Consider the following 144,179-nt stretch of genomic DNA (forward strand, 5'->3'; position numbering starts at 1 on the left):
GGGAGGGGGCACAACATAAACCATTACAATTATGGACTGCAGCAAATTGCCTTCTGAAAACGGGTTATTTGACTGTTAATCCAGGTATGGAGGAACTTTAAAATTCCTGAAGGCATTTTCCTCCATACAGTGCATTTTTGGTACAAAATAAATTCAGAATTTAAATAAAATATGTATTTTTTTTTCATCTCAGTAAGTTATAGAGTGCTAAATATTACATGGTTAAATTTGTATTAGAAATGCATTATTAAGTCTCCAGACTCTTCAGCAGAAATTATTTTGTTTTTGAGATTTACACATTTCTCTGCTTAGTTCAAGAGGAAAATTGTTCCTTCCACCTAGAAATACTGTAGATGACTAAAGAATTTCAAAAGAAATAATTATTTCAGCTTAATTTAGTAAAGATCAGCTTGTTTATTCAGCTTAAAATTGCGAAATATATTGAATAGTAACTTCCCTTCAAGTTTTGATCCCTATCAAGTTTTCAATGTTAAAGTTTTGGCAGGGAGGCCAGTGACAAATAGCTTTTTGTTTTGCTTCCTGCTTTCACATTGTGTCTTTCTACTTTCTCAGTCTAGTAGTCATTAAAAATACAAGTTGTCTATAACTAAATGCTGAGGATAAAATCCTTCTTGTATGATACCAGAAATCTTTCTGTTTTCCTGCTCTTACGTTTGTGTTTCAAAAGTATGCACATCAGGGTTTTTTTCTCTCTTCAAATGATTCTGCCGAATTCACTTTGGTGATCAATACTTTGCTCAGGGTGTTTAAGATGGATGTTAAAGGTAATGGAAAAATTTTGCTATAAATGTCTCTTAATAATACTTCCCAGTCTCTAGTAGGATAACAAAAGGACTCATTTTTTTATCAGTACAATGCAAAAGTAAGACACACACTCACCGTTCCATTTTTACAAATGATAAATTTTTCAGTAATTGTGGATCAAAATTATACAGCCCAATAAAGAAATGTGGATGCTTATCTTGAGCTACCTGAAAATTTTGATTATTTTTTAGAATTTAGTATAGCAAGTTTTTTAAAATGCTTCATGGAGTCTTATAGGAGGAAGCTTCTTTCTTCTGCATTGACAGTTCAGCTCTTCTAAAATAATTCTAATAAAATTTGCATTACCTGATTTATTTTCCATTGGGAAACTTATTCAGTCAAAGTCTTCAGGGAGAGGATATTGTAGTGAGCAAGCCATAAAGTTCCTCTCCACAAAACAGAAAACCCTGCCTGAAGAGGTAATGACAAAGGAAGTAGAAGAATTCATTTTTAGTAAATCAAAGAAGGTGAGTGTCTTATTTCAGTACAAACTTTAAACGGTGCCTTATCACTGGTGCTGCTTTAGAGGTCTGTTTGTTTAAACCACAGGTAGAGTTAAGCATTATACAGACATGGTATTCTAGTTACCCTAATTCTGTTCCACTCCAAACTTTACAGCATTTTTTCTGTAGGAACACTAGAATAATACTAGGCTCTTTTCATTTTGTAAGAGCAACTTTTATTAGAATCATAGAATCATTCACATTGAAAAGGGACTTTGGGAGATTGATCACCTCAGTGAATCATGCTCAGCTGAGTTCAGATCAGATTTCTTGGTGCTTTGTCCAGCTGGGTTTTGAAAACCTCTAGGGATGGAGATTTCCCATACTGTCTGGGCAATGAGCTCCAATGTTTAATTGTCCTCAACATGATTTTTCTTTATCCTGTTGAGCCTCCTATTTCAGTTTTATGTCATTGTCTCATTTCCACCCTGTCCACCTCAGTAAAGAACCTGGCTCCTGCTCTTGATGACTTACTTTTCACTGCTGGAAAATTAGTGTTGGGTTGCCTCACCCCCTTAATGACTTTTTTCCTTTAGGCTGACAAACCCCAGTTTCTTTATGTTCTCCTCACAGGTCATGTCCTCTAGACACTGATCACCTGTTTGTCTGGGCTTTCTACAGCTTATCAACAACTTCCTCATACAAGAGGGCCTGACAGTTGGTGCAGTACTACAGATTTGGTCTAGTGAGGGCATAGCAAGGAACAATCCTCAATCCCTCAGTCTTCTAGTGTGCTATTGTCGCAGCCCAGGACATCTATTCATCATCCAAGGAGTGTTGCGGACTTGTTTAACCTGCTGTCCCACAGAACCCTCAGGGTCTTCTCAGAAGAACAGTTCCCCAGCCAGTTAGTCCCCACCATGCGCTAATACAGGGAATTTAATTCATCCCCGTTGTAAGACTTTGCAGTTTTCTTTGCTGAATTTCATGAGTTGGATTTCCCCAAGCTAAGAAAGATACAATAAGTATTAATTAATAATGAGTAGGTACTTTTTCAACCTTTATTCTGCCTGAAGCACATGATTTTGTTAGATAGGAAATTTGTTCTTAAGGTTAGAGTCCAAGAAAAATAATGTTTCCTATGCACAACTTGATGGTAGTTACTTTGATTTGGAGGTGCCTACACTTACACTGCATGTTTTCATGTATCGCTTTAAACTTATGTCTTTAAATAACAAGAAGCTAAATTTAAATGCTAAATATTTGCATACTTTACCTTTTCAAATCAACTTGGAGATTTGCAAATTCCTGCCATAGAAATATGTTTTCTGGTGTTCTGTTAAGGTGCTTGAAGATGCGACAGTTGAGGAATTTGTTCTCTTTATGAAAATATTGTCTGGATTAAAAAACTTACAGAAAATAAGTGGGAGGGAGGCAGTGGAGCTGGTAGCTGAACAAGCTGGCCTGAGGCAAATGTTCAATCCATCTGATTCAGATTGTGTGGACAGACTTTTACAGCGTACTCAGCAGGCAGTGCCACTCTTCTCAGAGTTATTTGCTTTCCATGAGGAATATTGTGGAAAGTTACTGGCTGTAGCTTCTCTTCAGTGTTTTCAGTCATTGTGTTAGAATGACAGCATACGAGTACTTCTCCACCTTCATCTTCTCATGTATTAAAATGGTGGAAAACATCCTTAAATCCTCTGAATGCAAAGATCTTTTGTATTATTCTCTGCTCTTCGACATGTTCTTTCAAATTTAAGATGTTACAGTGAATGAATGACAAAATTCTCACGCTGGGTTCATGAATGTGTGAGTTTGATTATTTCAAGTCTAGTGCCAGGCACTTGCAACATTTAAAGGCCTATTCTTGACTTATAGGCAATCTTTTTAGCCCCTGTTGCAGACAGCCTCTGAGTTTAAACTACCTGGAAGGGTCTCTGTGTTTTAGGAGTTAGAGGGAATTAGCAAAGCTTTAAGGTAGCTGTGTGGTAGGCATTTATTGATAAGGGTGGCAGAGTGATGGGGGAAAACATTCAACTCCTTCAAACTCAAAGAGTAGCCTGAATAACATGTTTTCTTCTGCAGAAAAATGTTCATTCCACAAAATTTGTTAATTACTTCTGTGAGCAGGTTCTGCCAAACCTCAGTTCTTTGGCTACTGTGGTAGAGCATCTTGATATCCAGTTAGAGCTAAGCCAAAGCTAAAATGTCTTTGAAATTGTAAAAAATAAACACCTCAAGTGAAAAAAGCTATTTTAAAAATTGCAAGCTCCTTTCTGAAGGGTTTTTCAGTTCTTGGCTTGGAGACAAAAGATGTTTGCTGTATTGAGGCATGACTGAGCATTGCCTTTTAAAGCATGTGTCATTTGTCCCAAGCTTTTGAGGCAAGGCTGGAATAAATAAATGGGTGTAATAATTTTTATATTACTGTCAATTTAACTTCTTTTAAGCATATATCATTTACTGAAATGATTGATGGCATGGCTTGTGCTAATTTAGCCTCCTAAGGGAGTGCCTTAATGCCTGTAATTTTGTCTATGTTAATCAGTGCTGCAGGTTCAGTTAGATCTGTCTGAATCTCACTTTGAAGATGGGCTGTGATGCAGACATTTGAGGTGAAGTTTTGTCTACCTATTAACTATTGATGCTTGTTGGGATTAGACACACAAACCTGTGTTTTTCTGTTTGAGGACATGAAAAACAGACTAGGTATGCTCCTCTTTGCAATTTATCCTGATATTTGGGAGGGGTTTAATTGTAGTAGCTGACCAGCCTTCTGTGCCAGCCAGAAGACTCTTCATCAGGGACTGCAGCAATAGAGGAAGGAGTGATGGGTTCAAACTCAAACAGTGGAGATTTAGGTTAGATATAAAGAAGTTCTTTACTGTGAGGGTGGTGAGGCCCTGGCACAGGTTGTCCAGAGAAGCTGTGTCTGCCCCATACCTGGCAGTGTTCAAGGCCACATTGGACAGGGCCTTGGGCAACATGGTCTACTGGAAGGTGTCTCTGCCCATGGCAGGGGGTTGGAACTTAAGATGATCTTAAGTTCCTTTCTAGCCCAAACCATCCTGTGATTCTGTGATTCTATGATTCTGTGATGCATTAATCACTTTTAGGTTTAAAGTTAAGCCTTCGTCCTTTTCAGTTAACACACAAAACCCTGGCTATCCTTACACACAGGTTTTGAAGCTTCTTGCTGAAATGAGTTCATGGAAAAGCTTGAATCAAATTTGAAGAAGCTGTTGGATAAATTACTGGTACACTCGTTCAACTTTTACTTATGTAAAGCACTTTAAAATAAGTTTTCATCAAAACTTATGATGAAAGTTTTGATAATTAATAGTTTAAAAAAAACATTAATAATGGTTTTATCCATTAATTATTTATTCTTTTTCTTATGTGGCTATATCAAAGATAGCTCTGTCTACAATAGAAAATCAAACATCATTTTGCAATTCAAAGCCTTTATAGGCTAGAGAGCTGCTACTGTATAATGTTTTTAATCCAGTAAACCCATGTGGGTTTGTTCTCATTTTAATTTTACAGTCATGAGAGTCTCATGTTGATCTCATTAAAGGCTATATCTGCACTAACAATTCTAAGCACTGAATTCAGTTCCGTTTCGGAAGCACTGGCAGTACATTATTGCTCCCTGTGGTATCAGGGCTACCCTAATGTCTTCTCTGAGTCAGAGGTGTCAAGATGGTAGGCAAACCATCTGCACCAGGTCTTCATGCAGCAGTTCATCATGTTAGTATAGGCATGAGGGATACTTCTCAAATTGTGCTAAAGAAGCACAAATCAGATAGGTAGTAAAGTTTATTAACAGATTGCTTTTACATTTTTTAGGTTCCAGTATTTTGCTTGAGGGTTGCAGGTGTATATTTGACAGCTTTGTCTAGCACTGCAAGGCAAAACGGGAGGAAAACTCCTCTTTTCCTCTCCTTGAAAGGAGAGGAGGTAAGTATTGTTCAGGAATTCTGATTTTTCTACTTGAACCTACCAAAATAATCATTGCCACACATGAATGGGCTGCAGTCTGTTGTAAGTATGCAAACAGATTAAGGGTGCTAATACACTGCTATACACTGCTAATATTGCAAATGGATCTTATCTGATGCTGCATTTTGCCATCTAAGATCATAGAATCCCAGATTGGTTTGGGTTAAAAGGGACCTTAAAGCTCATCCAGTCCCAAACCCCTGCCATAGGCAGGGATACCTCACACTAGACCAGGTTGCTTCAAGCCCCATCCAAACTGGCCTTAAACACTTCCATCTTTTATTTTCTACTGCTAGCTCCTCACTGCATCCCCATGTATTTGGCTTTTAACTCGGCTCTGGTTTTGTTATGAAGGGGAAATTTTCATATATTGGGGAGAGGGGATTTAGTGGGAAGTACATTGGAACATTAAAAGCAACTAGTGTAAAACTGCCAGAAGCCTAAAAATAGTTGTAATGAAAATTCAGAAGTGCACACACCTTTCATTATTGCTGTAGTGATTTACTGGGAAAAGCAGTCAGCTTAATGTTACAACTTCAACAAATGTAGTTGGCATAATTTAAAGCTACTGGAATAGGTGTTCAGTGGTGTTTCTTCTTTTACAGAACAAGATCGAAGTGGCTGCATCAAAAATAACTGATAACACTAATGTTCTAATCAAGGTAAGTCCTCACATTGGGTAGGAGTAAAATAACACAGTAGAATAACCTGTGCAGAGGAAAGGAACAGATTAATAGATTTTAACAAGGTTGTGCTGCGGTATTAAGTTAGTCGGGATTAGCCAGCTCAGAGTTGCTGCTGCTTTCCTGTTTCTGAAGGGACATGGATTTCCTGTTCATGTAAGCTGCTTAGCCTTTGCTGCTACTGCTCTTGGGAAGGTGTCACGGCCTTGTTTTGCAGTACTAGTTGAATGTCTCTGGAGAAGGACACTCCACAGCCCTCAAGGGCAGCCTGTTCCAGTGCCACCCTCAACGTAAAAAGTTCTTTCTCATGTTGAGGTGAAACTTCTTGTGTTTTAGTTTATGTCCACTTCTCCTCATCCTGTCGCTGGGCACCACTGAAAAGAGTCTGGCGCCATCCTCCTGCCTTTGACATACTGATCTGCACTGATTAGATCCCCTCTCAGCTCCTGCAATCTCTCCTCATAAGAGAGATAGATGCTCCAGACCCCTGATCATCCCTGTGACCCTCACTGGAACCTCTCCGGTAGCTCCTTGTCTGTCTTGTACTGAGAAGCCCAGCAGATGTGGCCTCACCAGGATCGAGTAGAGGCGGAGGAATTACCTCCCTCTGCCTACTGCCACACTCCTCCCAGTGCACTTCTGGATGCTCTTGTCCCTCCTGGCAGCAAGGGCACACAAAGGCCATATCGGAGCCATGCTACCAAAAAGGCAGGATTCCTGTGATGTCCCTCACTGGCAGCCACCCATGAAAACAGCTTCTCCCCTCCCCCTGCAGCTTCTGCTTCCTCTGGAAACAAGGGCTTGCAGCTTGGCCTTTGTTCCTTTTGTTCATGACATGAAATAACTCCTGACCTTTAAAAAAGAATAAATGGGGCAAACATTCAGTGCTTGTGTTCTAAAGGCACTTTTTATGCAAGGTGAAAGCTTTGAACTTTATCTTAAATGGGACAGTTTGAATTCATCCCATTGTTTTGTAGGTCCCCAAAGGTCAGAAAATCTATAATTCTTTTTCCTCACAGCAAGTGTAGGTAGTTCAGTGATTTCCTTGTTCCTCTGTGACCACTGGCATGTTGATTTCCCCAAGCTACCCCATTTCTAAATTGTTTCCAGTACAGCCTTTAGTTTATTATTATTGCAACACACAAATACACCTATGGTCCTGATCATTAAATATTGCCATGTCAGATACACGAGCTTAAGTCTCCTGCATCTCCTTCTCCAGGCTCTCATTCCAACTTGAGGAACAACTCCTACTTCCAAAACATCCGTAAAACTCCTACAGGCAGAAGCATTAGCAAAAGGGAGAAGGGGTGGAGGGGTGGCCCTTTATATTAGGGAGGTCTTAGATGTTATAGGTATTGAAATTAATGATGATGAAGTTGAATGTTTATGGGTAAGAATCAAGGGGAAGGCTGGTAAGGCTGATATCCTATTGGGGGTCTGTTATCGTCCACCCAACCAGAAAGAAGAAGTAGACAACTTGTTTTATAAGGAACTGGAGAATGTTTCTGGATCTTCAGCCCTTGCTCTTGTAGGTGACTTCAACCTACCAGATATATGTTGGGAATTTCATATAGTTCAAAAAAGGCAGTCCAGAAAGTTTTTAGAGTGTGTGGAGGATAACTTTCTGTCACAGCTGGTGAGCGAGACTACCAGGGGAGGGTCTATGTTAGACCTGTTGTTCACTAATAGAGATGGACTGGTGGGTGAGGTGGAGGTTGGAGGTTGCCTGTGGCACAGTGATCATGAAATTGTAGAATTCTCAATACTCAGGGAAATCAGGAGGAACATCAATAAGACCTATACCTTGGACTTCCGGAGGGCAGATTTTGGCCTGTTTAAGAGACTCATTTGGAGAGTTCCTTGGGAAACTGCCCTTGAAAACAAAGGAGTTCAGGAAAGATGGGTGTGCCTCAAAACAGAGATCCTGAGGGCACAGGAAAAGTCTGTTCCTGTGTGCCGAAAGATGAGCCGACGAGGCAAGCGTCCAGCCTGGATGGGTACTGAGGTTATGAAGGAACTTAGAAATAAAAAGAAGGTGTATCATCTTTGGAAGGAGGGTAGGGTTTCTCAGGGAGTGTTTAAGGAGGCTGCTGGGGCATGTAGAAAGAAAATTAGGGAGGCCAAAGCTCAGTTTGAACTTAAATTGGCAACTTCCGTAAAGAATAATAAAAAAAGTGTTTATAAATATATCAATGGTAAAAGGAAGGGTAAGACTGATCTTTGCTACTTATTGGATGAGGCAGGAAACTTAGTAACTAAAGATGAGGAGAAAGCAGAAGTGCTTAATGCCTTTTTTGCCTCAGTTTTCAGTAGGAAGAAACCTTGCCCTCAAGATAACTGTACTTTGGGGTTGGTAGGTGGTGTTAGGGAGCAGAATGGTCCTCTTGTTATTCAAGATGAGGAAGTTAGAGAATTGTTGAGGCACCTGAACTTTTACAAATCAATGGGACCAGATGGGATCCATCCCAGGGTGATGAGGGAGATGGCGGATGAGCTTGCAAAGCCGCTCTCCATCATTTACCAACAGTCATGGCTCACTGGCAAGGCTCCAGATGATTGGAAGCTGGCCAATGTGACGCCCATTTATAAAAAGGGTAGGAGGGAGGATCCTGGTAATTACAGGCCAGTTAGTCTGACCTCAGTGCGAGGAAAGTTAATGGAAAAGTTCATACTGAGTGCTATTAAGCAGCACTTAAGAAATGGCCAGGGTATTAGACCCAGCCAGCATGGGTTTATGAAGGGCAGGTCATGCTTGACCAACCTGATTTCCTGTTATGATCAGGTGACCCGCCTGGTGGATGTGGGAAGGGCTGTAGATGTTGTCTATTTGGATTTCAGCAAGGCTTTTGATACTGTCCCCCATAACATACTCCTGGAAAAGCTAGCAGCTCACGGCTTGGACAGGAGCACTCTTTGCTGGGTCAGTAAGTGGCTGGATGGCCGGGCCCAGAGAGTGATGGTGAACGGTGTTGCATCCAGCTGGCAACCAGTCACCAGTGGTGTCCCTCAGGGGTCTGTGCTGGCACCGGTGTTGTTCAATATTTTTATTGATGACATGGATGAGGGTATTGAGTCCTTCATCAGTAAGTTTGCAGATGACACTAAGCTGGGGGCTTGTGTCGATCTTTTGGAAGGAAGGAGGGCTCTGCAGAGAGACCTGGATAGGTTGGATAGATGGGCAGAATCCAATAAGATGAAATTTAATAAGTCTAAGTGCCGAGTCCTACATTTTGGCCATGAAAACCCTTTGCAATGTTACAAGTTGGGGACATTGTGGCTGGATAGTGTCCAGGCAGAAAGGGATCTGGGGGTATTGGTGGATGGCCAGCTGAATATGAGCCGGCAGTGTGCCCTGGTGGCCAAGAAGGCCAATGGCATCCTAGCCTGCATTAGGAATGGTGTGGCCAGCAGAAACAGGGAGGTTATTCTTCCCCTGTACTCAGCACTGGTGAGGCCGCACCTTGAGTACTGTGTCCAGTTCTGGGCTCCTCAGTTTAAGAGGGACGTGGAAATGATTGAGCGCATCCAAAGGAGGGCAACGAGGCTGGTGAGGGGCTTGGACCACAAGCCCTACAAGGAGCGATTGAGAGAGTTGGAGTTGTTTAGCCTGGAGAAAAGGAGACTCAGAGGTGACTTTATCACTCTCTACAACCTCCTGAAAGGAGGTTGTATACAGGTGGGGGTTGGTCTCTTTCACCAGGCAGCAACTGACAGAACGAGAGGACACAGTCTCAAACTGCGCCAAGGAAGGTACAGGTTGGATATTAGGAAGAAATTTTTCACAGAAAGAATAATAAAATATTGGAACGGTCTGCCCAGGGTGGTGGTGGAGTCACCATCCCTGGATGTGTTTAAAAAGAGATTGGATGTGGCACTTGGTGACATGGTTTAGTCGAGGTGTAGGGCATGGGTTGGACTCGATGATCTTGAAGGTCCCTTCCAACCTGGTAATTCTGATTCTGATTCTGATTCAGTATTTTCTTAGATTTTTAACCAGATAATCCCCAAATTGACAATAAATTCCACCAGCCTCCTTTCTCCTCTTTATGTTGCTCATCCAGGAAAGATGACAGAGCACCTAATCATGCCAACCTGAAAAAGCAGCCAGCATGCATATTAACTTGCAGTCTCTTAGGTAAAATATTAAATCTGTTTAAAAGAGAGAGTGTTGTTTAGTCTATAAATGCTGCAGATTGGAGGGAATTCACCTATTGCAGGGTAAAATGTGAGAGGAGTTGGCACTAAACTTGAGCTGGGGTGAGATGTACCTGAGTTGAAAATTGTGTTTTCTTTCTGAATATACTTTAAAGTGAAGTGTTAAGCACATTAATAAAAAGGGTAGTGTGATGCCAAAGAGAAATATATTTGCAGTTTGTAGATTAATTTAGAAAGCAAATGTAAGCCTTAGTAACAACGTAAGAAGGACAAATAAATCCAGTTAAATAAAATTTCATTTTAATTTGGCCAAGGAAGGTGACTCTACAAAACAGGAGGAGCCAGATCACTTAGCACATAGCTTGTGACTGGGGCTGGCAGCCGAATTCAGAAACAAATCTACATGAAGGAAGTATAAATCAGTGTAATTTATAGCTTTATTCTCTATCCCTTAACATGCAATTGAAAGCAACATCAACTGAAATTTTAATAGGTCCATACGACTTCAGTGGTCAGATTCAGCGCTGAAGTATGATGAAGAGTAAAAGCAATTCCATATATTGGTGTAATTCTAATGGTGTCAGAATTAGTAACAAGCGTGGAGATAAAATATGCAAATCATCGTTTAAATAAGATATAAATCATCACTTACATGCTTTTAAAGTCACTCTTAATGCCTGGCATCGTGATTTAGTAGTCCCTTTTATTATGTCTGAATTGGACCTGTTAACTCTACTTTGAAACATTGATAGCTGAAAATATCCAAGTAACTTGCTTTCCTCCAGTTATTTCCTTTGAAAGCAGTTTGAGAGGCTTTAACAAAGCAAGTATTTGCCAAGGTCAACAGATCATAACTTCTGCACATCAGAATCAAACTAGATAGAAATGATTTATTAGACCAGCTCAGATTTCAGTGGAGATTTCCCAGAAACTTAAGTGCTGTGAGTGATCCAGTTCCTAACCAAATTGAAGGTTTCTTGAAGAAGATGATTTCTTGCAAAATACTGCAGAGGGAGCTCGAAGCCTTGGAGTGTTTCATGGCGAGCCTTTTGACTTCGTGTTCTCCTGTGAAAGAAACAGGGCAAAGAGGGCAAAGAACAGCTCAATTTCTGCAAAGCTCTTGGTGAGGTCATCAGGACATTCAGGCCACAAACACCTATTTGGAGACCGTGGACAGGAAACAGTGAAACTGCCCATAGCAGGGCCTATGCATTGTCAGTGTACATAAATATATGTGGGGTGGCTGAAAGGTTGCTTGGGAGGGTTCAAGACTGCTTTAGAAAGCTGTATATTAATCCATGTGCCTTGAATAGTCAATATTTTGGTAAAATGTATATGGCTGTATTAAACCACAGGTGACCACGATAACAGCTGACAACAGGCTGAGAGAGCTGTGCTTGTTCAGCCTGGAGAAGAGAAGGCTCTGGGGAGACCTTAGAGCAGCTTCCAGTGCCTAAAGGGGCTACAAGAAACCTGGAGAGGGGCTTTGATCAAGGGCCTGTAGGGACAGGAAAAGGGGGAATGGCTTTAACCTGACAGAGGGCAGATTGAGATGAGCTCTTAGGCAGAAGCTCTTCCCTGTGAGGGTGCTGAGGCGCTGGCACAGGTTGCCCAGAGAAGCTGTGGCTGTCCCATCCCTGGCAGTGTTCAAGGCCAGGTTGGACGGGGCTTGGAGCAACCTGGTCTAGTGGAAGCTGTCCCTGCCCATGGCAGGGGGTTGGAACTGGTTGAGCTTTAAGGTCCCTTCCAACCCAAACCAGTCTGGGATTCTATGATTCTGTGATAAGTTTGCATGGAAACTTCAGCAGATGCTTTGTGTTTTCCACCCCAGGCAGCCTGCATTTCTGGCTGGCCCTTCTTTGCTCTAGCATCATACTCTGTTCTGCTGTGGGGCTGTGGAGATGTCTTAATTTCTGCAAGTGCTGCAATCCCTTTGATGTAGTTTGATTTGCTATTAAGGCTCATTAACAAGTATACGAGTTGATAAATCTACCTTTGATTACTGTTTTTCTCTATTTCTCTCAAACAACTTACTCATAATATTTTTCTGTAAATATTAATAGCTTGCTTTCTTTTTTCAGCCAGCCCCTCTTCTCCAACTTGAGATATGCTTGCAGCCCACTGTTCACACACCACAACTAGTTGTAATTGAGCAATTTCAGACGCTGATTGCAACAGAGCTACTTCAGCACAGTACATGATGTGCTCAAATCAGAGATGGTAACACAGATACTCAAAGTAATCTCTTTTCTGGGGCACACAGCAAGGTTAGAGTAAGTTTCCAGTGTTAATACCTATATTTTTCTTGTTTGCTTTTGTTCTGAGCTACATACCTACTACTTCATACCTACTTTGCTTATCTTTGATATGTTTAAAGCTTAAATTTGTTGTGTTTGTAAATTTGATATGTTTAAAGCTTAAATTGAACTGTTCTTAATTCACTCCAGTTGCATGAGGTTAAAGCTCTGCTCTGGGTTTGTCAAGTGCAAAGGATGTGCTTCTGTAGGATCTCCTGTCTAGTTTCACATAGCAGAGAGAGGTGAAAGACTCAATGGATATTCAGGTATTATATCAGGTTGGACAGAGCCTTGGGTGACATGGTCTAGTGGAAGGCATCCCTGTCCATGGACAGGGGTTGGAACTAGGTGACCTTAAGGTCCTTTCCAACCCAAACCATTCTGTGATTCTGTGATTGTCTCTTGACAGTCTTGACAGTGTAGTTTCTTTAACTAATATGTCGGAAGAAGAGGTAAGTCAATAGGTGTCTTCAGAGGGGGAAGCTGGAATCAAGTCAAGGAGAGCTTGCTGATCTACTGCTCTTTCTTTACAAGCTGCTTAGTGATACTTAATAGGTCCCCCGGGCTGATTAAGGGTGAGGTCAGACTGTCAAAGGGGTACTTGCTGCTTCTTTTAGTAAGTGGAAGGAAAGGAGGAAACATCCATACAATGGACATGGCATCAAAATCCAAGGCATTTCATTATAATAAGAACAATCTGATACAAGCTCTGTGGATGGATAGCATGTTGGTTTCCAAAGCCCTGCAGCTAGACAGGGGGGTACTCTTGTCCTTTTGAGTAATGAAAAACATGATGGGGTGCAGTTTCTAGTCACCCAAGTCCATAGAAACTGGAGTATTTGAAGCTACAGTGTTTTTAAATGAAGCCACTTGGATAACATTTCTAACTTCATCAGACTATCATCTATACTGAAGAACCCAGGAAGGATTTAAAACTCCCATCCCTGACAGTTCTGTGACACAGGTTGGACAAGCTCCTTGGCATAGACTAGACCTCTTTTATCCTGTCTCAGTGCTGAGAAATTGTTTCTCTTTTGAGGTCCAATCAATTGTACACTTCTTTGATTATAACTGACATTTTCCTCTCAAGGAAATTAGGAAGCTTGCTTTCTTTTTTACTCATCCAGTGAATAAACTGATTTCCATAAAATTGTTTGATGCACTTATCCAGTGCCTCTCATTGATTGTTTGCAAACTCCTAAAATGCATGTTTTCAGCAAAGACAGCTTTTTTGTTGTGGATTAACTGATCTATCCATGTTTCTTTTATCAGATATTACCTCTCTGTTGCTATAGCACAGAAGGAACTGCTCTAGCAAAGAAGTTAAAGTTGTGAAGAGACTTAGTATTCCAGGAGAAAACTGTCTGTGACAAAAGAGCCTATAAGAAATGTCAAATTATTGTGGGTTGAAAGGGAGGAAATTAGAAGCAGAGTGTGGGAAAAGCAAATAAGTATTGAAAAGAAAGTGAACTCCTGCGTGAATAGGTTGTATACAGAGAAAAGATCTGGCCAAGTAACAACAACTAGCAATAAGTTGTTAACAGATGCTTGAACTTAATATTGAAACAGAAGAAATGTTGATATAATTCTGTTGATACAGATCTGTTGTATTATTGTTGGCAGAAGAAATCAGTTTAACCATAGGGGAAGGGTGAAAATTGTGGACTTTTATTTTCTCCAGTTAAAACCTCTGACTTGACTTCTTACTTATTTTCGTACTGAATTTTTATCATACCATGTAAGTATGAAATCATTCAGGCAAACATTTCACATGTCAGTAAAGCTGTGTGTATACGTTAGACCAGCACATTTCATTCTTCTAAACCATATTTATTACTGAAGCTCTGCAACATCAATATAGCACTTGGAAAACCGGAAGAACAGAGAAAACAGAAAACAACAGTTGTCTGCACAGGAATGTTGTTGTGAAATAAGCCTCCGCAAACAGCAGTGAATGGTCATTAGATCTCTTTTGAGTCATAGAATCATAAAACAGTTTGGATTGGAAGGAATGAACCAGTTCCATCCAGTTGCAATCCCCTGCCACAGGCAGGGACACCTTCCACTAGACCAGGTTGCTCCAAGCCCCGTCCAACCTGGCCTTGAACACTGCCAGAGATGGGGCAGCCACAGCTTCTCTGGGCAACCTGTGCCAGGGCCTCACCACACTCACAGGGAAGAACCTTTTCAGGCCCTTTCTATCTCTGTTCTATTCAGTCCTTGCTGAAACTAGTCTAAGCTGACATGGGAAGAGCATTGAAAGTATCCATTCTCTGAGGGTTACCTTAGAATCACCATGTGAGGCAGGTGTTCTGAGCAATTTCCTCCTGAAGATAAACCTATGGCAGAGTATGATCCAGGGATATGAAGTCTTCTGTTAACTTATGCCGAGGCATGTCCACGTGCCTGTCTTCTGCTGTGCCATAACAGAACCCCGTAGAGATACTAGCATGGGTCTGAAGGCAAAATACCTCCCTTAGGGTGAGGAAGAGACACTGGACTTAGGTCATTTGTGTGTCCAACACTCCCTCCGGCCCATTGACTCTCAAACTCATTGTTGGGATCGTGCCCCATGGTGCAGTGGTGGGCTCTGTGACTGGCTGAGAATGAAGCCAATGAAGATAGAGCTGAAAGTTTCTATTCACCTAGGCAAAGAATCCAGTGGTTCTGATGCCAGGCTTGAAAGGTTCCTTATTTGTTCTTTATTTTCCTGAGCTGTTGTATTGCTAGTTCCCAAGCCCAATAAAAACATGAAAAGGTAAATACTTACCATGTTAAGATTGATTTTCTTGGTTAGAAAATAAATGGAGGTGTTTTTCTTCACTCTTCTTTGCATTGGAAAATACAATATTCAGAGCAGCTATACAAAAGTTTAGAATAACTTAATATTAATTACATGACATGGTCATGACATGGTGAGATGTCCCTGCCTATGGCAGGGGGATTGGAATTAGATGATCTTAATGTCCTTTCCAACCCAAACCAGTCTGGGATTCTATGATTTTGCAGAACATGAGTCCTTTTTGCACTAGTTTGCACCATTTGGAAGTGTTTCTTCCAAGCATGCAAATATTCCTATACTGTGGTATAGGGAGGACTCGATCCTCCCAAATAAGGCAAGAGGTTTTTCACCTTTCCTCACTGAGTGCAGCAACACTTGCAGTTAGAAAAGGAAAGGCAGGGATTTATTTTTTATGTCTGTGAATATTCCAGCATTAATCGCTTCTGTATTAACAGACTCTGCTTTGGACCTGGTCATTGTCATGAAAGTGGTGTGAAAAATGTAATCTTTCCCCAGGTATGTCTCTGCAGCCAGCCTTTTTTCAGACCAGAGAATATCCTGGCCTCTAAATGTCTTCCAGAGTTACTAAATTTTTGCTTTAATAAATATAAAGGAATAAGCGTGGTCATACTTGCTTGATTTTATAGAATCATGGAATGGTTTGGGTTGGAAGGGACCTTAAGTCTCATCCAGTTCCAATCCCCTGCTATTAGACCAGGTTGCTCCAAGTCCTGTCCAACTTGGCCTTGAACACTACCAGAGATGGCATTTCTGAATTAAAATTAGCTCATTACAGTGACTGGAGATAATGACAAACCAAGAGGGTAAGGGATACATTTCCTTAGAACAAGTATTACTCTAGATATCTGTGATTGGCAGTGAAATCACCCGAGGAAAGATCAGTGGTTATCTATTCTTCCCCTCAAGTATGTGCCAATGCAGTATTTTCCATGTGTCACTATCTCTCTATCATCGAAGTTGGAAGGTGTAAGGGTTTCTTTCCAATTCAATTAGGCAGGGAGTGCCTTGTCTGCTTGAACACAGTACCTTTATTATCCAGAGCCCTCATTTCCTTTTGAAACATAGTTTTGTGCAAGCAGTCAGTGACACAGGATATGAGTAGGTTAGTTACTCATAGGGGATTTAGGTATAATAAATAAGAAAGCAAATCTGATTTCGTCATCCCTTTTCCTTGATTCTTCAGGGGGGAAATACTGTTTTCCACTCTCTAAAGACACACTTTCATTTGAGCTAGTGTTGTAGTCAGAACCAGATGCGAGTTAGTCTTAAGCCACCATTTGGAATTAATTTTCATACACAAACATAAGGGAAACTTGTTCCAGAGATTAAAAGTCTAGGAAGGAGCATGACTTACAGAGAGAAGATTGGATTAATACAATACGACATATAGCACTAATGTGTTTTCCTTCCGGTCTGTATACTTGACAAGTAACAAAGTAAGGCCAGATTAGATTACCTGGTCTAGTGTGAGGTGTCCTTGCCTGTGGCAGAGGTTTGGAACTGGATGAGCTTTAAGGTCCTTTCCAACCCAAACCATTCTGTGATTCTATGATTCTTTAAGTTACAAACACAACAGCTTTATTTGCCTGCCCTCAAAAGAATCACATCCTGCAATTTCTTTTTTCTTGAAAAGCTCTTGTTAAGAGATACCACCTACATCGAGTGACTTGCAACAAGAGGTCAGACACAGGCTCACCCTCTCTTGTCTCTCAAATATACATACAGACATATGGCTTTGCTGTTACTCACCAATTTTGGAGTGAGGCTTTTCAAAGCACAAGTAGCCTGCACAACATCTTTGCCAAGCACCTGAACCTGGAAGTGATTACCTGCCATTTCTTATCCACAAGACCACCCCAAGATGATTACCAGATTAGCTCTACTGCTCTCTCTGGTCAGAGCTAAAAACTAAGCATCATAAAGAGGCAGAGAAATTTGGTTTCTGAAGTAAAATTCAAAAAGACAAGGGAAGAGAATCAGTAGAATTTCAGAACTGAATCTCGGTTTTACTTCTTTTCCTCTTTGAAGACATGAAGATGATGTAACTGACCACATTTACTCTCAGGACTTCCACTGTTCCTTCCCTGCTCCCAACTCTCTCCCACTCCTAAAGGTGCCTGACTGGAGTAAGATCCTTCAATAGATCTAGGAGTGTGGCCCAGAACCCACCAGACTGCAGAGCTGCTGACCTGGGAGGTCATGCAGGAGACTTGGTATAGTCTTAGCCTGCAAAGATTTAGTACTTTCCCACTTGATGGCTGATTACTTGCAATTACCTACCTTCTTTACCTACAGATGTCTTTTGAAGATTAACATTAAGAAATGTGAGCTGCTCATCCAATTACATGCTCCTACCAGGACAGATGGGAATTCCATGCTTGTGAGCGCTGTGCCACAATGATGGTTTAAAGCAAGCAGCACAGGCAGATCAACCACTTGCCTGCACATCACCTTTGGGGCTTAAGAGACTTACCTACTACAGAACCAAAAGCCTTGTGCCAACTGGGAACCAACTTCAATGTTGGAAGCTGCATGAGAACTTGTAAGTTGTTCCGATCAATGTTTAAAAGAAGTGTGTCCTAGAGGAACCATTGATTGCCTAGGATCTTATTATTTGCAGTTCAGTACATCACTGGGGAAGGCGCAGTCACCAAGCCCTCACTAATGTCAGAGTCTTCTCACTTTTACTCTTCATCCATTTCCTTCCAAAGGAAGTGTTTCTCATGGTTTAAGCCCTGTCGGCAAGTCAGCCAAGCAATTTCTACTCCCCCCCACTCTCCTCCCGGAGGGATAGGGAGGAGAATCGAAAGAATGCAACTCCCACGGGTTGAGATAAGAACAGTCCAGTAACTAAGGTATAACACAAATCACTACTGCTGCCACCAATAATAATAATGATAAGGGAAATAACAAGGGAAGAGAATACAACACCACCCGCCGAAACGAGCCCGACCGAGCAGAGTGCCCTCCCAGGTAACTCCCAGTTACATCCCGGGCATGACGTGCTGTGGTATGGAATACCTCTTTGGCTAGTTTGGATCAGGTGTCCTGTCCCTGCTTCCTCCCAGCTTCTCCTCCTCCCTGGCAAAGCGTGAGACTCACTAAGTCCTTGGTCAGACCAAACATCAGTGTTATCAGCTCTGTTCCCAGGCCGAAAGTCAAAAACACAGCGCTGCACCAGCTACTAAGAAGGAGAAAAAATGACTGCTACTGCTAAACCAGGACAGTATCCACCCCTTATTCCATACCATTCACGTCATGCTCAGATCCCACATTTTCAATATAACATTGCTCTTGCATATATATACATCCACATACACAGACAGGTAGAAAGAGATCATTTCTTAGTGCATGGACCAATCTCTATAATGCTGCTGAGTCCATTCAGTCCATGATGTCAGGTTCCATCTCTTGTAACAGTCTTTCGGGGCAGGAGAGGCCATGTGCAGTGTTGGATCTTTGTCGGCTGATGCTGATCATTCCTTTACCACAGAACTCATCTGGTTCTATCAAAGTTCATTCTCTGCTGGGATGATGGTCGGAGGGAAGTCAGGACCAGTCGCTGGTGACCTGAAGACATCTAGTTGATGGGCTATAAAAATATTACACAGCAGGCAACAGCATACAATTGAGTTCATTGGCTGTTTTCCCCTAAAATCAAATCCCTTTGAGGTATACATCAGACTTCCCCATCTTCCCGCATTACCCACCAAGTATATCCAGGTCCCTGAGCAAAAGCAATCCCACGAGTGGGTTTGCCTTTACCTGAAGCAGGAATAACCCAGACAGTCTTCCCCAGCAAATTCTTCATGTGCACCACAAGAACTTTGTCCCCCTCTACAATATGTAAAAGTTCCAACTGGGCTGGACCAGCCCTGTTGGCAGATCCTCTGGTGTTGACCAACCAAGGGGCCTTTGGTAAGTGTGTATCCCAATGCTTGAAAGTTCCCCCACCTGTTGCTCTCAGTGTAGTTTTTAACAGCCCATTGTACTGTTCGATTTTCCCAGAGGCTGGTGCATGGTAGGGGATGTGATATACCCACTCAATGCCACGCTCTTTGGCCCAAGTGTCTATAAAGTTATTCGGGACATGTGTCCCACTGTCTGACTCAGTTCTCTCTGGGGTGCCATGTCGCCACAAAATCTCTTTCTCAAGGCCCAGGATAGTGTTCTGGGCAGTGGCGTGGGGCACAGCGTATATTTCCAGCCATCCGGTGGTTGCTTCCACCACGGTAAGCACATGGCGCTTGCCTTGGCAGGTTGGTGGGAGTGTGATATAAGCAATCTGCCAGGCCTCCCCATATTTATACTTCAGCCATCGTCCTCCATACCAAAGAGGCTTTAACCGTTTGGCTTGTTTAATTGCAGCACATGTTTCACACTCATGAATAACCTGGGCAATAGTGTCCATTGTTAAGTCCACCCCTCGATCACGGGCCCATCTATATGTTGCATCTCTGCCCTGATGGCCTGCAGTGTCATGGGCCCACCGGGCCAAAAATAACTCACCTTTATGTTGCCAATCTAAGTCCATCTGAGCCACTTCAATCTGAGCAGCTTTATCCACTTGTTGGTTGTTCTGGTGTTCTTCAGTGGCCCGACTCTTGGGTACATGGGCATCTACATGGCTTACCTTCATCACCACATTCTGCACCCGGGCAGCGATATCTTGCCACAGTGCCGCAGCCCAGATGGGTTTAGCTCTGCGTTGCCAGTTGCTCTGCTTCCATTGCTGCAACCACCCCCACAGGGCATTTGCCACCATCCATGAGTCAGTATAGAGATAAAGTACTGGCCACTCTTCTCGTTCAGCAATGTCCAGGGCCAGCTGGATGGCTTTCACTTCGGCAAACTGACTCGATTCACCCTCTCCTTCACCAGTTTCTGCAACTTGTTGCTGAGGACTCCATACGGCTGCCTTCCATCTCCAATGCTTTCCCACGATACGGCAGGACCCATCAGTAAACAAGGCATACTGCTTTTCACTTTCTGACAGTTTATTATATGGTGGGGCCTCTTCAGCACGCATCACCTCCTCCTCTGGTGACATTCCAAAATCTTTGCCCTCTGGCCAGTCCATGATGACTTCTAGAATGCCTGGACGACTGCGGTTTCCTATTCGAGCTCGTTGTGTAATTAGTGCAGCCCATTTACTCCATGTCGCATCGGTTGCATGATGTGTAGAGGAGACCCTGCCTTTGAACATCCAGCCCAGAACGGGCAACCGGGGTGCCAGGAGGAGCTGTGCTTCAGTGCCAATCACCTCCGGAGCAGCTCGAACTCCTTCATAGGCTGCCAGTATCTCTTTCTCAGTTGGGGTATAGCTGGCCTCAGATCCTCTGAATCCCTGACTCCAAAAGCCAAGGGGTCGACCTCGAGTCTCCCCTGGAGCTTTCTGCCAGAGGCTTCAGGTAGGACCATTCTCCCCAGCTGCTGTGTACAGTGCATTTTTTCACATCTGGCCCAGTCCGGACTGGTCCAAGGGCCACTGCATGAACTATCTCACATTTAATTTGCTCAAAGGCTTCTTGCTGCTCAGGGCCCCATTTAAAATCATTCTTCTTCCAGGTCACATGATAGAGAGGGCTTACAATCACACCGTAATTTGGGATGTGCATTCTCCAGAACCCCACAGCACCCAAGAAAGCTTGTGTTTCTTTCTTATTAGTTGGTGGAGACATTGCTGTTATCTTGTTGATCACATCTGTGGGGATCTGGCGACGTCCATCTTGCCAGTCTTTTATTCTAGCAGTCTGGGTCTTTTATTCCCCAGAATTGAATCTCCTGTGCAGGTCCCTTGACCTTACTCCGTTTTATGGCAAAACCGGCTTTCAGCAGGATTTGGATTATTTTCCTCCCTTTCTCAAAGACTTCTTCCACTGTATCGCCCCACACTATAATGTCATCAATGTATTGCAGGTGTTCTGGAGCTTGCCCCTGTTCCAGTGCAGTCTGGATCAGTCCATGGCAGATGGTAGGGCTGTGTTTCCACCCCTGGGGCAGTCGGTTCCAAGTGAACTGGACACCCCTCCAAGTAAAAGCAAACTGTGGCCTGCATTCTGCTGCCAAAGGAATTGAGAAGAATGCATTGGCAATATCAATCGTGGCATACCACTTGGCTGCCTTTGACTCCAGTTCATACTGAAGGTCTAGCATGTCCGGTATGGCAGCACTCAATGGTGGTGTGACTTCATTCAGGCCACGATAGTCTACTGTTAGTTTCCACTCTCTGTTAGACTTTCGCACTGGCCATATGGGGCTATTAAAGGGTGAGCGGGTCCTGCTGATCACTCCCTGACTCTCCAGTCTACGGATCAGCTTATGGATGGGAATCAGGGAGTCTCGGTTGGTGCAATACTGCCACCGGTGCACCGTTGTGGTTGCGATTGGCACTTGTTGTTCTTCAACCTTCAGCAACCCCACAACAGAAGGATCCTCTGAGAGACCAGGCAAGGTGGACAGCTGCTCAATTTCTTCAGTCTTCAAAGCAGCAATACCAAAAGCCCATCGGTACCCTTTTGGGTCTTTGAAGTACCCTCTCCTGAGGTAGTCTATGCCGAGGATGCATGGAGCCGCTGGACCAGCCACAATATGATGCTTTTGCCATTTCCTCCCAGTCAGGCTGACCTCAGCCTCCAGTACAGTCAACTCTTGGGATCCTCCTGTCACTCCAGAAATAAAGATGGGTTCCACCCCTTGACAACTTGATGGCATCAGGGTACACTGTGCACTGGTATCTACTAGAGCCTTACACTTCTGTGGGACTGATGTGCCAGGCCATCTGACCCACACAGTCCAGTAAATCCGATTGTCCCCTACCTCCACCTGGCTGGAGGCAGGGCCCCTCTAACAGTCATCACAACGTTGGACACCTAAGTCGTGTTGAAAGGGATTATTCTTCGTTATCACAGGAGCTGGAGTAAAATCAGCTCTTCCGCTCCATCTGGGAACCTGCTCACCAGAGACTGAAGCCGCAGCTCTCATGGCATGATCAGCCTTGACCCTTGTTCCTATTTTCAATTCATGCACCCATTCCTCCAAAGCTGAAGTAGGTTTTCCATCCCACTTCGTCATGTCTTCTCCATGATCCCACAGGTAAAACCATAGGGTGGCCCATGGTGTATGCCTCCTATATCTTCTCTCTCGAACAATAGGACGTCTTTTGTTAACAGCTGAGACGTGTGTCGGTACACGTGAGGAGCTGGATAAATCAGATAGATCGTCCCTCAATTGTTTGACATCCTGGGACAGTTTTTCCACAGATGAAATGATGGAAGGGGTGAGATTGTCTTCAAACTCTCGGAGTTTATGAATCATTTCATCCACTGTTAGTGGTACTATGTCATTCCAGGTTACTGTTGCCAATGAATGGGCATATGATGACGGTGCATTCCGTGTAAGTTTTCGCCACATGGGTCGTGTACATTCGACTTCATCTGGGTCTATGGGCATATCTCCGTTATTTGGCTTGATGCGATAGATCATCTCTACGATGGCTGATTCCCTCAGAGACTGGATGCCTGTGTCTAAAGTAGTCCACTGGGCTGAATGACTCATAACATCGTCCTTGTATGGAAACCTTTCTTTCACAGCTGCCAAGAGCCGCCTCCAAAGACTGAGGGACTTTTTCTCTCTTGCAATTGCTTTGTCAATTCCCTCTTCTCCAGCAAATGATCCCAGCTGCTTGGCTTCTGTACCTTCTAGTTTGTGACCATCGGCCCCATTGTCCCAGCATCGGAGCAACCAGGTGATGATGTGCTCCCCTGGTTGATGGATAAAATCTTTTCGCACATTCCATGGCTCGGTTGAGATCCGAGGTCGAGAAGTCCCCTCTTCTTCTTCTTCGTCATGTGATGATGATTCCTGATCAAATGCTGGACTGGGTGGTGAATACATTGTTTCTTCATCTTGCTTCACCCTTCTTGCCGCCTCCTTGCTTTTCCTCTTACAGGGGCAACCGATATTGGTACGAATTGGTCCTCTGGTTTAGCTGCAGTGATTATCACTGTGGTTTGAGTAGCAACTGTACTTGTTGCTGGGGGTGGTGTAGCTACTGTGCTTGGAGCTGGGGTAGCTACGCTGTCTGTTGCAGTCAAAGTCTGAGTAGCTACTGTACTTGTCGCTGAGGCTGGTGTAGCTGCTGTACTTGTCACTGGTGTAGCTGCGCTGTCCGTTGCAGTCAAAGTTTGAGTAGCGGCTGTACTTGTCGCTGGGGGTGGTGTAGCTGCTGTGCTCGCAGCTGGAGTAGCTGCGCTGTCTGTTGCTTTGCCCTCAGATCCAGGGACATTTTTTTTCCTTTTGAAGGTGCTGGATAGTGCTGAACAAGGCCCTGTAAGCATAGGCCAAGCCCCAGCACATTGCCATGATTTGTCCCTCTCTGGTATGACCAGGATGACAACACACCTCATTTAAGTGTTTTACTAATTCTTCTGGATTTTGCATTTGTTCGGTGGTGAAATTCCAAAGCACTGGAGGGGCCCACTGACCTAGATACTTGCCCATACTGTCCCATACACCCTGCCACTCATGGCTGTCCAGCCTCGGGGAAAATCCCCCGGTCCCCCCATATTGTCGTCCAACCCCAGACAAGACCTAAACCTGACTCTGCTTAACTCTCGAGATCAGACGTAATGGTCGTGGACAAAACACCCTCTGTATGCTTGCCAACATGGTGATCCCCATCACAATCAGCAAACAGGTCTCAACAGTATTAAAAGGCCATTCAAAAACTTCAAAACTCTCAAACGATGCTGTAAACAGTTGGGGGGGGTGGCACTGGGAGGGTAAGAGAATGTCTTCTTCACAGATTGACCACCCAAGAAGGAGAAAAAAGATGTGTAATTGCTAAACACTTCTATTATATACGTCCCAAAGTATAAAGGTGGTGACCACACTGGGAACATAAGCTAGATCAGTTTCATGATCAATGACTCTATTATATTACAAGTCATTACCATAAAGTACAATGAGACAAAAACCTTAGCCCAAGCCCCACACCTGAAAAACACTAACACAGCAAACACTAGCTGTAAGTAAAGTACGATATACTGAAACTGTGAAATCAAGAGAAACAACTTTGAGAGCCAATAAATCAGCATTGTGGCAAGTGACTATTAATCCAAAACGATGAATGCTTATCACAAAACGATTAGACACACTCTGGTCAGATCTGCCGTTATCTCAACCCCTTGGGCCCCACATTGAGTGCCAAAAGGAATTGTTGTGGTTTAAGCCCTGTCGGCAAGTCAGCCAAGCCATTTCTACTCCCCCCCACCCCCTCCCGGAGGGATGGGGAGGAGAATCGAAAGAATGTAACTCCCACGGGTTGAGATAAGAACAGTCCAGTAACAAGGTATAACACAAATCACTACTGCTGCCACCAATAACAATAATGATAAGGGAAATAACAAGGGAAGAGAATACAACACCACCCGCCGAAACGAGCCCGACCGAGCAGAGTGCCCTCCCGGGTAACTCCCAGTTACATCCCGGGCATGACGTGCTGTGGTATGGAATACCTCTTTGGCTAGTTTGGATCAGGTGTCCTGTCCCTGCTTCCTCCCAGCTTCCCCTCCTCCCTGGCAGAGCGTGAGACTCACTAAGTCCTTGGTCAGACCAAACATCAGTGTTATCAGCTCTGTTCCCAGACAAGTTACACTGTTAAGCTTGTTCAGCACAAAAATTTCTCTAAATATTTTGATTCTTTTTTCTCATGAGCATTTATATGGATACATTTCCCATTTGGGCATGACTTTTTTCCCACAGAAAAATGAAAGCCATGACCTCAAAACTTTCAAACTTGTGGAATGAAGTTCATGTGACTGTATCATGCCTTTGACTTTCTGAGTCTTTTACCTCATTGAAAACAGCACAACTTCCTTGCTGCTTGCACAACTCAGCTGAATGAATGTATTTTGGCTTTACCTGACACTCTGGCTTATAAAAGTACCAAGCGTCACAAATTCTTATTGTAACTTATCAAGAAGCAATGCTTAGTCTCATGTAAGGTGCACTGCAGTCAATGGGAATCAAAAGAAATACTTTCTTTGGCTTCAGGTGGCCTTGACTCATGGTATTATTAAGGTAGGTATTATTAAGGAAGGTATTATTAAGGAAGGAGCTTAAAATTATAATACTTATTGGTATTATTAAGGAAGGAGCTTAAAATTACAAAGAAGCTACATTAGTAGCTTCTTCTTCACAAAAGGCCTGCTGGGCTAAAAAAAGAAGGAAGTTAAAAAAAGAATGTTGGTTTTTCTGTGCTGTACTAAAAATGGCATATTGTGTTTGGTCATGGAATAAATAGTACTCAAATGTGCAAAGAATTGAAGCAGAGTTTGAATGGAATCCATATAAATTTTAAGGCACAGTTTCTTCAGTGGCAAAAGGGGGAAAAAAATGTTGCTTGCTCTGAAAACTTCATAGGAAAATTTAAATGCACTCGAGTGATCGACAGAACTTCAGGAGAGTTCAGACTCCTGGGGTGGTAAGATGAAAAGTATATAATTTTATTATTGCTTATTGGAAATCACAGCAGCCAAAAAGATCGCTAACAGCTCAGGACCAGAGAGCATGAAGGGTTTAAAAATAGAATAAATAGTGTCTGTGCCTTGACGTGAGACTTATTCACCCTTAAGCTATTTAAGACTGCAAAATATTTGTAAGACAGTATCTTAGAAACACAATGACATGGAAATCCAGAAGTTTCAGATTCGTACCCACCCTATTGTGCTGACAGGATGATTTCCTAATACCTAATGAACCCCTAGCTACTATTTTGTCTTCAAGAACTGACAAAACGAAACCAGTTACCAACTAGGCAGAGATTTACCTGCTTCTGGTTTTCATATCCACTACCTTGGAATAGAATTCTCACTTCTAACTAAATTTTGTTAGTTAGAGCATTAATATTTTTCTGGTTAAAAGAGGAGAATTGGCATGAAGCCACATTAAATGGGAGAAGGAGAGAAAATTGGAAAGGACAGGCCAGGTTCTGAGCCCAGCTTTACTTGTACAGGTCCCACAAGGCAATAAAGGTGTGACATACACAGTGGAGCCCTTCTGCTTCCTCAGTCACTTCCCTTCAGAGCTGAATTCAGCAAGACACAGTGGAAGGAATCCTCAAGTTTCATTCCTTCAGTTTTACCATTTCATTCTTAAGAGTGAATGCATTTTTTCAGTTTAAATGAGCAAACCAATCAGCATTCCTCCTTGTTGCAAGCCCATTTCAAATGCCTTACTGAAAGTTCTTACAGGTTACATCCTGCTTAGTGCCTAAGACTAAAATCAGAAGCAAGTTAAAGATCCCAGGGTAAAATCCATCAGCTAATATTCAGTGTTAAGGTCAGTGTTGGCAGCTCTCCCATTTTAGGTGGGATTCACTTCATCCCAAAGTGAGGACCTAAAGCAGCCCAAACACAAGATTTATCTTCGAAGCTGATGTTGTGGGGAAGATGTCTGGAAATGAAGTAGTTGGTACCTGCAAATCTCAGTTATGGCCTCTGCCTTCCGAGTACATAAAGGGCATCATAGATCCAGTTTGGAGAAAACTGCAACATGAATTCCTGCATTTCTCAAATCAAACAGTACTCAGTTGCATGTTCAGAGCCCAAGGAGGATTGGGAACAGAACCTGTCCCACAGGAGAAACTCTTGCATATTTATTTCAAATAAGCATTCAAAGAAAAAAAACCAAAAACCAAAAACCAAAAAAACACCCAAAGCAAACAAATAACAAAAACCCCAAAACGAACTAAACCATATTTTATATATATTTGCTTTTCTTAAAAAATGATTCCATGAAAGTTTTATAGTTCTCCAAGTAGTAATACAGGGGGTTTATATTTACAAAATTCCATTTCAAACAATTTACTGTACAAAAGAAAGTATAAGCAACTGTTACTATTTCATGATTTCAGCAAATAAGGAACAATTCTGATAAGTATGTGTTCAGGATATAGTTCTACCATTTACAGGAATGTCAGTATTAAGTCGGGAATACTTTTGGATAAGTATTTACAGATAAAATCCCCTTTGAGGTGGTTCCCCAAAGATTTCTCTTCTGAATAGGTAGTTCACATTTGGCTTTCTTCTGGATCATTTGGGTTCCAAGGAATGAGAGGAAGAACATGGATGTACAGACAGAATTCTGCTTGATCTATTCCCACTCACAGTCCTGTTGCAGTCAGTGGGCCTGATCCAGTAAATACTACCAGGAGTAATGCTTGTGTGAATAGACCAGGCAGGATTTGTCCCTACAGTTGTAAGCTATCAAATTTACAAATCAAAGTTATAAATTTTTAAAATAGTGGCATTCCTGCAAGTCAAAATATAACAGAAACAATAGTTAACAAAATATAAGCCCTTTATTAATAAAAATCTTTGGTTGGATCAATATCTTAAATAAGCTTCAAGAATATTTGGTTAATACCATTTTCTTTCTTCCACATAATTACTTTTCTGGTACCTTCTTTGGACAGACTATAGAAATATATCAAGTTTATCACATACTTTAAAACAAATAAATAGATCAAAAGCTAAATATGGCATTTTTCTTTTTTAAAGTTCTAGCATTTATCTTTAAATTAGTTTGGCAAAGAAAAAAAGGAAAGGAAAAAGGAAACAACTAACTTCTCTTGAAAACAGTCTTTTGATGTTTGGTTTTGTAACAAACCATACAGTAGTTAGACTTTAAGGAATCTTTCATTTTTCTTTTATTTTTCAGTTTGATATTTGTAATGTAAGTGCCATGGACAAGACAAAGCAATAAAAGAAAGGAGGTTAATTGCACCAATATTATTTGGAAGTGCAGTTTTGTCATTTGACAAAGCAGAACTAAAATGTCCTATGCTTCAAAAGAGGTGTATTGATGGGATTTAGCTAGGCATTGTAAGTAAGGACTTTAGACTTCTACTTTAAGGAAGCTCCTTGTACAAAAGATAAGAGTATTTTAAGACAAAAGAAAAGTCCTGTGACTAACTGACGGTCTGGTCCTGTAGCCCTAGTGCAGGCAAAACTTCCGTTGAGGACAGTAAATGGGACGTGGCTTGGATTTACCCCTCCGGCACAGCCTCCTTGAAGTGCCATTCAACAGCAGAATGTCTGCAGGAACAACTGGCTGTGAAAACCTCTTCTGCAGAGGATAGAGGGCTACAGACAAAAGCCTGGCTGAGAAAGGGATGTGCTAAACTAATAGGAAAAGGGGATTTCCTCAGCAACACCAGTGTCTGAGTACTAGGCAGGGCTCTACATGTGCTCATTAATTCACGGCATTTAACCAAATGCTCTGTGATCATCTACCTGCTGGGAGGATCTCCAGGGTTGTGATGCTGCTGTCTGGCTGTAAGCAAAGAGCTGCTGGGGCTCTGCGCACACACAGCTGGGGCAACTTCATATCCACATCAGCCCTGCACTGGTAAGAAAGAACTTTTCCAGGTTCATTTTTCTGATGTTTCTGAAGAGAGCAGTACCCTGGTGCTTGTTTCACACCTCCAGGGTCACACTCAGATGTCTGCCAGCAGAGCTAAAGCCTGACATGGAAAGCATGTCAGTCTGATAGGCTTTACGTGGTATCTGTCCTGCCAAAAGGAGTACTAGGGCACACTCTAAAGCTGATTTTGCATACACTTTATGGAGTTATCCCATAGACCTTCAAGCCTGGGGTTTCAAAAATATTTTAAATTACTAGTATTATCACTTAAATTACTAGTATTATCACTTAAAAGTTACCTTTAATTAGTTAATTAGTAGGCTAAGGTCAGATTCTCAGAGAATATTTCTATCAAGACATACTAAGTACCTGCATTTCTTAACACACACCACCATCAACAGTGTTATTAAAAATTCCCTGCATTGCTGCTTGTGCAAAAGAAAAAAACACATTATCAGAAATAGACTGTGGTCCTGCATGTTTGTAAGAGGAGCATTTCTCACAAAGATGGGAGTAAAATGGCAGCACATCCTTCAACATGCACCAGGTTGTCCATTAATAGAGTCCTGCCCCATATGCGATGGCTTGTGTACCAGTGGAATGCCTCGACATACTCAATTCCCTCCTCTTTTAGACATCAAGAGGGTATGAATGGCAGGAGGACAAGCTCCCACTGTGGCTCCTGGAGAGTCTGGGGCTGTGATTGTTACAGTTTTCACCTGTTTTCTTGTCCTTGTCTTTCCAGGTTTCTAGCATCTGCAGCTTCCCTTGCTCTTCTCTCATGAAGACCTCCACCATGAGAACTTTCTCTTTATGAATCTGCTGACTAATGTCCTTAGGAATGTCTGGGATAATCCAGTCAACAAATTCACTCATAAACATGACCAAGTTCTGAAAATGAAATTGTGAGAACATGTCAGTAAGATCAAATGAAAGGATGACTGTAGGGGAAGCGGCCATTCTCAGTGTACTTAGGAAGGAAGAATAAAGAAAGGACAGTATTTGAGTTGGGCTCAACTGCATGTCACAAGCCTGATACCAAGGCAAATTCACCTCAACTCCTTGCTAGAAGTAGAGAAAAATGGCAGGCACAGATCTCTTGTTTTATGTACAAATACTGTCACAATCACTTAGAAATCCAAGAGAATACTGCCATTGATACATGGCCTAAAGTTTCACATCAGAAGGCCAGAAGCAAACAGCAAGAAGTAAAATGATGCAAGTTGGTAAAATACATTCCAATGAAATGTTCCCTATTTAAAAACTCTAACTTTGGAAATTTTAGACATTTAATTTCTTGGCTAGGATTAGAAATTATTTGGGATGAGACTGATGTTGCTTCAGTGAATTTGTTGTTGTTTCCCTGGAGAAATTGGTGGGACCTGATTAGTATTAGCCTTGTGCTTTGCTGCTCACTAAGGTTATTCTGTTGCTTCTGCATCAAACCTGTTCAGGGATTCTCGGGGGATTATTTTTTCCACTCAGGATATACCTGGCTCTGCATGGGTGAAGAGGGTGAATAAGGGTGGGCAGCTGAGAAAGAAGATCATTATTTTTTTTACCTAATAGCTTATTTCCAAAGGTGGCTTGCCTTACATAGCTAAAGAAATAGTATAACTCTTTTTCCTTCTCAGATAGAAAGTACCTGCAGTACAACCTACCTGGAAAACTATCACAAATGCTAATCTTGCTGCTAGGACAGCCCAGAAATCCTTTGAAATGTCATACTTGTTTTCAGACCAGGGGGGTTCTCGATAATCTTTGTATCTGCAAAACAAGACTCAGTAAATCAGTGATGTCATTCAGAAATTTTAGCACCATGAGGAATTAATACCAAAGGGTTGAACAGGAAACCAAACCTTCTAAAAACAAGTTCACTGTTACAGTATGAGACATTATTAACCTCTTAACAACTGAAAGCCTCCCACAAGCTTTACTCCAAATTAAAGGTCTTCCATCTTAATACCATCTGATTAGTACAAATAATACCAATTCTGCATAAAGATGAAGTAAATTACACAGTTAGATAATTTATTTTAAGATCGTTAAAACCCAACCCAACATATATTTATGAGACTAATTTTAAAGACACAAATACTGATCTCAGATCCATGGGGTGCGTTATACTATGTAGTGTTCTCCTTGCTCATGATCAGCTCATGTTTGCCATATAGACAGAGGATGAATATTTTGCCTTAGCTGTTGCTTACAGAAAATCTATGAGCTCATCAACAATAACTTCTTAGAAATGGGACCAAGAAAAAAACACTAAACTTAAATCACAGCATGATTCCTATGTTGAAGCAATGAGGGTTCCATGATTTCAAATTATTTAAAAATCCATGGAATATAAAAGGAATGAAGAGATGGGAAAAAGAAAGAGGCTAAGAGTAGAAAGCAAATAAAACTGGCATTTTTGTATTGGACTTCTATTCTGTAAGTTCTGTGCTAAAATAGGTTTGCAACCTTATTTATCCTGTGCCTGACATCACCAGGAGAAAGTAAAAGGAAGCAAGGCTAGTCAGTTTTCTCTTTTTTCCTCCTTGGAATGTGTCTTCCCTCCTTGTTTTCCTCTTCTTCACCTCCTTTATTCCCCTTTCAGTTTTGCTGGCCTAAGTGCTTTCACTGTTATATTACAAGGGCCTGTAGGGACAGGAAAAGGAGGAATGGCTTTAAGCTGAAAATGAGAAGATTGAGATGAGCTCTTAGGCAGATGTTCTTCCCTGTGAGGGTGGTGAGGCACTGGCACAGGTTGCCCAGAGAAGCAGTGTTCAAGGCCAGGCTGGACAGGGCTGAGAGCAACCTGCTCTAGTGGAAGGCGTCCCTGCCTGTGGCAGGGGGTTGGAACTAGATGAGCTTTAAGGTCCCTTCCAACACAAACCAGTCTGGTATTCTATTATTTGGCTTTGGTCCCCAATTCTAAATGTTAAAACAAATGTTTTGAAGGTGATGCATATGCAAGGGAGCTTAGACGAAGTGTGTGTTTCAGCACTGACCTAGATTGCTTCCTAAGCCAAACTACGTGATAATAAGTTCCTTTAAAAATGAAAAGAATATGTAGATATTGTTACAGGCATGCAGATTTCCTGTACAACAACAATTTAAATAGGTCTTAAGTTCCAGTGCAGAAAAGGACGCTATTAATCTCATCAGGGATTGCTACAGAAACATCGTTATCAACAGCATGTGATATGACAACATGACATCAGAGTAACATCATTTTCTTCCCTTAAGCATCACTGTACTCTTTATCATATCTCTTTTCCTGAAAAAAGGAATACATAATAAGAAAAATCATTGCATCGACAAACACTGACTTGAACAACGCTAAGCTCTGTTTCCCAAAATAAGCAGGTTTTGTGGTTGCTTAATATGTAAGCGAAAATGTTTAAGGCAATGGGTCCATCTCATAGGAAAGGCTACCAAAGTGCTAAAAAGGTCTTGAAAATACAAGGGACCTGCCCCAGGAATGTAGAAATTTGTCTCATTCTTAGTCAACTGTGAAAATACTTAAAATTAGTTATTATTCAAGAGAGTACCTGCATATCTGAACCTCGTAGCCAAGATCCATGGGGTCATTGGGAGCTGTTCCTGCTTGAAAATCGCTGACATTAAAAGAAGACAGTGTATGGTTCACGAAGCCATGCATGGTGCCATTCTCACTGTACATATACAGGTACACGAGGCGTGGAATGAAGTCGGATGTGAATGAGATCACAAATGCCTAAGCCGTAAGAGTAAAGAGTGAGCGCAACATTCAGGCAGTGGTTAAGTTCATAATATCCTCAAGTATATCTTGTCCAAACAAACTCATGCAACTCAGGGACTGCTTTAGAAAACAAAGGGGGAGATTGCAGCCCACAGGGTCCTAAAAATGGTGTATTCAGTGCTGCAACAAGGTAGGATTTATTGCTTACTCTTTTTAGTTGCAGAATATTAGGTGGAATAGCTCCATGTTGACGGAGATTCCTACCTGGACAACAGCTTGGACTCCCCAGAGAATGAAGCGGCCGTACTACCAAGCACCAGAGGAGAGCAAAATATGGCACTACATAAGACACAGCTTGTCCCTGATGCATTGTATAAGGTCCAACTGATTGATTTCCAAGTAGTTTTGTGTTCTGCAAACAACCAGCAGTGAAGTGACTCTTTAAATTCTCACTGCACTGCAAATCAGGTGTGTATTTCAACTCCATCAAGAGAAAAGGATGAGCAGGCTGAGCCCAGTTTTATATTTATGGTCCCAAGATTGCATTGTATTTCGTGATTTAAAAAGGGTTTCTAAAAATGTCCTACAGAAAATGCAAGAGAACCAGTTCAGCTGATCTCTTCAGAACTTTAGCCCTTCTCGTTTGTCATTCTTATGAAACATTCTCACTGGCATTAATCTCATGTACATGCGGAACAAACACAGTACAAAACATTTTACTTCTTTTACGATAAAGAGGGGTAGTACATAGATCAAAGAGAGGAAAAATAACACTGGATAATGACAAAGAGAGACTACAAGGAGGAAAAGAAAAAAAAAAAAAAAAAGAGACATTATTTCCAAAGGAAAAGAGAGGAAATGGTAAAGACAAATTAGGGCAGTCTACCAAATAACCAAAAGAATGGTTTGGCCATTGCACAACAGACACCTGTGAGCAAAATGAAAGGATTTCTAGTCTGGGTAATGGTGGAAAAGCCATGAGGGCACATGGAGACATGGCTGTAGGCCCTGCAAGGTCCCTGTTTTTCTGCATCTCAAACATGTTTTCAGCTTGTCATTCAGGTTTTTTTTATTTCAACTAATGAAACTGATGATGATCATTGTGGATGTCTATTCATATAGAATATTAGATTAATATATTAAAGTGAGCTAAAATTTTCTAAGGGCTGGGATGTTCTAATATTTCAGAAAATATTTAAATCTACTTTCTCTTGATTTTAAGGGATTTACACTGAAATAAAACTACTAGAGCAGCATGGAAAAGAAGGCCTATTGAGTTAAAATGTTATTCATGCCAAATTACTTACATTTATGATGACGGCAAGCTTTCCAATACCTCTGAGGATATTATACCAGATTCCTGAGGAAGGAGACAAATATGTAAATGCTGTTCCAGTCACTAAACTGTGATGAATTACTTTTTTAGTTAACAGTGTTAGGAGCACTTATGACTGTGCCAAACTAGCGTTATATTTTAAATTAAAAGAAGAACAAATTATAAGAGATTAATTTGACAACCTGTAGGCAAAGGGAGCCCGACTCTGTTTTTCAGTGTTTAGGCACCTATTTTTTGGAGGTCTTAAGTTAAAAACTTCTTTGAGGAAGAGGGAGGCAAGTGTAAGACAGAGGAATGCCTGCATAGGTAGAAAAGAAAAACATCAGGAAATTTCATTCACACTTCTCAAATGCCTGAGGAGAAGAAAGCTACAGACAGGGAGCTGGAACTTCTGTACACATGGTGCAGAACATACTGATTTACCAGCTTTAAAGATCTACCTGAATCTGTGTTTACGCTTTCTCATCACTCTTGATCCTAGTTCAGTTTTGAGAAAGCAAAGCTCCAGTGGAGCCACTTGATGGGATTTTTTCAGTTGCATCTGGAAACCACACAGGTACAGGTTTCCTCAGCATGGGCTCTGTGCATACAAAATGTAATAACAACCAACCCTATGCTGAATCAGGTTCAGCCCCTCCAGATTTAGCCTGAGAATGATGCATGAAGTCCTGCAGCTCTGACCCATCTCCCTCTGCAGATCCCACTCCTCATGGAAAAGCTTCTTGATGAATACAGGGCTGCTACAAGATCCCTGTGGTTACAGCCCTGATGAGCCATTCTCCTATTCTGAGTCTGAAGAGGAAGAAAGATGTAGGAGGCTTTACACGGGGAGACATCCCTGGAAGACTCTTCCAACCTGCCCAAATCATTTGCTTGAAAACTAACTGGTCTCCTGGCACAGCAGACATAAGCCAGCCTGGACAAAATTGAAGGTCAGAAGTACAGAACTGAACTTCAGGAAAAGATATTACAGTATCAGTGGAAGCAGAGATAGATCTGTGTTTGCTGCCAGTGGTTACCCACTGCCTTGAGCCAGTGAGACTTTCTCCCTTTCCTGATTTTTCCTGATTCCTCTGATGCCTGCCCTAAAATCTTGTCTGGTTTGTCTGTGACCATCTCACAGTCTCCGACTTCAGATTGTCTCTGAAAGAAGTGGGGTTCTTTCACCCACAAGATCGGGATTGAATTGCAATAAATTGCAATTAACACCCTCTCAAAACCAAAAGAAAAACCTCAAAACCCTCACCACAACCATAAAACCAACAACACCCTGCCTAACATGAACATCTCCACCAGCAACCTTCACATGCTGAGCCAGCCACAAAACACCCCCAAAAAAATGTGGTAAAGGCAACAGCAAGCTAAAACACAGTGTGTTCTTCAGCTCTAGGATGATCTGAGAGCACAAGGATGAGCCCAGGGAAAATCTCTGCTTGCACAACACCAGAATAAACACTGAGTTTGGTAACAGATCATGAACTCCACTGCTCTGGCTGAGTGGCTCTGTAACATGAACAATTACTTTAATGACCTTTTTAATCATAAGTAACCAATGCTTGGGAGAAATAGGTTCCTCATTTTACACACCCATAACTGTTACCCCCATAGTAGGGGGAGGACTGGCCTGTTGTCGCCATACTCCTGCAGAGCCCAGTCCCACCTAAATGCACTGCAGCTTTCAGCTTAATCCCTCCAACATTAATGCTGTGTAGGTTTGAAGGGATACATTTACCCACAGACTTCTGAGTCTTCTCTCATTCCCAAGGGTATTTCTCCAGGCTCACTCCAGAATTATTAAATGCAGGAATTTTTATTTCTGCAAGAAAACTGCATTGCCAGGAAGGATTGTTGACATGCAGAACCAAGTGAGATACTGCACTATTGTATTGATCATTTTGATTTGAAAAATGATATTGTTTACTTAATAAAATATTCAAGCTCTGGTGTTTCTATTTTAAAAGTAAATCCTTGATAAGTTATGACAGTTCACAGTTAAAGTGCAGTCTAATGTTTTGAATTTTCTTATAAATATCTTCCTGTTAATGAAACTAACTCAGCGTAATAATATCCTGCCATCCATCCAGGAATAAACAAACAGGGATAACAATAGCAATGTGTACTTACCTATATCCTTTGCTCTGACTGCTACTGGTCTCCTCAGCTCTGTAACAAACTTTTTTGCATCGAGACGGATTTCAATTATGTTGTTCAACAAAGCAAACAAAGGTGCCAACGGGAAGGATGCAACAAACAAAGTCACAAACCCAAACTGAATAACTAGAAAGAAAAAGAAACCATTTCATCAGCCGTATTCAGTATTTATCAAATTGCATCATCTCATCAGTGCCATCCCATTAAATTCTAACAAGATGACATGTGCTGTGAAACTAAATCCCATTTTTGGCATCAGGCAGGGTGTGCCTGACTGCTGTTCCATTTGGGCACCAAAGGGCCAGTTGCCCCTCTTACAAAAGGCAAGACAAAGTAATCAGAATTACAGAATCATTGAATCACAGAATCAAACAGAAAAAGACCTTTAAGACCAAATCCAACCATTCCCCAGCACTGCCAAGGCCACCACTAAACCATGGCACTAAGGGTCTCATCTGCACAGTTTGTGAACACCTCCAGGGATGGTGACTCCACCACTGCCCTGGGCAGCCTGTTCTAATGCCTGAGCACCCTCTCGGGGAAGAAATTGTTCCTAATATCCAGTCTAAACCTCCCCTGGTGCAGCTGGAGGCCATTTCCTCTTGTCCTGTCACTTGTTCCTTGGGAGCAGACAGCAGCCACCTCCTAGTCCATCCTCCTTTCAGGTAGTTGTAGAGAGCAGTAAAATCACCCCTGAGCCTTCTCTTCTCCAGACTGACACCCCCACCAGCTGCTTCAGCTGTTCCTCATCACACTTGTGCTCCAGGCCCTTCACCAGCTCCATTGCCCTTCTCTTGACCTGCTCCAGCACCTCAATATCATGGATAAAGAAACTCCTAAACTAAATTTGCCATCAGTGAGACTGGCACAGGAGTGATCTGAAGGAGTGGGAATATGGCAGCAACTGTGTGAGCTCTATATAAATGTGCCATGCTCCACCCAGCAGGATTTTAGCACTCATTATTCCCAATGGAAGCTTCATCTTCTGAAGTATAGAAACTTACAGGCTTCAAAAAGGACGTGACTTGATTCTCTGCCTTTATTGGGAATAATTTGCTTCCTACAACCTGGGGTCATACTTGCTTTTGTCTGATGAGGACATGACAATGATATCATACTCACCCTGGTACTGTCAGTGCTCCACCTTTCTCTTCCTCTGTTACTTCCAAATGCTGATCTCAGTAACTGCATCTTTTCATATTTTTAGGAACTGACAGCATGACCTTGTAGCTTGTACCATTAAATTTCAGTCTGTTTCCCCTACTCTGAACATCAAGGTCATCAGCTATTTAATTTGCCTCTGCATTTACTGGGAATGCAAATTTTTGGTGTTATTTTACTTCATTACCCTTCACCACTATTTTGCCTAGTCACTCCTTAAAATACTAAATAAAAGTTGCTCTTTTAAGAAAGATCCTTCAGGAATGCTGGATACTGTAGCAAACAGCATTATAGAATCATAGAATCACAGAATCAACTAGGTTGGAAATGATCTTTAAGATCACCAAGTCCACCGTCAAGACCACCACTAAACCATGTCACTAAGGGCATTATGTTGAACAGTTCTCAGCCTTTCCAAGATTAAAAGTAGGAAAGGAAATGGAGTTGTATAGCAACGCAGAGCTGACATCCAGTGCTTAAATTTCGTATCACTCACTCAACATAACGTTACTTTAAAAATCCCAATTGTATATGATAAGTACAACCTTGCCTACAGGCACTTATCTCTCTAAGAAGGTTTAGTCCAGATTTCATTAAAAAGAAACAATCCTGTGTGAGAATATGCAGTGGAAATTATCAAATCTGAATTAAGTAACTTATTTCCAATGCAGGGTGCAACTGATGAGAAACTGACGATCTCAAGTTTATGTCATTTGAAACTTGACCGTGATATGTCATATGTCTTGAGAGAAAGTATCTAAACAGGGGAAGTTCAGGTTAGATCTGAGGCAGAAGTTCTTCCCTGTGAGGGTGGTGAGGCGCTGGCACAGGTTGCCCAGAGAAGCTGTGGCTGCCCCATCCCTGGCAGTGTTCAAGGCCAGACTGTATGGAGCTTGGAGCAACCTGGTCTAGTGGAAGGTGTCCCTGCCCATGGCAGGGGATTGGAACTGGATGAGATTTGAGGTCTCTTCCAACCCAAACCAGTCTGGGATTGTGTGACAATATGCTGCCAAATTCATCCATGAAGCAGCCAGTGGTTGGCTGAAACATGCTACAGTCCAAGACTATATACTTCAATAATGAAGTTATGCCTCATATCTACTGTCCACTTTATCTACAGTTCAAAAACCTCAGCTCTCCATCCCAGTTTGTCAGAATAATTGTGGTTTAAAATGCTTTCTTCTCATCCCACTCACTCATTTCCATATACTCAGGGGTAAGTCCAGCAAAAGGCTCCAGGTTATAGTCCACTTCATAGCGCTGCCTTTTTTTCATGTGTTCTTCATGGTCTAAAGAATGCCGATGTTTTAACTTCATGTAGCGTATAAATTTCTTCATTTTTCTGAGGGAAAAGGGAAGGATTCCATTAGCATGCCCTTGTGGGCACAGTGCCCATTTTGCAGCTATTTTACATTAATAGACACAATAAGCTTCATACCTATTTTCATAAAAACTGTGCAAGAGCAGAGCAGAAGTCAAGGGGCAGTGGATACACCATGTATTTCACATGTCCTAAAAACCATCTGTTTAATAAAACCCCAACAAGAAACAAGCAAAAATTGCTACTTACGGGATACCAATCTCAAATAAATTGTTCTGGATCAGCTGCTTGCCCAACATGATAATACTGAGCTGAATACACAACTCCATTAGGCAACCTCCTGGAGCACACTAGGGTGGACAGAGGAAACAACAGTCAGAACATCTGCTGCATCCCTGTGGCAGAAGCAGATGGTGCTCACACCCAACAAGATCACAGACAGAGGGAAAGTGAAATTACCTCTTCCATTCGGAAAGAGTGGAAAATGTAGACGTAGTCTCCTGGACGTCCAACAAATCTAGGGTACAATGGTTAGAATTATTAACTTGCTATGGATTTTATACTTTTTATATGTGATTCCTAAAGTCACTGATGTCAAACTCTATGCCTTTGAATGGGACCACCTAGTGTTTAGTCCTGAAAAAGTGAATGACATTATCTTTGGTTTTGTTTTAAAGAGCAAGTCCTGTTTACCAAATAAACAACTTGGTAAAACTGCAAGTGTTGTGCCCTACAATATTCCAGGCAGAAATCCTCTAAGGTAATCCTTATTACTGTTGCATTAGCTGGAACGTGCCACATGCATACTTTATTTTAGCCTTATGTTTTCCTGCTGGTTGTAAGAAGAGTGATGATACTTGCTATGATATTAAGTTAGGAGGGGTAAATAGAAAATAGTTAATAGTCTAGTGGGGGACTGTAGCTGAATGCATAGATTTATTAATACAGGAAAAATATGGACCTGTTGGAGAGGGTCCAGAGATGGGCCAAAAAATGATCAGAGGGCTGGAGCACCTCTGCTATGATGGAAGGCTGAGAGAGATTGGCTTGAAGAACAGAAGACTCCAGGGACACCTTATTGTGGCCTTTCAGTTCTTAAAAGGGGCCTACAAGAAAGATGGGGAGAGACTTTTTAGCAGGACTGTTGTGACAGGATGAGAGGTGGTGGTTTTAAACTAAAAGAGGGGAGATTCAGGCTGGATGTGAGGAACAAATTTTTTACAGTAAGGGTGGTAAAATGCACAGATTGCCCAGCAAGGTGGCGGATGTGCCATCCCTAGAGACACTCAAGGTCAGGCTGGATGTGGTTCTGGGCAACCTGATCTAGTTGAAGATGTCTCTGCTTATTGCAGGGGGGTTGGACTAGACGAGCTTTGAAGGTCCCTTCTGACCCAAACTATTCTATGAATCTTTTCTATGATTATCTTAACAAATGGCTTTAACAAATTTGAAACTGCAGAGTATCAAGTCTGTGCGTTATCCCATGAGGCCGAAGAGGTTTGGGGTCAATACTGAGGCATGCTTAAACCAGATTTACTTTACTGTCTGATTATGGTCTTATCTCAGCAGCAGCTGTCTCATAAGCAACAAGTGGAAACCAGGAACAGCATTTAGCATAACTCACCGGCCTTTGAAGAAAGCGACATAGAAGATGGGTGTGTAGGCATTGACGAACTTCAGGAGGAAAGCCTTAAAAATCAGCCGCTCTTCAAAATTCTTGTCAGTTTTTGGCACCTCTGGAACCAAGGTGAAATGCATAAGAAACGTTAAGGAATTAATCCTACCTGGAACATTTCAAGATCTTACAAAGGCGGGCTTTGGAAAACACCAGCCATCTTTTAAACAAAGGGGTATACATTTGATAGAATCATAAAACAGTTTGAGTTGGAATGGACCTTAAAGCTCATTGATTTACAATCCCCTGCCACAGGCAGTGACACCTTACAATAGACCAGGATGCTCCAAGCCCTGTCCAACCTGGCCTTGAACACTGCCAGGGCTGGGGCAACCACAGCTTCTCTGGGCAACCTGTGCCAGGGCCTCACCACCCTCACAGGGAAGAACTTCTTCCTTATACCTAACCTGAACTTCCCCTGTTTAAGTTTAAACCCATCGCCCCTCGTCCTATCGCTACAGTCCCTGATGAAGAGTCCCTCTTCAGCATTCTTGTAGACTCCCTTCAGATATTGGAAGGCTGCTATGAGGTCTCCACACAGCTTCTTTTCTCCATGTCCTTCTGATGTTGAAGACACCAGAACTGCACACAGTACTGCAAGTGGGGTCTCATGAGAGCAGAGTAGAGGGGCAGGATCATCTCCTTTGATCTGCTGGTCACACTAAATAATTTGTAGCAATATATATATAGATACACACATAAATACAATATGGCCACACTGAGTGGTCAATCATAGAATCATAGAACTGTCCGGGTTAGAAAGGACCTTAAGATCATCTAGTTCCAACCCCCTGCCTGCTAAGGATATCACCATTCAGAGGCATTACAGCAGTAATTCCAATTTCATTCCACATCTGGCTGACCTCCATGACAATCATTTGCGGATGGACAAGAACTTATCTGAAAAGATTTCTGGCCCTTTTGTCACTGATGCTTGTTGGAAATTATTCAGAATTTTTTTTTCTACTGTGTGGGGTTTTTTTGCACCATACAATTTTGCCTTTCACAACATGTTTTATGACAATCAAAAAATGGCAGAAAATTTAAAGAGTGATTGTGTGATAAAGAAGAGGGAAGCTCAATATTAGATATAGGATATTAGATATAGGAATTTCTGCTGTCACCTGTAACTGGATTAGCATTACCACTGCTGAAAAAAAACCTTGACAAATAAAGTCAAATCCATGTGCTTTTTGCTATTTGTAAGCAGCTGGTTAGAATTTTAGCCCCACATTTGAATTTCCTGGGTTTGCTCACCACTTTGAGGTGCATCATTTGTCATTTGGGTCCTCTCGCTTGAGCAAACATCAGTTGAGGATTTAAACCTACCGATCTGAGTGAGCCACCTTGCGATGCAGCCATATACTTCATCCAGGATGATGATGACAACCAAGTTGATAATAACAGCAGTGGCAGTGACGGTGACCCGAACACTTGAGCGGCCCGAGGGAGTTGAACTGATTGCCAGCGCTGCTGCAGTCGAGATCCTATATATGATGACTCCAAACACGATAGCGAACGTCAGCCCTACCTACAAGTAAGAACAGCATAGCCTCTTATGAAAGATTTAACTGTAAATACTTTGCTTGGGACTTAATGGTGACCTTAAAAATGGGGTCTCTGGGCCAAGTCCCCCAGTTCTGCATGAAGGCTCCCAATCACCTTGATGAACTGTGGAAAAATATCCTCTTTTGCTAGAAATTTGATCATCACATGGAAAAAATGATACAAGGAAGACACAATCACATGCAAAGGGCTCTTTTTTTTTTTTTCCCCAAAAAGCCCTAAATGTAAACTACTTTGAATCACAGAATCCCAGACTGGTTTGGGTTGGAAGGGACCTTAAAGCTCATCCAGTTCCAACCCCCTCCCATGGGCAGGGACACCTTCCACTAGACCAGGGACCAGGTTGCTTCAAGCTCTGTCAAACCTGATCTTGAACACTGCCAGGGATGCAGCACTCACAGCTTCCTTGGGCGACCTATACTTGCTGATATGAAAAGTATTAGTGAGCTTCCTTTCCGCCCTAACAGCAACAGCATAGATCCATTGGATTTGCTTAATTATAAAATCAAGCCAGCATTGAAGCAGAGAGGAGTATTTCAGCTTAAGTCTGCACGTAAGCCTTCAAATACCCTACTCAGGCTCGCTATGCTGTCATAATCCCAAATTGAAATTCAATCTGATAAATCAACACACTTCTTGGCAATGTAAAGGTGTACAAAATCTTACTCAATATTTCTTTGCTTAAATAGATGAATAATTTTAAAATGTGATGCTTATAAAGCCCAAATTCTTCAACTGGGGTTATCAGATTTACTGCAGTTCCATTCTCCGAAAACACAGTTACAAAAAAATTAACCCCAAAACAGAATCCCTATCCCAAAAAAATGAAATTAACTGAGCTGGTCTGGAATAGTCTACCTTTAGAAAGGGCTTAAGCATTTCTACACATCAGCCAAAGTGTTCTATGTCTTTATTATTTCTTCAAAATTTGTTTTAAATGCTGATGCTTTATCAGCAAATGAAGGAAGGCTCTTCTTATCATTACTGCACCTTTTTCTTCAGTGCTGTCTTTGCAATCCTGTTTGTTATATGGCATAACCACAAATCTGACTGATTCATTAAAGATCCTTGCAATCAGGATTGCAATTGGCAACATCAATTTTTGCTTCTGTGACCCCACTTTTCATAGAATCCCAGACTGGTTTGGGTTGGAAGAGACCTTAAAGCTCATCCAGTTCCAAACCCCTGCCATAGGGACACCTTCCACTAGACCAAGTTGCTCCAAGCCCCGTCCAACCTGGCCTTGAACACTGCCAGGGATGGGGCAGCCACAGCTTCTCTGTGCAACCTGTGCCAATGCCTCACCACCCTCACAGAGAAGAGCTAAGATCTCATCTCAGTCTCCCCTCTGTCAGGATAAACCCATTCCTCCTTGTCCTGTCCCTACAGGCCCTTGTCAAAAGCCCCTCTCCAGCTTTCTTGTAGATTCCTTTTAGCTACTGGAAAACTGCTATGAATGTCTCCCTGAAGACATTTTTCCCCTACCCTATTTAGGTATTCTTATTTCTTTACTGGAAAGAGATGGAAAAGTATAAATTCAAACTCTTGAAAAGATTTTTAGATTATAAAACAATAAAACGGTTGAATTTTTTTCTCTGAGGAAAAGCCATTGAGAACCACATTAATCTCAAAGTCTGTCACGGTTTCCATCTCTTCCGTTCTATACAATGAGTCAGTAACAAAAATTACAGGTTTTACTGGGTGATGCTTACCATGAAGATAATGCCAACAAAATTGGTTAAATAGGCTGGAAAACGATCTTTCCATGTCAGCTTTTCTTTATCTGTCTAAAATGGAGGGGAAAAAGGGTACATTTAATAAAGACAAAATGTGATTTTGCACACATGACAAAAACAGACAGGGGGAAGAACAGGCTGGCAAATACACAATCAGTTAGAAGATGCAGACACAGTGTTTACAGTTACAATTCCACACAGGCAAATTGTTTACCCTGTATCTAGGTTCAAATTGGCCAAAAGCCTGCCCTGGGAGTATAAATAAACCAGATTTTTCTGTATACTTTTTGAAGGGAACATGCAAATAGGCTGTCAGAAACCATGAAGTAAGGTCTCTCTTACTGTTAAATATTTTCCTTTCCCTAGAAAAATCCTCCTTCTTCCTCTGTCACTCCCCAGTTAATATTTGCAGCTTTGCAGTTGCACAATTGGTTCTGCTGAAATACGGAATCATAGAATCCCAGACTGGTTTGGGCTGAAGGGACCTTAAAGCTTATCCTGTTCCAACCTGCCATGGGCAGGGACACCTTCCACTAGACCAGGTTGCTCCAAGCCCCGTCCAACCTGGCCTTGAACACTGCCAGGGATGGGGCAGCCACAGCTTCTCTGGGCAAAGACTAACTGCTACTGAATAACTCCAAGATGAAGACACAGTTGGCAGGGAAGACCTTGTTTTGGTGTGAGGTAATTCCCTCAAGAAGAGTGACTTTTAACTACCTGACTATCCACACAGGATTCAAAGGACCATGACAATTGCATTAAGATGCACACGTATAATAACTCTTTATAAGATACCCTAAATCTGGTCAACCAGCCACAACCTGATTTGGCTATGAAAGTGTCATTTACAACAGTACTGGTCATCTAGAGTCTTTCATAAACTTTGATGCCAGGAATTGCTTCTAAACACCAGAAAATAAGCAGTGAAAGGAACATCAGGAAGCTGATGCACACATTACAACGAACATCAAAATATGACTCCAATTCTGCTTTTATTACATGCACATTGTCTCAGGAAAGTGCAAGCAACTCTTTCAACACATGGCCCATGCTCCACTGCAAAATGTAATGTCAGTCCAGGATGTAAATCTAAGATTAGCCATGCAGTGCCATTCCCAGTGCGTAGAAGCAGCGTCCCAAAGAGTGCTGAAGAAACAAGGGGAGGGAGGAGAAGAAACCAAGAACTGAAAGTGAATATTAAACAAGGTTTAACAGCCAAAACCAAATTGATTTGTGTCTTCCATAATTACTCATAATTTGAGTTTCTTCATAAGTTTGAATAAAAAGAACCAATTTCACCCCAGCCATGACTGTCTTAACTCTTTGTCTCCATTTGTTTGCTGTCTCTTCTGGAAAATATCGGTGCTTCTGATGGCAGTCAAAGGAAACAAAAACAGGGTTGGGCAATACAGCATTACAAAGCACTGCTAAATTGATCTCCATAGTCTCTACTGACTCAGCATACGTAGCAGTTTATCCACAAGTGAATGCTCTATTAGTTTGCTTAAGGCTTTGTGTTTCAGCTTTCAGTTAATAAAACAACACCACCAAAAGACAAACTCGTGCCCCAACTCCTGGGGTAGATGAAGCGATCCTGCAAAGAATACTCCCTTTTTAATTTAGGATTGTGCCCTTCTTTTACCCTGATGATGTATAAAGAATGTCTAAAGAGTTTTTCTTTTTTTTTTTTTGTTCTTTAATTGGACTTCTCTTGAAAAATATAAGCAGTTTCTTGTTTAGCTTTAGATATTTCTCTTTAAGATTTCCACGCTGTCTTACAACCGCTGAATTTGAACTTTAACAGTCTAGATCCCAATGCAAGATAATTACCAAGTCTTTCAGAAAAAAACTCCCTTTCTCACGTTTCCCAAATTAGTAACATCCACATTGAACACAGCCCCAAAAGCTATAAATAGTCTGGTTAAAGGGAAAAAAAAAAAAAAAAAAGGATAAAATCCTCTTTTAACTGCTCAGCTTTCATACTCCACTATGTGGAGGCCATCATTTTGTCTGATTATCCTACCGCCATCCACATCTAAGTTCTGAATTCTTAATATACCCAAAAGTACAGTGAGTCACAGGTTTTTAGTGGACATATCTGTATTTAAATACAGCTTAGCCAGCAGATAAGAGGGCAGCAACCCAAATTCCTTCCCTTTTGCAAGAAATTTTAAGCAGTGGTGCGAGTAAGGCATCCTATAGAGCAAGAGGAACATTCCACCATCAGCTTTGTAGAATTTCTTAAGAGAGGCACAACTGTACTCAAGTACCATGACAAAGAATCATGCACATTTAGTTTAACACCAGTGCAATCTATATATTCTGTCTTTTAAAGCATGTTTCATGTTAATGTGGTTATTACAGTTGTATTTTCACAGGTTTTTCATAAAAATCCCAGTTTAGGGCATGATTCCATGCTGCTATGCTACTACCAACAGATACAAAAGAGTAATTTTTGCCAGCAGGTTTTCTTTATTGCTGGAGCTTTTACTTCTCTGCTTCAAAACGTGGTCACACAAATGGCTGAATTTGTGCAGTGAAGGAGGAATAACCTCTGGTAAGGTGGAAACCAGGATGTGGGGAGAAAAGAAGCTTTTCCACATGGGTCAGCTGCTGACAGACAGTAAGCGGGAAGGAATTACAGCCTCAGTGAAAGCTGCTTATAGGGTCTGTTGGTGAGATGCAAGCGCCCCTGAGGTGACCTGCAGCACCTTTTCCACAGTAAAGAACAAGTTAAAAGCATACAGTGAGAGCTACCTTAGTCAGTGGGATAAAATGGAAGTGACGTTTTGTAAAAAGAACAAAGTTATTATTATCAAAGCTGGAATTTGGCAAGGAAATTGGTTTTAATACTCTTCATAAATGCTCTAGTAATGTTTTTATTTACAACCAAAGTCTAACAAGACAGAGAACTTTCCTTCAGAGGCTTTAGCTACTGAGACCAGCACAGAATGAGATGTTTTGTTACAGGTTTCTCAAATTTGATTCATTAGCCTAAAAGGAGCACCCCTTCAGTCAGGCTCAGTTAGTTTCCCTAAGCCACAATCTTGTATCTTTAATAAGTATTAAAGCCGTTTCTAGACTTGTCAGGTCTAATCAGGTTTTGTGCACTGGTGTACATCAAATATCGCACGTATGCTGGGACCAAAGACATCCGGAACTTAAACACAATCTGCAGTGACTCCGGTTGTTACCTATTTCTTAGTCTTGGGTCAGTGCCTGCTATAAAGGAACTGCTTCTTTTTCAGTCTTTCTAAGTGAAACAGATGAATGTTTTTACCATACCTCTTTATGTTTGTGTTCTTTTCTCAGTGATTTTTCTAAAACTTTAGCTTCATACTCCGCTCTTGGATGATCCTGTGAAATAAGTCATATTTAATAAAAAGCAAAACTTATTTACTTTTTATAGCAGCTACATATGAACTGTTTGGCAAGTCATTTTCTTGGTGATTTCCAAGTTTTCTACCTAAATTCCAATTCGTTTGGTATGCCATTCACAGCCCTAGAGCAGCAACTACAGAATGATCTGGACTCACTACCACACACCCAGTTGAAATGCTTTGGAGATTAAATTTAATACCTGAGAGTATCAAGCACAACCTGCAGATATCATGGTTCATACCGAGCAACATTATGATTGGATTTTAATTCTCTTTTTGATATAAATTAGAGTTTGCATGTCATTGACTGTAATTTCAGTGAGGGGAACAGTTATCTGCTGTAAGTATATAAATACTTGGCTTTGGGATCTCAGCAAATTGTCCATTGAAGTCTTCCCCTAATCCTGTCTGAGACAGCATCCACAGATTACCCAGGGTGTTGAAGTAGAGGATATAGCAAGCACTCAGAAGTAAGAGACAGTCAAAAGATTCAGAAAGATTCACAGATTCAGAACTCAGGATAATTTTGCATTTACAAAAGACTCAGAATTCGCAAGTATGCATTGGATGGGAAACAGAATGGAGTTGAAAAAAGTCTGAACAAGTGGAGAAGGGGAGGGTATAAAGGCAAAGAAATCAGTGGGAGATCTAAAGAAAAGCTGATGCTCGAAAAAGAACAGGTGAAGATCAAAAGGTGGCATTCATCAGTGGACATGTAATAAAAAAGGCAAGAGCAATTAAAAACAAAATGTTTTCCAAACCTTGACTGCCTCCTTCAGGAAACCAGAAAAAAACATGAAAAACAAGGGAAAAAAACACAAAAAACAAGAAACAAAAATTTTATTACAGAATGTTGCAGATCATATTGGACTTATATTTTAAAAAATCACATGAAACAAGCATAGGTACAGTGGATGGCTAGACACTACCAGAAAATACCAGTTTACTCATGTTCGATACCATTTAATGATATTACTGTAAATATTGTATAGAATCCCAGACTGGTTTGTGTAGGAAAGGACCCTAAAGCTCATCCAGTTCCAATCCCCTGCCACAGGACACCTTCCACTAGACCAGGTTGCTCCAAGCCCTGTCCAACCTGGCCTTGAACACTGCCAGGGATGGGGCAGCCAGAGCTTCTCTGGGCAACCTGTGCCAGTGCCTCAGCACCCTCACAGGGAAGAACTTCTGCCTAAGATCTCATCTCAATCTCCCCTCTGTCAGGTTAAAGCCATTCCCCCTTGTCCTGGCCCTACAGGCCCTTTAAAAGTATAAGCTAGGTGTCCCTAAAAACACCAGAAGATGAGACATTTTGAGATTTTGCCTATCCTTTGAAACCCTGATTCTTCAACATATTACTAGCTAAAATGTCACCCAAATCAGCATAGGAGGGGCTTAAATTAATTGACAAATCAATTACTTTATTATCTAGCATTGACTACACAAAATAAACAATAAAATATACTGTCTTAACAGCTGCTGGTTTTGTGGTGTAGAGCTCTGAACTCAGACGTGAAGGGAACAGATATCAGAAAGATACAGTTAATCCTTTCATACTTTCATGTATGCTAACGACAAGTTACCAAAAATAAGAGAGCAGTATAGTATCCAGGAAATAAATCCCTATAGGCTCCACCCAGGAAAATAGGTATGATCTAGCTAAGCATGCCTAAATATATTATGAAGGAGATAAACATATTAAGAGGAAATAATTCACTAAGAAAAATTCTGGGGGTGAGAGGAACAAGAACTGTTCCAGGCTTTTAAAGCTGCACAGTGTTAAACCCAGGGCTCGTGAGGTTTTTAGTTTCACGTGAGCAATATTTGTTGTGTATCTATTTAGAACATCTAGAGTTATGACAAGGGCAGTCATACTTCTTTTAATAATAACAACAGTAAGAAAAGAGTCAGCAGCCAGCCAACAATATATGACAGGAAAATGAAAGGGCTTCTGCCACCTCTGAAGTGCAGTAAGTCCAGGGCAAGGCTATCCTATAGTCCAGAAAAGTGTCTCCTTCTTTGTAAAGTGATAACGTTAAAGACAGAAAGGTGGGATACAGCTTCTCAGCTGGCTAAGGATTTTCCCTCCTTTGCTTCTAAAACTTCACTGATTTTTAAGACCTTTTTTTCCTTAGAGATTCAGCCTTTTCCCCTTCATTCTATTCAGTACATGTAGTATAAATCTGGCTAGGGATATTATTATTTTTGTTTTAGGCAACACAAAAAATCCACCACCTCTGCACTGTATTCCTCCTATTGCCCCAAGCCCACATGTGGAAATATTTTCTTAGGTATTTTCAAAGTCAGGGCTTGATCCTGCATCATTAACAGGAATTTTTCAGTGGTGGTTTTTCTTTTTCACAGTGCTGTAACTTTATCAACTTCAAAACGTTCATTTCTGATTTACAGCAGTGTGAGCTGAATGAAGTCCTTAACTGTTAGCACCCTGACATCAGCACAGCAGTGAGGTCTGAGCTGTATATTCCATGCCTACACTGCTAGGCGTGACCCAACTACACACTTTAGGATTGGATTTTGTGTCTATATAATTATATTTCTACGGCTACAAGATGTACTAGTCATACCCTTGCTATAAAAACCTCAAATAGTTCATGTACGGAAAATTTCCTTTCTTCTAAATGACTCAACCGCCCCAAGAGCTGTTCTCCGTGAGGCAATGTCTACCAGCTCAGGGCAAGCAGCTATGGGTAATGCCATAGTGGAAGTCAAAGAGCCAGAACTGAAGGGACAAACCTCCTCCTCTTCAAACCCAGTCAGGTCCCACCTGTAGTTGAGACGCATCTGTTTTCTCTTCCAGTGTTCCATAAAGGTGGCAGCTGAAACAACAATTTAACAATTAGTTTGACATTTTTACCACTGGGATTTGTCTTAGGAGGCATGCCAGCCATGCTCCACATTGCCTCAGGCCTGAGGAGCTGCAATACTGTGTCATATCCCACAGGTTATCTTAATTTTTATTACTGTTTTATTCACCATTAGTATCTTCTACCTAGGAAATACTGATGTGCTAGGAGCCAAACTTTGTATCTAGGTAAGCTAAAAGAAAGGGCATTTGTTATATCCACAGCTTTACGTAGAAAGATGCCTACAACTTTTCAGAGGTCTAAGAAACCCAAACTCACTGAAGTATTTGTTGGTGTAACTAATGATATTCTTGGTCTTCATCTGCATATAACTCCATCTGTAAGTCCAAACAAACCTGTGTTTTACCTGTATGAAATATGAATTATATAACTAGCCTTGTACTTGTGGTATAGTTATTCCCTCAAAGACACCAAGATAAAGCATTTTTGATATTGTTATAATTACATCCATCTAGTGGTCTTTATAGCACGGTTATCTCTAATCATCATACTCAAACCCAAATACTCATGGCAGTGTGAAAGCTGCACGTGAGCAGGCTATTAAAGAGGAAGGCTTTAAGGGTTCTTATAATTAAAAACACTGTAATTTTCTTTTTGATGGAGAAGACTTACAGACAAGAAACCTCATTCAAGCAGTTCTTGAGTCCAAGTGAACGACTGAGGTCTGTATCAGTCTATCTGCTTCTGAGACTAAACAAATTCTCAGAGGACACATTTAGATGCTGGGAATACACCACTGCTGTATAATAAGTAAGTGATTATGGAAGAGACAAGTCTACCAAGAAATGGTGTTCCCAGAGGAGTTTCCTGCAGGGAGTATTAACAGATGTGCTCAGAAACATTCATATCCAGAAAAAACAGAGGCAGGGAGAGGGTAAGAAAGTTGAATAGAGAGGAAAGGACACCCTCATGACTGGAACCAGGCGAGGATCATGACATTCATTTGCTTTCCAAGCAAAACTCTCTGTGCAAATCTTACAACTGAACCTCTTTATCAGTGACTGGCTTCCTATAAACTTGGATGGCCATAGCGGTGTCTTAAGAGGGTCTGTGTCATCGTCCTGGAATTGCCTCCCCTCTCCCCACCACTGGCAGTTCTCACACCGGGGTCTGCAACTTCAACAGACAGTGGAAAGAGGGAAAATGAACATGTCGTTTCTTACTGCTACTCAAAATCCTTCTCTAGCACTGACTTATACCAATGCAAAATGAAAAGGCTCCATTTGAAACCCAGCCAGCCCATTCCAAAAGCTCTCAGTGAACATGCCAGGTAGTGATGCCACTTTGCCAAGTCCACCTGCATCATCACATTTCATCTGGGCCCATAAGCATAAGTGGAGCTTAAAAATTCCCCATGGTTACTGTCCAGATGACCTTATCCGGATTCTCTGATATTTTTAATGCCATTTAATACCAAACAGAACTGGGCCACAGTCCATGTTTAAGCTGAACTTCTGACTGGGGCTCAGTTCGCTGCTATAGCTGTTTTAATGCTCGTGTGAGTGAAGTTTTCCAGGGTGTTACAATACCACCATGATACAAAGAAAACCTGGCCAAATGTTTGCTCACAATCATGCCCCTGAACGTGGGCTCATTTTCTTGCTATGCTGAGGAGGAAACCCAAGTAACCTCCTCTTCCTCAACTTTTCAACTGCACGTGAACCTAATAAAACTTCTCTTTATGGGCAGAGATGCTCACAAAGAGCACCAGAGACTCCATGTGTGCCTACGTTTAGAGACAGATAGTTTTGATTGAGACTACTTCCTTAGAACATAAAGTGCTCATTTCATTTTTATTTTAAACCATTTAGACAAATCCTTTAGACAGGAAATTTCCACTAACCCAATTCAAAACTATGTGGACAAAGTCCTGAATTCAAAACAACCTCTTTGAAACAACATTTGAGTTTATATGGTATTGTATCACAATAAAATTTTATGTTGACCCTGAAAAACTTGAGGGATTTCACATCCCACTCCTAAGCTCTCTCAACTATTAAGCCTGCTTCTGTACAGAGCACAGAAACTGGCTTCTGCCAATGTGCCTTACTTTGCCCAAGAATGTAGAAATAAGGATGGATGGACCCCTAGTTGTTTGCTAAGGAAAGGGAGGGAAACAGCATTACTTTTTGAACAACAGTATTATATGCCAAGAGTCACGTGGAATTCACTTTAATGGTAAATAAGGGAGACCAAACATGATACTTGACTCTCTACGTGGGAGAATCAGACTATTTAAAGTCTCTGACACTGCATCCTGCTTTGGGATGTATCGCATTTCTCCCTGTATGCCACATGGCAAGATGATGATCTGTAAGATAGTGATCCCTCCTCTCTTCTGTGAAGCTGGTTGATTTCAACTTCCCAGCACCACTTCCCAGCTTTCCCTCCGAACCTGCCATAGTCCAACTCCCCGCTGTTCCCAAAATCCCTCTTCAGGACTCTCCTTGTTCTTTTCATTATGGTACTTGATAATGCTGTTAGCACTGCATCATTGCGTCATTATCTCAAATGGAGACCTTGATCAAAATTATGTTGAATGGTACTAAAATCAGTTCAGATGAATGGTAATGTAAGAATGGTTCCCTGCATACTAGAACAAATAAAACCTCAGGCTATAATTTTCAGATTAAATATAAGCCAAACAGGTTATTTGCTAACCCTGTACAGGAAGGGCAAACATCATCTCGTGCTGCTCTCCCTGTCTCTGGGAATATGTGGCCAAACTGCAAAACTAGTGGAAATAACACACATTTTCCTGTTCTCTGAAGCCTCTGTAGGGCTCCCAGTTACAAACACAAGTTTTGGACCCCATCAGTTTCCATTTATCTTAACAGGCCCTCTTGGTCCCCAGCGAAGATGACTGGAGGCTCCTCTCCCCCAGCACCCATGCCGGAGGAACCATGCACCCCATGGGGATCTCCTTGGGGGAGGAGAAAAGCCCTCAATAACCATTACTGAAGACAAATATTTCATGAGAGGGTTAATATTTTTAACCAAGTTTGACAGACATGCCAAAAAATGTTAAAGTGATGTGCTCAAAGTGCAAGGGCAGACAGCATCCAGAAAAATACCTCTAATGCTACCATTCTTGCTTCATAGTCTACATGCATGATGTCTGCCTGCTTAATGGCAACTCAGAACAGACTCGGGAATCAATGTTGGTTTCTCCTGAGACACCAAAGGCCATTACACTTCCCTGTGGAGCCCTCCCCTCACCCCAGAGTACATTAATATATTTCTTCTGTAATGGTCCAAAGTGGAAGCTGGCTCTGCAAATAGGTTTGGGTTATTTATTTATATATTTATGTTTTGGCAAGCTGTGCAATCCTGTTAATGAAATTTTGACATACCACACAGCAGTTTTATGACAGATGCTTAACAGTTTTGTTTAACATTCATCTCGAGCAACTTTGTGAATTTTAGCTTTCAGTCCAGAACATAAATTTGGGGGTGACAGTTTCATGGGGGAAAAAAAAAAATGGAAAGAAAAAAAAAAAAAGGAAAGACAAAAAAAAAGGTAAGTTATTCATATAATTAACTGCCTGAGTATAAATAAACTGCTTTATCTCTTCTGTTTCTTCCTGTTGGATTTTAAAAAATTAAAAACTTAACATGAAGGCATGTATCTCCTTACCCCAGAGAGCCATGAAGACTGAGAAGAAGACAGTTGCAGGGTTGTCAAACAAATGACTTGCACGAGCAGTTGCACAAGCAGAGCTCATCTTCCAGTAACTGCATGTTCTGTCACACAAGGGACACATGGTGATGTTGTTTCTCTGGTCACACATTTCCATACTGCAAAGAAGCAACAAGATAGAGAAAAAGCATGGTCATTTTGGCTCCATCTTCCATGTTCCACTGATCTTTCCTCCTTTGCACAGCATCCGCTTCTGGTTTGTAGGCCCAGCAGATCCTACCCTCCCAGCTCTTGCTCCAGCAAGTGGCTCTGCCCACAACCTACCCCATTGTAGGGGCTGAAATCTTCACATAAGGCTGCTGTCTTCCTCCATCCCCAGCCCTACTTGTTTTCTGGGGAGTAGAAGAGATGCAGTATGAAATGCATAAGGCTCTATGTTCTTTACTATAGGATCTTGCAGTAAAAAAATACCCAACAAAACTTGAAATTAAAAATCATTCTGGTTTTGAAATACTAACTACAGCAGTAGATAAGGGACAAGGGAAGTGCTGAGGATCAAGAGTCTGGAGTTCAACCAACTTCTCTTCTATGCACTCCATCTGTGAAACAGCAACAGCAACCCTCCCTTTGACTTTCTTCAGCTGCTGGAAGCAGTACAAAGCAATCTTAGTGAACAAAAAAAACAATCTATTTTTTGATATCCATTATCTGCTTTGTTACTCAGGGCTTATGGTTGCAGTACAAACTGTGTAATTTTCATCTTCAGCTGATCATACAGGCAGGGCAAATAATCCTAAATCATAGGGCTTTAAGGACATTATAATACAAAACTTACTAAAATGAAAAATAGTACAATGTCAAGATTTTGTTAATCTGATCACAGCGGCTTATTTAAGGCATGTGTATTCTTTATTCATCTTTATGTCACACAATGCCTTCTGCAGCATTTTATGATGGCAAGCACTAAACCCTGTCATTAGCAGTATTTTGTGGTTTGTTTTAACATAATGATCTGAGTTAGGGAAAAAAACCCAACAACCACCTGAGCAACCGGCCAAGAATTATTTTTAGCACATCAATGCAAATTGCACAAGTCAATTTAACAATAATGCTAATGATTTAAAACCATGCTGCAGTTCTGCTGCCTGCTCTCAGCCCTTGGGAGCGCTCCATACCTTACTGCCAGCAGGAATCAGGCAGGGACACCTTCCACTAGACCAAGTTGTTCCAAGCCCCGCCCAACCTGGCCTTGAACACTTCAGTAACAAAACATTTCTAGAGAAAGGTACCTTTGAGTTTCTAGTGGCCTCTGATAATAGAACTTGTTTATTTCTTTAGTTTACCTAGGTATATTCTCATCCACTGTTGCACAGCCATATAGGAAAACAATAATCCCAACAATTGAAGCTGGAATAAGCATCTGTGTATAAACTCCCAGCCAGGCAAAATATAGTCCAATCTTCTCTCCAAAGTACTTTCTGAAATACATTTTAAAAAGAGAATTGAGAGAGATAAATGTTTTCTATTTCTTAAAATATAACAGGGCTAAAATTACAAATTGCAGCTGGATTAAGCATAGACAAAGTAAGAGCCAGTGATCTGTGGGAATCTTTGTCTTCTCAGAGGACTTTCTTTCTCATGATGCTTGGAGTTAATCCAGCGATAGAGGCACCATGAAAGCAAATCAGTCAGACTAGTAATTTTTTCCCCTGTGTTTCTGCTGTGTAAATTGGTATCTTTGAATCTTCTGTGCGCAAATCCTCCTAAAAAAGCACCACATTTTCTTTAGAGAGTCTCAGCTCTCACCATGAGCAAACAAAATTAATGAAAAATATATCCCCTGCAAGCTTTCACACTAGGTGGGATACATCAGCGTGCCTCTAAACTCACAGAAAACTCCTTTTCTCCCAATGAATGTCCCATTCTCTGGAATCCCCCAGGGTAGCACTGAAGGCAGCATCCCTGTGGGGACACTCACACAAGCATCACCATGCACAGTGTTCCCCATGGAAACATGACAGGAAGGGCTGAACTCTCACCTCACCAGGTCGATTGGCTGGTACTTGTAAAAGACACCGTAGCTTGCCCACTCCTCACACAGGAGCTGTGAAACAGAAAGGCAAAAAGAAAGCTAAAGCACCTGGACATGAACATTTTCTCTTTTGGGCCCAGCAAACTGCAGAGCCCAGGCTGCAGATCCGGTCTTACCGCTTTGTGGTTTCAACCCATCATCTGCCAATACACACAGACTGCATTAAGTATTAAAAACAAATTTGATGATTTGGCATGCTGTAATACAGTGATGAATTCTAGTACATTAAAAGGCTCTTCAGCAACTGGATTGATGGATTACTATAGCAGGGACAGGGAGAGTAGTCTCGATTTTATGAACTGTAGAAGGTATCTGTCAGAATGAATGTGAAAGATGGACATACTTTGACTAACAAGACAAAAAAAAAACACTACCTAGAATGAACTGTTTTGTTTTCACTATACAAGCTATTATATTCATCATCCATGAAGAGGTGCTGTGCAGAGGCGCCTCAAAGGCTGCATTTAGGAGGTTTTCAGCTTTCAAACTAACAGAACACAATGATTTCCACTTATCCTTTTGGTTAGAATAGAGGCCAAGGAAAACAATTATCCCCATTAGTGATTTATAATATTGAGTCCCTCACAAAAATAGGTTTCTCTGAGACCTTCAACTTAACTTTTACTTCATAAAATACATAAATAGTGCTTCTCAGATCTGATTTTTTGTGAATTCATTTCAGCTAACAGAGTGAACAAGAAGTAAACATGCATACAAAAATACTGGAGAAGACAAACTGTGCTCAATGGCCACCCAGCCGTCACCTCCTCTGTGGAACAGGGGGAAAATAAGCTTGACATCTGCTTGTGAAGTCAGGTCTCCCTTCACTGCTTCTCTCCCTGCTTCAACGCAGTAACATGAACTTGGTAGCAGGATGTTCCTGGACTAACTACTGGTGTTTCAGAGAGATGCTTTGTTGGTCAATTCTGTTTTCATTAATTCATCTAGCTACCTTTTTCAAGTGTAACAGCTGATTAGTGCTGTTACTGATAAACCGATTAGTGCTGAAGTATTCATTTTCATCAAGAATTGGGTAAAAAAAGAAAAAGAAAAAAAAAAAAGGCAGAAAAATTCAGAGCTTGGTTATACAAGCATCCAGTGGTGCGTGAGGGCTGCACAACCAGCTCAGATGTGGAAGAAACTACAATAGGGAACCAAGACCTAAACCAGTTCATAGAATCCAACACTGGTTTGTGTTGGAAGAGACCTTAAAGCTCATCCAGTTCCAACTCCCTGCTAGGGGCAGGGACACCTTCCACTAGACCAAATTGCTCCAAGCCCTGTCCAACCTGGCCTTGAATGCTGCCAGACATGGGACAGCCACAGCTTCTCTGGGCAACTTGTGCTGGCGCCTCAGCACCTTCATAGTGAAGAGTATATTAAGATTAATCTTGTTCAAAGAAGAATAGACCAAACAGGATGGTTTTGCTTCAGTTGGTAGGCTATTTTATCATGAGAAGCTTGACAGATGTCAGCCTCCTCCAGTGAAATGCCCCGCTGCTGCCTGGGTCCATTCCTACTTCTTGCCTTTTATCACAGAGAAGTCATGCAGCCAACAGCATTTCTAGAGCAGTTCTGCAATCCTCCTGCCAAAGCACTAACACAAACTTTCCAAGCTGAACTGCTGTGCTTCTCATGCAAATGGATTAAATCATTCAAAGTATTACAACTTCTTTACTTTTACAGAAATACCACATTAAAATTCAAGTGGAGTGTGGATTTTGCCTTCTGCAATCCCAGATCATTAACCTGTATTAGTTTCCTCACAGTAGGAAGAGCAGAGACTGAAACTAAAGGCAGGCCTTTATTAAACAACAACATCCTTGCAAATTTTGGTTTTATTCTGCTTTAAGTTTCTTTCAACCATATTTTCCAACAGTTTAAGGCCAGCTGCCTATGCCTGGGAAGCAGTTAATAATTTGGGACACCTCAACATCCTTCTGCACTAGCTAAGACCCTCTTATTTTTTACTCCATTTTTACAAGCCAAGTTTGTGCTGGCTATTAGATTATTTTTCTGTGACCTAAACTGGTCAGGCATATCAGGTAAATGCTAAACTAAGGAGATTTTGCATCAGTGGCATGTTTTAATTTTGTACAACATTCCAACTAAATTTGTGCCTAAAGTACACATAAATTCTCTCATTTATCCTGACATTTATCAGTCTGATATTCAAAGCACAGCTTCAAAGACATGATTAGAGGAGATCAGTGCACAAGCCCTAAATATTTACTTCCTTTCTATGCCTCAAATCTTGAATTTTGTTGTTAAAAAAGGCATATGCCTGGCCTAGCACTGGATTAGATTAAAGAAAGCTTCAAGAAACTAGAAGAGACGTGCCAAAACACACCAAAAGATTATTTGAGGCAACTGGAGCCAAAAGCCAAGGTGAACATTTCCAAACACAGAGTGAACTTGTGAAATGAGTGAATTTGTGAAGTTTGAAAAGTTAGTAATAGAGATGATAACCCAGATACTTTGAGAAAACATGGACTTTCATCCTATTTTTGGTTGAGCAATGTGTTGCTTAATAATGAAATGACAGGTATGTGTTATTTTTATCACAAATCAATAGAGGTGGGGAGTGAAAATTAAAATTGCTGTCTTTTGATAAGCCATTTGCATATGAAGACCCAGAAGACCTTCAATTTTGGGTACCTATTTTTATATGACCAACCTGAAGGGCTTTAGATCAGCTTTTCCTACAACCTGAATGTCCACAGCATTTCTTTGGAGATGTGACCATGAAACAAACTGTAAAGTTTCGAGTCTAAAAACCTGACATAAATCGCACCCAAATTTAGTGGCTCTTTCTGGAAGAACTGGTTATAATACCTCTACTTTAGATTGTGTGTGATGCACAGACAAAAAGCCTCTCTTCTTTACAGAAGCGTGACTGGGAGTATGCAGTAATTGTATCAAAGTATTGAATTTACAAAATCAACATTTCTGTAAAGGGTGAAAAAATTGCTTTTTCTCACAGAAATATTACCTTCTAATAATTCATAGAATCATAGAATAGTTAGGGTTGGAAAGGACGTTCAGATCATCTAGTTCCAACCCCCCTGCCATGGGCAGGGACACCTCCCACTAAACCATGCCACCCAAGGCTCTGTCCAGCCTTGCCTACTCATTTTACCACAATAAATTTCTTTCAGTGTACAGACAATAAAAACACAATTTCAACCCCAGACTTAAGCCGAAAGTGATGCAATGCAGCAGTACACATCCATGGGGCAGTTCCTGGCTGAGCAGCCCACATTAAAGCTTTGCCGAGAATGTCATATTTCTGATAAATACTCAATTTTATCTCTCCCAATAAATTCTATGCTTATGTTTTCAACTGCCACCCTTATGTCCCCACCCATTCTGATCCTCACACTCCAGATAACAGCACGTTAATTCAGCAGAGGTTGCAGTGCTGAGCCCAGAGCTCGCCATGGAGCACAGCAGGATTTATGTCAGATACAGATACCAAAATACAACTGAGCATATTCTCATCAGAGCTGGCCTGGAATTACACCATCTGAACTTCAGGAGTTCTATGTCATTGCCATCAGTACTCTTACCAGCATGGCAAGAAATGTAACATTATAAAAGACCATATTTGGTCAAATTTAAACCTTGGAAAATACTGTATTTCTACTGCTTGGCATTTAGTGGTGGTTTTTTTTTTGGTGGTATTCCAACAGGTGACTCCTCAGGCTGGGACTTCAGCAAATACATTAAACCCCCTTGATATCGACTTACTTTTCTGTCATTAGGTTCAATATTTTCACCTTCATAGTCACCCTTGAAAAGAAAAAAACAACAGAAAATGTGCGTCAGTCAGTGAGTCTCATCCAGAACTGCTTTGCGTCTTGCATACCCGTGTATCCCACTCACTTAATGCATCAAAACCAGAAAAAGCAATCTGTAAAATAATGCTGTATTTTAGGAGGTCATTTGTCATAGCACACTTTGTCTTCTGTTGGCAGGCACATTAAGAAAGAGTAATAATGTCTGTCACTGGGGTAAAAGAAATGAATAAGTGATAAAGGTGGCCTAAAAATGTCAAGGGAAAGGATGTGGTATTGCCATGGTATTTGGGGTTCAGCTCAGTCCACTTGAAAGAGAAGAGACCAGCTGGGAGAGCTGATCCCTATCCAGACTCTCCAAACACTCAGGACTGATTAGATTTGAGGGTTTAATTTGGAGCTATTTTTAAATATGATAAAGGAGTAAACCAAGACAATAACTTATATACAAGACTATCAGTAGCTGTCTAAAGGCGTGAGACAAGTACACGCAGAGAAGTTATTTAACCTTTCTAGATTTCTAAGCAATAATGCTGTAGTTTAAGAATGCCTGACATTTATGATAAACATCAGGCAGATAAAAAGGCTGTTCTGGTCTTAGCTACACTGAGATAAAACACTTGTGGAACCGTGCAAAAACAGTGTGAATGAGGGGAGCAGAAAACTAGGAAGACACACTTTGTCTTCACATCCCATGCCAGAAAACCAGTTTTTGCATGCTCACAGAGCCAGCACATTGTAAGCGGCACGACTGCCACATCACCTTGACATCTGCCAAGCCTCTCTGTAAGGGTCTAGTTAAGAGCAAGTGTGTTTGTCACTTCCAGTTGAACCTGTGCACCTCTGGCAGGATCAAGTAGGAGTGGCACCAAAATTCCCTCCCTCTCTCTAACCCTCTCAATAAACACTACAGTTGAACACACTCTTGACATCTTACTCAACTGCTCAAAAGCAGACTTCACCAGGAAGAAGGTCTGCAGGAACATCCAGTCCCACGAAAGATGTCACTTCAAAGTCTTGCTTATGGTTCTTATGGTCTCTGTACTTGCAAGGAGGATGCCAGGGAGATGTGCATGAGGGAACTAGCCACTTGCTGCCCCAGGAATAAATATGTTTCCTAGCACTGATGCCAGGGACTGTGGGTGCAGAAGGTCAGCAAATAACAGAAGCATTTCATTTGCTAAGGCACCAAAACAATTCGTCTAATGTTACATTCAAATGTCAGTTATGATCATCAGAGGCAGAACAAAGGTGGGGAATTCATTAAAAGCAAGCAGAATGATGGAAACAACCTGTCAAAAGTTACTGCAGTTGTGATACAACCAAGCAGGAGGTGAGGCCCAAAAACACTCGTGTTTGAGATGATGCCATTAACACATCATTAAGGATTTCTTGGTGACAGGTAGTAGACATGTAAAATATATTGCAAGATCACTTACATCATGCAAAGGATATGCAGCACTGTAAACTCCATTGGCAAGCAGGCTGGTGATCCCTTAAAAAATAAAGACATAATAGTTATTTATAATTTTGAGGTGAGACAGTCTCACTTTATCATCCTTTCTGAAGATTTCCCTCAAAATAACAGTAAGATAATGATTTTCCTGCCATCTCATTCCTGTCCATGTAGTTTCATTTTAATCATATAGGTTATTAAACATGACTCATTTTATGAAATGGAAAACTGCAGAGAGCAAGAGGAAGTCATATATATTTGAGAATCAAGAATTAGAAGCCAATGACTTGAAATTAGTCATTAAAATAAACTGCGTTTCCTGAAAAGTCAGTTTGATTGAAAGGCAAGCCTGCAGATTTGAAAGTGTGTAGCAGAAGGCTGGATCACATGAAGAATATGGCTGGAATTGATGGCATATGGGAATACACATACGCACACATCATCCACACAAAGTTTTTAATTCAGATTTCAGATTGGTTAGAGAAATTGTAGGGAAAGCCTTTGCAAAGACCTTGGTGTAATACTCACCATATTTACCACATTTTCGTCTTTTATTTAAAAGGGTAGCTTCCTTCTTTCTTCCCTCTCCTTTCCCTGTTTACACATCCGTTTATTAGTGACATGCATGAGGCTGAAAGCAATTAATGCTTCATCTATAAAATGTATGTGGTAGAAGGGACTTTGAGAAGTCCTGCTTTCCCAGGTGTGCTATTGCTCCTTAACTTGAGGCCAGAGTACAGCTGGGTTGGGAGGACTTAATGTGTAAGTGTGGAGGAGCACAATAGTGAGGGGCTCCCAAAGGTCACTTGGCTGGAATTGGACCTTTGAGGTCCGTAGCCCTCAAAGTGAGAACATCAGAGAAGTAATGTGGTACACTACGACATTACTTCCCTGATGTTCTTGCTGCAGCTGCTGGCATTAATAGAGCTACTTCCAATTATGGTGTATTACCCACATCTGAAGGTGTCATGTTATCTGCGAAGATATATTTGGGGATTAAACATATCAGTCTTGGGTGCTGAATCAGACTAAGTCAAGTACTTAATGAGACATTAGGCAGAAGCTCTTCCCTGTGAGGGTGCTGAGGCACTGGCACAGGTTGCCCAGAGAAGCTGTGGCTGCCCCATCCCTGGCAGTGTTCAAGGCCAGGTTGGATGGGGCTTGGAGCAACCTGCTGTAGTGGAAGGTGTCCCTGCCTGTGGCAGGGGGTTGGAACTGGATGAGCTTTAAGGTCCCTTTCAACCCAAACCAGTCTGGGATTCTATGATTCTATACTTGTCATTGCGCAAGGCTAAGTTCATTAATGCCAAATTACATATACATATATATATGGCATCCTGGAGAATTTAAAAGGACTTAGAAAAACTAAAGAAAAAGGATGTACTACAGTGTGCTCCATGTTGCCCATCAGTTCGTTGCTAAGAGTGTGGGACTAGATTTGGAGGAACAGTGACTATAAACCAGGAAACAGTTCACTGAACAGTGGGTTCACTGAGACTTTTTTGATTGTTCTTGAAATAAGAATTTTTCAAGTTCCTGACCATTTTTGAAATACTAATCACCTGCTGGAGGAACTGCTCCAGGAGTGCTCGGTATCTTGCAGTATCATTGATTTTCAAAGTCCTATTTAAGATTAGAATAGTACTATGAATTGTCTGCAAATGTCTCCACATATCTGCAGAAACAACTAGTAGGACTGTGAGACCAAAAGCTACATAGTACCCTTCTACATCTCAGCATTTAACACTAAAGGCACATTGAGATTTTCATACTAAATAACAAAGACTGCAGTGTTCACTAGGCAGCTGCCTTTTTCCTGCTGGGCAGTAATGGTGCAGCATTATCTGTGTTTGCTCAAATATGTTTGCCACCTTTGCTGGGTTGTAACCCAGCATTCCAGCGCTGGAACACAAAGGACTTGATTGAGTTAGGCTGAGTGTACCCATGGATGGGCTAGCCTAATGACATTTTATTAGGTATACTGTGTGGCCTTGCTAATCTCAGAATGATTCAGGAATCCTAACACTTTACCTTCCTTTAGCCTCTACCCTATTCAACTAATCTCTAATGTGTTTCCCATTTCTGGACACACACACAAAAAAGAAAGATAAAAATAAATAAATCGAGTTAACCAATTACAAAGCAAGAATTCAAACTAAGCTGTGTGACCTTCCCCTTTCAAGAGTTCAAACACATAATTTCCAACGAAAATGATCCAGCACCAGGCTCAGAAAAGGTCCTGAAAGTCACAGATTAATTTGGTTTTCACATGCTACAGGGAAGCAGTTCTGTTAATACTGGCTGAACACCAAAATTTAGTGTATATAAGGACTCAACAATTGTACATTGTATTTTGTTACTTCAACAGAAAAGTCAAAGCATGGAAATAATTTCTGGCATAATTATTCTTCTATTATTTGATGTATTTCTAAGCAGCTCATGGGTCAATATTGAACAGAACTACCTGTAATTCAAGTTCCCATTGTTTTATTTAACCACTTGTAGGCAAATAAGTACCATAACAGATTCCAACAGTTATCAAACATTTTCTCACATGCATTTTTCTCTTACAAATTTGTTTCTATTGGCTTACTGTTAAGAAGCTTGGATCTGAAGGAATTCAGCCTTCCACCTTCTATGATTTGGTTTATCATTAACTATTTATTAACTCTGGTCCCACGGTCAAGTATACACCTATCTATTATAATACACATAAAATCAAGTTTCTAAGTGCCAACAAATCTTTAAGGTGACTTGATTTGCAATTCATGTTTACCTGCATTATGAATTTAGTTTTTACAGTGAAGCCCTAAGGCTGAAATCCTAAAAGCGACTTGCCGTGGCAGTACAAACTTCACACTCACTCACTTGCAACAACTGCTCTAAGGGCTAAGAGATAAGCCAACTTTCAGTCCATGCCTTAGTCCTTGCCTGTTTAATCTGGGTCATCTCAGTTCCATCTAGGACAGTGTTTGGGGCAGTTAATTAAGACCATTCCATTCAAGTCATTGAAAAGCAATCACATGATAAAAATGTAAGGTTCCTACTTAGAAGGAATGAGCCAAGACACAGACCTTCACTGCAGTTATTGAAATTCATGGTAATACCTTCATCCACATCAGTATGTGCAAAACTGAACCAATGCAGAGCAGGTATTGGCCACTGGTTTATATCACCACCAGTCCTGATGCAAAGGACCCAACTAACATCTTCAGGGCCCATATGCTCACCATTTAATTTAAAGTTGAATCTATAAATTCACATTTGAAAAAAATCCAAATGGCTACATTAATTAAAGTTCCAAATAAAACAATTATATCCACATACATCAAATTAGAGAGTAGGAAAAAACCTAAACTCCACAGCTTGCAATTATTTTCAATACCTGAAAACAATATCGATCTTAGAGCTAAACGAAGTTCCTTACCCATACTGTATTTTGCTTTGGTACATGTTGTTCTTTTCAATATTTCATAAACCTACAGAAGTAAAATAAAAGAAACGAAAGGGTTACTTCAGCTACTGCCAGTGAAAAGCACAACATTTTTTTGTACAGCTCAAGTATTGGCAAAACCAAGATGCCGACGAAGGCATCATTCTTTAATAAAAGTTGTGGTATTCAGAAGAGCAGGGCTTAAAGATTTCTATGCAAGAGAGAAATGCTTAACAAAATAACCCAGCTACCAACATAACTGATTGTAGGAAACAGGGAAAGATCTAACCTGTCACATACCAGAAATGCTGGTTTTGCTCATGGTAGACATTGATCACTGATCAAAAGTCCTCTTATACCAGGACCAGGTGGTGTGCTGGACCAGCTCTTCCCTCACCTCTGATGGTACAAGCTGGCTTCAACCCAAGGATCTCAGTGGAGCTTCAGGCTCCTAACATATCCACAGCATGCAACTGTTCATCATCAGAAACTGGACTAACACAGGCTGACCTTAAAACTTCTGAGCTTGCACAACCTCAGTGGCAAAACAGATGTATTTATTTTAGGATTTATTGCATTTATCATTAAATAACCTTTACACATAGCATGCTGCCCGAGCGGTGAAGCTTTCAGCCACTCTTGTGCAGCAATGTTTTTAGGCAGGCACTGTGCCGGCGTGAGGCTGCCTGGGAAGAGGGCACTAGGGGAAAACCTCAAAGGCACCTGCTGCCCATTGCCTGGCCTGCCAGAGGAATCAGGGACCAGTTTCTTTGGGATGGCCACTAATCCATGCACTAACTCGACTGCCGCCCAATTTCCAGAGGGAAGGAAACGAGTGAGGGCATGCAGAGCAAGCCCCACAGCTCATCTGTCTGTCATCATCTTGGAGCTCCATGAGTTCGAGGGCTGTCACAGAGATTTCCAGTTATATAATGTATATTTTTATTTTAAATAAGTGAAAGGTCTCTGGCTTAGTTTCAATTTATCAAAGACCCACAGGCAGTGATTAGATTCCTGTTCATTTTGCAGTGGGTGGAAGGGTCAATATTTGCACTGTGGTTTAAAAATACCTATGACAAAGGCAAGAACAGAACTTTAAAGAAAGAAGAACACAAAGAATAAAATGATGCTTGGGAAACATTCAACATGTCTTCTATTACTGCATGACTTACAGGGGTTTCAAACAAAGCAACATACTACCAGCATCTTTGTTATATGCCCAGTGTTCCTTGACCAGTTTACAAAACCCCCATCTTTCCTCTTCCTCCCAGCCTCTGCTATGAGCTCCTTTTGTTTCAGTTCGTCTTGCTCACCCTCTTGTTCTACAGTGCCATTTTGTCTTGCCATCTTTCTCAGCTTGTTGCCATGAATTTTAACTCTTCATGTGCTCCCTTAAGTTTCTTGTGCTTACAAGGGTTTTTAACATATATCTGGACATATAAAAGAAAGTCTACAAACAAAAGGTGGGCCTTTTTTTTTTTTTTTTTTGGATCTCAACTGAAATGCTTTATCACAAATAATTCAATGTTTGTCTTTTTCTTTTCCATCTCTGTGCTACTGCATCTGCCCTCCCTGGTCAAACACACACAGCCCTGATAACCTGCGCTCACATCAAACCAGTGCATTTCAAGCTACAGGGAAACTACATTCTAGGGTCCCCACACTGGAATTTCAAAGCAGGAAAGGGAAGTTAGATATCTTACACCCCTTATCACCACAGCAAGAAAAGGTGGCTATAAATGTGATATAAGCTCTTTTTGAAACCACTCAGCATCCCTAAAGGCTAATGTTAAATATAAGATAAAAGCATGCTCACAGTCACATTCCAATGCACTGATTAGCAGCAGTGGAATGGGGCAAAGAGTCCACATTATACTTGAAATGTGTTGCAGCAAGTCTGCTTGGCATGGACCCTTACCAACTGCCCTGGATTTCATATGGGCTGGATTACAATTCCCCCCTCAGTGGCTATAAAGGAGGCTACACCTTCTTCCTCACTCCATTTTATGTTCTGTAAGTCACAAGAAATCACTGGAATGTAGTTTGTGGTATTGTATTCCTGTCCTAGCCTTGATTTCTTGTTTAGTTACCAAAGAAGAAGTCCTGAACTAGCACTGAAGAAGTAGAAAGACCCTAGAGCTAGCAAAGGGATTATTAACACCACAACTAAGGCAATACGCCCCATACATTATTTATATATGGTACTTACTATAGTGCTCCTCGTTTTGCTGTCAAAGAAGGAATCTCTGTCAGACAAATCAAATCTGTTAAAAGATCAGAAGGAAGCCCATTAGGTTAAAAAAAAAAAAAAAAAAAGCCAGTAATTTCCCGCTTTTGTTCACTTCAATATTTCTATTGTTCCTGCGGATGTCCCATAGCTAATATTGAAGAATAGCTTTTAGAAATCTTGTTAAAAAGAAAGTCTGTCTCAACTGTCATATTTTAAAGAGTTCACCAGTTATATATTTCTGGATTTTTTCTGTACAAAAGAGACTGTTGATGCTCATTGAAGTTGAACTCCCAACCAATGCTGGCCTTGAATTTTCCTAATAATCTTTACATCTTGTCTGTACATCAAACCCTGTGAGGCCGCTCTTGCCTGCCTCATTCAGCACAGACACAGGTAGGACCACTTTAAAAAGTCACAACTGCAAAAAGCATAAGGTACATCCACACCTAACCTAAGGAGCATCTTTGGGGCCCTCTCCTTAGCTGCAGGAACATCCTACATGCAAGTCCAAGAACTTGTCAAATGTCACAGACATTGACTTGCCTAACTAACACACACAATTAAACACAACACAATTAAAAACTAAAACCCCTTTACGTACCATGAAGAAATCCTGCCCTAGGACTGTTACTTGTTCCAGCTGGCACATACATAAACACAACCTTCAAAGCTTCTCCTCTGGGATGCTGGCCAAGGAAGAGGAGCCGCAAAGCAATCCAGGGCAGTCAAAACTTTGGCTGGGCCTCACCTTATGATTTTTTCCTACACCCACATTCACAGCTTAATCTTTCTGATTCGAAATCGAAGGCAAAGCTACCACCGACTTCATCACGTTTCCAAAGACAAGGCCTGGTTGACAGAACATGTCTGAGCTGCCCATACCAGATGACTGAAATTATTCTGAAATTTATCAGCCCACATCTTTGGCTATGAATTTCACCAAGCGTTTTGTTTTACATGGAAAAGAGAATATTGCAAACCACATTACAAATCGTGTTTGGCAAGTCTAAGAGTTGACGTGTAGAGTTACATAGATATGTATTATATACCACAACAGTAGCCAAACCACACAGATTTCACAAGAGGGGCTCTACAAGCCTCATTCCTCAACAGTGAGAAAAAGAAAAAAGTATGTTTACTGCAAACCAGAAATATTCTTTATAGTAATAACAGAATCTCAGACTGGTTTGGGTGGGAAGGGACCTTAAAGCTCATCCAGTTCCAATCCCCTGCCATGGGCAGGGACACCTTCCACTAGACCAGGTTGCTCCAAGCTCCATACAGTCTGGCCTTGAACACTGCCAGGGATGGGGCAGCCACAGCTTCTCTGGGCAACCTGTGCCAGTGCCTCACCACCCTCACAGGTAAGAACTTCTGCCTAAGATCTCATCTCAGTCTCCCCTCTGTCAGGTTAAAGCGATTCCCCCTTGTCCTGTCCCTACAGGCCCTTGTCCAAATCTCCTCTCCAGATTTCTTCTAATCCCTAAGAAAGTGTTTGCATTCATTTTCCCTGTCACCTTTTGGTGCCTTAGCTACTAGCAGAAAGGCTGGAACCTCTTGACATAGACATTTACAGAAAGCTTTCACTTACAAGTGCTGCTTCTCTCTGGAGAAGGGGTAGGAGAGGCGCTTCACTGTCTGAGGTTTGTGTTCTGCTACTTTTGGCTGGATGGGTTCTGTTATTTTTTGAATGACAGAATTAATCTTTTTCAGAAGACCGTGGGTCTGATTGATCTGATACATCTGAGTGGGCAAAGAGAAAAACAGTAAAACTTTATTGCTTTTTGCTTACCCTTAAAAGATAGTGAACTGTAAGGAATAAACCATCAATTACATAAATACGTCACAATAAATTATCAAGAAGTATAGCTTACCTTCTTGAAAACATTCAAAAAGACAGAGATGGATGGGAAAATCAAACCAAGGCAAGCAGAGGAAGGCTACTGCTCTTCCTCTGAGCCAAAACATGGCCTGTGTTTGATTCCAAATAATCAAACTGAGACGTGTAATAGACATATAATCAGTACTGGCTCCTGAGACACCAGCTCCTCTGGCATTTGCTATTTTCATTGTGCAATGGAAGAAAGAAATGAAGGAGCCACTGAGTCCTTGTGCAAAACAGCAGAAGTGGTCTCCTCTCTGAGGGGCTTTCCTGGGAATATTGTGCAGGTTTCAGGAGATTTCCCTTTTCCATATGAAGGAACCACAATATCTTGAATTGCAACTGCAATCCTGTAGCACTAAATGCAGAAATTGTGTTAGCAGGTCCCAGAAGAGGATTTTACAGGCTTCCCTCTGTGAGCCACATAAACTATGCGCAGCTTCAGAGCCAGGCTCCCACTGCAGGAAGATGCTTGTCTGGAAATAAGGCTTTAGGGGTCTGAGGGTGTTCTCAGGCACATGACTTCTCCTGGGCAATGCCTGCAGGGCTAGGTGACTTCTTTCACACTCAGTAAAAAGCCCCACAGAATGCCCATATAACTTCTCTTTTGTGGCAAAGCAGCTTTAACCACAGGATCACAACAGACTTTTTTGTATCTTATTGTGCTTTCGATGAAAATCAGTGGCGAATGAGGCAATAATGGGGATTAATCTGAAATCCAAACCAAAAGTGTGGCTTTAGTGTTGTAACAACTGACGCTGGGCTTTAAGACTGTCTCTTGCTCCATTATAGACTTGCCTCTGTAGTCTGGGACGTGCACTTAGTAAGTGTTTAAATATTAATCCATCTTTAAGCTATGCTCAGTGAACAGGTAACAATCTATCACGGATGATTTAGAACTGATGAAAATACACTGTCATTTCTTTAATGATATTTCAAATCTTCTGAAAGGTAATTTATTTTGCAGTACAGGAGTCCCAACTCTTGTAAACATGACTAATGATGTATATGACTACTCACTAAACCCAGCAAGACTGCAAACAAATTGTTACCCTCATGATCATTTTTAGCAGTCCAGTGTTTCGGGTGAGGAAAAAGCCTCTGAAACACACATAGAAATGTCATCAGTTGCAACCTCTTCTTTTAAAATACACTGTGAGGATGAGGCATCATATGAGATAACTCTCACTGTGCACAGGTACCTGCCAGGAATTCTGGATTTCCATTCCTCCTTCCATTTATTCTTTCTGCTTTCCCGAGTAAGCAAGTCTGTGGCACTTATTTTCTGTACAGATTAGTTAACTATTTTAAAAACACTTGTGGGAAGAAAAGTCTATGTTTATAAGGTGCTCAGAGATATGTTTAAACTACACCTTCCAGAGGAGCAAAAAAAGAAAATCAGGACTCACCTTTTTTGTGGGCATCTTGAGCTTAAGAAATTCAGCCTCTCGACACAACACATTCCATGGTGCATGTATTTTTACGAATCCAATCCCATGGATTTTAGTCTTTAAAGAAAAAAGCAAGAGGTTTACTGAAAAAAAGCAAAAGGTTACTGAAGAAAGGAAATTAAATATTTTTCCCCTTGTGTTTCACAAGTATTTCAGGAACAAACTATTGTTACTATTACCACCAACACAATAAATCTCCTTCGTTTGGGACAGCCAGTTTCTAACAACAGAACAATCACTGAACACCTCTTTGTGCTGAGCTGCTATAAAATTTGACTAAAAAATGCTATTGTCTTCCAGAACAATTACCACAAGGTTAAACAGATCAAAATGGTTTGGGAAATAAAAGCTAATGACTATGGACACAAATATAGACTAAGGCACTTAAATCTGAGTATAGGCATTCAGCCAAATGGTATGATTTCTTGAGTGTGTTGAGCTGAAAGAGTCCCTGCTGCCTCCTAAGAACTGCTCAGTGTCTCAGAGGATCAGAACCGCCGGAAGAAAGCAGTCTCAGGTACAGAAGTGAACATCTGCATTAAAACAGTAAGGATTTTAATTAGGAAAACTGGTAGGTAGAATTAAACAAAACAAAAAATTAAAAAAGGAGCAAAGTTAATGATAATGTAAGCCTGCATCCCACTAGTTCTCTGTGCTGAAGTTTGCTCCTGACACTCTCATATGCACCTGTATTGACTCCCAAGGAGTCAATACACTTTGCTAGGGATTTAACTGCCTATGGCTTGCACAGCAAGATTTCAGTTCACTACAACAATTATTGACTCCCAAGGAGTCAATAATTTCAAAGGAGTCATAATTTCAAAGCCACTGGAGAAATTACATTAAACTAGCAGGCACTCAGCAAACAGAAGATCAAGAAGCTTGAATGAATCTTTCTAATCTCACTGCTGTGTCAATTCAGGCAGTAATTAGAATAACTAGCTTTCATGCAGCAACATTCCACACTGGCTTTCTAGAAATCAGTTACTCAGAGGTCATAAATAACTGCCAGGCTTCTCATAGGGCATGGCTTCCAAATCACCTTCGGATTTATTTCACGGAAGGGAGTTTCAGTGACTTAGCAAACATAATCTGTTTAAGAAATCTTTGCTCTCTTTGCAATTAGTATGGCCTCCAGTGCAACTTTGGGGTGTGCTTTTCAAGCCCAAGGGATTGCAGGTTTTTCCCCCTACACTAAATGAACTGGATATGGAAGCTGGTGCAAATCCCTGTGGCTTGCTTTCATCTCTATACATTCCTGATCTGGTTTGGTATCTTGTACTGAAAGAGCAGAGTTCTCTCTCTTTCATGGTGTTCTGGCTTGAACTCTGAGCCCTCATCTGTCATTTCAAATAATAATACATGTCATAGGTGGGGACCTCCCACACTTTGCTAGGGATTTAACTGTCTATGGCTTGCACAGCAAGCTTTCAGTTCACTACAACAAATTGCAAGTTTTACAGAAAGCAAGTCTTATATCCATCTGGGGGACAGAGAAGTGAAAGTGGTTTTTTGCATTATAACATGCAAAATATGTGTTTTATTTCATATTTCAAGACTTCCTTTTTAGTCAGCTGGTTTATGGAAATACAAAGAAACTGAAAAGGGACTGGAAATCTGAGTAATACAAACATAGAATCATAGAATCCCAGACTGGTTTGGGTTGGAAGAGGTGACCTTAAAGCTCATCCAGTTCCAACCCCTTGCCACAGGCAAGGACACCTTCCACTAGACCAGGTTGCTCCAAGCCCCATCCAACCTGGCCTTGAACACTGCCAGGAATGGGGCAGCCACAGCTTCTCTGGGCAACCTGTGCCAGCACCTCAGCACCCTCACAGGGAAGAGCTTCTGCCTAATGTCTCATCTCAATCTCCCCTCTGTCAAGTTAAAGCCATTCCCCCTTGTTCTACAGGCCCTTATTAAAAGCCCCTCTACAGATTTCTTGTAGGCTCCCTTTAAGTATTGGAAGACTGTTACAAGGTGTCTCCCTAAGATAGACATATGATACATATATTTTATATATCTCTCATTATGTGTCTGCCTGTAATTTGTGGGTAATAGGTGGCAGATTTAGTTTTTTAACACTCTGATCACAGGTCTGGTCTCAGCTTTTAGATCCTGTAAAGAAAACCAGCATAAATGTTTACCCTCCTTCACAGGAATTTCAGGCATATTGGTTGGATCAGTTAATTATAATAGTTTTCTTTGAAGTCAATATAGCCCTACTTATTCCTACTAATCACACACTGGCAGTACTTCACACACATTTTTCACTGTCTAACGGTCTTTTAATAGAATATGCTGTTTTCAGGGTACAGGTGAATGTGTTACAAGCTGTACTGTTCGTATCTAAGAATGGAAAGGGTAAACTATAATACAGACCCACGTGCTCCAGCTAAAGCATGTAACGGAACCTCCTGAGCAAATTGCATTCCCCTGAAGTCTATACTGAGGTAGAGAAATGTCACTGTCAGTATCAGATATTTTTCATCAGAACTGGATTTACCAGTGGCTCCAAACCACAGCATACTGTAAACCCACCAAACTGGGATTAGTACTTGGAGCAAAGTTGAGACCAGTCTAAGTCTCACATCTAGATACGGCAACACATCAACAAGCTGTGCAATAGTGGATGTGCCATGAGTCCTGGCCAAGAAAAGTAAGGAACTTCACCTCACTGCAACATTAACACCACCACAGCCCATTGCTGAGAAATGAATTAAATCACTGGGCAAGGATGGTGCTGCCAGAACTGGAATCAAATTCTGGAAGAGTTGAGCTTGTATAACATCTCCCAGGATTCAATCACCAGTTATCCTCCTTATCTTTATCTTTGAAATGGCTCCTTACATCCTCATCATGTTCCAGTTCCAGGCCAGCCTCCACAAGGTTGCCTTCGTACTCCTCCCTGCGAAATCTCTTGTCATCTTCGTGGTAATCCATGTGAGGCTCGCTTTCCCCCATCTCCAGCTGCACTCCTTTCCCAGGAAGGGGCTGCTCCTGCTTGGTGCTCCGGGCAGTTGGATCATTATGAGCTCTCCTGGTGACTGTCCTCCCTGCTGAGGACTTCTTATATTGGTAAACTAGGATATAGTCTACTTTTCTCTTCCCATCTCTGAAGTAGAGTCCGTATTTGCAGTCAGCATCTGGATTCTTGGATAGGGAATTTAATAACTGGAAGCAGGGAATGGGGGTGTGGAGAAGGAGAGAGGAGAAGAATGAGTACACATGCCAACATGAACACCAAACAGACCATATCCTGGTATCAAGGACACCTTGCCTGGAGCACACACCGACCTATCTTCAAACAGCAAGCAGAGGGGAGGAGCTCCCCCTGATAATTACTCAAAACAATTTTGCAAGTTAACACCTCCAATTTTACAGCTAGCCAGCTGGATTTCATTGGCCAGAAATAAACAGATAAAATGACTGGGATTTAATCTAACTACCAGCACACTAGTTCATAAGTCATCTACTTGGTGGATTTGGTTTTCTCCTTTGGGGGTTAATCACCACTAAGATCATCTGCCTTTTTCCACTCAAGACATATCTGGGTTTCAATTCTGACAAATAGATTAATATCATGTGGAAACATTTCTTACTTCTCTTATCTATCGTTGCAAGTTCATATCATCTGAGAAAGAGATCATCTTAGATACAGACTGAAGGGAACCAGCTGGTCAAGAAGCCAGGCCAAAACTACAGATGGCCCATAGCCAGGAAAGTTCACTCCTTACTGAGTTCATCACCTTTTTTTTCCCACTTATAAAACCTTTGTGGCTTTGCAATCTAATGGTGCCAAAGGTTTTATTCCCATCTTGAATTAATGCTGTGTAAGTGCTGCAAGATGCAAGAGATGTAAGACTTAAAACACAATTCCATTTCCAAGCATTTATCTGAAAAACTGCCCAGGGCAACTGTAGAAACATAAAAAAGTACTAGCAATTATTCGTTTCTCCTTTCAATAGCACTTCCCATGCCTAATTCACGATTCTACCCTTGGAGATACACAGACCATTTAAAAAGCATGAAAATTCACTAGTAACTTGCATTTGTTTTTACAAAAAATGCTGTGTGGATTTTTTTCCAAAAAATTAGTGGATAATTTCAGGGACATTTTCTGGCCTTTAATTTTACATAAGTATGTTAAGCCTCCATGTAGGGAAAAGGACTTCTGCTCAAAATTATACCAATTGGCTATGAGCTAGAAATTGTATCAGTCAAAATCCATTTGGGATGTGTATACCTTCTGCTTTCACACATAAGACCATGAATCTAAGTTATCTGGAAAGAGCTCTTTAAAAACCAGATTAAAAGAGCAACCTCTGAGTTTACTACACAGTATATCACAGCCAATATGGCCAAAACATCATCAAAACCCACCGAATGTTACACAAATTTGCATCTTTCTCTGAACATCCTTTTGGGGAGGGCAGGTCCCAGCTACCTTAACTATAAATCATTGCATCTAAGGGACAGACTGATCTCCCTTTTCTGCCTCGGCGAAATTTTTACTCAAACAACAAACTCAAGGAGGAAACCCCAACTTCCTGAGATTGGAAGGAGGAGGAAGTGTAAGTAATTAGACAAGTGTAATAAAATGAGTGCAGAGCAATACCAAGCAACAAGGAGGACTGCAGAGAGCAAGAGCCTGAGATGCCAGGCAGCCTGAAGTGGGAATGCAGAACATTTGTTACCTTCCAAAGCCTGACTTGACTATGCCTGCCCAGGGCCAGCTTGGCTGCAGGTCTGCATCTCCTCAGTCCCTCACAGCTTCACTCCATGCCTGCCTTTGCTATCTGTCTCTTTTCCTTTTCACGAAATCCCAGACTGGTTTGGGTTTGAAGGAACCTTAAAGCTCATCCAGTTCCAAACCCCTGCCATGGGCAGGGACACCTTCCACTAGACCAGGTTGCTCCAAGCCCTGTCCAACCTGGCCTTAAACACTGCCAGGGATGGGGCAGCCACAGCTTCTCCTGGCAACCTGTGCCAGAGCCTCACCACCCTCACAGGGAAGAACTTCTGCCTAAGATCTCATCTCAATCTCTCCTCTGCCAGGTTAAATCCATTCCCCCTTGTTCTGTCTCTACAGGCCCTTGTCCAAAGCCCCTCTCCAGGTTTCTTGTAGCCCCTTCAGGCACTGGAAGCTGCTCTAAGGTCTCCCCTTAAGGAGCCTTCTCTTCTCCAGGCTGAACAAGCCCAGCTCTCTCAGCCTGTCTCCAGAGCAGAGCTGCTCCAGCCCTCGCAGCTTCTCTGTGGCCTCCTCTGGACTCGCTCCAAAAGCTCCACGTCCCTCCTGTGTTGTTGCTCCAGAGCTGGACACAGGACTGCAGGGGGGTTTCTCCCCAGAGCACAGTAGAGGGGCAGAATCCCCTCCGTTGACCTGCTGCTCACACTCTGGGGATGCAGCCCAGCATATGGGGGTGTTCTGGGCTGAAGCACACACAGCTGCTTGCAGTGGGATCCTCCAGCATCACACCTCTCTTTTCCATTGAACTGAAACCTTTTGCTCCAAATACATAAACATAGATTAAAACAATTTAGCATTTGCTGCCACCATGTCTTCACTCTCTGTCCTATTCCCTCTTTTCCCCGCTCCACATCGGTCTTATTTAGCCATAACAATAACACATTCTTCAGGGCATAGGCTGCTCCTGTTTGTGTCCTGTCTAGATATTCTTATTTAGTTCTTAAGCAAAACTACAATACAGAAGTCCATTATTAAGTATTCCTTTCTGACTGCCTCATAATTAATGGCAGCACCTCTGAAAAAGGGAGGGAGAAGATTCCAGAGCATCCTGGGAATGGAAAGAATGAGAAATAAGCTCAGGAGTAAAATGCAAGACACCAGTTATGACATGTCTGGCAAGTCATTTACTCACTGTACTCTCATGCTGGTCATATCCTATATCCTCTATAGCTCGGATGTTGATGATGTGGATCCCCTTCTCCTCAGCAGGTAGACAGGAATATGTCTTGTTCACCCTCATTTCTGTCTCCTCCGGAGCCTCGTTGAGATCTTCTGGCAGAAAATCCACCCCACAGAACTCCCTGTCTGCATCTGAAAAGAAAAGGCACAGTTTCATCATGACACTTTTAATCCCAACCCTTGCTCCTCCCAGAGCCACCCAAAAGGTGAAACGTATCCTGTTCCTACCTTCTTCTGCCAATGAGCCCTTGTGCAGGGCTCCCACCCCTTCTCCCTGCCTCCTCCACAGTCCTCTTTAGCCCTACATAGGTTTCCTCTTCTGGAGGAGGAGTGCTCAGTTAACTTTTAAGCACTGCTGTCTCAGGATTTGTTTACTCTGTGGTCTTATAAAGTAGTTTTATTTCTCAGTAAAAGAAGGAAAAAAAGGGGGAAGAAAGACAAATTGTCTGAGAATGAGCTGGTGACAATAGGTGGCACAGAGTTTTCCCCTTTTCAGTAGGCATTTTCTCCTTCAACAAGCACTTGTTCATGCTGAAAAACTAAGCAGTGGGTTTCCTCTCAAGTCCCTATGTACTGTATCTGATTTATGGAACCATTCTTATTTAAGTAAGTCTTGAAAGTCTCAGGTTTGCTCCCTCTCACCCTGCCAGACGTCCATATTTTTCTGCTTCTTATTGAAGTCTATAGATGTGCTAAAGGATTTCATGTAAAAATTTCCCTACCAACTAAGCAACCAGACAAAATGCAAACTAGTGTTTGCATATGTGCATTTTTGCCAGCAATATAAGGCAAAGTTTTCCAAGATTTTATTCATTTTGACATTAAAATAAAACACTGCAGCATTATGGCCTTGTTTATTAACCACACAGGAGCTGGATTTGCTTGTCTAATGAGTGAAGATAAAGCAAGAAGTTTAGAATGGATACCAAATTAACTCTCCCCCAGAAATGAACCACAAAACCAAGCAGAGGAACACGCTCTAATAGCAGCTATATTACAACAGGCTGTTGCTGCAAATAGTCAGCACTGTCCCTGGAGCAGATAGCAGCAGATATCTTACACAATTAGCCCATTAGGAAAAATACTTCCCTCCTACCTAGAGCTGCCCCTAAGCTTAGGGGAAGATAGATAACACATGTTCATTAGCTATGTCTTGGCCTAAGAGCATGTTACTCCTCTTCACCAAACTACTGGTCTGGATTTCATTGAACTTCAGGGATGCTGTGGAAGGAAGAAACCGAGAAAATCTCATTCCCAAACAAGTTTGCAGACGAAGTAAAACTGAGGAGCATGGCTGGTAAGCTGGAGGGATCTCCAAGGGCTAGAAGAATTGCCTAAGAACAGCCTCATGGAACTCAACAAAGTCAAATATGAAGTCCTGCACTTGGACAGACTAGTCTCAAGCACAAACTGGGCATGAAGTGGATAGAGCATAGTTCCACAGAAAAGGACTTGAGGGTCCTAGTGGACAGGTTCAAAGTGAGTGACTGTCTTCAGTGGTGAAGGGTAGCTGCATACAGGACTCCATTAGTAAAAAGGCCAAGACAGCAGATCTAAGGAAGCAATCTTCTCCTTTATTTGACACTTGCCAGAACACAGCTGCCGTGCCCAGTTTTGGCTCCCCAACACAAGAAGGACATTGACAAACTTGAACAAGTTTGTGTAAGAATGGTCAGAGGCCTTAAAGTGTACAAGTAGAGGCTGAGCTACCTGTATTTATGCAGCACAAACAAGATAAGACAAATGATGGAATCCAAAAGCTGGAGTACCTCTACTCTGGAGACAAGCTGACAGTGATGGGCTTGTTCAGCCTGGAGAAGAGAAGGCTCTGGGGAGAGAGACTTCAGGCAAGGGACTGTAGGGGCAAGACAAGGAGGAATGTCTTTAACCTGACAGAGGGGAGATTGAGATGAGATCTTAGGCAGAAGTTTTTCTCTGTGAGGGTGGTGAGGCTCTGGCAGAGGTTGCCAGGAGAAGCTGTGGCTGCCCCATCCCTGGCAGTGTTCAAGGCCAGGTTGAACAGGGCTGGGAGCAACCTGGTCTAGTGGAAGGCGTCCCTGCCCATGGCAGGGGGTTGGAACTGGATGAGCTTTAAGGTCCTTTCCAACCAAAACCAGTTTGGGATTCTATTGAGTATGGATCTGACTGTACTGAGTATTTCACAATGAACCTGTGAACTGAAAAGTGCTAGTTTAGAAATAGCGATTGGAATGGATTAGGTTTAGAGCAGAAAATCACAAGCTTCATTGAGTCCAAACAAGCTAACTGTGCTCTGGAGCTGCACTGCTGAGCAGCATTTGTTAAGTCCACAGTAGAGAGCAAGGAGACCTGCTCAAATGATTCAGTGCTATTGTGCAATCCCAAACAATCACCCAGCTGCGAGCATATATTTACACTGCTGTTTACCCATCTGTAACTTGGCAATATATTGGAAACAACAAATACCTCAGGTAGACAATGAATCATACCAGTTTAGTTCATTGTATCTACTGGAAAAGATGTGAAATGGGGGAACTTTAATGATACAATCTTAATTACAGCAAGTTGTATTTCTCTACTTCAAGATGATGTCAGGATTTAATACTAAGTAAAGCCATCCAAGCCACTTGGGTAATTACAAACGCACAGGGATTATACCTACTGCACTTACGCTGATTTGGCAGAGGTCAAACCAGTCTCTTGTGGAACACAAGAGACTTTTTATATAGAATAGAGTTTTTTTAAGACTTAAAAACATCAACTTCTATTTTGAGTTAATTGTATTAAACAAGGACAATAATTTCATCTCAAAATAAATTCATGTTCAGAATTATTTATGACAAGATAGTAGATGCAATATGAAGAGTATAAAGCACATGCGTGTCTTAATTCAGCTAGAGTCACATCTTAATCTCTCTGTTGGGAGCTGAAAAAGGAGAGTATTGTGAAAATTGCTAGCTTTGCTACCTTCTAACATTGACTAATCCACTGTCTTCTATTTACTAAGCAGAAAACACTACAACAATGGTTTGAAGAAGCATTCACCATATTTCAACACAGTCATATAACCAACTAGCCCTTTCTTCTCCATATCCACAGCTGCAGTTGTGAGGAAACCCATGGATTTCAAGACAGCAGAAGTTCCTAATATTCCTGGAACATAGACTCAGACCCACCCAATGCTTCTTTTGGTTTATTATGTATTGCTTTGTCATTTACCAGCATTTGTTACAAATTATAGAGCACTCTGCCAAGAACACAATATAAAATGATACACTTTAAGGTATTCCTTGCCTTGAATCATCCACATTCTGTAAGAGTGCAGAATGCTGAAAAGCATTTGATACCAATTTCTATCCCACCCATGAGCCAGGTTTGAGGAAGTATTTGGTGAATATCAGTGTATAGAACTTCTACCTTCCTTAGCACCAGTGCTGCTAGGTTATTCCCATATTTCCTATTAATAATGTTGCATTTTTCATAGCTGGTATAAAAGAACAGGCTTTTAGGTAGCATTTATGTTTACAAAGAGCTCCATAGGGTACGTGACCACACAGCTATCTTAACAGCTGTCCCTTTTTGGTAAGGGGTGAAGTAAAATGAGACAGCAAGAAAATAGCCATAGATACTTGCAGCAGCTCTCCAACTACCTTGCTGCTCTCTGGGGGAGTTTTCCCAGAGATCTGGGGATGTCATGGATTACCCTGAGCCACCAGCTGCAATTCAGAGCATGGAGATACTACAAGGACCTTGTGAACTGCAATAAAGTTAGATATGTTTTAGCCATTCTGAAAAGATTTCTATGTAAGATGCACCAGGTACAAGGAGTTCTGTGCCATTTCCAGCACTAAATAAACATGCAGTATATTCATCTGAAGTAGATCAACTTATATGAACGACAATATAGGAAACAAATTAACAAAATCCCCTCAAACTTGCAAATATTTGCTCCTTTGTTCAAACTTCATCTGTGAAAGTCCTCCAACTCTTCTTGCAAGAATTAACACTGTTTAACTGATAGATTTTCCACTGCAGAAATTTGACATGTTATGCTTTAACTTTTACTTATTTGGATAATGCTCCTTCCTTGGGTTTTGATGACCAGGTGAACTAGAACTGAAAATCTGCTCTAGAAATGGGTATATTTTCTGCATTACTAGCCTCAGACATGATCATCTACTTTTAGTCATAATCACATCAAACACTGAATACTGGCAGGAAAAAAAAAAACAAAACAAAACACAGATTTTTTCATTAAAATAAATGGAAAATTGCATTCACACATGCATTATCAAATCAGCATGATGATATATATAAAAAAAATGAACAACTATTTCATTGGTTAGTCTAAAACCAGTGACTTTGCTGAAGTTGTCTTCTTTGAAAGTGGCTAGAACAAAAAAGTCAAAGAAATCTAAGTAAATTTGCTGTGCTAGTTTTTCTCAACAAAGAAGAGGCAGAAGTGTTGCAAGACAAAATTACTCAAGACTTTTAAATGTTCACATACATATCTTTCTGCCTCAAGGAAGAACTTAGAGCAGCTTCCAGTGCCTAAAGGGGCCGACAAGAAATGTGCAGAGGGGCTTTGGACAAGGGCCTGCAGGGACAGGAAAAGGGGCAATGGGTTTAAACTGACAGAGGGGAGATTGAGATGAGCTCTTAGGCAGAAGTTCTTCCCTGTGAGGGTGAGGCACTGGCACAGGTTGCCCAGAGAAGCTGTGGCTGTCCCATCCCTGGCAGTGTTCAAGACCAGGTTGGACGGGGCTTGGAGCAACCTGGCCTAGTGGAAGGTGTCCCTGCCCATGGCAGGGGGTTAGAACTGGATGAGCTTTAAGGTCCCTTCCAACCCAAAACAGTCTGGGATTCTATGATTCCATGATTATATAAATTGGGATAAAATTCAGAACATAAAATTAAGGATCACGGAGGATGAGTTCCCTGAGCAAATTGGTACTATAATGACCTAACATCAGTTCTTCCCCAAAGTATTCCGAAATACTACTGTATGGAGATCAGATTCCTTAAACTGCAGACATTTGTTTCATATGAATTAACCAAAAGTGTTGTGTGCAGCTCTCAGAATTGGTAATGACCTTGCAATAGTGAAGAAGCATACTGAGGAAGCTGGGCAGACAGATATATATGGAAAAAACAAATTATACACATACATATATAGATAAAGGCTGTATATTTTCTTTATACTATGCTTTCTGCAGAAGAAATGCTAGTATATGCAATATCATAGAATCACAGAATGATTTGGGTTGGAATGACTGGGTTCCAACCCCCGTGCCATGGGCAGGGACACCTCACACTAGACCAGTATGTCAGATATTTTCTGGATTTGGGTTCTTCATTAAAATCTTTGATAGATACTGACTGATTTTGCTTACTATACATTGCCCCCTAGCAGCAGAATCCTCCTCCAGCACATTTGAAACCTTTTTTTTAACTCTTGTACCTTCCCAATTCGAAGCTACAGGTTAATCCTTGGGCTAAGAAAAAAAAAAACTTAATTCTTACAAGCAACTCACCTGTCACTTCCTTCCCCTTTTTGAGGCATTTTATTGTTTGTTTTTATTTTTTCCTCCCTTCCTGATCTATTAGAAGGTTATTAGACTTGGAGCCTGAAATCCCTGCTTCTTCCCGAGGAAAGGCAAGGCAAATGTCAAGGCAGCAGCAGTGTGCCACCCCAGCAGTGCCTCTCATTCCTGACCTATGGGTCATTCCCGCTGGCCAGCAGAGCTGTGCAGCGGGAATGCCAGAGAGGATCCCCACCGCTGGCAGGGAGGGCAGTGCTTTTTTGGGTTGCTGACACCTGTTGACAAGGCACTGGCAAAGGACCAAGAGCCCAGCCAGGAACCGCTGTGCTCTCCAAGGAGCGCTCATACACATCCTCAACTTTTGTTCTGTTGAAAGTCCAAAAGTTAAGCACTGATTAGTTTCATGTCTGTGACCATTTAAGTTTTCCCTTGCCTCTCCAGTTGGGAACAGCCAGACGTTGCCTCTAGCTGCTCTGCTTCAGGAGGTGTACTAATACCATTGACTAATGTGGCAGGCAAAAAGGCTGCTGGAAAAGGCAACCAACCTGCCCGCAGGCAAGATTAATGCTGTTAGGGATGTTGCCACCTCCTGTTCTGTGAGGTGACACTGAGGTGACTCCTTGCCACTTCCATCTGCTGTAGGAGGACACCCTGGAAATCACCTATCTCCTTGCTTTTGCATTTCTTTTAAAACATGGCTGTAGCCTAGGTCTGTACAGGTTATTACCTTAATGAAGCAAACAGGAGGTTATGATCCAATCAATCAAAAGAAAAAGAACAAACAGTGAAATGAAATTTGGATTCCAAGGCCAGTTTCCTTTACAGAATAGAAACACTTTTAAAGCTGGACAATCTTAATATAGCAGATGCTGACAACTTTATTCTCACTTAATCTTCCACTGAACAGCACAGCCTTTTCAGACATACTGTGATCAGGATTTGGGAGTCTGAAAATCAACTCCTATCACACAGGTGGAGAAAATTCAGCTCCTGGCAGGACTATTTGAAATGTCATTTTGTTTCCTCTACTTCTCCATACTGCCTTACCAACACTGGGTCTCCAGAGTGGGACTGTAGCTTTCCTGGAAGGCTCTTCATACCTTTAAAGTTATTGATCTATTACTACCAGCAGCATGTTAAAAGCAGGTTAGAAGAACACACAGCTATATGAAATCATTTATATTCCTGCCTTTCTGTTTTTGTTTTTAAAAAGTCATTTCCTGTTTGCAGTAGGTAGCCATAGGCTTTAACGCATCTGAGCTGACACAAGCATTATGACATGTGAAATGTAAAAAATGTAGAGCAAAATCACCTAAAAATTGTAGAGAGTAAAATTAAATGGCATTTTCAACAACACATAAAGGACCAGCAACTATAAATTCTATGTATCAAGACTCATACTGCCTGTTTATTTAAACCCTGGAAAATCCCACATTTTATATAAACACACAAAGCCTCTCTCACCCCCATCAAGACAAATTGCACTTTTCCCTCCCCCCAGCTACATAATATCTATTAAGTCTGTTTTCAGACTTATTTCTCAATTACTTAAATTAAGCATCATCCACCAGACACTGGAAAAAATATTTCAGCTTTGCTTCTGTTGCTATTCAACAACAAGCAGCACTGAAGCCTTGCTCAAGTCCACTGCAGATTGTGCTTTGCAAACTGTAACTATAGCTTTACACCTTGATAGTACTTCAGAGAAAATAGAGATCCACTAAATCTACACCCTATGAATCCTATTAGTTCTGTTTTGAAGGGTTATGATGCTCATCATTTTTGTTTGTACATTCCAAAGGAAGGCAAATGTTACTAATGGGAGCAGTAAAATGAAAAGAAAAAATACTAAAAAAAGAGATTATGGGGAGAGAATTCGTATGTATTGGGACAACGTACACCTAAACTCTCACAGCAGCTTTTAGAAGTATCTAAATACATTTAAAATGTTAATTAGCATAGAATTCCAACCATTTGACATCAGTGCAGGGAGACAGAAAACATGATTTGTTTTCATACTTCCTGAGAAAGACAGGGAAGATGTTGTAACCTTGTTATTTATACAGGGCCAAGGTTTCATCCTAGAATTTAGGAGAGGGATTGAGTTTATAAGCTTAAGACAAGGGTTTATTGTATTTTTCTGTTTTGGTTAGCAGAATAATGTTTCATTTGCTATCTTTTTTTAAAAAAAGGAAAATGTTCTCTTCGCTTATTTAGCAAATGTTTATCAGTTTGGTGAAAAAGACCTTCAACAATGGAATAAAATGGTATTAAACTTTAATATATTGCTTATCTTCAAGCATTGGAATGTTTAGAAAAACAATACTCTGCATGAAAATAAATTGTTTTGCCAAAATATTTAGAAAAGTAACTTTTTTGAATACTGTCCTTTAGTGTACCTATTACTGAATAAACTTTTTCCATATAGATTGTAAACTGCTATTTGCAAACTTTAAAGTTTGTTAGTAACAGATACTCTATGTTGGTTCATTCAACTAGTTTACAAAACATATGATGCATTTTTGCCAGAAAGGTGTAAAGTCCCATGAATAGTCTCTCTATTTTTTATTTTATTTTAATATATTTAAACTCTTTCAAAATTACCTTGAAGTGATTACTTTTAAATCTACAATACATTTCTTGCTGATTAAGAGAAAGGATTTTTTTTTTTTCCCTGACCACAGTAATGATGTCGATACTAAAACCTTAGAGCAGTTCCCAGCGCCTAAAGGGGCTGCAAGAAACCTGGAGAGCGGCTTTGGACAAGGACCTGTAGGGAGCGGACAAGGGGCAATGGCTTTAACCTGACAGAGGGGAGATTGAGATGAGCTCTTAGGCAGAAGTTCTTCCCTGTGAGGGTGCAGAGGCACTGGCACAGGTTGCCCAGAGAAGCTGTGGCTGCCCCATCCCTGGCAACCCAAACCAGTCCGCTATTCTGTGATTTTATGATTAATGTCCCACAATAATACATCACAAAAATGGTAATTAAATTGTATTTTGTGGATGGCTGGATGCTTTAGTGGTACTGAAAAAGTACGTAGCTACGACTTGACCCAACCCAAAGCTTTTGAAGTGGCAGTTCTCATGGGACAAAATATCTACAAACCAACAATGTCATCCCTGAAAGTGATGTTCCAGCAGGAAAAAAAAAAAAATTTCCTCATGGCACCTACTCCAGCCTGGGTCATAATTCCCACATTGTCCTACTGGGATCTCCCTGTACAAGAACACAGAATTATAGGATCAAACAGGTTGGAAAAGACCTTTAAGATCATCAAGCCCAACTGTTCCCGAGCACTGCCAAGGCCACCACTAAACCATGGCACTGAGGGCCTTGTCTACACAGTTTGTGAACACTTCCAGGGACGTGACTCCACCACTGCCCTGGGCAGCCTGTTACAATGCCTGAACACCCTCTGGGGAAGAAACTATTCCTAATCTCCAGTCTAAACCTCCCCTGGCACAGCTTGAGGCTGTTTCCTCGTCTTCTCACTTGTAGCTTGAAACAAGAACATATCAAGCACTTTCTCTGCTAATCTTTTATCTTACTAATTAGCCCTCTGGCTCTTAGAAAGGACTCAGCCTGTCACCTTTCAAACAAGATTTAAGAAGCCAAGCACCAAACCCAGCCAATTGTAGAAAACTCTGAAATGCTATTTTTCATAGCAAAACAATGACTTGCTGGTTTGACAGAAAGGGGCACATTTTGATGATCTTGAGGCGTTTTTAGCACTTGTATCCTGTTTGGCTTCTGTCCTGCCTATTTATTGGGGAAATTAATGGTACAATTCCCAGAGGTTTGGATGACTTCATATAAGCCATTTCAATAAACAATCTGGAGTACTATTTAAATATGGAAATGCTTAGTAGCAGCACAAAGTGACTGGTGGTGCTGCTACTGTGCCTTAGGAAAATGATGCCTTAGGTAAAAAGAGGGAAGGAGTAAAGGGATCATCTTGTACAGAAAGACATTTAGCTTTCATTAATCCACCAGCATCACCAGGGTGCACCAGGGCTGTAAGATTTTCAAATTGCAAAATATTGATTCAGTTCAGCAGATAAAAACTTTCCACTCAGAAGTGACCTTTTGAAACTGTGCCCTTCTGAACAGAGCCTTGTTACTTCATCATCAGGAGCCACATGAGGTTGTATCTTCATGGGTTACAGTCCTCATGGGTGGAATGGCTGGCAGTTCAAGCTGGGACACCAGGCTTCTGCAATCCTCAAATCCATCAATATCCGTACCACCAGCATGATGGCCATTCTGCCCTTGAGCTGGACTCTTTCTGCTGGTTTAGGGGTGGATACTTACTGGTTTTATTATTTACTGACAGTTCTGCTTTCTCCTTACTTTGTACCTATCATAATGAGGCCCTTAGTGACATGGATTAGTGGTGGACTTGGCAGTCTTGGCAAAACAGTTGGACTTGATGATCTTATAGGTCTTTTCCAACCTCTATGAAAGACAAGGCTGCTTCTGCTCAAGTCCTAGAGTCAATCATAGAATCATAGAATAGTTAGGGTTGGAAAGGACCTTAAGATCATCAAGTTCCAACTCCCCTGCCATGGGCAGGAACACACCACACTAAACCATGTCACCCAAGGCTCTGTCCAACCTGGACTTGAACACCACCAAGCATGGAGCATTCACAGCTTCCTTGGGCAACCCATTCCAGTGTCTCACCACCCTCACAGTAAAGAACTTCTTCCTTATATCTAATCTAAACTTCCCTGTTTAAATTTTAACCCATTACCCCTTGTCCTACCCCTTTCAGACTACAGTCTCTAAAGAGGAGTCCCTCCCCAGCATCCTTATAGCACAATAATGAATACCTTGAACTTTTCAGAGTATGTAAAATATAGCCACATACAATGTGATGTGGTTACCTTTCTGATCTCTTGCCGCAGCCGCTGTAAGAAATAGCTTCTCTCAGAAACTAGACTTGCTGTCCACAATGAGAGTGTGTGATTCCCTCTACTGAAAGAGGTGAGGGTAATTAATCTTCTGAGTCTTTATACACTGCCTAAAAACCTTCACCTCTAAAAAATCAGCTGAGGTTGTTGCTCAATCTCTAGAAAACTTCACCTGGTACATCAGCTCCTCTCAAACATATGACTTAAGGGGTATCTTTGTGAGGGCCCTTCCAACCCTAACCAAACCTCTTTTTACTATCAGTAACAACTTCAAGTTGCTGTGTTGCTCGAGTTCCCTTATGATGGTGTTAAGAAACGGCTAATGTAATACCCCTCTGCCCCAACAGCCACCTAGGTCTTCTCTCTGGGAGACACATTCTGTTGATAATGTCTAGTCACCACTGATAGCAGAGGTGCTCTCAGAGCAGAACAGCAGAAAACAGCGTCAAACCAACCTTTTGACTTACACCTTATGATCGAACTGCACACCTACTGCCTGTCAACCCTGTGCCCAAAAGCAACAGCACTTCTTGATTTCAAGGAACACCCACAAAAATACCTTTTCTATGACTGTAACTCCTTTACAAGCCCATCAGGGCTCTCAGTACAGTGGAACATGATTTCTGATTAAACACAGGCTGTTCTTAACTGTCTCCAGAGGTAACACATGGTGGCTCTGTCTAGCATTGCGGGATACTTCAGGACTCCTTTATGTATCAGTTGATCACAGTACAACTATTCATCTGTGAGACACAGTTCAGGAAAAAGGCAAAGGACAATTTAGGGTGTATCAAGCAAGAGACTCCCAGTAAAGATGAAAAAGCATCATTTCTCTAGGATATGGCCTGCAGTATTCATCACCCCCTATTTCAGCAACATGAATTCAAACTTAAACAGATGCAGAATGACTCGGGGGGAGAGGGGGTGATGGAAGGAGAAGCTTGTCTTTCTAGAAGACAATAAAAGAACTACCCCTTCATTACTCTCTTTCCCCCCCTGAGTCAAGAAGCCAAAGGGCAATGAAGAACAAATAAAGCACGTGTGACTACATTAACATTTAGATCATTAGAGATGAGCCTCCAAATCAAAGACATGAGGATTCTATCAGAGGAATGGAAGCAAAGAAAATAGAAAATAAATAAATACATCAAATCAAACTATTTTTATAATGGTACTTGAGAAATTCATGAATGGGATTCTGTGATGTGGTCGCCCGAAATAGCAAAGATTTAGACATGGTGACCCAGGAGTTCCTGAAAGCAGCTGGCACAGAGGCCATGCATGCACAGAGGGTTTCCCACTAGTTCTTTTCCTGTCATGTAAAATGGATTTTTCCCTCCAGGTTACAAATAAATTCCAGCATTAACATAGGGCACCTCAGAACAGGACAAGGATAATGAATGTTCCCCCAAAAAAACAATTCTACCTAGAAATCCAAAGGGAAGTTTGCAAACCCCGTTGGCCAAATGCCTCTCCCATTACTGTCTTCTAGGACATATTTTCTTGGATTTTTCTTCATTTTTGTTGCTCTCCTCTCAGCTTTGGGCTGTATGATACATACTTTTCTGGCAAAAACATGCTTGAAACTGGATAAGATACTCCAGGTCAGGCTTTTCCAGCCCTGAGGAGAATTACATGTTCCCTACAACGTAAGATATTGTGGATTTATGCTTAGTTTATGACTCCTAGACCTTCTTCTGAGGAACTGCTATTTAACCAGATAATTATTTCTACTCAGATGGAGTGTTTTGTACTTGTCTGGTTCTCATCCCAAGTCATGAGAGCACATCCTTTTCCAGGAAGGTATGCACTACCAAGTCTGGTTTAACAATGTAAGATGTAAGGATGCTGGTACCACATCCAATAGTTCACAGTCCCATAACACAACATGCTAAAGGGTAAATACACTCACTTTACTGCTTCGAGTTCCAAGAAATTTCTAGTGGGGCAATTTGTCATCACCACACTCAATTTTAGATCCTGTGCTGCCACAGCATAAAGCTGGCATAGTATAGAGCTACCATTAACTCATTTGGGTGACTTTCTTGAGGAATTTTATAGAAATGCAAACCATAGTGACCATAGTGAAATAAAACCAGCACTTTGGAGTAACCCAGTAGTGTGGTGTCTAAAATTGTGGAACCAGGGGAAAAGTTTGGTTTTGATATAGTAAAACTTCAGTTCATAGATACCGGAGGAGATTCTTCTCTGTAAACACATCTGATGCAAGATCACAAAGAGAACTCGTGGTAACACATACGCTAATTACACTAAAAAACAATCAGGGCTTCAGAACAGATAATAATGAGAAATGAACACTGAAGGAAATTTTGATGTACTTCGTAGATAACTATGGTACTTGAAAACTGGATTCAGTTCAAACATCTGAAATATCTCAATCTGAAATGCAGATCTCAGACTGAGAATGTGTTGATGTACAACTAGATTTTAAAATAAATACATGGAGCAGAACACAAACATGGATTTAAAAATACAAGAACAGACACCACTAAGGGCAAAGCATGTCAATCCTGATGGAGGGAAACACAAACCTGGGCATATTTAAGCAGGCTATTTGTCTTGCTGATGCTAAGCAAAGATTTCTCAGGGTAGATAGGTCTGGTTCATTACTAACCTGTAGGACAAAGTTGAAAAGGTAATTCCAAAAGCATTGGCATTCCAATAGTGACAAGGATGAGGGATAACAACACAAAGCAAAAGGACAGAAATCTGCAGTCATTCAAGCTTTTCTAAACATGCCTTCTTTACCCATATTCCCATATAGCAGTAAAGTACTTTTCTGTAGCACCCTTCACCAGAAAGTCTTCCAGCTTTTCAAAGTAAAGCAAATTAAGCAGTAGCTCTCATTAATATAGCCAATCTTAAGTATATTTGAAACTAAGGCACTGAATGGGGCATTCAAGGGGAGACAGAGCGCTCCCAATTGCAAGTATGCATGGGCTTACCGCCACCAAAATGTCCCATCACATTTCCATCATGTTATTCTCAAAACAGCTGCTGTGCACCAGCTCTGATGGAGTGTTTAACTACATGAAGTAAACGCGGCAAGCCCGCTGCCACTCCTGCCTGATGGCCATCAGCACGGCCACCGGGACCGGTAACAGGACACAGACCACGACTGTCACCTCCAAGATGGGTCCTTCTGGCACCAACAGAACTAAGTTACTGCTAGAGCCTAGCCCTTGACCTCAAGGCCAGTTTGGATGGGGCTTGGAGCAACCTGGTCTAGTGGAAGTTGTCCCTGCCCATGGCAGGGGGTTGGAACTGGATGAGCTTTAAGGTCCCAGTCTGGGATTCTATGACCTCAGGGAAGCTTTGGTGCCTATCTTCCAATACAACATTTCTGAAGCCACCTAAACAGGCAGCGTATGAAATCTGAATCACTACAAACATTGTGTTAACACGCCCTTTCCATAAGAGGCAAAGGAATCAGGTCTCGTAATATTTTCAGCATGCAATAGCTGCTGCTACCAATGAAAACACAGGTGAAAACACTTTTCTAAAGCCCTTTCAAAAATGTTTGCATCTCCACAATGGATGATGGACCATGTTCACACACTATGTGAGGCTGAGAGCAGACCAGGGATTTCAGATTTCAGAACCAGTCAGGAGTCAAACATTTTCTAGTGAAGGGCAGCATGTATTTCTTTCAATCTTTCAATGCCTACTGGAGCCGAGTTACAACCAGTGGAAAACACTAATATTAGAAGCCCTACAGTCCATAACTCTCATGGTTCAAATTCATTATTGGAATACATCAATCTGGTAAGACAACATGCAGCTTCCTCTCAAGCCTAAAAAGGGTTCTGGATCCCATGCTACAATCTCCCAGTCAGGAAGTCCTGCTCACAGGGCAGTTTTAAAGAAAAGAACCAACATCAGAGTGCCTCCTGTTTATAATTAAAGAGTTTTAATAACACTCCACCTCCTTTCTAATTTGTCTTTCAGTCTGCCTTTTTGGCCTGTTCTCAGTGACCGCCTCTCACAGATGTTGACTGTACTGTAACAGATACTTTGGTGACTATCAGTTTCACTTACTCCAGACAGATTTTTACTTAATGGGTGCTCCTCCCCCCCCCCCCCCCGGAGAATTAAAAGCCACAAGTTATTCCCTCATAAAGCTTTATAAAGAGAGTTTAAAGGATAAGCTTTAGTGCTTTCAGAAAGCAGGAGGTTTCAGACATCCATCAGTTTACTCTATATGGACTTTTTGACTGGGTTTAAGTTTTGCACACAGTGAGTAAGGAATGAGAAGATGGTCATTTTAAGCTATGAGATTATTGTGTAAATTAGGATGGAAAGAAATCATAGAATCCCAGACTGGTTTCGGTTGGAAGGGACCTTAAAGCTTATCCAGTTCCAACCCCCTGCCACAGGCAGGGAGATCTTCCACTAGACCAGGTTGTTCCAAGCCCCATCCAACCAAATAGCAGTACCAAGTCCAAGGAAGGGTTAAGGCTGCAGACTCTGTAGCAGACTCATACCTGACTGATTGAGGTTTTAAGCAATAGAATGGTGAGAATGGAGCAAAAGCTCCTGATGAGCTAAAGCTGGTATTGCTGTCAGATCCTTGCTTCTAAAACCCAGACAACAGAAAACAAAACACCCTACTGGTGCACTGGGGGAGGCTGTGAAAGGCTCCAGTTACAACCCTCATAGTCCAAATTCATCATTTTATTGTACAAATTTAGTGAGGTGAGATGGATCTTTTCCTCTTTAACAGACTTCCTTGATCCTATGCTGCTGTAATGCATCACTAATACAGAAAACACAAAGTGAAGCACTCATTCACACAGACTTTGGTGAACTCTCACTGTAAGACATCAATTGATGCAAAGAGCTGATAGGATTCAAGAAGGGCTTTGACATGTGTCTTACAAAAGCAGCCTCTCAAACAGCGCTTTACCAACCAACCCAGAATTCATGTTTTGAACCTGAAAGAAAATTATTCAGGGGCAAATTATCCTCTCTCTGTTTTCTGTTTCGGATAAGACGTTTTGCTGCCTTCTTGGAGAAGGATGCAGGACATGCCTGGAAGCAAACTGGGGCCTGGGGGAGCTCCATCCTACAGGAACACACCAGGTTCCCACAGCAAATTTCTGTGCCCTTCAAATTGGGTGATGCCTCATTTATCGATGGTGCCACAGATGTATAACAGATCAGCCTAAGATTGGAGCCAGAAAAGGCAGAGCATCACCCATATTTACCCACTTCCAAGAGCTTTAAAATTAATTCACTTCCTCCCAAGTGCAGCCTCTCCAGACAGCCCTTATGCTCCCATGTTGCTCCCAAGAGAATTCTTACATTTCATCCTATTTCCTCTGGATGTATTTGGTGCTGTGAGAGCACAGATGGATGTAGAGAGACAGCAAAGCTGCCTGCATCAAGCATGCTCAGGCACTGGTGAACAAACTGTTTCTTTTTTGAAGACCCTGACATTTAAATCTCCTTTTGGTCATAAGTATTGTTCAGATAATGTACTGGTTTAGACATCTAACCCTCCATTGAACAACCATGTGGTTTGGGAGTCTGCTCAGTTATGCTTGGGGCTGACTTCCACCAGCACTACTCTGCTCAGTGATACCACCACCCTCAAGTGCTCACCTGATAAAAGAGCAAAAAGCATCCAGAAAAATGAAAAAATAGGAAAAAGAAAAAACAGGAAAAAATCTGGATTCTTCTGCATGAACCCTGGGGACAGCTCAGGAGTATCATCTCTTTCCTGCAGACAGAGACCCAGAAAGTCCCAAGTCACGGAGCTCCCAGCAGAAGATGGGGGGGTGGTGCATGTCCCCCACAGCCAAGGACCTGACATTCCAACAACATCCAGCTGCTCTCTGCACACATTGCTTCCTGCCCAAATCTAACCAGCTACTTACCCTAAATCCCCAGACTTAAAGAGCTGGGGCATTAACTTTTTGGTGTGAAAAAGAAAGGAGAGAGGAAAAGAAGGGAGAGACAGAGAAGACATACAAAATTAAACAATCTACCTTAAAATAAACTCTGCCGCATTATCTGTATCTTGTCAAAAGTTATTAGGGAATAAAAGTGACAGACTGTCTCCAAAGATACATCCCATGTCCAAGTGACATTAAAACTTGTCAGAGATTTCCCTCTGTTGATGCGTCTGCTTATCCTTAGTGCCCACACATGTGGGCAGAATACACTGCTGTGTATTCCTGTGGAGTGGAAGCACTTGATTTGTTGAAGGGAAAGGACACCTTTTTTTTTTTTTCCCCACTTAATTATACTCCTCTGATGCAACAGGTCTTTGTTCCTCACATAAAACAGAAAAGTCCTCGACTAAAACCAGACTCCATGTACTTATCTTTTCTTAAAATTAAAGTAAATAAAACGGGCAAATGTGAACAAAAAATGGAACTGATCTATCAAAGAGCTGCAAACGGATTTTCCTTCACTGTACATTCTTCACATTAAGAAATTACTGCTGGTCAACATTAAAACCAGGCAAATTAGGTGGTGTTTAGGTGAATAAGAGGCTAAAATGACTCATGTGGACAAGTTACAGGAAGGGATAGACGAGATGCTGCCTCAGTCCAGACAGCAATTAGCTTTTGGGAACTTGGTGTCTGCTCTCCAGCCCTCACTGAACGTTGCAAGTAGGGTTTCTGTAGAACACATCAAATCAAAACTGAACCATCGGACTTGACCAGTGCTGGGCGTTGTTTAAAAACCACAGCTTTGGTGTGGTTGTGGACGGGCTACATTCCCATAAGGTTCTAATTTGTATTAAAGCTACACAAGGGGAGTGCAAGGACACTAGAAGAGTTCAGGAGAAAAGTTCTGTCCTGGGGATAACATGAAAAGGGTTTGCTATGTGGTGAAAAGATGTAATGTAACCAGAAACAGTCAAAGAGATTAAAAAAAATATATATCTGCAGCTGAATATCTGCATTTTTTTTTCTTAGAAGAAATTTCAAATTAAAATTAAACCAAGCAGAGCAAGCTACAGCTATTTCTATCTATTGAGATAGAAAGCATAAGGATAATGGGAAGGAGAAAAGAGCAAGAGAAACACTTCACCCTGAAAGGTCAACCCCGGGGGTGCAATTACACGAGAGTTTAGAGAGTGAGTCAGAAACCTGTCTACACATCAGCTTGACAGATGGAGAAAGAGATCTTACCTGTTTAACCTTGGTGAGAGCAGATTAAGCGTAACATTTCATTTTGTTTCTTCATCCATTTGTTGTTGGGGAACCTTTTGAAACTCTTTTCTCCATAATGCAAGTATCTACTTTTGTTTTCATTTAACTTGAGCATCACAGAATGGTTTGGGTTGGAAGGGACCTTAAAGCTGATCCAGTTCCAATCCCCCTGCAATGGCCAAGGACCTTACACTAGACCATGTTGTCCAAGCCTCCAACCAGCCTGGCTTTGAGCACTGCAAGGGATGAGGCAGCCACAGCTTCTCTGGGCAACCTGTGCCAGCACCTCACCACCCTCACAGGGAAAAGCTTCTTCCTTACATCTAATCTGAACAACAGCAAAGCATTTCTTGCCCAAAGCTGTGAGGAATCCGTAGCCTGGGGGGCTGCAACACCCTGGTGCCTTCCTAGACTGCTCCTCAGGGTATCCCAACACTGACACAACACTGGTTCACAGGACCACACCATCCAGTTTTAGAGTTGGTACCAAGTCAACCAGAAGAGAGAAAAGTGCCTTGAGATCACAGAAAATAATCTTTGGACACCCAAAAGTTAGTGCAGGCTCACGGCTGAACCCTGAGAAACCCCACGGTCACGGAAGGTTCCAACTTCTAATATGGTTTAGATTAAAATCCTATCTGTCTGCACAGCTTCAATGAAGTTAGTTTTCGGTGTTAAGGCCCAAAGCAACGAACTAAACCCAAAGAACGTAACATGGACGGTCTCCAATATACAAACAACTGCCTGTCTCCATGAAAAACTAGAGAACCAAGAAACTGAAGTAACTCTACAAAAATGAATTTCTAATTTTGTAATAAAGGCCACACGGTCCACCCAAGCAAGCGCAGCACTGGAGAGGCCTAACTGATGAGTTTTAACCAACCACCACTGATTACATTTATGACTTCCATGGGTTTTTATCATCTCAGGACACATCCCCATGCCTCAGTCACTAGGACCTGTAGGACTCACCTTCCTCCTTAGCAGCGCATTGGCAGAATTAATTATTGAGCACTTAATCAAATCAAACAGGGAATGAACTTACTCCAAGGCAGGAGTTCACAAAAAACACAAAGCACAAACAACACCATCATCCTCATTTTTGTGGCTGAGTTTGAATCTCTTATCTCACTGGAAAAATTTCGGTCTGGGTTGCACACAAATTTAGTTTGTATACCAAAGTTAAGTAGAGTTCAAAGCAGCAGAAATTAATGGAAATGCCATTTGGAGGTTAAATATTAAAAACACCTTTTGCAAGATTTTATCACATCAGACTCCAGATTCTGCCCTAATTTGACAAGAAAACAATATTCTGAACCCCATTTTCCGAATACCAAGAACTCAAACTCAACCTCTCTTCCACTGGCCATCATTATTAGCAAAAAGTCACTGAACAATAAAGCTGGCATTGTAAGCTCATGCAAGTAATAGCACTTTTGGATGCAAGCTGAAAACCCATTTAGTTAAGACTATTTTATTGTGCAAAAGGATGTGGAAACAGAAAACAAGTTAAAATTATAAAGAGACCTGAATAGAAAACCCGTGGTTATAAATGGAACAGTTGCTGTAAGCAGATAGTTCTGTACATCCACATCTGTTCCAGTTCAAAGCAGTTCATGTGAACCAGGGAAAGGAACTATTTTTTCTTTTAGCTTCACTGCTGCAAACCTATCTGCACTCAGGCCAGGGCAGAGAGGAGGAAGAGGGATAAACCACCATTCCGGGACTGGCTCAACCCAAATTTCAATGAGACAGGGCTGCCACTGACATCTCTTTTTGCCTTTCTTCATTCCTCTCACCACCCCTCACCCCATCCCCCCCAACATTAAAACACTTTTAGAAGAGAGCAGCAACACTTGCAGATACTTAGGGCAATTAGAGTTGCTTGGTTTTGCTAAACCTGAGGCATTTTTAGCTTAACGAAAAGCTCTGTTTTTGTTCCCCTACTCACAGATAGTTTCTGTTTCACAACTGTCCCTTCTGGGGCCACTTTGATGATAACGTGGGAAAAGCAAGTAGAATAGCCAAACACGGAAATAAATATATAAAGAAAGAACAAGACTGGCCAGGACTCATTCAGGTTCCAAAGGAGCTCAGATTTCCTGCCTGGGGATAGCTGAAACACTTTGCCTGTTGGATCTTAGTGTCTGTAATGGCCTCTTTTCTCCTTTTAAATCTTAAAAATATAGTCTGAAAGAGAATAAAACAAGAAAGCAGCTGCAAAAAGAGGTATCAAACCTGGTAAAAGCTGAATTAGCTCCCTGGTTTGGTCTGGTAGCAGTACCAGACTCCAGAGGAGGCACATTCCCCTGGAATCACCTGGTTATAAGAACTTTCTTTTCCTACTCATGTTATTAAATGACAACACATATGCACACTTCACTCAGTGAATGAGATTAAGTGCCTTTTTGGGAGTTTTCAGCATCAGGTTGCTCATGTTGAGGCTGAAATATGTTTGCAAAGGTCCCTGGTTTTATTGGCCATCTGCGAAACAGGAAAATTTCCCGCAACTGAGTCTGTGTCGGCAACTCCAACTCCTGACAGATAATGTGTCCAAGTCAGTCAATACAGAGTAATTGCTGGACTGAAATCAATTGCAGGCTCCCAGGAACTGCTTTGACTGGGTTTTACTTTAAAGATCTAGTGCCATGAGTGATGAGATGCTGAACTTTGGTACCACTAGACATGTGCTTGGCTGCACAAATTAAAATGAACGGTGCAATCTTTGCTGGATTCCAGAACAGAGTTCAGGAGAAGCTACCTGAAACACAAAGATCCTCCACTTCAACTGAATAGTTCTGAAAACTGCTTCAACAGATGCATAAATGAAGTATCAGGGCTGTATTGTGAAATACTGTTTGGCTTTGGTGGAGAAAATGCTATGCAGAAGCATGCTGCAGGCTTCCCTTGGAAACACAGGCATGGAAGATGTTGGGATACAACCCCAATGAGCTATTTTGGGAAAATATACTTAAAGGAAAAAGGGAACTCTTTCATTAATTTATGTTATAAAGACAACAAATACCTTGCTTTAGAAACTGGCTCTTTTAACTGAAGGCTTGACAGCAAGATGCTACAATGAAAAAGTTTAATAAAACTTAAAATAAAATAATTCATCTGCCATTTAGAAACAACTCGCTTTAAAAAGCTCAGACTTGATTTTTATGCTTCTGGTATGTATCAGTGTTTAAAACCTAATCCAAAACCTGGTTTTGCTCTTCCACTGGCAATCAGTATGTGGTTTTTGGTTTTTATTATCCAAAGACAGTTATATTGTCAGATGGACTTGAATGGTTAAGATCAGTTAACAATAATGTATGGCAGCACATAAAAGTCATGAGGGCAGGGTAAGAACACTGCAGGCAAGCACAGTTTCTCTTGGGTCGATGACTTGTCATTATTCTTAGTGTGTTGAGGAGACCAAATTCATTCTCAAATGAAAATGATTAGCTGTGATTTTAAAAAAGAGCTATTTCATTCAGTCAGATTTTCCTGTAGGATGACACTCAACAGTCCCCTGCAAAGTAAACAGCAGAGTGAATCAACATAGCCTGACAGTCTAATCTCCACTTCTGAACCAAGGAGCACCCAGAACAACTTGACCTTATTGAATTTGGGGCACACACATGCTGCTTTGCTTTTTCCATTCTCACCTACAGAATGCCCATGGTAGTTTTCTGAATCTTCTCTCAGCTGAATCTGAAATGAAAAGTGAACTGAAGTGACAATTCTCATTTTCTGTTACTTGTCAAACCCATAAATTCAACATATTCATTCCTGCCATATAACAGAAGTTGTGCAACAGCAAAGAATGCAATGCAAAAGGAGTTGATGGGCTCTTCTGGCAGCTCACTAAAGTTTATCCCCTAAGATCTGTGGGTAAAGAAATACATTGCACTTCTAAAGCATGTCCAAAAGGGCTAGGACACGATTTCTGTGTTCAGCATTTGCCTATCAACCTGGCTCCCTATCATGGGAGTTAAAGGAGGATCTTCTGTACACCCTCAAGTGCAACTGTTCAGAAACAGGCTCTGTTCTATTTGGACAGCCCAGACATCATCTTAAATCTCAGGGCACATGGAGGATAATATTTCTACAAGATGACTGAATTTGAAATACAGACCTGTAGCATAGAAATAGTTGTTTCTCTTAGCTGGAGTATATCCTCTCAATGTACCATAGGCTGTTCTCTTGTGCTTTTTAGCCAGTCTCAGCTATCTGTCAAATGGATTATTGACAGAGATTGTAAAGATGAAGTAGCATTTCAAATCTATGCCTCTGTTGATATCAACACTAAACCCTACAGACAAATTGATGGACCCTGCAGACACAAGCCTACTAGCACACTGCTGCTACTGATAGCCCCAGAATAATCCCTTGAAATGAAAGTTTTGGTCATGATGATAAAAAAATTGGAATATGTTGACACTCACTCTTCGTTGTTCTGCTTGTTAGGAAGTCTGCTTCTCCCATGGGACAAAGAGTGAGACCTGTTATCTCTCAACACACAGCTATGTGTATACACAGAGGTCCTGACAGCATTAATTCATATTGTCCAGTCCACCTTGTAAGGGGTCTTTCCTATTTAACGCACATTGTAACAGATAGATGTACTCCTTCGCAACTAAGACAGGACTTCCCAAAATATGTTCTGGGAATGAAAATGATGCTTAGCATGTTTCAGTTCAGATTACTTCACATTTCTAGTAAGTAAACAAAATTCTAGCATGTTCTGCTACTGTTGTACAGATCAGCTTTATATTTTTGTAGGCAGTCACCAGAGAAAAGAGACCCACTTCCTAAAGATACCAACAACATGATTTCTAAAATGTGTTTGATTCAAGTTTATGGCTGGTTTTGGGCCACACTATTAGCTGCATGATGAATTGACTATTTGCCCTAGGAGGCTAAATTTGTTAATGTTTGTTTCTAGAGCTGATTAGATGAAAGTAACTGTTGCCTTAGATGTTGGTCTGATCAACCCTCGGGTACGCGAGAGGAATAATTAAAGGGACTCTCATTTGGGTTACATTATTTGAGTGATAAACTAACCTTGAAAATCCACTCTACTTATTTTCAGCTCTTTGCACAGAGCTGCAAGGTCTTATCAACTTGGAATAAGATGCAGAAAGCACCTCTGTGCTGCCCTATTTCATATGCAAGACTCCTGAAGCATGACCCCAGAGCCAGCTCTTTCCCTTCACGAGCCCTGGGCTCCAACTTCTACACTCCTACACCTGGCTAAAATCCTGGAAAAAGCCTGGCTCCACATCCTTACTTTGTGACTTAGGCTCATTATTGTTTATACTCTTGTGAGCTGAAGAATGTCGATGACTAGCAGCCATATAGATAAATAAAGAATATTAAGTCACAGGAAGTAAAAAGGGAAAACCATTAATTTATTTTTAGAAACCTGTTCTTGCCATTCATCAGAAAAAGAACATTCAAAAGTATGCAGCAAGCTACAAGCATGTGGATGAGGTTTGCTGACCACATACCAACATTCATACTACATGCAGAGAACCATATTCCTTCTTTAGACCACTCTTAGACTCTGTGCCAGGAATACAGGACACAGACAATAAAGTAGTAGCTTTCACTAGTGAGCCTTGGGAAAGAGTGCTCTCACTGCATATAGAATCACAGAGTGGTTTGTGTTGGATGGAACCTTAAAGCTCATCCAGTTCCAACCCCCTGCCATGGGCAGGGACACCTTCCACTAGACCAGGTTGCGCCAAGCCCTGTCCAGCCTGGCCTTGAACACTGCCAGGGATGGGGCAGCCACAGCTTCTCTGGCAACCTGTGCCAGCGCCTCACCACCCTCACAGGGAAGAACTTCTGCCTAAGATCTCATCTCAGTCTCCCCTCTGGCAGCTTAAAGCCATTCCCCCTTGTCCTGTCCCTACAGGCACTTTTCCAAAGCCCCTCTCCAGGTTTCTTGTAGCCCCTTTAGGCACTGGAAGCTGCTCTAAGGTCTCCCTGGAGCCACCTTCTTTTCAGGCTGAGCAAGCCCAGCTCTCTCAACCTGTCTTCAGAGCAGAGCTGCTCCAGCCCTTACAGCATCTCTCTGGCCTCCTCAGGACTCACTGAAGTAGGTTCCTTTTGTGTTGGGGGCCCCAAAGCTGAACACAGTACCAGGTCCAGCTGCTTTTACATGATCTGCTTAGTCTTATCCTTGCAGTGGTTCTGCCTCTGATACCTCCCTTCAGATACACTGTGGCACCAAACAGTATATCCCAAACTGTTACATGCATCCCTTCGATCAGCAGTATCTATACCTGATTAAACACAAAAGTTTGGCTTCTCTATAAAAATACACCATAGCAATGCTAACCCAAACTAAAGAGGTGATTTAATATGGAGCTGAATGCTTTACTCACAGAAACACAGCAGCAAATGCAGCATGCCCACACAATCCTTCTTTTTCCTCCTCTTGCTGGGTTGCCAAAATTGCCTGCATCCATCAGCAGAAAACCTTTTCAGGACAATAGTGCTGCAACTCACTGTGATGAATTTAATGGTATTTGCATAAAAGTTGTCATCTTTTGCAGTCTGCAGTAGATTTCTTCTGGGCAATCATAGCACAAGCATAAAGTCATACCATATTTTGAATTCCTGCCTGCCAAAATCCAGGAAGAATCGCAAAGCACATTCACTGACATGTCTTGTGGTACGTCGTCAGCCAAGATGCTATAGCACAAATGATGTGATATAAATACAGAATAGATTTTGCTTTGACTGTTAACACAGCACTAGACACATTTCTGCCACTTTCCTTACTTTAAAGCAGTTAAAAAACTAAAACTTTGAGTGATGCGTAGCCCTGAAACTTCCACCTTGGCTCTTGGTCCTCCTCTTAAGAACCATTACAAAACTCCCACAATATCATGTTAAAAAGAAGTTTAAAATGCATTCAGTGGACTCTGCATTCATTACTTTTACCTCTGTGATGTTGCTGAAGTCAGTATCTGCTCACTTTTCCTATTTTCTTTTTTAAATGTGTTCTGTACCTGCACTGGAAGTGTCATTTGATTGCCAGCCTTTTCCCTTTCTCACTAATTGAGTGCTGTGAAATGTGTTTTTCTCTCTCTGGACAATTTTTTTCCTAGTGAACCTTACTTCTAAACACACCGATCCCTATTGCATATCCCAAGTTTGTTCTGCAAGCAGGACTCCAGCTGACATCAATGAAGATGTACAAGAGGCAACAAATATTTGCAATGTGTTTAGAAAGCAGAGGGGGTTTTTTTCTCATTTTAGTACATAGTCAGCAAGTTTCTCTCTACACAAGATACAAATAGCGGGAGAGGTAAGCCAGCAGGACTGGGAGCCAGGAACACATAACTTGTAATCACTGATGTCATGATGCAAGTTAAATAATTCATAAGATAGAAAAAGAGCAGTTAATGCCTGCAAACCACTTAGCCTTTTCATAACAGATTTCAGATTTTAAATCTCCCTCAGAGCACTTCCAGTCATGTGCAAAGAGCCATAGGTGTTTGTGTCACCTTAAAAAATTAAGAAGTTCTGTTTTTCAGAGCTGCAGCCTAAAAGGACATTTTGACAATTCTATAGATTATTAATGCACCACTCATAGGAAAAAGAATGTACATGCAGGTCCTCGCACAGATACAGAGCTGCCAAGAGTCAATCAGATATGCAGATAAGGTAAGCAGGCAAAGATACTGAAGAGGAATGGCACTGGATCAAGCGTTACTAGTGCATTTTTATCAGTTCGAATCTGGAAATAGTTCCCGTAATGGCTGGAAGGACACACTGCCAGTAGAAGATTTAAAGACATAAACTGCCGAAGTCTGAAGGAGAGAAAAGGAGAGAAAAAACCCTGACATGCGGGCCAGCCACAGAAGAGAGGCAGGGACAAGGCACTGGAGACAGCAAAGGAAGCTGTAGCAGCACAACATGAGGTGCAGCACAAAGAAACACAACAAACGAGGAGTGAGGACAGACACAGGGACACGGGTCAGCTGCCTGCAGATAAAGGTTAAAGGATACAGGCAGGTTAGGAGGCAGGGAGAAGGGACAGCCCTCCCATCAGGAGGTAGTATGACTTTGAGAAATAAAGGGATGAGGTATCCAAATCAAAGGCTAAACCAAATAAATAAAACTCCATTTCCCTTGAGGGCCTGTGGGCCAGCCACTGAAGTGGCGGTATGGACTAATGCAGTCCAGCACTAGGAGCTTTGCTTCCTGTGCATTCCGAGCCTCTCGAGCAAGGCAGACACTGTGTTTTTTTCTAAAAGGCCTGTATTTACCATAAATTACCTCACAGTGATAACAGAGACATCACTATCCTTTTGTGCTCTTCAGAGTACCAGAAAGAAATTATGCCCTCTTAGTCACATTACTCCATGACATCTAACAGTTGGCACAAGATGACTTAGCACCACTGAAAATAACCTCAGGATGGGGTTGCAGCAAGGCACACAGGCTGCCAACACCCAAAAACGTGGCATTTGCAAAACCCACAATGGGGTTTATACCTACAGCAGAACTGCAAGTCCTGCCATCATCTCAAGTTTGGCAGTGAGCACTGGGTGAGGTCAGGAAGGTGAATATTCCCATAACAGCAAGGATCGTCCCCAGTTAAACTTTTGTAGTCTGAAAGTAAGCAGAACTATTTCATACCAGTATTGTTGTCTTGGCTTGTAGAATGAAATATGAGGATGTCACAGAAGTTACTTCAGAATCCCTGAAAACACTCACAAGAAATAAGAAAGGAAGAAAGAAATGGTGGCTTTTGTTCATGGAGCTGATCAGTCTAATGCTTTACCTTTCAAGTGACCCAAGAAGTCTACATGAACTTTATATGAAATGAGCGTTTGATAGCTCAGGTACTTTCAATTCCTCATCATCTTACCAAAGGAAAATGTTAAGGACTTCGGGCAGGCTATCCTCTGGAACCTGCTCTTTGGATCACACAGGTCTCGTCCCTGTGCAGACTGTAGCAAATGAAGATATAACAGAGGATTCAGCCTTTCAATGCTACAGTGCAAAGATTCAGGAGTACCTTGATAACACACAGCAGGATACAGAGCTCTGTGCGGAGGCTAACAAAATCTCATTCCCAGGAAGCCAAAACCCTTGCTGTATGATGGGATACAGCTATGTATTCAAGGCTGGCTTTCAGTGAGAGCAGCTTCTCCCTCCTTCACCTCCTGGAGAAGTCTCCGGTCAGGAGTGTATCAGAGGGTGGCTTACCAGTGGCATAAGAGTGTGAAGTATCCCCATGAAAAAGGAGGGGAGATGAGCAAACTTAGCATTCACCAGCCTTTCACACAGTAAACTCAGGAAATTTGTCATCCCTGTCACAGTCATTCCTTTCTTCCCTCTCCCCAAAGCGAGTCTAATTTAAAGCGAGGCTTTTTTTTTCCAACCACAGCATGTCCCCAAGCATTTCCTTTCCTCAAAATCGCCAGAATCCAAAAGGTGTAATTCAAGTCAAAAGGGACATTTTTCCCTTCCTGATGACAATAAATGCTGCTTCCCAGGGTTACTCTTTTGCCTGCTGCTTTGGCCAGCTACTTTTACCCTGGATTTCATATCCCACCCATCCAACCACAGCGTGTAGCCATCGGGCTACATGTACATCACTAGCGCACCCACCAATCTGACACTCCAGTGCCCCACCTCCTACCATCTCAACCACAGAATCAGATTGGTTTGGGTTGGAAGGGACCTTAAAGCTCACTCAGCTCCAACCCCCTGCCACGTGCAGGGACATCTTCTACTAGACCAGGTTGCACTAGACCTTGAACCTGCCAGGGATGGGGCAGCCACAGCTTCTCTGGGCAACCTGTGCCAGGGCCTCACCTCCCTCACCTCCAATTGCAGCAAGAGACCTGTGGTTATGTTTCCATGCATATTACAGGCTCCAGAAGAGCTCCCAGTGACTGACACACTGCCCTGCTTGCTGCCAGCCTTGCACAGGACAAGGCACCACAGCTATTCAGCATTCCCAAGGCACATGCCTGCAGTCCAGCACCAAGCCAGAGCAGCTGCTTCAGCTGTGTATGTGCTCATCCACTAGAAATTAATAAGTTATTGCTACAAATTAAAATACTAAGTTAATGATGTGCATGACTGCAAGTTACAAGGCTGGAAAAGAAGTCCTAAATAAATCAATACGGTTATTAGTCCCTTGTCATCTCTGATTAATTATTAGCTTAATATGCTTCATCATTTTCACTGCTAATGGAAATAGCCGCAGTGCTACCATGGGAAGCAGGGTAAGACATATGAAAAACCTTTGAGGCTGTGCCTAAGTCCCAGCTCCAGATAGAACTATGTCTTCCCCAGGAAAAAGAGGAAACATTTCATTTTCTGGGCTGGTAGTCTGATGACATTGAAGTCAGTGACAAAAACTCATGGTTTACAAAGGGGTCAAATGTTCCCTCAAGGAATTTTTGATTTTTGAAATGCAGTGGTTAAAGACTTGACTCCTAATCCTGGGCTTAGTCCTGAGCACTTGTCCCAGTGCCTCTGAAGTGATAGGATATCACTGTGGTCCTGTCAGAAGCCAACACACCAGTACCTTTCCCCAGAGCCCACCCCAATTGACCTTCATTAGGTGCTTCATTACCCCAGAACATGAGGAAGGAACTGGCATCAAGTAAGCTGGCAGTCACTAGCTGTGGTGTCTGGGTCCTCAGGGCACAGATGTAGCTGAGGACGAGTGGCATCTTTTGGCCTTCGGTGGCATCCTTTCATGCCACCAAAGGCCAAACATAAGGTACTGAGGTCACTTTTCTCGTTGCTAACAAAAAGTAAAATAGCACTTTGGATGCAGGCAACTGATAGGATTTACCCAGAGCTAAGTGGAGTTTGGGCTCCATTTGTTCTCCTGTCTCCTATTATCCTGTCACTGACCCCATCTTTTTCCTGTTTTTATCAAGCAAGTTCCCATCACTGCCTGCAGGAGGCTTATTGAGTATAAAGACCATGTAAAAACCTCAAGAACAGGTCTCCACATGTCTCTCCAATAGATGCAAAAATTTGCCAGACAATTGGTAAGATTTGTACCACAATACACTGATCCACTATGGAAATAGGCAGGACTTTCATCTGACAAACAGCTTTTACAAGCAAGCTCTTTTGGGTGGGTGATAAATAGAGATACAAACACATGACTCCGAGAAGAAAAGTGCTCCCTGAACTCACTGATGAGGCTGGTGTGCAGTGTTCACACTGCTAATGGGTGATCTGGTAAATTAAATGACACTGTAAAATACTATGTGAAGTTCCTCAAAGCCACTCAATTTCTCAGGGCTCTCTCCCTCACACTGTGATGATAAACTGCCACCTGCTCCATGACTAATGATAGAGCTTTCTTAGTGCCATTTTATCATTTAGTCCTCTTACCAATAGCTCTATTACAGACTCATAGAATCCCACATTGGTTTGCGTTGGAAGAGACCTTAAAGAGACCTCATCCAGTTCCAACCCCCTGCCATGGGCAGGGACACCTTCCACTAGACCAGGTTGCTCCAAGCCCCATCCAACCTGGCCTTGAACACTGCCAGGGATGGGGCAGCCACAGCTTCTCTGGGCAACCTATGCACCCTCACAGGGAAGAACTTCTGCCTAAGAGCTCATCTCAATCTCCCCTCTGTCAGGTTAAAGCCATGCCCCCTTTGTCCTGTCCCTACAGGTCCTTGTCAAAACCCCCTCTCAAGATTTCTTGTTAACATGCTTTGAGAACACTTCAGCTTCCCATGCTTTTCTTCTTCCCATTCCAGTTTTGAGAATTTCAAGCTCCTTTATTTTGATAAAGAAGTTAATGGTGGACAGACAGTGGCCCACAGAAACCCTATACCCCAGTATTTGAATATCAAGCCCAGCTGGTTTGTGTCAGACTGTAAAGAAAGTTTTCTTTCCAAGCTGAGTACTTGGGCTAGCCTACAGTTTGATGAGCATACAGCAGTTCCTTTAGAAATGGGCTGATCTCCAGTGAAATATTTGGCCATTTAATGAGTAGGCTCCAGGATAACAGTTTTCGTGGGAATCCAAAAAGTGGGAGTAAAGACCAGGGCTCCCCGTGCTATTCTTAGCTGCAAACAGTTAGATTTGGAATTTTGATTGCAAAGCATGGAATTTAGAAATGGTGCCATTCTAAATTTACTGCATTTGTACACAATTCAGCTGGATAATCAAATGTGTTCCAGTATGTTCCTGGTTAGCATCTCAGTTCGAGTTTTATTGTCTCTAAAGTGGTAGAAAAATGCAGTCAGTAAATACGCTTTGTAGAATTTGTGTTCTAGTGAGTGTGTGCACAAAGGTTTTACATATACAATGCGGATGCAGATCTGATATAAACGCCTCTGTGGGTGCACATGCATGCACACAGACACCGAGCTTTGAATTATTTCCAGAGGAAAGCCAAGGAAATTCCCACCCCCTACCATTTAAACGATCCCTCTTTGGCTCTAAACATTCTCTAAATTCCCAGCCAAGGAATGTATTTTCCCCTTCCAATATATATAATTTATTTTGCTGCACACATTAGTTAATGATACAGAGCTACATGATTTTACAGACCCAGGGCATTTTCTAAGATCTTTTTTTCTTTGCTGCTCTTTGGTGGCCCACTGCAAATTCACAGCAGTCACCAGCTCAAGAATTTGTCATATCTACTTTGTACTCCAGCAGTTTTTCATAATTAGATTGGCTTCCCGCGGTTAGACAGGCTTTTAATTATTGTATTAATAGAGGTAAAAGGGACTTTACACTGGTTCATGGTTTGGGGCGTGGGGGAGAGAAGGGGAGGCGTTACGGGACACAGCTATTTTATTTCACTGTTACTTTGCAGAGATTATTCCTGGATTTTTAAATATAGGCGATAAAACGCTAATAATAAATCCCTTATCGGGGCACTGGGAGCGGGGGCCCGAGGCGAGGGAGCGACCGCCCGCAGAGCCGGAAAAAGCGCACCCCATCCCACCCCATTCCCGTACCCCACATTCCCGGCAGACTTACGAGGTGCCGGCATCCTGCGCAGGTGGATCTCATCCTTATTCATCTCTGAGCAGATCCCCGCAGCCCAGCCGCTACTTGGTATCAAACTGAACTTGCCAGGATCCCTCCTCTTCCCCCTTCTTCCTCCTCCTCCCCCCCCCCTGTTTTCGGGGAGGGCCCCGCGCATCCAACTAGCGGCACCGCACAGCGCCCCGGCCACACTTTAAATAAGGGCGCGGGGAGCGCGTCCCTCCGCGGGGAACCGCCTCCCACACACACCGCGCCGGTCCCTCCCCGCGCACCCTGCGCGCAGCTCCGCGCCTACCTGCGGCGGCAGCTAGCTGCCCTGACCTTGGGGCTGCGCCGGAGCGACGGCGGCAGCTGCCGGGCGGGGACAGCGCGCCCGCGAAAGGTCAGCACGCCCTGCGCGCCGGCGGAGACACCGGGGGCACCCCTGCGGGGCAGCGGTTTAATCGCTTCCCCGCTGCGTTTCCTACTGGCGATGGTTGTTCTAAGAGTTCCCGCGCCTCGCAGCTTAATATAAAGGGTTCAAAAAGGACCATCCCGTGCCGATACGCTTCCGGAGCGGAGCTACTGACGGGTCACACTCCCACCACTCCCAGCGAGGGTACGGCCGGACCGCTCCCGGGTTTCCCATGCCCGTGCTTCCCGCTTCTCCAGCCGTGCCGACCGGGCAGGCAGGGCCCCATTGCGAAGGGAGGCTCTGTCCCTGCCTCCCACGGTCGCACCCAGGAGGGATGCGCCGAACAGCTCCGGCAGACTCGGGTCCTCTCAGGATAACACCAGTTTACCTTGTGGCTACTGGGTTTTTAGAAATCACAGAGTCACAGACTGGTTTGGGCTGGAAGGGACCTTAAAGCTCATCCAGCTCCAGCTCCTGCCCCTTGCTATCTCATCTCAATCTTCCCTCTGTCAGGTTAAAGCCATTCCTCCTTGTCCTGCCCCTACAGGCCCTTGTCCAAAGCCCCTCTCCAGCTTTCATGTAGCCCCTTCAGGCACTGGAAGCTGCTCTAAGGTCTCCCTGGAGCCTTCTCCAGGCTGAACAAGCCCAGCTCTCTCAGCCTGTCTCCAGATCAGAGCTGCTCCAGCCCTCGCAGCATATCCGTGGCATCCTCTGGACAAATGTGAGGTGTGAAATAGTTGCCACTCGCTTTTTGCACCTCCAGCTGGGTGGCTACTGTATTTGCCAAGAATTTTGAAGAGGTTTCCAGGCTTATCCACTTCCGCAGAGGTGCCCACACAGATTCTCTGGTATTCTCCAAACCTGCTGCTCGGTCCTATGCCACTCTGTAGAAGCCCACTCAGGCAAAACCAAAGCAGCACCATTCTCTGATTGCTTTCTAATTTATTTTTTTTTTCTCTTCATTTCAGACAAGCACTTAACCCTCAAAACTGCAATGACAGAAGTGCACAAGGGCCTTGCCAGAAGGAAACAGGCTCAGCAGTATTCCCAGCATCTGGCAGGCACTCCCAATTGGGGTGAGCTCCTGGCACTCCTGCCCCCAGCAGCCATAGAAGAGACACTGCTGAGTAGCATCTAATCCCACTCTCAACTCTCCTTTGTCACCAAAAAGAGAGCAGGTTGTGGCTCAGAGAGCTCTGTGAGACTGTAGTTTAAAATCAGGAAAGCATCTTTGGCTGGGTGGTTGGAGGTTCGACACCAGGGACAGAAAACACGTCAAGACAAAGTTATATTTCTATACATTTATGCGTATGGACTCTTCCTTCATGGAATATAATCCCTAGATGTTTTGAAGCTGAGTCAAGATGCTTTGAGGCTACATTTTGTATCTTTTTAGTCGTTTTTTTGAGACAGTTGGGGCTTCAACTTGCATTTATTTAGTGTATTCTTCGCGGAAGAACAGGCAAGTAGCTTGTGTTGAACTGAAGCCTCACTTCTCAGCTTGCTTCACCAGAGATGCAAGGCACTTGCTGAAAGAGCCTGCTGTTTTTCTTTCCCTTAAAATTAACATTTTGGATGGAGATTTACAACAGAACCAAATGTGGCCACAAGACCAACATAGATATTTGTTTTATGACTGGTAATAGCACTGGATTCCAGTGTCCTATCTCATCATGACCACAAGCTGACCAGCTTGAGGCAGGCCAGCTAACCAAGGACATCATTTTGTAATGTAGCAATAAAGCCAACATTACTGGCTCATTCCAGGTGTCCACATATTAATGAGCAAACAGGCCACAGAGATGCTGCAAGGGCTGGAGCACCTCTGTTCTGGATCTGGAGGGATCTTCAAGGTTCCTTCCAACCCAAACCAGTCTGTGATTCTATGATTTATTTGTAGTGTCCTGAAAATTGAAATACATTAATTTCCTAGTATTATTTTAGGAGGTCTGGAGCTGACATGGCCCAGATTTGAATGGGAATGGAAAAAAATCTTGGTGTGATGTGGTACCTGTGCTTCACCTTGGAGTACCAAGAGTCAAGACAAGGTTCCTTCCCATTCCCCTATAAGAGCTGTAGCAGACCCCTTAGCTGCTTTGGAGAAGCCCCTTGTTGGAAACTGCTGTCAAGAGCATGGGAAAATCCTGCATCTGGAGAGTTTGCCTGGCCTCCGTCACTCCATGCCGCTTCCCACACTACTTCATTTTCCTGTCAATGTTCCCTTGGCTCTTCCCTGTGCGGGTGTATGGACTTTGTAGTTAGAGTAACAAAGGCTGAACCACTCTTGCACCTGAAGTGACAGGACTGAGCAGTGGGACTGCTCTGACTCCAAGAGCAGAGGAAACACCATTTGTCTTTTCAAGAGCCCCATGAGCTAAAATAGGCTGTTGGTCTGATAGGAAGCAGAGCCTCCAGCTACAACTTTCTTCCTTAGCATGAGATAAACCCTGGTGCCATCTCAACACCTTCTTGGGAGAAAACTGGTAAAGGGATGGAGAAGCTACTGTCCATATAATAAAACCGCTTTCTTAACAATGAGGAAGGAGACAGTGCTGCTTGGCATCCACATCTATAATAAGTGCACTCACTGGAAATATTTACAGTCTGCTCCTGCACAATGTACTGTGTGCCTTTGTAACAACAATAACGATGCAGTTCTTGGCTCCTGGGATTTGGATCTGAGCAAAGGAAGGTCTTTGAGTACTCATACTCTGGGGAAATGCCAGGGCTTAAGGCCCACCATCCCAAATGGCAGAATAAGCCCACCAGCCACCTCTGTGCCTTGCACTTGCCTCTGGACTATTTCTATGAAGTCTTTTCCCCTTTTGAGGGGCAGGCAGTGAAGGCAGGAATACACTTCAGCTCTCTTTTCGGCTGGGGCATCTGGAGATAAGAGCCCATATCCCTGGCAGCCACCCGAAACAGCATGAACACAATCACATGATGGTGAAACAAACCCTGGCCGTGGCTGGGACAGCCTTCAGCATGGCATGCAGCAGTGTCATTGATGCACATAACAAATAAAAATTCAAGGGATATGTTGTATATGACATAGAGAATCAGGTTCCAGAGAGCCCTAAAATCACAGGCAATGAGGGAAAGACTAACAGGGAATAATAAGTCACAATATCAAAACTGAAGCCTACTCAGAGAAATCAGCAAGTGACAAGATTAAGATGAACAGAAAGCTTTTTTGCCATGTAATATACCAAAACCATAAGATTATGATGTAAATTGTAATACAGCACTAAAAACTCTGGCTGTTGCTACATTTTCATGTGATACAAGCCAAGTCAGAAGCACAGCTTTTTTTAAAGAGTACTGAGACACATTTATGAAAAATAGCTCCATGGTGTCTACCATACAATGTAGCCTGGCTATAATTTTCAGCTGAATAAGCTCTTAAGCCTCTGATTGTTGGAAAGGCATTTGTGGGGAAAGACGTTCTGTTTCTTATCTCCTTCCTTTCTATTTACCACTGACAGGCCCTGGGTCCTGGGCTAGATGGCAAGTCTTTGAGCTCTGTAACACTGCATTGATGCAGAGCTCATGTACTTAAAGCACATAATATTTTGTTTGTTTTGAATTTATTTAGATCAAGCATAGATGTATGGGAATTATTAAGCAGATACTGCTAAAAACATTATTTCATCAATGCCCCAATCTTGCAAGTGCTCCTGCGCATATTTATATGAAATATTACTTATGTGAACAGTCTTGGCTTTCTTGAGTGTGAGATTTAACATTTTGCCAAAGTGGAGTGAGAAAACCATTACTGTTTGTAAATAGTAATGCCTAGTACAACACATAGATGCTTAACCTGAAGGCAGTTTAAGGACTGAATCAAACAATGTCTACAGTAAAAAACATCTGCTATTTTACAAGTCTTTGCCTGTGCCAGTGGCAAAAGCCGGTTGTGGGTCACCACACATTCCCTAAATTCACAATAAATATTCAGGATGACTGATTTTCACAAGTTTAGCCCATGTAAGAGGAGTGAAAAATGAAGTTCTGCATAGCAAAATTTACAAGACAGACCCTCCCTGCTTCTGCATATGTGAAGACTATTTCCTTATGAAATGCTTTCACCAGTTGCCATTATGGATACAGGCAGGGTTTTCCCATTAATGATGCTGAAGTTTCCAAGTGTCATTTGACAGAAGGTAGAGGAACCTCCCACTTCTTCCCACTGCAATTTACAGTTGGAAGTGACACAGCCCGAGAGCCCAGCCAGGACAGGAAGAGAGAAGATTTGACTCAGACCATGTGAGTCACGGTTGGTTTCCAATTCTCCCCTTGCTGCTGCTGCAAGGAAACTCTTACAGCCATGGCAAGCTGGCTGGAGAGGTGGGAAGCAAAACTGAGCCCACTCCAGCTTCTTTTAACCCTCTGTCTTTGGATCCATTCCCTCCTCATCCCAAAGCAGATTAGCTGGACCCAAGCTACTGCTGATCTGAGTTTTCCTGATTTGTTTCTGTGAGGTGGCCATCATCAGTTTCAAGCTTCTGAAGGAAGTTGGTGCTATATTCAGGAATTTCCTTGCATGGAAAACAAGCAGGAGGAATTAGAGGTATGCACAAGCCTGAAGGGCTACAACCTCATTGGCATTACAGAGATGTGGCGGAACACTGACTAGACTGTTGGAATGGAAGGATACAGGCCCGTGGCAGTGGGATTGGAACCAGATGATCTTTAAGGTCCCTTCCCACCCAAAGCATTCTATGATTCTATGATTTAGAGAAGTTTTTCCTAATCTCAATTCCTTCTTGCTATATGGCAAGTCTATTAGTCCATGGCCATTTCCATTACACATGTATGTTCCCTTCTCTTTGATCTGCATGGCTAAACTTACTGATTACTTTCTTGAACTGAAGCTTCAATTAACTAGGATAGAAAAAATACAAATTTGCTCCGTAGAGAGCAAGAAAAAGTGGAGTATTTTCTTGCCACTCTTTGCATTCCTTGGAGCCAGCATCCTCCTCAGCACACATTTAAGGCACTAACAATGGCTCAGATTAATGCGCTGTCAGCAGCTTGGACACTGGAAGACTGTATCCTATGTGCTACAGTCATCTACAAGACATCTACAGGGCAGAGAGACAGCAGAAACAGCACCCTGCACAGACTGGCACAGACTTACAAGTTATCAGCAGATATGACTAAAACAGCTCAAGATTTGATACCCACTGCAGGTTAGACTCTGAAAAGCCTGGAGGTTTGATAGCACTTCCAGAAGGTTCTGCTGGTGCTTCTAGCCCCTCAGTGTGACCACCTGCCTGCCATCAGAGATCACACCATGATGCTGGGCTCCCTATCCAGCCCAACTCCTGGGCAGCCAGGAGCCCAGCCTGACCTCCGTTTCCTGCATCCAGCCAAGAAGCCCCAAATGAAGAAGTCCAAAGTCTTTTTATTCCCTGGGGAATGCTGAGGGATCCCTCCCTTCCCACAGGGGCTACCTTCTTGTATGGCCTCAGCTGGGAGGATGCTGAGGCCTCTATTAACTCTGTGCAGGCTGCAGGTATCTCTGGTGTGTGTGGTCCTCACAAGTGCCTTTTAAGCACTGGGAGCTGAGGATTTAAGAGTCTTATTTTAAAGTAACTTCACAAAATGGATTGAGGACTTGTGTAAATGAGTGAATATCTGAAGTTAGAGCAGTACCAGATTTTAGTAGAGCAGCAGAGAAGCTGTTGCACTAATATTTGGATAATATTACATATGGATCTGCTTTTTTGCACCATTACTAAAGTGCAAGTCTCAGTGGTCTCCATACAGTAATTATTTCCCAGGTAACATATAAATATTATAACATCTTTCATGGGCATGAGACATCAGCAGGAAAATCACACATATGACTGTCACTGAATTGTAGGTTTAAACTGTGTTATTTCATCTATTCAGTTATCACTGCGGGTAATAAGTGTCTGGTAGTTTTTCAGTGTGTTTGGGGTATTTTTTAACTGGTTACAGTATCTATATTAATATCCACAGTTTATCACCAAGGTGTTTGTGGTTTAAACACATGAATCATGATTTCAATCAGGATCTCTGTGAGGACTCCCTGAAAACAGGAGAACAATGACCTGAGAATCCAGCTTGGGGCTGTGACTCAGTAGCAAGTTGAGAGTGATTCCCCAGTCTTTTCCCAAACACAAATATCCAAGGACCTGCATGAGAAGCTGGTTAAAGAAACAGTTGTGTTTACTTTTCCAGCCTCAAACCTCTGTGTTTCTGTGGCACAGGTATGGAAAGAAAGAAGTACAGAACTTTTTGAAGAAGAATTAATATTCAATGATCCATCTGGGACAAGCCAGAGCATCACTTGCAATAGATGGATGCTGGCCTTGTAGTCAGGTATGGTTGTATCTTCATGTCTTTGAATATCAAAATGATCCAAGGAAGAATATAGACATTTTGATGTTCTGCTTTGAATCTATTGAAATCAAATAATGCAGCAGGGATTGTTTCCTGGTCAGATTGAACAGCATGTACTTTCCAGCAAGGTATCTGTAAATATAACTAACTTGTCTATATCCAGCTGAGTAATTAGGAGTAACAAAGCCATGTCAGTTGTTACTGGATATAAATGCACCAGCACATAGCACATATGGATGTTTTAAAAGCTGTGGCTTTTAAAAAAGTGGCTGATGCTGGATCCAGTGTGTTCCCACAGCCCAGGTCTCTGCTTTCTTCAAAGCACCACTGTCGAGGCCATTTCTTCCCCTTTAATGTCACCCTCTCCACTTAATCTTAATAAACCTCTTTAATTGCACCACATGGGAGTTAATCTCTCATTTTGTAGCTGACCCTTAAGACTATAAGCAGACATCTATCTGCAAGAACAGGAAAAAGGGTGTTTGCTCTCCCATTTTTGTCAGCACTGTGAGCCAAGAGGTACCAGGTTCTGGAGTCTGCTTTCAGAGGTGAGCTGCCTTTCAGGAAAACATGAATTACAGCAGGCTCTTGCTGACCACAGATGAAAAGGGAATTTGAGGGAGTTTAGGAAGTTCTGTGTTTATCATTCGTGTAGATCAAAGTGGGAAACAGATACTGGCACACAAATTTCTGGTGCTTCATATTCTTCTCCAAATCAGCTCTGGAATATTCCCTTTCAAAATATAGGACCTGGAACAGCTTTTAAGATTTGCTGGACTCTTGTGTCATGCTGGGGTGGTTGTCATCAATCCAGCCTTTAGCTGGTCACTGCTCTTTTCATAACTGAGTCCAGCAGTTCTTTCCCATCTGCCGGGTTGCTGACATGCTTTGTCCTATGCTCCCAAGTCACAACTGGTGGGATGGATGGAATTTTCTGCCATTAACCAGGACCACAGCACAATATGCTTGGCAATATGGCCACTAACCCCAGATTATGGGGTTTTTTTTCCCCATTCTGTGTTGCTGCACAGAACACAAAGGGGGAGATCTGGTCCTTCGTTGCCACATCTATAACTTTTTCTTCTTTCACCTGTTTTATCAGTTGCTTCAACAATAATTTAAACCCAGGAGACTTATACTCAGTTCTTTTATCTTAACAGGTTGAATTCCTGGGGGAAGATGCCAACACCTATATTGAAGATGGGGATATCAACAGTTATGAAGTGATGTACTTGGCACAAGGTGTGAAAGGGTACCAGTGACAGAATAAGAGACCTTCCAGTGGCTGAATCTGCTCCAAGTCCTTTTTCACATGCACAACTTGCACAACCAACAACCCCCACATGTATAGTGCCCCAAAAGAAGTCCTCAAATATCTTTCACCATCAGATAATAAAGAGTACTATTTCATTATTGATTATATGGATGGGAACAATAAACCTGAACTGAATAAAGATAAGAAATATCAATGTTCTTTTTGAATATTTGTTTAAATACTTTAGAAAAATACACTTGCTATAAACCTATACATGTCTAATTTATCAGTGGGTTTGGTAGCATCTGGAAATATGTAAAAACAATTCTGAAAAACTACAAGTTAAAAATCTGGTTTCAATCCATTCTTTTTCCTCCCTCTGCTCTAATTTTCACACCTCTATCAAAGTTTAGTTATTTAAGTTTTTCTCCCTGGATCTTGTGTCTTAAGAGACTTGCAGACTCAATCAATCTTTATCATGTTCTATTAAACACAAGAGGGCACCAACAAGCCAGTGGAGCTAGGTAGAAACTGATCTGTCATAGAGTAAAGCAGAAAACCGGTTACAACTCTTGAGAGTGAGATGGATTTTGAAAATAAAGGAAGGAAAGCAGTGCAATGCTTTATCATTCCTTCATTTGAAATGACTGGGAAAGTAATTCCTGGCATGTGCACATTATGCTGCCTCATTTCTTTCACTAGCTACAATTTGGATTATTTCCGATGGCAGATGGTTCACTAGCAAGGTGGAATCCTGTTTCCTTGGTTTTATAAAGAGGGAATATAGCTTCTATGTTAAAATAAGAATACCAAATAACCTCCAGAATGCAAAGTTGAGCCAAAGGAGCATTAGCCTGTTCTTTAACATAGAAATATCAGCAATATTTCACTGTGAAACACCAGTGAAGTGGTCAGTGAATGCCAAGTGCAAGGTCCTGCACCTGGGTCAGGGCAATCCCAAGCACAAACACAGGCTGAATGGAGACTGGATGGAGCAGCCCTGAGGAGGAGCACTTGGGGTTGTTGAGTGACGAGAGGCTCAACATGACCAGGCTTCAGTGTGTGCTAGAGCCAAGAACCTCTCCATGTTGGGCTGCATCCGCAGAACAGCTGGTCAAGGGAGGGGATTCTGCTCCTCTACTGCACTCTGGGGAGAAACCCCCCTGCAGTCCTGTGTCCAGCTCTGGGGCAACAACACAGGAGGGATGTGGAGCTGTTGGAGCGAGTCCAGAGGAGGCCATGGAGATGCTGCAAGGCCTGGAGCAGCTCTGCTCTGGAGACAGGCTGAGAGAGCTGGGCTTGTTCAGCCTGGAGAAGAGAAGGCTTCTTAAGGGGAGACCTTAGAGCATCTCCAGTGCCTAAATGGGCTACAAGAAACCTGGAGGGGCTTTGGACAAGGGCCCGTAGGGATAGGACAAGGGGGAATGGCTTTAACCTGACAGAGGGGAGATTGAGATGAGACATTAGGCAGAAGTTCTTCCCTGTGAGGGTGCTGAGGCACTGGCATAGGTTGCCCAGAGAAGCTGTGGCTGCCCCATCCCTGGCAGTGTTCAAGGCCAGGTTGGACAGGGCTTGGAGCAGCCTGGTCTAGCGTGAGGCATCCCTGCCCTTGGCAGGGGTTGGAACTGGATGAGCTTTAAGGTCACCTCTTCCAACCCAAACCAGTCTGTGATTCTATGATTCTATGTTTGTATTACTCAGATTTCCAGTCCCTTTTTGGTTTCTTTGTATTTCCATAAACCAGCTGACTAAAAAGGAAGTCTTGAAATATAAACTCAGATATGAAAGTTCTTAATGTAGTTCTTAACATCTCTTGAAATATGGCCATCTGCACATGCAAACAAGTAGAATCTGCCTTGGTGCAGAGGGTGAGTATGAGACCAGATACCACATAAATCATAAAAACATAGTTATGCTCTGATGGAAGGGCAATGTGAGCTCTATTCACTCGCCTGTCTGACTGCTGCATTTCTGCTGTGCTTTCTAGTCCCATTGCAAGATCCTAGGTCAGATTGAAAGATTACATATGTGAAAGATAAGTTGCTATTCATTTTCCCACTGTTGCTCATAAAAGATAGCCAAATTCAAAGGATCATGATGGTTTAGTGCAACAAATGAGAGCAAGTCGGTTTCGGGGCTCCAGTGAATGGTTTTGACAATGGTTCTAACTTTTTCATCTGTCTCTTCTTTGACTGCAGACACTGAAGGTTCCCTCCTTACGTGTTTCCTGCTGTCTTAGGTGCACTCTCATTCTTCCTGGATTTTGATGTTCTAGTTCTCAAGGTAATTATCTGTCTAGCCCTTCCCTCTTCCCAGCCTAAACAAGCATTGCTTGGACTTGTTTCCAAAGGAATTAACACTTTCCAGGTGAACATGAGGTCTCAAAGGAGACTCCCCTGTCTGAGAGCTCATCGAAGTGGGACCTGTAAGTCAGCAGGTAACAATCACAAGGACAAAATATGTTGTTTTACAAGTGCTAAACTATTTTCACTCACCTAAAATCACAGCTGAGCCCTGCACATGTCTGCTCCTGTATGGAGTTAAAATGATTTAGCAATGTAGTCATACCATACACAGGACAATGATTCCTGTGATGATGATCCAAGCATGAAAGTTTTAAGCTCTGTTCTGCTTGGGAAAATGGTTCTATGATGACACAGATACACCATTAAGATTTTCATGATAATTCCCCATGTTTGGACCTGCACGGAATTGCTTTTCCCATTCTCTGTGTTCATATAGGTAATAAACTCTGTTCACTGCTCTGTTCACCAGTCTGCCATGCCCAGAATGGATTTATTAGTGCATTTCAAATCATGAAACCTGTAAATGGAATAACCTCTACTATCAATTTAGCTGTCCTGGAACAAAGATAGAGGTGGTTGTGCAGAACCAAAGGCAGAAGGTCTTTGGGAATTTGGGGAAAGCAGGAGCAGGGCACTCATGTGTAATCATGGCTGTTAAGTTTCTTTGTTCAGATACCCTCTAATTTATAGACATGCAATTACAATTGCTTGTAGCCATGAAAATACTGGTTATTATTTCTCACCTAGGTAAAAGTGCTAATTCATGGTTTCTGGATTTAGAAAAGTCTCTTGGCTTTGTAAATATAGAACATAGAATCATACTATAGTTAGGGTTGGAAAGGACCTTAAGATCATCTAGTTCCAACCCCCCTGCCATGGGCAGAGACACACCACACTAAACCATGTCACACAAGGCCTCATCCAACCTGGCCTTGAACACCGCCAAGGATGGAGCATTCACAGCCTCCCTGGGCAACCCATTCCAGTGCCTCACCACCCTCTCAGTAAAGAATTTCTTCCTTAGATCCAATCTAAACTTCCCCTGTTCAAGTTTGAACCCGTTACCCCTTGTCCTGTCACTACAGTCCCTGATGAAGAGTCCCTCCCCAGCATCCTTGTAGGCCCCCTTCAGATACTGGAAGACTGCTATGAGGTCTCCACGCAGCCTTCTCTTCTCCAGGCTGAACAGCCCCAACTTTCTCAGCCTGTCTTCATACGGGAAGTGGACCAGTCCCCTGATCGTCCTTGTGGCCCTCCTCTGGACTTGTTCCAACAGTTCCATGTCCTTTTTATGTTGAGGACACCAGAACTGCACACAATACTCCAAGTGGGGTCTCACGAGAGCAAAGTAGAGGGGCAAGATCACCTCCTTCGACCTGCTGGTCACGCTGCTTTTGATGCAGCCCAGGATACGGTTGGCTTTCTGGGCTGTGAGTGCATACTACTGGCTCATGTTCATTTTTTCATCGACCAACACCCCCAAGTCCTTCTCCACAGGGCTGCTCTGAATCTCTTCTCTGCCCAACCTGTAGCTGTGCCTGGGATTGCTCCAACCCAGGTGTAGGACCTTGCACTTGGCATGGTTAAACTTCATCAGGTTGGCATCAGCCCACCTCACAAGCGTGTCGAGGTCCCTCTGGATGGCATCCCTTCCCTCCAGCGTATCAACCGAACCACACAGCTTGGTGTCATTGGCAAACTTGCTGAGGGTGCACTCAATCCCACTGTCCATGTCACCGACAAAGATGTTGAACAAGACCAGTCCCAACACCGATCCCTGAGGGACACCACTCATTACTGGTCTCCAGCAGGACACTGAGCCGTTGACCACAACTCTTTGCGTGCGGCCATCCAGCCAGTTCTTTATCCACCAAGTGGTCCACCTATCAAATTGATGTCTCTCCATCTGTTGAAGGGTAATATGTATTAAATTCACCATAAACTCAGAAGTACCCCGTGACTTCAAAATGGTTTTGTGGATAAAATACAGAAGAGGGAGTCAAGAGATGTGAATCCTTCTCACACCATTAACTGCCTTGCTTGTGAATACGAGCTAACTTCTCTGTGCTTTATTTCTCATGTGTAAATGCTGACAACATTTCCCTGGTTTACTAGGGGAAGAAAGACCATCACTCCTGCAAACTTGGGACCGAAACCTGGCTTTTCCAACCTTTGCAACAGTGGCTTCCAACTGCACTTACCAGCCCTTGAAATCAGGAGAGTCTCTGACTTGATAAAGTTTGTAGGTGTGTGAGAGGGGCTTTTTCTTCAGTCACTTCATCTTAAATAGTTGGCGGGATGGAATAGAGAAGTGGAGCAGTTGGAGAGGGGTGTCCAATCGATGCCCAAGCCAAATGTTTCTCCATTTTACTTAATTCCAACAATACTAGTGGTTTTTCTTGAACTGTGCCACATGCCTCCAACTGTGTTTATGATGCAGGCATTTTTGCGCATGTGCGCTGGTAGCAGTGTTGATTCCTGCACTTGCAAAAGCTGGAGTTTTGCTTGTACTGAACTGCACAACATCACTTTAAGCAGAATTGTTCCTTTCTTGTGCTGCTGGGATGTTTGAAAGTCAGCTTGTTCACTACACCTAACCGAACACTGTCCTCTGAGGCTTTTGGTCAGGGCTTCGGTAATGGATATTTGCTGACATCTTTGTGTCTTGCTTACTTTTCATGAGTCATTCCTGTTTTCATGTTTATCTCTTCTTTTATTTTACCTCCATTTTATTCTTTTTGCCTTCCTTTAATTTCTATTCTTTTTATCTACAGAGATTTTACATATGTGCCCTAGACTTCTGCCATGCCTTTGGTAGATCCCTTACATTAAACATGACTGCAGCATCTATCTCTGCAGTGTATCCAAACAGTATACAGTTCAAGTGACAATTCCAGGGAAGGTAGCCAAGGACACAAAAGCAATCTCTATCCCTGCAAAAACTGTGCTGGATTTTCTACTATTCACATCAAACATCTGTTTCTCTTCCATACATGGTACTTAATCGATCTTCCTCAGACATACGAATCAACTCTTTGGGGATTTGGATACATTGCTTTAGGGAAGCAAGGTACTCCATATGAGATAATGAAAGTACACAGTGGTTGTGGTTCCACACAAATAACTTTTTGTGGTAACACTGACTTAATCCATCTCTCCTCCTTTACATGCTGGGACTTTTGTTGCTATACTCACTCCTTCCCCTCACTCTGGCTCTGCAAGCATAAGAGAAACTACTGAGGTAACTTAATGTTTTATTTTCAGTTGAATCAGTTCTTCAAATAATATCACAATATCATAGATTAATAGAATTCCAAACTGGTTTGGGTTGGAAGGGACCTTAAAGCTCATCCTGTTCCAACCCCCTGCCACAGGCATGGACACTTTTCACTAGACCAGGTTGCTCCAAGCCCCGTCCAACCTGACCTTGAACTCTGCAAGGGATGGGGCAGCCACAGCTTCTCTGGGCAGCCTGTGCCAGTGCCTCACCACCTTCACAGGGAAGAATTTATATCTAACCTGAACTTCCCCTGTTTTAGTTTAAACCCATTGCCCCTTCTTCTATTGCTACAGTCCCTGATGCGGCGTCCCTGTCTGGACAGCACACATGCTAGTGATGATCCAGAGCAGGAGGCAGCTCAGAAGAGGGGCAAGAGTTAAGGGCTACTCATAGCGCCCTAAATGACAGTGCTGCTGAATGTGGCACTACAGCCTGAATTGGTATCAGTTATAGAAAAGTTAGAAAATGTCCCATTGTAAATACTGAAACTTCTAACATCAGGGATGCCAAGTCTGATGAAATATTTCATTTCAGGAAGTAATGCAAACTTCCTGAGCTTTATGTCATTCACAATGTCAGCTATGGCATGTAATGTTTCAATCAACCTGAAATAAAGTGTTCTTCCAAAGCAAGGAAGTTTCCTGCAGACAGGAAATTCTCTTACTAACCAAGCAAGTAGAAATAAAGTCAAATGCTGAATCCAACCTGGTTTTCTTTCTGTTACATTTAAATTTCCACTCAATAAAAAACAATAGAAAGAGGCTCTTGACATGATAAAGATAATGCTGCAAAAGCAAAGTACCTAACCTTTCCAAACCCAAAACCTCAAACTCAAACTCAAAAGTAAAGCTTTCCAGCCTTGGTGCACTTTCTTATCTGTGCTGTGGAGGTTTGCTGCAGATTGCCCTTTGTTTTGCACACTGAATTTACATTGATGACAAAAGGAACTTTGATCTGCAAAACTGAATTTTAATCATGAGCTCCAGGGCTGTACTTTAAAAGGAATTACTGTCTTCTCAATGCATTTGGGATATGAAGAACTCAAGAACAGTTAGAAACCTCAGCTATACTAGATAATAAAGTACACCAGGAAATGAGAAAAAGGTAACTAACCTGAATGTAGAAATGCACAGAGCTCATGTAACTCATATGCATCCATACATTCATCCCTTCTCCCCAGTTTTTATCCTCTGCATTTGCCACCAGGGGCCTACAAGAAACCTGGAGAGGGGCTTTGGACAAGAGCCTGTAGGGACAGAACAAGGGGGAATGGCTTTAACCTGACAGAGGGGAGATTGAGGCAAAATATTAGGAAGTTCTTCCCTGTGAGGGTGGCGAGGCGCTGGCACAGGTTGCCCAGAGAAGCTGTGGCTGCCCCATCCCTGGCAGTGTTCAAGGCCAGGTTGGACAGGGCTTGGAGCAACCTGGTCTAGTGGAAGGTGTCCCTGCCTGTGGCAGGGGGTTGGAACTGGATGAGCTTTAAGGTCTTTTCCAATCCAAACTGTTCTATGGGTCTATGTTTCTAAGTCTGTATCCAGTGACAGAGGCCATAGTTGCCACCTCTTCAAGTGTCTCTGTTTCCGTGTCACACCATCCTAGAAAGAAAATGAAGCAGTAGCAAACATTTGCTCCTTGCCTTAAAAGATGTGGCTGTGAAAAAAAGGTGGTGGTGGAGGTAGTTTCAGCCTTGCTGTTTTTGAATATCACTCAGTGATGAGAAAAACTTGATCTGCCAGAACTATTTCAGCATCTTCTTCAGCACTGCAAAGCTTTAACAATTATAATAGCTCTTATGGGTTTTGTCAGAATTGAAGTAGATACTCTTTCATCGGAAATGCACTTCATTGCCCTTGTTTCTGTGGAGTGAAAACCCAGTGAGTTTCATTTTCTGTTCAGAATATGAGGCAAACTAGTAGTAGGGAATAAAATCCAGAGGATGTCTTTCATCTGCTTTGGCCTGGATCTGATGCCAAGAAAACTTCCAGCAAGATGAAGGGGTAATCGGGCATCACAATCAGGAGAGTCCAAGGTAGCTCTGATAAACAGCTACTGGACTTGAAGGGAAAGGAAGAAGTAGGATAGAAAAATGTTTAATGAGGTCTACATGGTGAGAATCTGTTTCCTTTCACTGGTGTAATTCTGGTTAAGTCAATAAAGTTACAATAGTAAGTGGGAATAGTAACAAATATTTGGTCATTAAAGAACTTCAAGATGATGTCAGGCAATATAATGTTTAAGTTTTGATAACAGGCTAAAGCAATTTAAGCGTCATCTAGTGTAGGGCTGAAGTATTTATATACTTTATTAGCATTCATTTCATAATGATCACAATATTATAGTGCCAGATGCCTATTTATAAACACCTCCAGATTCACAACAGCACCAACTTTATTTATGTGGTGAATATTGACATGTTTGTCTTAGGAAATGATCTCTTTTGCCTGAGTGTCTTTAATTAGTTCCGCTTGCTGTCAGACTCTGGAACTAGTTTTTGGATGTTTACTCTTTCTGTTCTGTATGGCCAATCCTTGCATAAGTCCAGAACTTGGGTGATATGTTGTTCGTCTCTGAAGCTTTGTTTAAGTGTTTGGAAAAGGGAAAACTGGAGGTTTCTATAAATCTGCCAGAGAATCATAGCCAGTTGTGTTTGGGATTTTTTGGTTTAGGAGTTGAAGAAACTTGGGAATGGGCAGGAAAAGTTGAAATGTGTTTTTGTAACAGTTTGAAACATCACATTTCATGGTGCTATTATAAACAGTGAAATGCCCTGTTACCTTATTTGGTTAAAAAAAACAGACAAGCTATATATATAGTGAGTATTCTGCCTGAAAGACCTCCTTCTACAACAATTAATTACAGTGTGTGATAGTTGGCATACCCTATTGGTGCTACTGAGCTGAGCAGCCAAATCTTGAAAGTTTCTGTTTGAAGGTTCAGTTCATAACCCCTCTGTTTGGATTAAGAGCAGACTGTTTGTGCAAATTTTCTTGCAAAAAGCTGAGCTTCCAATGTTTAAGGGAAGTGGTATTCTAACATAGGCCATGTCCCCAAAGCTGTCTGAAAAGGAACAGCAAAACGGTTTGGAAGGCAAACATACCTTTCAGAAACTTTTGCCCCCTTTTTTTTTTTTGTTTTAATGAGATGAATTTTACAGCTGACAAAGGAGAAATTAGACAGTATTATGTTCAACAAGCATTCCATCCTGAGGGTTTTTAAGCTTTATAACTAAGATTCCCATTTATCTTTGATTACACAATACTCAGTGACTGGAAGTGTATCTCTGTCCTGGTCTACAATGTTCTGACATGAATCACCACATAACTTCCCAACATGTTAATGGGATTTATTCAAGAGGAAGCAGTTGATCTCAGAAGACACATGTCGATGCTTGCCCGTGAGTTGGGTGTCAAGTCTGGTGTCTAGAGGTGTAAAATTACAATGAAGTATAAGTATCTTTATAGGAACATGCTTTAAATGGAAAAGTGGAATAAAAGAAACAATTATGGAATTCTGAGGAGAGTGAATTTACCCAAGAAGACTTTGCTGATGCAAGATTCATATAAAGCATAGTATTAGAGATGCTGTAAAAATCCATCAGCAACCTTCAGACACCTGCACTAAGGAACTAACATCTGAGCTTTATGCCCCTTTATTACTTCCCTTTTTTTCCCCTCACAGATGACAGGGGATCATATGAAATAGAGAATCATAGAATCATAGAATCTGTTTTGGGTTGGAAAGGACCTTAAAGCTCATCCAGTTCCAAACCCCTGCCATGGGCAGGGACACCTTCCACTAGACCAGGTTGCTCCAAGCCCTGTCCAACCTGGCCTTGAACACTGCCAGGGATGGGGCAGCCACAGCTTCTCTGGGCAACCTGTGCCAGCGCCTCAGCACCCTCACAGGTAAGAACTTCTGCCTAAGAGCTCATCTCAGTCTCCCCTCTGTCAGGTTAAAGCCATTCCCCCTTGTCCTGTTTCTGCAGGCCCTTGTCCAAAGCCCCTCTCCAGCTTTCTTGTAGCCCCTTTAGGCACTGGAAGCTGCTCTAAGGTCTCTCCCTGGAGCCTTCTCTTCTCCAGGCTGAACAAGCCCAGCTCTCTCAGCCTGTCTCCAGATCAGAGCTGCTCCAGCCCTTGCAGCATCTCCGTGGCCTCCTCTGGACTCGCTTCAACAGCTCCAAGTCCCTTTTGTGTTGCTGCCCCCAAAGCTGGACACAGGACTGCAGGGGGGTTTCTCCCCAAAGCACAGTAGAGGGGCAGAATCCCTCCCTCGACCTGCTGATAGTACTCTGGGAATGCAGCCCAACACACGGAAGGGGGTACTGGGCTCAAGTACATACTGAATCCGAGTCATGTTGAGATTCTCATCACCCAGCAACAACCAAGTTCTTATCTTTGGGGCTTCTCCATCCAGTCTCCACCCAGCGTGTATTTATGCTTGAGGTTGCCCCAACCCAGTTACAGAGCCTTGCTAACAAAGATGTTAAACAGTGCTGGTCCTAATACCAGCGCCTGAGGAGCACCACTCGTCACTGATCTCCAGTTGGAGCTTGTTCCTACTCAGTCCTCAAAAAAAGACCTAAAGCTGCGCCTAATCCAGTTAGCCTCTTGCTTTGGAGAGTATTTTGCTCCATCAGCGAAAAGACTTCTGAGCTGCTCTCTGTATGTCAGCAGTTCCAACAGCTGTTATTGTATGCCATGAAAGAGTCCGATGGGAAATTTATCACCAGGAGTTCCCAAATTCTCACCCTTGTGTAAAAATTGAAAGACTAATAGGGCAAATACAGAAGAAAATATGAGATTGTGCTTCTGCTTTGAATGTCTGGGAAACTGGCATTTTCTTGCTGTGTGTACGTGGAATCAGGCTTCATTTATTAACAGCAGGTTTTGCCATTCAACTGACAGTCAAAGCTGAACAACCAGTAAAACTAAACTACTGATCCAGAATCTGTCTGTATATTGCACATACTCAGCAGAATAGTCTATTATATGAGTGTGCTTCACATTAATATAGTTCCAGGGGTTAATGAGATTAAGAAACATCACTGGAGGCAATGGGCAAACCGTCAAATCTGTTGTTTCTTGTGAGGGTGTGCAACTAGAAATGTATCTAGTCTCATTCTTAGATCTCAGACTTAGACTGCAAAAAGCCCTGTAACAATCACTCCTATGCAGTATGAGCTGTTACAGTCACATAGCTGAGAAAAATTACAACTGAAACATAGTGGAATAAATAAAACCTAAACAGAAAACTAAGGCATCTCCAAACTCACAACATACATTTATATCCAGAAACTTTGGATGGGGCTATTTTCCGAGAGAGTATTTATTCAGCACCAAGATAGTTTTTATTCAGTATCTGTCTCTAAGTCTCATTATGCAAAATCCAAACTTCATGAAGTAGAAATATGTAGAATGTTAAGCAGGTAGCTCTTTCCTTTGCTTCTCTTGATTTGAGTTCTATACCTCCAGCAAGATGGTCTTAACAGCACAGCTGTTTCAGGGATTAGTAAAGAAGGGAATAGCTGAATGGGAAGAAAATGCTATCAAGCGAGTAGAGCTAAGGAAGACAATTCTGAGTAAGATTTGTCAGAGGTTCTTCTGGCTTCTGAGAATCTGAGGGGTCTTGTTTCTGGGATATCAAGTCATGGTAAGGGAGTTGCCAAAAATAAAACCTAATTAAGGAATAAATAGAAATCCTATCTAGTTTAGAAGAACTCGTCATAGGGTAACAGTTTCCCACAGGCTCGGATATAGCTAGGGAAACAGTCCTTCTAAGGATATTTCCGTTCTGGAGGAATCCCCCTTCCGAACTTCAACATGTTATTAAAGAATTGCTATCTCCAGCTGCCAAAAAGAGTCCTATGAGAAAATTAGTACTCTGACATTTTCTTCTGAGGTCTCTTCTTTCTCATTTTCTTTCTGGAGAGCTTTCCCTGAGAGCGTTGAGTCAGTGGCTATAATGGGATTCATCACATCATAGACTCTGATCTAGCATATAGAAATACATTTTTTCCATAGACTGTTATCCCCTAGTCACTACTGCTTTATATGAATGCCCTTCATCAGTGCTCAAGCAACAAGATAACATCTGCCATATGCTTGTTCTCACATCTTATTCCCAGTGGGTGAAGAGTCACAGTGAAGTATGTATTTATTTCTAACTCAATGCAAGCTACAGGCTTGATAGACCAATAGTAAGACCTTTAACCAAGGGCATTAAAATACTGCTTATTAGTTTTCACAAGTCCTATCAACGTAAGATGTGAAGTACTTTGAAAACACACAGGTTGCAGCAAACAGTGAATATGAAGGAATTGCATTACAGTATAATTAGCTCTGAGTTAAAGTAATTGAATTTATAGGAAGTAGTTCTAAAATATGATCAGGATTAAGAATGAAACTGTAAGAAACTTGACCTTTTTTGGACACAGATTACTCAAGATTCTTATGCTTGTCTCAAAGTGATCATCCATGAGAGTTTACGTGTCTTGATTCTCAAAGGAATCCTAAGAGCACATCAAAAGTGGAAGGAAAAAGGAGAGCAGTGTAATACTCAGAGAACTCAGCCTCTTATTCAAGTAATGTATGACCTTTAGTATCTCTCTGTGCCTATATATTTTTTTTATTCTTGGTCTGCTTAGATTGTACCTTAGAAACACTAATTCTATTGGAGCATCTTTGTTACTATGGTTCAACCTAACTATTATTAATTAAAAAAAAAAAAAAAAAAAGAAGTTGGGATACTAATAGGTGCTTTGGACCAGGACTCAGGAAAACAGAGTTTATCTCTTGGATCCAGCACAAGCTTCCTAGGTAATTTTATAGAATCATAGAATGGTTTGGGTTGGAAGAGATCTTCAAAGGTCACCTAATCCAACCCCTCTGCAATAAGCAACTTAATAATCTTCAACTAGATCAGGTTGCTCAGAACTGCATCCAGCCTGGCCTTGAATGTCTCTAGGGATGGTGCATCTAATTTAAACAGGTCTTTCCCTGTGCTTCCATTCCCTATCTGCAAAATTAGTAGTTTTGGTTTCTTTCTGTGTCTTGCCTACTTTAATTTTAAATTCTATAGTGTGTGGACATCTAACAAAGTGTACGTATCTACGTACAACACCTCAGCACAATGGGACCTCAGCCACTATCTCTAACATAAGACAGCATTGCTTCTACTGATTCAGATCGAGTTTTGCCCAGTGTTGAAGAGCAACCACATATGCCACAATGGTTCAGACTTTTTCCAAGCCTGGAAGACAAATGGGCTTTAAAATTCAAATTCAGATGTTTTGCAAGGTTCACCAACTCTTCTAAACATTTTTGTAAGTCTGCCTTTTTAGATAGTGAGAAAATGTAAAACTAGATAAGCCTAATCTGCTTTTGCATTTTGCTATCAGCAAAACACTTACTCAGCTTAGATTTTCACTTTACATCAATTACAGATAAAATTACAAACCTGAATTCCTTACCGAAGTTACAATGTATCTGAAGGGGGGCTATAGGGATGCTGGAGATGGACTATTCATTAGAGACTGTAGTGATAGGAAAAGGGGTAACGGGTTAAAACTTAAACAGGGGAAGTTTAGATTGGATACAAGGAAGAAATTCTTTACTGTAAGGGTGGTGAGGCACTGGAATGGGTTGCCCAGGGAGGCTGTGAATGCTCCATCCCTGGCGGTGTTCAAGACCAGGCTGGACAAAGCCTTGGGTGACATGGTTTAGTGTGGGGTGTCCCTACCCATGGCAGGGGATTTGGAACTAGATGATCTTAAGGTCCTTTCCAACCCTAACTATTCTATGATTCTGTTGGCACAACCATTGCCCAAGTATGGATTCCTGTAGTTAGTCCTTGTTGTTCAGTCTTAAAGCTGACACTGTCATTGTTATATATATGCCAATGGAGACAGGAGGAGATGCTGGCATCTGCTAAAATTCAAATCATCTCATAAATACAGAAGTATTTACCTCACAGTCAATCCTATTGCTCATATGCAGAACTTGGGATTCAGCAAATCTAATAGCAGACTGCTATACAAGAAAGTTAAGTTTGAAGCTTAGGTGGCAGTTATTGTTCCGTCTTCTTCATATTTACTGTGCCTTAGAAATTACTCTTCTCTTCCCACAGCAAAGAAACTCCTTTTAAGTTCATTTCCCTAAGGAAATGAGAATGTGTATCTACTTCATTTTAAAAGACTGAATATAACTGTGTTTTGGAAATGTTTTAATCTAATGATGAGCTGCAATCCTTCTCACTATGCTGCAGACACCATACTAAAACAAAGTATTTACTAACACTTTACACTCCAAGTGGATTTTCAGTCCTCAGAGGACTAATATGATAAAGGAGAGGGCATAAAGAGGGGCTATAGACATCTTTCGTGAGAGTAAGGATTTCAGCTGAGTCACTGCAGGGATAAACATACTGGGGGCAAATTCAACTACTTTCCTTCCCTTGGGCATTTCGGTTACTACCTAGAGGTGCCAAGTAACTTATCCTCTGAGAGTCTGCAAAACACTTGGAGTGTATGTGCCGGCAGAAGGGAACATTTGTTTTAGTTATTTCACATACAAGCAGCTCTATATTATCTTTTTCACTCTTTATAGTAAATAACTGCTCTAAAATGCAGACAGTAAAAAAAGAAAAAGGAAAATATCAGTATTTTCAGACAGTTCTTAATCCTGGCCTAACATCCTTTCACCTCACTAAAGTTTTTACCTTATCTTCTGCCTTGGTACTGTTTACTGCAGACAACTTCAGGTTCAGTAGGAAACTAAGGAGTTCTTGGTGGTGGTTTTGGGTTTTTGTTTGGTTTGTGTTTGGCTTTTTTTTTTCTTTTTTAATAAGGAACAATAGAAGAAAATTTCTTGGAGAATAAATGAAATGCTTCTAGTGTGGTGAAGTGACTATGTCCTCTTTCAGCTAACCAGATCATTTTCAGAAAGCACCAATGCATCTTCCCCTACAAAAATGTTCAGATAGGTCCTTCTGCCCTCACAGCTTTGTTTTTTATCTTAATAGGAATTGGTACCACCAGAAACTGGAGCACTTGTTTCAGCCTATTAGAGAAATGTGTGGTTTTACTCTGCTTCAACAAGATCAAGATTTCACACATTTTAAAGCAAAATAAATGTGCTGAGCCATGTTGGTAGAAGAAGAATATTGTGTAAACAGGGCTGGAGGCTGGTGTATAATAATTGTTGAGAGCAGATAGTGATCAGCTGAAATGCAACTATATTTATCTTAATCTTAGTTCACTGAAGATGATGGGGAGTTACTACTTAGAATAAAAGACATGACATGGCCAGCTGGGAGTAGGACCAGCTTAGTAACTGCATCATAGCTTGATGTAGAAAAGGAGCAGTTAGTTTTCATATCACAAAGTGAAATACTGGTTCAGTCACTGCCAAATATGAAATCTCCTTAAAAGTCACTTCATATTACCTCCCTCTGAATTTGGTGTGATGATTTGATGAGGAGCTGAAGAAGAAGTAAGGCAGAAGGTATCGAAGAGATTAAATGGGAAGAAACATTCCTATAACTAAGTTAATTGGCAAAGATTCAACTACTTTCTTAAATACTCCAAAGATTTCCCTTTCCTGAGTTGCATGGAGAGTTATTTCTCTATTTTAATTTCTAACATAATGAAAAGCAGACCATTTATTTTAAAGTAATGGATGATATTATGTGGGAATTAGCAATGATGAAATATTTAGACTCCCTGGAAAGAATATTCATTGTGATGTTATTATTGCTTCACTTCAATCCTTCAAAATACATCCTATTCTCAAACTCTCCAAATTAAATTATTTTCTTAAAAACCTTTAGGTTCAGAAAATCATAGTTTTTAATAATATTCTCAGCTAAAATAATTTGTATACTGTGTGAACTACAATAACAGTGTACACTGTTGTCATGCACTATTCAAACTCCTTTTCAAATGTGAACTGCTTCTCCATCTGAATTAGAATGCAAAGTCTAGCTTTATAATATATATAATGTGTGTATTTCCCTGTCTGTGCTACAATCTTTTGTTTAAAGACAGCAGTGTGTATATTTTATCCCACCTTGCTATCACACCACTATTTTAGACAGTGTGAATAGAAGAAAGTGTATATAGCTTTGTAGCTTTATACTTCTTTGTATATCGTGTGTATACCTTTGGGTACATCACAGTCCATCTTTATTCCCATGCATGTTTCTAAATAAATACTTCATACTTCATTTTTTTTTTGATAAATACATCTAGTGATATAAATGCAGAATATGTGCATGTACTATGTTACTCATTCTTGAAATAAGTAAAACAAATTCAGGTCAAATAAAGAATACTTCCAGCTTATCTTTCTGTTATAGCTAGCGTTCTTTTAAGCATAAAATATTTGCCCTAAGTCACTGTAATTGGGGCTGTCTCTAGGCACTAACACAGATCAAACAATATTTAACCATAATTATTTTGAAGTATTCTGGAATATCTTTCAGAATGGCTCCTGTAGCATGTACTATAACAGATTAATGCAAATTTAAGGCAAATGCTTATCTCTAACAAAGTGAGAAGACAGTAAACTGTTCCTTTTCAAAGCTTTCTACAGGCTGAACTAGTATATTGAATCAAAGACCATCTTCCTGAATGTACTACCCACACATATGAATGTCTGAGTGCTCTTGCATTTATTAGGCCAAATCTTGGCACTTCCAGGTGCTTACAAGTTCCCAACCTAAATATTCTTTTAAAGTGGTTTTCTTTTGATGGAATGACAGTGAACCTCTTTTTCATCTTTAACTTTTTTTAACACCTCCTGAGGTCGCTCTGGCAAATGGAGCTACAGGAAGCTCTCTTAAGGCACAGAAGAACTACAGAGTGGCACCCCATGATCTGGATACCCCAGAGTGCACCCAGCCTTGGCCTCAGCCCCACCAGAGGACATGTAGTCTGATGGCATCAATGTCTTCAGCAGCTGGAAATTAATATGGCAATGAAGGAAGCAAGCAGCAGATGAACTGCTGATAAAAGTTTCAAAAGAGAAGGAGCACAAGCTATGAGGAGATGGTGCTCTTGTACTTTGTACTCAATTCACTGCTGGTAGCCCAACTTAGCACAAACTTCCTCCCTATTAGATCAGTCCTTAAAACCCCATCAGGATGGGTGCTGCTATCTTCAGAGACTGCTGATGATTTTATTAAAGCCAAGAAAAAGTTGGTTTTTTCAAGAATGACCAGAACATTGACCATGAGCCAACACTGTGCCCTTGTGGCCAAGAAGGCCAATGGCATCCTGGGGTGTATTAGAAGGGGGGTGGTCAGTAGGTCGAGAGAGGTCCTCCTCCCCCTCTACTCTGCCCTGGTGAGACCACATCTGGAATATTGTGTCCAGTTCTGGGCCCCTCAGTTCAAGAAGGACAGGGACCTGCTGGAGAGAGTCCAGCGCAGGGCAACTAAGATGATTAAGGGAGTGGAGCATCTCCCTTATGAGGAAAGACTGAGGGAGCTGGGTCTCTTTAGTTTGGAGAAGAGGAGACTGAGGGGTGACCTTATTAGTGTATATAAATATATAAAGGGAGAGTGTCACGAGGATGGAGCCAGGCTCTTCTCAGTGGCAAACAATGATAGGACAAGGGGTAATGGGTACAAACTGGAACACAAGAGGTTCCACTTAAACTTGAGAAGAAACTTCTCAGTGAGGGTGATGGAACACTGGAACAGGCTGCCCAGGGGGGTTGTGGAGTCTCCTTCTCTGGAGACATTCAAAACCCACCTGAACACATTCCTGTGTAACCTCATCTAGGTGTTCCTACTCCGGCAGGGGGATTGGACTAGATGATCTTTTGAGGTCCCTTCCAATCTCTAGCATACTGTGATACTGTGATACTGTGTAACACCCCAGATCTTTTACAGTGTTCTCCTTCCATTGTTGAAGCATGTCCTGTACAGTGGCTTTAAAACACAAGTAATTTTGATTCACCAATCAATATCAGCCATATAATGCCAACACATGGGAATCATTTTCTACACCTGATATTAAACTGAAAAGGATTCAGGATATATATTTGGGTATAAGATCATGATTTTTTTTTCTTAGTTTACTGCTGCATAATTAAAACCAGGTATGCCACTGAAATACTGTGAAGAGACCTAATTGCTCCTCAGAATTACCTTTGTATAAAGAACATATATAGTAAGTCCATTGTGCTATTCTCAGACTTAAATCCACTGCTGGGTAAAACCAGGTTCCATTTTGATTATCTCACAAAAAGACTTCCTTTCACCCTTTCTGTTTTTCATAGAATCCCCAACTGGTTTGTGCTGGAAGGGACCTTAAAGCTCATCCAGTTCCAACCCCTGCCATGGGCAGGGACACCTTCCGCTAGAGCAGGTTGCTCCAAGCCCCATCCAACCTGCCTTGAACACTGCCAGGGATGGGGCAGCCACAGCTTCTCTGGGCAGCCTGTGCCAGGGCCTCACCACCTTCACAAGGAAGAACTTCTTCCTTATATCTAACCTGAACTTCCCCTGTTTAACTTTAAGCCCATTGCTCCTTGTCCTATCACTACAGTCCCTGATGAAGAGTTCCTCTCAAACATCCTTGTAGGCCCCCTTCAGATACTGGATTCTACACAAAAATTGTCATCAAAATTACATTAGCAATGAGTCAAATAGATTTAACATCATTCACTTTCTACTTGTTTGAAGAACTTTTCCCTGGATTTCACACTGCAGATCTCATGAGGCCTTCCCATCATATTGACATTTCCTCACCCAGCTGGATCAGAAACACTGCACTAAATGTTCTCGTGCTACTTACAGCCTTCACCTCTGGCCAACGCCAAGCAATGCAGAGGCACAAAAATGATTAACACAAACGAAAGTTTGTTGAGCTACACAAAAATGCAGTATTTCAGTTGAAGTTTGGGTCACACTTCATGTCATAAATATTTAATCAAAGGCTAACATGCCTGGTTTCAGTCACAACAAAAACCGTCTTTTGGAGGCCTCAACTTTTGTTCAGTCGTTATTCAAACAAAGAACAAATTCATGAACAGAAATGAGTGAGGAATTAAAATGACTTTCTACAGTAACACCAAAATAAGGATTAAAATCGAAAATAATTTTTATCTTGTATATATATGAACATGCCAACAGGCATTATAAGGATTTCAATACTGCTAGTACTGCCACATGTACATTTATGATTAAATCATAGAAATATGGAATCACAGATTGGTTTGTGTTGGAAGAGACCTTAAAGTTCATCCAGTTACAATCCCCCGCCATGGGCAGGGACACCTTCCTCTAGACCAGGTTGCTCTAAGCCTCATCAAGCCTGGCCTTGAACACTGCCAGGGATGGGGCAGCAACAGCTTCTCTGGAAACCTGTGCCAGTGCTTCAGTACTAGTGTTGGAGTCTTTTTTACTTTCTATAATGACCTAATTGGGTTCAAATGTGGTAGGTTCAGTTTCAGGGGACTTCATTTTCCAGAAAATTCATTTTCTGGTTGTCATTCTTCAATGCTCAAACTCAGCCCAGCAAAGCTGTAGCTTGCCTAGAGTTAAGCTAGATTGAAATGATTTCCTGCAGAGCTAATAAAGAAAAGAAAGCCTGGGAATTTCAAAGACAATAGAGAAGGAAATGGTGACTATTAAAGGGAAAACAACCTCCTGTTTTTATTCTAAGTGCTCTAATCATGTTAAATTCTATCACAGGTTCTTGTAAGATGTCACATACAGGGGGGTCAGCAAAAGTTTTGCAACCATCTATTTCATAATTATTAACTTCAGCACTTTACTGTGCATGCTCATCTCTGTGAACTATGTCAGACTTGATACGCATCAGTGAAACAGACGTCAGTTTGACAGTGTCTTTTCTGAACATTATTTTGATGACAAATATGATCTCTTTATAACATTTTAAATGTTTTTCCAGTTTCTGAATGGGATTTTTTTTTTTTTTTTTTGTAGGCATGTTTGCAATATGATCCATAGCACTAAATTCAATTAAGTCTAGGTTTATTTACTCCTGTTCTGGAATCATTGCAGAATCATAGACTCAAAGAATCGACTAGGTTGGAAAAGACCTTGAAGACCATAAGGTCTATGAAAAAGAAAGTGTCATTGGCACAGATACCAGAAGCAGAATACACCAATCTAGATGAACACTGCTCAGAGCCTGGGAATTCCTTTGATTGCTTCAAGGGAATCTGTTGAGAAAACAGGATACTGTTTGCATAATGTATCAAAATGACTGTTGGTTTTCCTTTACAAAGGCATGACAAACCTCCTGACACAGATAATATCATAGCAACAACTTGTGGTAACTGACACACTACAGCAACAGAGATATTTACAATATGTTTTTATGGCATGTTAGCCTCAGCTATTTAAAAAGCTGGAGGAATTGTTCTTCATTTCTAAAAATGGATGCTAAGAGTAAGCCCTTAAAACTATACATAGTCTAGAATCCAATTGTTTCTTTTTATGTTAGATGCTGAGGGAACGCGGAGGAATATTTTGAAGATACGTGGTATTTTCTGTCATTAGATATTGGTCAGTGTTTTCAGAGAATTTTCAGCAGCGTTTTACAATTTTTTTTGTTATAAATGGATTAGAGAGGTTAGAGAAAGACTAAAAATGTGGCAAAGTTCACCTTTTATTAAGTAGGCTGTAAATATATATAAAAAATAAAACATCTGCCATAAAACAGTACTGAGCTGAGGGAGAAAAATCCTTCTTTTAATAACCAAGTATTCAAATCTCAATTTACCTGAAACTTGATTTATCTAAGGGTTTATTTTAAAATAGTATATATATATTTATAATTTATTTGATAGTCTTAATATTTATACAGATTTAATTTTGAAATTTGCTATGCTGTAGAGAGTTTGCATGGATGTGAAACTCCTAAATGAACAACTAAGGAGTATGATTCTATGATTCTACGATAGTAAAATGCCACTTTCTGAACTGCCTTTACATTTTAGAGTCAGTGACTCATATGGCCTCATTCCATTACAGTCAATGGGACTTCATGGGTGAGGAGCTTCCTGAGGACCCTTCCTGAAGAAGTTATTTGCTGGAGAAGGATGATTAGGTTAAATGCATATAACTGGAATAATCCAATAATAACAATTATTACAATAATAACAAAAATAACTTTTGTTCATATGAGTGATGAAATGTCTTCCATGGTGCCTTGAAACAGAAAGTAAGACCAGCTTAAAGCTGCATTAAATGGGTATGCAAAACCAGTCTGACATTCACGAACCATCTGTATTTCACGCAAACACTTTTCTTCAGGTTCAGCACTTACATGTTTTTCTTGTGTTTCAAAACTGATCAGGTAAATCAAGCAGAAATTAAGCAGTGCAGCCGCATTTACTGTGAATGAGCTCTCTACACATTTTACTGGCTATAAAATAGAATCTTTACAAGACTTGATGATATCTCTTTGGATAACACCACATGAAGAATCCAGCATGACAAGCATTGATATATTTACACTTTTACAGCATTCTCATTGACTAAATTTAATTATTCATTTGCTTAATGACCTAAGTCAAGACAAGTGTGTTTAGAGCACCCTATCATCAGTCATTTTCTTAACTCTAAACATATATCAGGTCACTGTGAAGCTGAACAATCCACCAGGTCACTTTGAAAGCTATAACTTTGGAACAGTTAAAACGAGTGGGATGTAGTTTCAATGAGTGTTATAATCTAATCCCCCATCCTGTGACACGTAAAAGTCAAGACGAGGCAAGTCAGCTTATAATTTTTAGCAAATGGAAAATAAAGCTCAGCATGCTTAGCTACCACTATAACCAGGATCTATAGGAAGTATGCAAAGTTTTCCATGAATCCAAGAATCTGCGTGGAGTTTTGCTTCATTTGTTTCATTAACTCAGACGGGAAATATGATATAGTGCTTAGGAACATAAACACTCTGGCTTCTGAGTTTGTTGCTATACAAGTAAAGGGCTCTTTCCTCAAAGTCATGGCAAACACGAGCATACACAAAGATATTCCACAGAGGCCACCCACACAGTTGTGGGAATTTCATTTTGGATTCGCTTTCCTTTTCTCCCATAAAAGCCAAGGTGGGCCATGGCTGGTTTCCCATAAAGCGCTGAAAATGCTCAATCTGAGTCGTTAGGACCTTGAACACAGAATATCCCTTCTTGCACCCCTGAGAGGATTCTCTGCTTGTACATACAACTTGAATAGTGAATTCCCCAGAGGAAACACTTAGATGGGGGGAAACATTGCAAGGATGTTCTCCTCCTGCATTTTGACATTAATTTCCTGGCTGCCAGCAGACCTGGTTCCCAATGCAAACCACAGGACCTACCCCCAGAGATGCCAGTGCTGGAGAAAAATCATTTTGGTTCTTGGCACCTATGTTTTACAGCTGCTAAGCATACACTGTGGGTGGTCGGAGCCATCGGTTTCCCTTCGGCAGCTAACGAGAGACTGGAGGGAGATAACAGCAAGGGAAAAAGAAGAGAGTCACAGGATGGAAGCTCTAATCTGAGACATGTGGAGCCAGATTCTCTGGAGATAGAAATTAATTTCTCTCTGATTATGTCAATTTGTGATTTTGATGCCTTGCAAAAGTGCATTTTATGTCACAAAGAGTGAAGGAGCAAAATGAACCCTTAAAAGCACATTTCTATTGAGTATGTTCTTCATCTGCCACTTCCAATTTAGGACAAGCAAATGAAGAATAGCATCAGTATATTTTCTTAACATAGGCTAAAAATCAATCCCTTCTCCTTTACTATTACTATTGTATTTACCTGAAATTTGAACAGACAAATCTGCTCTGTATGATCAGCAAGTGGCAGTTCTGGGGTATACAGAGCTGATAATCTTTTTATGTGAGGGGTTTTCAATCTATGCAAAGCACTTTCTGGCATTCCAAATACATGTATTCATCCTCATTGTCAGATTATTTCTTTTTCAGATTACAACTGGCTTCTACTAAAAATCCCAGCAAAGGGCTTGCTATCACCTCTGCAAATATCACTGGTTTAGGAAGATGAAATTGGGAACTAGTCTATTATTCCTCTCTTGGAAGAAGCTTGAAAAAAACTTAAGCTTAGCAGATCTACCTTACTTTTGTCTACATATTTTCCTAAAAGAGAAGGCAATAATTATTTTATAATCTTTAATTATAACTACCTTATAATCTTGACAATGTTGGTGCTTGATTTGCAGCAGACAGCAATATACAGATAAATTTTGCACTTTATTGAAAGCAAAACAAATTTCACTCTCCCTCAGTTTCATTATTTGATAAAAAAGAGAGCTTTCAGGACAAGCCTATGCTTCTAAACGAAGATGTGAGTTCAACATAGACAGACATGTCCACACTGGCTTTAATCTGTCTAACATGGATGATAATGAGTGGAAGTGAAGATGAACATGTTGCCCAGGGAGGTTTTCAAGACCGAACTGGATAAATCCCTGAGCAACCAAGTTTGAGCTCATGGCTTGATCCTGTCTAGAGCAGGAGCTTGAACAGGAGATCTCCTGGGGTCCTTTCCAGATTGAATTATCCTGAGACCTCCCAGAGGAGTGAACTGGGGTCAGACCTGCCCTTGGGGGGCACTGCATTCTTTCTGAGAGCACCTCAAGCTCAGTCTGGGCAACCTACCCCCTGTAGTGCACTAAGGCTTTCCAAAGACCTCTAGAAGGTGATGTCACATTAGATGTACTGCTTTCGATAGACTCATAGAATGGTTTGGGTTGGAAGGGGTGACCTTAAAGGTCATCCAGTTCCAACTCCATGCCGCCAGGTTGAACATGTCTTGGAGCAACCTGGTCTAGTGGAAGGTGCTGCAAGCCTCTTCCAGCCTGGCCTCGAGCACTGCCAGGGATGGGGCAGCCACAGCTTCTCTGGGCAACCTGTGCCAGCGCCTCACCACCCTCACAGGGAAGAACTTCTGCCTAAGATCTCATCTCAATCTCCCCTCTGTCAGGTTAAAGCCATTCCCCCTTGTTCTGCCTCTACAGGCCCTTGTCCAAAGCCCCTCTCCAGCTTTCTTGTAGCCCTTTAGGCTCTGGAAGCTGCTCTAAGGTCTCCCGGAGCCTTCTCTTCTCCAGGCTGAACAAGCCCAGATCTCTCAGCTTGTCTCCAACCCTGGCAAACCCTGTGGTCCTCTTATTCTTCAGGTGATGATAAGGAGAAGTTTGGACTTGATCATAAACATGATTGAGAAAAATAATATACACACAAAGAGGGATTCACGTCTGTGTGTGTGTTCCCATATGGTGCCCATCACTGTGTGTTGTCTGACAGGGAGGATTTTTTTTAGTTCTGAGTGAAGGCCAGTGCCAAGACATATATCTCAATGCCTACAGCCATCTAGTGCCATAGTTGATGCTCTTAAAGTATCCTGCCTGGCCTCTATCTGAGCCTTAGGAGTGTCTTGTAAGGCTTTTAGCATGTGAATATCTTTGCTATACTGAGGTGGGTCAAATGAGATGAAACAGGGGTGTGAGAGCAACTGAATCAAGCCCTTATCCTCAGTAAGTCTGAATGGGAAATGTCTGGCCAAGGGCTGGAGTTTTGGTGACAGTTTCTCTCAAAATCAGGGTAGCATGTAGTTGGGGATTTTTGTTCTAGAAGTTTCTGTATTCCTTTTGTGAGAGACAAACTAACACAATATTTGATAAGAGGAGTGATTTGGAGCATCCTCTTTTCCTACTGAGACACTGATAGGATTTGATCCTCACAACAGTATCAGATCCATTGGCTTCACATTGCTGCTAGAAAGCTCAAATCATTCTCTGGATGTACATCACTCGTGATCACTGCAGTAACCAAGTTGTTTCCCAGAATGAGCTACCCAGTGCTTGAGCAGCACACTTTTGGATAGGAAAGAACTTCATGCCCTGTGGACAGTAGGACATCTATTTCTGGGCTCCCCGCCCTTTCCCTCCTGACCTGAGTGATCAAACTCTGCTCTTCAAAGCTGCCCGAGTCCAGTTCCTGGGCTCTGCAGCATGGCACACAGCCTTCAAGCACTTCCAGGCCCAAGAAGCTGCTGCTGCATAAGATTCTTTGAACTTACACACCCTGCACTTGACTCCCTGGGCCACTATATGCGTTGTCCTGGGTGGCTCTGCTTCCTTTGAGGTAAAAGCCCTGCAAAGTCAAGGTCATCTGTGTCCCACAGGGGAGGGCAGAGTTTCTGCATTTGGATTGCATGTGCTACTTGTCCCCTTTGGTCAGTGAGGTCTGCAGAGACCTGAAGTTTCCCTGTGTAACATGAAGTTGGCTTCCTATGGGAACTTGCGTGTGATCTCCAGGAGTTAACATCCTGAGGCTTGAACTAGTTTTAACACCTCTTTATTGGGTTTGTAAATATTTATATCAAATTGGCCAGAGTTTAGCATAACAACTTCAATTCTTCCTGGCAAGAAAGCCAGCACAGGTCACTCTGTCAGTGACAAGGCTTCTATATAATTAAACAACACTCACTGGCCACTAATTTACATGCATTATAATTCAGGCTTCAGAACCTAAATAGACCAATAGAATAAACTTCACAGACACTAAACACTTACTTGCCATGACACTATTTATATTCAGGACTACAGAAAGCAGTAAATCAAAGGAGGACTTTAGAAGAGGAAGAAGAGAGAACAGTCTTCCTTTTCCAGTATTAACATTTAATATCCTTTTAGACATAGGCAATACTTGATGCTATTGCTAGAAATGCATTTAGTATGAGGATTTTAGATGAGGACTTGAATGAGTCAAATAATTAATGCTTCTGAAAAACATACCTTCAACCTTCTTTTAAAACACCTGGAAGTACACTAATGTTTTTTTCCACACGACACACAAATAGCCCTTTAAATCTCCCTCCCGTGTGCCTGCTTATATAGGAACTGGATGATCTTAAGGTCCTTTCTAACCCAAACCATTCTATGATTCTATGTATGGATTGCAGCATATGGACCTTGGGCTTTTAAAATCTTCTTGGCTTGGAAGTGTCACAGTTGAGGCTCAGTTCCCTGGCAAGCCTCTGTCACACTCTGAGCATGCTGTGACCTGATAGCCCAGCTGCTTTCCATCATCACTAAGCCTAATTCCTGAGCAAGCTTCTGTTCCTTATTAGACATGAGAAATATACCTGATATACTCTTGTCATCTTCTTGTAGCTCTTCCTCTGGGCTTAGCTCAGGGGCTTCTTATACCATTTTTAACACATTTTGCAGCAAGGGATAATCTGATTTACCAATACCCATGTTTCTAAATTCTGTTCCTGTAGAAAGAAGACCTGGAAAATATCTTTTTCCAGAAGTATTGTCAGCTGGTCTACCATCCCAGTAGCCTGATAATATGTTATATTCCAGTAACAGGCAACTGTATGTGTCGAATCTAAGCTGGTAACCAACAAGTGGGAGTCCAGATTTCTGCCTCTGTGTGTGAAAAGGACAGCAGCTGTGCACATACATAACAATAACAGTTATTTGCAAAATTGTATTCCAACAATGCATAAAACAGTCAAAATAAAGGGGGGCGGGGAAATCACAGTGGCAACAAGCTGGAAAATGAGTTAAAAACATTCTAACTGCTTTTTGTGGCATGATGACAGGGCCTACGTGAGATTCTAGTGCCTGGTGTGAAAAGAAGTAAAAGAAGATGCATACAAACCTATTAGAAGTGATTGTTCATGTGACAAAAAGTTAGTATCATAAATTATTTCTAGGAGTGCTCTAATTTCTTCTCTGTTTGCAGGAAATAAGATAAAGAGCATAGAGAATAAAAAGAATAGTCTATCAAAAAAACTCTGCACAAAACTAATACTTAAACAATCCCATCTGGATAAGCAAGAAGGTTGGGGTTCAGGGTTTAACTAATTGTGAACATTACAAACAATGAAGCTGAACAGGCTAGAGGTAGAGCTGGAATTCCAGTGGTCATTCATCTCTGCCATGAGGAAATAAAGAAATCAATGGCTGTTCATGTTTTTGGGGTTTAAGTTCCTGGTGCTCAAATCTTGTAAGCATTTTCATTTTTCATTATATGATTTTAATCAAACAGGGTTAAATTATGTCATTTAAAACCATAACATGTATGGGAAAATCATTTCCCATTCTTTTTTCTCCATGCAGTAACATTCAAATCAATGTACAATTTCTTTTTGCTTTGAATCTGGTACTTCCGTGTTTCACAAGATGTTTTATTTCAGGAAAATGATCATGAAGAAGATAAATTACATTATTGCTTTTGTATTTCCTTAGTTGATGTATCCTTTACTTCTTTTGGCAACAAATGAAAAGGTGACTAATGAGAGGTGCCTTCCAGTTGCAAGTAGAGTTTTGTATGTGCCTTATCATGTCATTACATCAGTTATGACAGTGATTTCTCAGCTCTTCTTGGCTGTTCTTTCAGTTTGAGTTTTCCCAAACATAACAACGTACAACTAGTGCCAGTATTCAACCATTATTGACATCAGTTTTCAAATGGGAAGGCCTTGATACATTTTATAATACAGGAGATCTGTCAGACAATAAAGTCAGCTAAAAATGTAGAAATTATTCTTAGTTTTTAAGTGTTATTTTTTTACATACCCTTTGGTGCTGCATAAATGCATTGCTTAAGACTGTGGTATATTTTATTTTGGGGCATAAGAACTGAAGGTACAAGCCCGGTTGTATTTTCCATGGGTAGAGACCTGTCAGTGGGCATTTATGATGTTTTTAAGAGAGACACTGACGCCTTTCAGGGCAGGTGTGTGGAAAGAGACTCTGCAGAAGAGGTGGCTTCTTAATGACAGAGGAGTATTCACTATCATAAATAATCATAGAATCCCACACTGGTTTGAATTGGAAGGGTCCTTAAAGCTCCTCCAGTTCCAACCCCCTGCCATGGGCAGGGACACCTTCCACTAGGCCAGGTTGCTCCAAGCCCTGTCCAACCTGACCTTTAACACTGCCAGGGATAGGGCAGCCGCAGCTTCTCTGGGCAACCTGTGCCAGGGCCTCACCACCCTCACAGGGAAGAACTTCTGCCTAAAATCTCATCTCAGTCTCCCCTCTGTCAGGTTAAAGCCATTCCCCCTTGTTCTGTCCCTACAGGCCCTTGCCAAAAGCCCCTTTTCAGGTTTCTTGTAGCCCCTCTTTAGGTATTGGAAGACTGTTGCAAGCTCTCTCCTAACTGCTTATATCCATATTAGATATCTTACATTAAGATAATATGATCTCTACAGTGCAATCCCATTTGCTTTGATTGAACTATTTGAATTCAGAGTGGTGGTTTTCAGCCCTCATTTTGTAGTAGCCCAAAGTAGATCATATTACTGCTACATTTTTTCTGGTGTTAACTCACATTTTATTTTGTTCATTTTTTCCCAGCCAAAGCAGATTCGGCTTTAATATATTTAGTGTTTGAAAGGTTGCTTTATAAACACCAGCCTGGAATTACTTAAACTATTCTCTGCTAAGACCTTCAGATTTGTCTGTGAAAGGCAAAGCAGTTGAGCGACCATGTTCCAAACAGCTTAAAACTAAAAGAAAAATAATAATATAAATTCCTATGTCAAGGACTTGGGTTTCTATCATTCCTTTCTTCATCCCACACACATTTCTTTCTGCTCTAGCCATGCTGCTCTGTAACATTCTCCCAACATTTATGCAGATGAAGTAATTACAGTTTCTGCCTTTGATGGTATTGCTCGTGTGCCTCAGGTTACTACATGCTTATTATGTCTTCATGGTTTGAATTCATTACATGTGCACGTCAATCTAGAAAGCTGTTCTAAAAACATGTGTTGTTTACTGATGGTATCACAGAGTCAGATCAAGAACTGAACTGTATGAAAACTGCAATAACTTGTAAGTTAAGTAAGTAAAGTAAGTAAAGTGTAAATAAGGGGTGTAAGTAAAGGCCCCATGGAAATGCATTATGAATGTATTCTTCTTAAAGGATGTTTTGGTGAAGGAATTTTAAGTCTCTTGAAGACCACCTGAAATTCAGACCAAGGAACACCAAAGAACACTGTCAGACACACAGATTCAGTGACAGGAGAAACTAGGCTGGGGATCAAAGGAAGCAAGTGTCTCTCATGTATCTAAAGACTAGAAATTCATAAAAAATATTTCATTAAAAATAGCTGCTCTCAGAGAGACACAGAATCATAGAGTGGGTTGCGTTGGAAAGGACCTTAAACCTTACCGAGTTCCAGCCCCCTGCCACAGGCAGTTACACCTTCCACTAGACCAAGTTGCTCCAAGCCCTGTCCAACCTGGCCTTGAGCACTGCCAGGGACGGGGCAGCCACAGCTTCTCTGGGCAACCTGTGCCAGAGCCTCACCACCCTCACAGGGAAGAACTTCTGCCTAAGATCTCATCTCAATCTCCTTCACATGCCTCAAATCTCAACAAAAGAATATCTGGTGATGAAAACCCACAGAGACAGATGTCAGGTATTTTGCCTCCTGCTTGTGCAATTGCCACGCAAAGAGGAAGTCTGTGATCTTGCAAAACTTTCTTTACTTTTCTATGACCCTACCTTTTATGACAATAAAGAAATTAATTTGATAACATGTGGACTAATTACACTGCAATAAATGCTCTTACAGTGAACATTTTTCAAATGTCAAGTGCCATAAAAAGAGAGAATGTCATATTTGAACAATTTATTTGCAAAGGAAATGAGTGAAGACCCAGAAGGCCTGGCATGATTTTACTGGCCTTTCAGGCAATATGAAAGTACATGAGTACAAGCAGAATCTTAGATTCTATTGCTATTTCCCGTATGACATAGAAACCACAATCCAAATTTTCCAAAACAGAGGGCAATAACCTTATTCTTGAATTTCCTATCACTGTAATAAGCAGAGTTCAGCTGTTCTCAACTTCACTAGGCTGAACTGAAATAGAACAGCCCCATCTGTAATTATAAATTCATAAATCACTCATCCAAATTGTGTATTTTTTGTAATTCAAGGTAGGCAGGATGTATTATACTAACTTACAAATACAATCCTCAACCTCCTGTGTTTTGAGAACAGTGCCAAAGATGGAGGTGGAAAGTGAGTTTCTTGATGTTACAAGACAGTTAGAATCTGTGAAATACAGTTTGGAAAGCATTGAGGAGTGGCAGCCATACACAGGAAATTTGATATGTAACAGATTTAGAACAGTTATAAGGAACAACTTCCTTTAGGATGACGTCTAGGAAGTCATTTATCATCTCACAGAGGAGTCTGGCACCTTAAAGTGTTTATCTAAGGAAAGGAAATGAACCCCTGTCATCTAATAGAAACAATATTTGATCCATTTCACAAAGAAGTACACTGGTCAAAGGAATTTTAAATAATCCTCGACTCCAGCATTTAGCTATACCTGCTTCTTCTCTCCAGGAAGCTCTCAATCCATTACTTTCCTGGTGTTTTCCTTTTCTTTTCAATCCTTTCCTTATATAGACAATCCCTGGGTTTGAAGATTATCCAAGATTTATTCCTTT

General features: G+C 41.7%; 1 protein-coding gene across 4 annotated transcripts; it reads right to left on the reverse strand.

Annotated features, from left to right (window-relative positions):
• Nucleotides 1-29,272: 29,272 nt before the first annotated feature.
• ANO1 (anoctamin 1) lies at nucleotides 29,273-75,593 on the reverse strand (the record flags this gene model as incomplete). 4 transcript variants are annotated; one of them, XM_080619401.1, is made up of 26 exons in its annotated part: nucleotides 29,273-29,533; nucleotides 30,304-30,409; nucleotides 32,182-32,366; nucleotides 33,659-33,711; nucleotides 35,812-35,964; nucleotides 38,196-38,341; nucleotides 38,570-38,670; nucleotides 38,780-38,837; nucleotides 39,945-40,056; nucleotides 41,325-41,526; nucleotides 43,274-43,348; nucleotides 44,588-44,665; nucleotides 46,583-46,654; nucleotides 49,432-49,514; nucleotides 53,200-53,360; nucleotides 54,546-54,680; nucleotides 55,242-55,306; nucleotides 59,045-59,086; nucleotides 60,531-60,586; nucleotides 61,076-61,141; nucleotides 63,975-64,026; nucleotides 66,190-66,244; nucleotides 67,802-67,953; nucleotides 69,502-69,600; nucleotides 72,394-72,717; nucleotides 75,426-75,593. In XM_080619401.1, the coding sequence occupies 26 exons, from the start codon at nucleotides 75,531-75,533 to the stop codon at nucleotides 29,273-29,275; spliced, it is 3,000 nt and encodes a 999-aa protein (XP_080475527.1). The 4 variants fall into 4 exon arrangements, with proteins under 4 accessions (XP_080475527.1, XP_080475528.1, XP_080475525.1 ...); XM_080619402.1 differs by lacking the exon at nucleotides 44,588-44,665 and having other exon boundaries at nucleotides 75,426-75,587; XM_080619399.1 differs by lacking the exon at nucleotides 61,076-61,141 and having other exon boundaries at nucleotides 75,426-75,533.
• Nucleotides 75,594-144,179: the final 68,586 nt, after the last annotated feature.

Source organism: Psittacula echo (genome assembly GCF_963264785.1).
Source record: "Psittacula echo genome assembly, chromosome: 5".
NCBI lineage: Eukaryota > Metazoa > Chordata > Aves > Psittaciformes > Psittacidae > Psittacula > Psittacula echo.